Source organism: Phacochoerus africanus, chromosome 5 (genome assembly GCF_016906955.1).
Source record: "Phacochoerus africanus isolate WHEZ1 chromosome 5, ROS_Pafr_v1, whole genome shotgun sequence".
NCBI lineage: Eukaryota > Metazoa > Chordata > Mammalia > Artiodactyla > Suidae > Phacochoerus > Phacochoerus africanus.
This window is the reverse complement of record NC_062548.1, coordinates 34,646,177-34,768,072: the sequence shown is the minus strand read 5'-3', so window position 1 is coordinate 34,768,072 and position 121,896 is coordinate 34,646,177. Positions and strand designations below refer to the sequence as shown.

At 41.8% G+C, this 121,896-nt stretch overlaps 1 long non-coding RNA gene across 1 annotated transcript; it reads right to left on the bottom strand.

The window, feature by feature from the left end:
- Positions 1 to 11,107: 11,107 nt before the first annotated feature.
- Positions 11,108 to 103,672, bottom strand: LOC125126758 (uncharacterized). Its single transcript, XR_007134780.1, has 3 exons — positions 103,265 to 103,672; positions 69,644 to 69,872; positions 11,108 to 11,212 (listed from the first exon to the last, which is right to left on the bottom strand). It is a non-coding gene; the product is annotated as an uncharacterized LOC125126758 (long non-coding RNA).
- Between the last annotated feature and the right edge of the window lie 18,224 nt (positions 103,673 to 121,896).

Sequence of the window (121,896 nt, the reverse complement as noted above, 5' to 3'; positions counted from 1 at the left end):
AGAATCATCTACCCTGGAAAACCTCTCAGGGGTGACAAGCTTGGAATGTGGGGGCTCAGAGGAAGGATTTGCCATGTCTTAATAAAAAGAATGTTTGAAACTGAAGGCAAGAGACCAGACCCCTGGGCGCTCAAATTTTTAATGCCTTGCCTGTGAGCCTGAATCTCCACCTTCCTAAGCGCCTCGGCTGCAGCCCTCGTGTTAAACCCAATTACAGGGACCTTCTTGGGAAACTTGCTTCTGCTGCAGAGCCATGGAGAAAATAAAAGGTCAGCTCTCAAAAGCCCAGTTGGGAGCCAACTCTGCTTCTTTTGACCTTCCAAACTTTCCATTAGAGGGGCAGTGATCTCAGCGATTTACCAGCATGGGTAGCTGGGGCTATGATTAGATGAAATGCTATTACGGGGCTAAGCTGAAGCTTGGGCAGGCACCACGGAGGAGGCTGTGTGTTCTGGGAGGGTCTTGGTCTTCCTACACTGGCTGGAGGAAGACAGACCTGGTAAATTCTCCATCTTCCTCGTATGCCCTCAGATGACCGCACAGGATCTGTGAACTTGCAGATGGTGTCTTAATAGTGAATGTTATATGTGTAGGAGTTCATTGTAGACCCTTGGGGCTCCCTTTGCTTAGAAGGAAACTCCTCCCCTTTCTACCTCCTCTACTTCCCATTCCTATGGCACCGCACCCCCTGAAAGCCTTCGCTTTCCGCAGCAGTGCTCCTCTCCTCTTCGTGGCCGTAGGGGAGAGCTGTCGGTCATTGGATTTGATCTGTCAAGCTTCCTACTGTGCTGGGGATCAGGGACAGAGTTTAAGCCCCTTTACTGGAGACCTAGAGGGCGCTTGCCTGTGGACAAGGGGCAGTCATTAGGAGCCATCAAGAGTGCCCAGCAGGAGCTCATTCCCAGATCTTCCAAGTTTCCAAGAAAGACCAGAACTCTAGCTTTTATGTTAGATCGTCTAGTTTTGTTGCTAATATTTGCTTGTTTGTTTTGTTTTGGTTTTGGAAACTAATTCAGGGAAAAAATGTTTTTTATTTTTAGGGCCACACCTGCAGCATATGGGAAGTTCCCAGGCTAGGGGTTGAATTAGAACTGCAGCTGCCAGCCTACACCACAGCCATGTCAATGCCGGATCCTTAACCCACTGATCGAGGCCAGGGATTGAACTCGCATCCTCATGGACACCATGGCAGGGTCTTTGGGAACTCTAGAAATAAAATTCTTTAAATGCCCTGCAATGATATTGTGCTATGAATTTATTAGATGTTACCACAGGAAACATGGTAGCTGGGGAAAGGTACATGGAATTCTCTGTACTGTTTTTGCACCTTCCAGTGAATCTATAATGATTTCAAAATCAAACGTTTAAAAATGAAAGAAAAAAAATGGCTTGCAACAGCAAGAACTTTGCAAACAAAAGTTGGGCGGCTGAATTTACCCCATTCTCCTCCCGTTTTAAGAGGCTGCTTTCCTTCTCCAAGGATCTCACTCACCTAAAGGCAAGAGTCGATGGTACTAAGGCTGCCCACGAGAGGACTTTTTAATCACACTTTTCTTCTTCTGAGACAACAGGCCATTTCTTTAGGTTAAGTTAGCTGGAGAGCAGTAGAAAACCTAGTCACTGGAATTCAGCCTACTCCCAATCTGTAAACTTCATCTGGGCTGAAGAGATTTTTTTTTTTTTTTTATCAGGGTTGATGGTTAAATGTGCTTTGGGGATGAGGGGGAAGAAGGAGTTCTGATTAACCTTCTTTAGAAAATGTTTGCTAGAAGGGGGCTTTGGCGGGAAGTGTTATACACACGAAATGAACTCAGTTTAGAGTCAGAGGACCCAAGTCTGAATTCCAGTTTGGTTCCCTCCTGGCTGAAATTACTTGAACTAGTTTCCTCCATCTCGTTTTCCATCTGTAAAATGGGATGCTGTAATTTCTACTTCCCAGAGCAGAGATAAAATTGTATGACTAATGCATTAGGAAAACACTTGATCATCTTCAAGGTAGCAAACAAACATAAATGGTGCTGGTTGTTTTGTTGGTACATGATGGGATATAGTTCTTACGATCAATTTTACACCCTGGTAATCAACTCCCCGTGTTACCAAGCCCCTATATTTTTATTTAGTTCATGGGCATTCATTGTTCACACAAGAAAATAAAACTTCCACCCATTGCCTTGTTCTGTGACTTATACAACACACCTGGGAAAGCTTAACATTAAAAAAATGCCATGCATCATAAACCACCCACTAATGCCCCTTCGTTATTCTTCTCATGCCTGTCTTTATTCATTTTTTCTCCCCCCTTGACATTATTTTCTATCACTTATGGAATAATCTGACCATCAATCTTGTTTAAGGGCAGTTTCCTTCTCAAAGTGGGAGTCCAGCCTGGAAGTCCAGTTACTTATTTGAAGTATTTCTTGGCTTGAAGAAGCAATGATCATTCATATCATAGCTATCTCCAAAAATCTGTTTTATGCAACTCATCTTAGAAGGAAGATCACTTCCTCTCTCCTTCATGAAGACCAGTTTGTTTCCTTTGCATTTCTGTTAAACATGATGTAGAATGTGCAAGTTCTCATTGGTCTTTGGAAACATTTTCTTTTAAAGTTGTATTTTGTTTTTACTAAAGTATAGTTGACTTGCAGTATTGTGTCAATTTCTACTGGAGAGCATCATGACCCAGTCATACATATATATACATTCTTTTTCTCATACTATCTTCCATCATGTTCTATCCCAAGAGACTGGATATAGTTCCCTGTGCTGTACAGTAGCTTATCCATTCTAAATGTAGTAATTTGCATCTACCAATCCCAAACTCCCTGTCCATCCCACTTCCTCCTCCTTCCCCCTTGGCAACAACAAGTCTCCTCTCCATGTCTGTGGCTCTGTTTCTGTTTTGCAGACAGGTTCATCATGAGGTATCACCTCACACCAGTCAGAATGGCCATCATTATCAAGTATATGAATAATAAATGCTGGAGAGGGTGTGGAGAAAAAGGAACCCTCCTACACTGTTGGTGGGAATGTAAATTGGTACAACCACCATGGAAAACTGTACTGAGGTTCCTCAGAAAACTAAATATAGAGCTACCATATGATCTAGCAATCCCATTCCTAGGCATATGTCCAGACAAAACTTTTATTCAAAAAGATACATGTACCCCAACATTCACTGCAGCCCTATTCCTAATAGCCAAAACATGGAAACAACCTTAATATTCACTGACAGATGAATGGATTAAGAACATGTGATATATATATATATCACACACACACATATATATACACACACAATGGAATACTACTCAGGCATTAAAAAGAATGAAATAATGCCATTTGCAGCAACATGGATGCAACCAGAGATTCTCATACTAAGTAAAGTAAGTCAGAAAGAGAAATACAAATGCCATACAGTATCACTTATATGTGGAAACATTTTCTTTCTTTCTCCAGCATATTTTGTTGCCCACATTCCTATGTTCTTCAGCTTTATCTCCTGTCATTGCTTTTCACTTTCTCTAGCAACATGAAACTGCTTTTAGATAGAAACACAGATGCCTCTGCTGGAGCTGTCCCAACTTTCTTCACCTGGTTGATGCTTCAAAACCCAGGTGCAGTCACATCCTCTCCAAGAAGCCTTCCACAGGGTCCCAGAGTTGGACTCAGGACCCTTGTCACAGATGTCTGTTCTTTTTCACCTTTTTCCATTTTACTTTTATCTATCTATCATCTGTCTATTTTTACTTTTGAAAATTGCTTTTAGGAAGGTTGCATCAATTTTCTAATTTGCTTTTCTTTCCATCCTTTTTAGGGCCACACCTGTGGCATATGGAAATTCCCAGACTAGGGGGTAGAACTGGAGCTACAGCTGCCTGCCTACACCACAGCCACAGCAACGCAGGATCCAAGACGTGTCTGCAACCTATACCAAAGGTCAAAGCAATGCTGGATCCTCAACCCACTGAGTGCGGCCAGGGATCACACCTGCATCTTCGTGGACACTAGTCGGGTTCATAGCCTGCTGAGCCACAATGGCAACTCCATTTTCTTTCCATCTTAATTACATCTATTGTGTCTGTCTCCCCTACCAGTTAAGAATTCTTCAAGGACCTCAGACTCTTTCATTTTTGTATCTCTAGAACCCAGCATGATCTTGCCACAAAGGAGGTCCTCACAAGATGTTTGTTGAAATGAATTTAGATTCTAAGCTTTTTGAAGATAAAGGATGATGTCATTTTATGTTCATTACTGAAAGCCAATCCCTAGAACAGTCCATGGAACATGATGGTCAATAAATATTTATAGAAGGAACAAATGAATGAACATATATTGGCCTAAGAATTAGTGATGGTGGAAAAGGAATGTTATTCTTAAGCCAGTCTGAAATAATTTTATTCACTGCCTTTTCCTGTAATTGAAAACTTTGATCTTTGTTATTATTCAGGGAATATAAAGTAGTGGTAGGTTAAGCCCATGGATTCTACTTGCAATCAAGTGATTAGGATTCAAATCCTGAGTCTACCACCTACCAGCTGTGTCACTTTGAGCAAGTTGTTAATCCTCTCTGGGCCTCTATTTCCTCATCTGTAAAATGAGGGAAATATAATATTACCTCCCAATCCAGTAAGGATTTAGTGAATGCAAAAGACAGTTAGACTATTGCCCAGCACATAGTGTAAGTGCTCACTGTAAGTCTGATTATTATTTATATAAACTAGAGGGCAGGTTTATATTAAAAACATTTGCTGAGCACCTACTATGTGCTGAGTTAAAACCTAGGGAGGCAAATATGGGGAAGCTAAATTGATCTTTGCCTGCAGGTTACTCATAGTCTATAAAAATCAAAAATTCCAATTCGGTGTTATGAGTTCAGTGAGGCAAATGAAACCACAATGAAATATTACCATCTACCTGAAAGAAAAGCCATCATCAAAAAGACAAGTGATAAATGCTGGCATGGATGTGGGAAAAAAAGAACTTTTGTACACTGTTAGTAGGACTGTAAATTGGCATAGCCACTATGGAAAATGGTATAGAGGATCCTCAAAAAATTAAAAATAAAACTACTATATGAACCAGAAATTTCCCTTCTGGGAATATATCCAAAGGGAATGAAAATACTAACTTGAAAAGTTATCTGCAGCTCCCTGTTGATAGCAGCATTTATGTACAATAAGCAAGACACGGAAACAACCTACGTGTCTATCAATGTGTGAATGGATAAAGAAGTTGTGGCTTCTATATACAATAGAATGATATTCAGCCAGAAAAAATAAGAAGTCCTACTATTTGCAACAACATAGATGGAGCTTGAAGGCAATATACTAAGCGAAATAAGTCAGACAGAAAAACACCACTACTGCATGATCTCATTTATATGTGGAATCTAAAACAAATAAAACACAAAAAACAAAGGCAAAAGGTACAAACCTCCAGTTACAAGACAAATAAGTACTAGGGATGTAAAATACAGCATGATGACTGTAGTTAACGCTGTCATATGATATATACATTGCTGAGAGAGTAAACCCTATGAGTTCTCATCACAAGAAAATTGGTTTTTCTCTCTTTTTTCTTTCATATTCTTGTATCTCTATGAGAAGAGAGATGTTAGCTGGATGACTGCAGTAATCACAATTTATGTAAATCAAACCATTATGCACTATACCTTGAACATATACAGTGATGTTTATCAATTATTTCTCAACAAAAATGGGGGGTGGGAAGGAGCTTCCTGGTGGCCTGGCAGTTAAAGGACCTGGCATTGTCACTGCTGTGGCATGGGTTCAATCCCTGGCCCGGGAACTTCCACATGCCACAGGTGCTGCCAAAAATTCTGGTCCTGGGTTGAGTACAGAAAGCAGTGTTAGTTGTTTGTCTTTTACTGCTTATCATTGCTTCGGTGTAATAAATATTGCATTAACCATGAAAAGAGAAGAAGGAGGAGGAGAAAGCATGGCATTTGTGTGCATTTGTCTTGAGCATATTTGGTCAAAGCTGAAGACCCTTCCATACCCCTTTCCAGTTTTTAGTTCCCAAAATCCATTAAAAGAGTATGTGAATTGGAGGCATAAGCGGCGGGGGCAGGGTGGGGAGGGGTGTTGAGTACATTTAATCAGAAGTTGCAGGAGCAAAAGAAGGATTCCAAACTCTGGAAGTGATGGTTTACGTTCCAAATGTACCAGGGACTTGCATCCTACACTTCACAGCATCCTGAGGAGGTGGCAGGAACTCTGGGAGGAAGGACAGGGATGTATAGGTGGGTTGGTCACTTGTTGCCTGGTCCCTAGCCTCATGGCACAGCTGCAGGTGGGGGAAGAAAGGGCACTTGCCAACCCCACTATAGACACCTGTGGGCAAATCAAGCCACCTGGAGTAACAAGCATCCAGACATTTGCCTTTTTATTCACAGTCTAAGTTCCAGGGAAACGACTCATTTGGCAGCGGGGGGAGGGGATGGGCGAGCATGCAGTATAAATGGCACATCGTGGAATGTACACAAAGGAACAATTCATGGGTCCAGGAGACTCAGAGAGTATAAATTCACTAGCTGCACAGTGTTTACACACGAGAAATTTTCCTTTTTTCTTCGTTTCTCAGGTAGTGAATGACTGCCACAGAAATGTCATAACTACTGTTATGGATAAATATTATAACACTTAGTAATGGACACTGGAATACATGCACACGTACACACACACATTCACAACAAAGATCATCGTGTGCCCATCGCTATAATACATGATGGACTTGAGGACAGCGGTGGAAAGTAAATGGGTGATAACCACCATTGTTGGGATTCAAAGGCACGTAGAAAAGAACCTCGGAGTTCCTGCTGTGGATCAACAGGTTAAGAAACTGACATAGGATCTGTGAGAATGTGGGTTTGATCCCTGGCCTCACTCAGTGGGTTAAGGATCCAGCACTGCTGCAAGCTGCAGCATAGGTCATAGGTGTGACTTGGTTCTGGCATGGCTGTGTCTGTGGTATAGGCCAGCAGCTGCAGCTCTGATTCTATCCCTAGCCTGGGAACCTCCATATGGTGCAGATGCGGGCCTAAAAGGAGAAAAAAAAGAAAAAAGAACCTGGAGAGGGGAAGCCACGTTGGATAAGCACAGGCTCCAGGGTATCTGACCTTAGACAAGGAAGCAGTGCTTCCAAGGTGGGCATGGAAGGAGACCACCTGTTCACATGAGCCTCTGGCTTCCAGAAACAACTGTCTTTGACTGACTCTCTGGGTCTTTTGGAAAGTCTCTAAGAAGTGACTTTTTCTGCTCATGGTGGAGAATTTTTGCTGGAGTGGTTCCTGGAAGCGAGTTTGGAAGCATCCTGTACTGAGAGATTTACACACATACTCGGGCCTTTTATTCCAGTGCAAAAGGCCAGATTTCCTGGAGATGGGAGGGTACTGTTAAACAGCAGAACATGCCTTCAAAGGCCATTATGGAGCCTGACCTAAATGTTAGGTTGGCTCCAGTCATTAGGCCTCTGAGCTGCGCTCTCCGCTGTAATTATCAGCTATCATGCGTCTCCCAACCTCACAAAGGCCCCCTTTGAAGCTGCCCAAGTCACAGACGGGGTCTGTCAACTTCTTCCTTCTCCATGCCCGTGATGAGATGAGAGGTGGGCAGAACATACTCTTCAGAAGGAGGTTATATAACAGGAGGCCATCTGTGACGCTGCTCCAAGGCGGCCCCCAAATGTCCCTTGTCTGTCCTCCCTACTCATGACTCCTTGATGGCTCCAGATGTTGAGCCAGACTGATCCCCCAGGTACCTGTTCAGAATATCTCAGCATCACAGAATATAAAGAAAAAATAAACCAGCAGCATTCTTCAGCATGGACACTAAACTGAGCTTCTAGGACTCTGAGCCTTCTGTTTTCTGAGCTTTCCTAGACAGTTCTTCAAGTTTAACAAAGACACCACGTGGCTTAACACTGATGAGTATGAAGTTCAATGACACCCTTTGTGGACCCAGATGATAGGAATATAAGTTGATCTCTTCTGGAAAGCTGTCTGACCCTACGTGTCAAGGGTTTTGAAGACTATGTGTTATTTTAACCAATACTTCCACTTCCAATGTAATAAAACAGCCTACAATTCAAATGACTTTGTGGGAAATGGCATTCATTACTAGGAAATATTGGAAACAAACTCAAATAGCCATGTAGGAAATTGGTAAGTACTTTTTGCTGAATTCCTCAATGGAATATTTGAAGTCATATAGAATTAAGTTTATGAAGAATTTGTAATTAACCTGGGAAAATGCTTCTGTCCTGGTGATTCATTTAAAAAACAATATACAATTGAATATACAGCATATTTTCAAGTCACAATTTTTAAAAATGTATAGTAAAGACAGCAAGGAATAATAAAACAAAATGGTCAAGGTTTCTTCTGAGCTACAGGACTACGGATGATTTAATATTTTCAATCTTTTTGTCATTGTATGAATTTTCTAAAAGTGTGTATTTTTTAACATAGTAAAAAGATGCTACCTAGGGAGTTCCCATCGTGGCTCAGTGGTTAATGAACCCACTAGGATCCATGAGGATGCGGGTTTGATCCCTGGCCTTGCTCAGTTACCATGAAATATGGTGTAGGTCACAGATGCAGCTCGGATTTGGTGTTGCTGTGGCTGTGGTATAAGCACAGCTACAGTAACCCTGAGTCTGAGAGGAGTCTGTAACCTACACCACAGCTCACGGCAATACCAGATCCTTAACCCACTGAGCAAGGCCAGGGATCAAACCCACGTCCTCATGGATACTAGTCAGGTTCACTTCTGCTGAGTCACAACAGGAACTCCCCACTCATTCATTCATTCATTCATTCAACAAATGTCAATGGAGCGCAGTAACAGAGGCTGTCCGTATCCTCTCAATTTCCTCTTAGGCCTTATCTATAACTCTCCGTTCTGACACCCACAAATCTTTACTTGAAGATTTTTTTTTTTCTGGCCACCAGAGCTCTCTCTCGCCATGGACCAGGCAGGATGACAGGTGGAGACTTCCCACTCCTCGAGGACAGCCCTCAGTGATTGATGGGAGCTGGTGTGTAACTACCCCAGCTCTACCACTCAGGTGGGCAATGCTGAGTGTGTGTCTACACTGGCTCCTCGAGTCCCAAGGACCATTATACTGCAGTTGACCCAGTGGTAACTCACTTAATAACATACCTGCTATACACTGAACGTGTGTGTCCCCCCATACACGTATGTTAAAACGTACCCTCCAATGCCATGATATTTGGGGGTCTTGGAGAATGATTAGATTGTGTGGGTGGGGATTTTTTTTTTTTTTTGTCTTTTTGCCATTTCTTGGGCCGCTCCCACAGCATATGGAGGTTCCCAGGCTAGGGGTCAAATCAGAGCTGTGGCCACCGGCCTACGCCAGAGCCACAGCAACGCAGGATCCGAGCCGCGTCTGCAACCTACACCACAGCTCACGGCAATGCCAGATCGTTAACCCACTGAGCAAGGGCAGGGACCGAACCCGCAACCTCATGGTTCCTAGTCGGATTAACCACTGCGCCACGACGGGAACTCCCAGTGGGGATTTTATGAATGGGGCCAGTGCCCTTATAAAAGACACCCCAGAGAGCTCCCTTCCCCTTCTCCCGTGAAGGACATGAGGACAACTGGCCATCTACAGGCTGGAAGAGGACTTCTACCTGAACCTAACCATGCTGGCACCCTGATCTTGGACCTCCAGCCTCCAGAACTGTGAGATCAGTTTCCGGTACTTATAAGCCACTCAGAATGGTAACCTGTTATCCCAGACCTTTACTGGCTGCCTTCCTTTCCTTGTCTCCCTCCTACCCCCTTCCTGCATTCCCTTCACCTCCCAAATAAACAAGTTGCGCTTGCATCCTTCCTCGGCGTCTGCTGTGGGAGGAAAGCGAGCAAAGAAGAGCAGCTACATCTGTCAGGCACCTGCCTTTATGCAGCTTGCTCCCTGGTGGGGGAGACCAGCCATAAATAAGCAACAGTAAATAAAAGGTAATTAGAGATTGTGAAAATTACCAGGTGAGAACCAAGATGATGCGATGGAGAATAACAGGGGGTGGAGGAATTCTTTTAGACATAATAGTGGTCAGGCAGGGTCTCAGGGGAATGTAACCTTCAGACAGGACCTGGAGAACCAGGAGCCAGTTACACAAAGGGGCAAGAGCGAGAGAATTTAGGAAGGAGAGTCAGCTACGTGGGAAAACAGGTTGCAAGTTCATGAACTCAAAGGAGAGTATGGGCAGAAGATGAGGGACTAAGGAATATGGAGATGCTGGCAGGTGACAGACCTTCCAGGGCTTGAAGGTATGTCGGAAGTTTGGAACCATGGGAAGCCACTGATGCGCTTTAAGGAAGGTCTTTGACTTTGAGCTAAGCATGGAGGTTACTGTCTCCATCCTTGGGATTCAAATTCATTCACCTGGCTTCAGGGAGGGGGGAGAAGGGGAAGAAGCACGGGGAGGCTGCTTCTGCAAAGAAGTATGTGAGGAGAAGCTGAAGGGACCCTTTGTTTCTTCAGGCTAGTTTTTGCTTTGATTCCCCAATACCTCTAATTCTGCATGTCACCAGGAAATAGGTATCTCGCAGCTCCGCGACAGCCTTCTCCAGTGTCTATGGCAACCTGAGGTTGGGGCCATTTTTCCTTCCTCAAAAGAATGGGCTGGCTTCCTGAAGATAAGTAAAGCCCCATTGTTGCTCTCAACTGTTACGGAGGTAGAGTGCACAGGAGTAATAAAGATACGGCCGAGTACTGCTAATGATCTTAGGTGAAATAGCATGAATTAAAGAAATCATTTCTCCCCAGTCTAATTATAGATGCTTCAGGAGGAGAATGCAAGAAAGAGCCTCAACCCGGGGTTTTGTTTCTTAGCCCAGCCGTTATTTCTGGTGTTCTTTTGTGTGTGTGTGTGTGTGTGTGTGGCCAGAATCCGGATCTGTTATTGTCTGACTACAAAAGGAGTTAGCTTCCAGGTTTGTGAATTAGAACCACTTAGCTGTGTTCCTAGGAGGAAAGAAAGGACTAAACAAAGCAGGTGGGTGGATAAAGGAGCATTATTTGACAACAAAAGTTTCTTGACTTACAGATCAGGTGGGTGTAGAGCTCTTCCTCCTCTTCCTAACCCCAGGACAAGGTTATCTTCCCAAAGGAAGGCAGATGGCATCATTCAACAATACAGAAACCTTCAGTGATTTCCGGCAGACTGTACGATTAAAAAAAAAACAAAGCTCTTTAGCTCAACCTTTCAACCTCAGCTTTCACAACGCAATTTCAACTTACTCTGTTGAGCTACTGTCAGTTCTTCCAAAGCACCAAGCTGTGTCAGGTGTCTGAGCTTTCTTAGGAAATACATTCTCACCTTCTAAAACTTGACTCAGGGATCCCCTCCATCATAAAGCCATCCCAGCCTCTCCAGATAAGGCTGTTTGTTCTCACCCTTGCAATCTGTGACATCTCAAATCCCATACTACAGATTTGAGGACTGGGTAGAGACTGATTGCAATAACAGCCCCAGTAAATAATCTGCCTGCATCCACATCCTTGGCCCATCATTCAGTGGTTCCCTGGGTCAGAAGTGTGACTAGTTTTAAATGATAAGATTATAGCAAACTCATGCCATTCAGAGACTTGCAAAGATGGGTGGGCCTCTTCTTGTCCTCACATACAACTAGGATTACTTCCTCTTAGATCCCTACCACCACCACTAGAACACGCCCAGGCTAGCCTGTTGGAGGACAAGAGACATGTGGAGCAGAGCCAGGCCACCATGGACCGGCCAGCCCCTGGCCAGCTCTCCAGCTGCTTGAAGATGCATGAAGGCGTCCCCCATCTCTAAACTGGCAAACCTACCCAGATTGCCCACAAACTTATAAACAATAATAAATCATTGTATTAAGCCACTAAGTTTTAAGGTACTCTGTTTCATGCCAATTGCTAAATGATAGAAGGCCCACAAAAGGAGAAGATTTCCTTCTGATTGGTCATTGTCCAGAAGCATGAAAAACCCTAGAGGGGTCCACTGCCTTTAGCACATTAACACTTTCCAATAGAGAAAGTTGGTCCAATTTCTGTTATAATCCCCTCATCTCCTAAATCAAATAAAGAACTCCTCCTCCTTGATGGGGTGCCAGTGAGAGGTAATGAGATGGCAACCATCCTTTTTAGAGGACAGAACTTTCTCTTCCAAGAACTGATTGCAAGAAGCAGAGAGGGAAAGGGAATGGCTCCCCCTACAGGTCATATTTGACCAACCATGCTCAGTCGATGTTTCCAGAACATCCTCTTCCCGTGTGTGTGTGTGTGTGTGTGTGTGTGTGTGTGTGTGTGTGTGTGTGTGTGTGCGCGCGCGCCTGGTTGCTTGTTTTTGGAACTGAAAGAGAAACTACAGCAATTAAGCTACTAAGGAGAGAATGGAGGGGAAAGATTCAGGCAGAGGAAAAAAAGACTGAGAGAGGCTTGGTGAAGTATGATGAGAGGTACTGTAGGAAGGGATTTCGCCTTCACTGACACCATTCCACTTTCCACCCAGACGCACACTGATGCATCTTCTATTTCAATTATTCAATACCCTAATAGAAAATGTTTGATCACTACGTGCGAGGCATTGTACAAACTCATTTACCTTTCATAATAACTCTAGATGTAGGTTGCCATCCCCATTTTACAGATAAGGAAGAAAAGAGTCAGAGGTACCCCAAATCACACAGGTAGTGAGGGATGGAAGTGGGGTTCAAATCCAGGCATACTTGCTCTGATGTCTGTGTCCGCATAGTCTTGAGGAAAGAAGCCACACTGTGCCTTGTAGCCCATGGTGTAGCCTTAGCCACCTTGGACATGGATTGATAGGGACAATCAGAAGGAAGGGATATTGCTTTCTCTCCACCTCACTTTGGACCTTTTTCCAAATGAGAGCTGTTAGAACCAGATAGGGGGTTCTCTTCCTTAAAAAAAAAGGCTCTGGGAGTTCCCATCATGGCGTAGCAGAAACGAATCCTACTAGGAACCATGAGGTTGAGGGTTCGATCCCTGGCCTCATTCAGTGAGTTAAGGATCCAGTGTTGCCATGAGTGTGGTGTAGGTTGCAGATGGGGCTCAGATCTGGCATTGCTGTGGCTGTGGTGTAGGCCAGCAGCTATAGCTCCAATTAGACTCCTAGCCTGGGAACCTCCATATGCTGTGAGTGTGGCCCTAAAAAGCAAAAATAAAATAAAATAGCCTCTGGGGGAAGGTGTCTCAGAGCCAGGAAATTTGGAATTTTACCTATTTTTTTTGCTTGTAGTTTTTTTTTTTTTTTTTGGTCTTTTTAGGGCTGCACCTATGGCATCCACGGCATATGGAAATTCCCAGGCTAGGGGTCGAATCGGAGCTGTAACCGATGTCCTCCGCCACAGCCACAGCAATGTCAGATTCGAGCTGCATCTGCAACATCCGCCACAGCTCATGGCAATGCCGGGTCCTTAACCCACTGAGTGAGGCCAGGGATCGAACCCATGTTCTCATGGATACCAGTCGGGTTCCTCAACCACTGAGCCACAACAGGAACTCCCAGTTTGTAATTTTTTCTTTAGGAGTGCACCTGTAGCACATGGAAGTTCCCAGCCTAGGGACTGAATTGGAGTTACACAGCTGCCAGCCTACGACACAGCCACAGCAACTTGGGATCCCAGCTACGTCTGTGGCCTACACCACAGCTCATGGAAATGCCAGATCCCTAACCCACTGAGCAAGGCCAGGGATCGAACCTACATCCTCATGGATACTAGTTGGGTTTGTTTCCACTACGCCACAATGGGATCGCCTGGAATTTTGCCTATTTTTTTCACCCTTAGAGGGACACACCATTTTACTTGGTTGAATTCCACTTGTGTTCTTGGCTCACCTCATTATTACTATCACAGAGACATAATCAACCACTTTTTTTTTATCTTACTGCTCAAGTCATAACTCTACTATTTTAGTCCATTCAATTTCTACACCAGATTATCTACAATGCACATAACCACATAATTATGCCTTTATAAACCATTTATCCAGATTCATTTTATATACATAATTGAGTACACGTTCCCTCTCCAAAACAAAAGATTCCCCTTCTGTTCAATATTTTGCATCATCCTCCACCCCAGTCTTATCTGCCAGTAAATGAAAGAAGCCCATCTCTGCACTGCCCCAAGTCATTCCCTGCCCAGTTTAGACAACCCCCCCAAATCAGGGTGTATCTCTAATTTCCTCTACAGAAAGCAAAGTCCATTCTTGTTTCCTATTGGATTGATTTCAAGAGCAGCTTCAGTGTTTTACATGCACCAGAGATTTATGTGGAAATCGATAAAACAGAGTCAAAAGAAAGTGACACAAATTTGCATGTGGTGGATGAGAACAGTGAGTAGAAGTGCTCATTGCCATTGTCAACAGCCTGTGTTTAGGAAGCATTTGCCTGATCCCAGCTGAATCATAATATGCATGTGGAAATTGATAATTATGTTCATTCAACCCTTTGAGAAATGGCTTCATGTGTTAAGATGCAAAACCATCAAGCTAAGTGCCCGATTCTTTATTAACTCAGTGTGGAGTTTTTACAGTTAAAGGCAGCAATTTTGCATCTACAATTACCCCTCAGCTTTTACGTGGATCTAAATGGACAAATGAACCACAGCCTCCCGCTCCCCCTGATACAATGCATCACTCTCCTGCTGGAAAAATAGTGAACAGGAGTTGACTTAGAGCTAGACACTCTGTTGGTGGCTGTGAGTTGGTCTTTGATTTAGCTGGAGAAACCTGAGCCCTGTAGGCAGGAAGTCCAGAGATCCTTCTTATGGCATGAGGCTGGAATAAAATTCATTTAATGAATGAATAATGACTGTCTACCTTGTGCTAGGCACTCTTCTGGGAACTGGGAATAGACTGGTGGGAAAGACAGGAAACATTTTTTCTTAGCCTACTGGGAGAGACAAACACTAAAGAAACAAATAAGAGAAGCAGACCGTTTCAGATACAGTAAATTCTAGAAAGAAAATAAAATGGGGTAAAGAGTGTTGGTGACTCTTCTTAGCCTGTTTCCTATGGATCCAAAAGACTTATTACCATGTCCTGGCCACATGGTTGGACTGCCTCATCATTCTCATCCTTCTAGAATAAGAACTGGGAATCCAGTGCCACCTTAGATTGTGCATTTGAACTTGTCTGGTTACATCTCTAGTGCTAGCCTCTCTAGCTAGCCACATCCCTTTTCTATCCTCTTCTTCCTTCATGTCGCCCATTACTGCTCACATTTGAGTCAGCTCAAGAATCATGGAGTTCCCATCGTGGTGCAGTGGTTAACGAATCCGACTAGGAACCATGAGGTTGCGGGTTCGGTCCCTGCCCTTGCTCAGTTGGTTAACGATCCGGCGTTGCCGTGAGCTGTGGTGTAGGTTGCAGACGCGGCTCGGATCCAGCGTTGCTGTGGCTCTGGTGTAGGCCAAAGGATACAGCTCCGATTTGACCCCTAGCCTGGGAACCTCCATATGCCTTGGGAGCGGCCCAAGAAATAGCAAAAAGACAAAATAAATAAATAAATAAATAAATAAAAAGAATCATGTCTTCTTATCACCATTTCCCCTAGAGTGTCTAGTGCTATATGCACACAGAGAAATGAGTGGATGGATGGATGAAAGAATGAATGATTCAATGGAACAATTCTAGGATACCAATGTCTATTCTTTAAGGCCCTGGGGCAGTGAAGGTTTAACCTTACCCAACCAGGGGTCTGGCCTTTGCTTTTGGCTACTGGGATGCAACCCCTTGACCCTTGGAATGTTATGCCTGATAGGGTGTCTTTGTTCACCTGGGTCCCTGGCCACCAGACAGGCTAAAAATGTGATTTATAAGGGAGGCTTTGGGCCCTGCAGTATCAGTTCTAACTATGAAGGAGTTGAAGACTACTGGTTAGCCTCAAGTTATCAGTTCCAACACCAGATGGGCTGCCAAGTATGTGCAGAAGCCCCAACGAAATCCCTAGAATTTCAGGTGAGTGTCCCTGGTTGGCCAATGCTCTGTGCATTTTGTGCTGATACTGAGAAACTCACACTATCCGCAGCTCCACAGAGAAAGGATGACTGAAGCTCCAAATCTGAAACCTCTCTTGGGCTCTGCCCATGAGCTTCCTCCCTTGACTGACTCTAACCTGTATCCTTTCCCGGCAATAAACAATAATCATGAGTATAATACCTTTCAGTGAGTTCTATGACCCTTTTCAGCTAATTCCCAAAACTAAAAGTGTTTGGGGGACCCTCTGAACCTACAATAGGTACAATCAGTGTCAGAAGTGAGGGTAGGAGTTCCTGTTGTGGCACAGTGCAAACGAACCCGACTAGTATGATGAGGATGTGGGTTTGATCCCTGGTCTTGCTCAGTGTGTCAGGGATCTGGAGTTTGCCATGAGCTGTGGAGTAGGTCATAGACACGGCTCAGAGCCTACATTGCTGCGGCTGTGGTGTTGGCTGGCAGCTGTAGATCCAATTTGACCCCTTGCCTGGGAACTTTCATATGCAGTGGGTGTGGCCCTAAAAAAGCAAAAAAAAAAAAAAAGTGAGGGTATCCTTAGGTGGATTTTTTTCCCCTTTCTACTCTATAATTGTTTAATTCTCATGGCCATGTGCCTGCCCCATGTCACCACATAAAAATAAAGACCCTGCACATCCTTCAAGTTCACAGCTTAATTTCTAAATGCCTTCCTTCGGCTAGCTCTCTGTATAGTACCAGCTCTCCAGCTCTGTATGGCCTTTCATTATTGTCTTTGTTCTCCCTTGTCTTTTTCATTTGACCTAGGACCACATATCTATATCATTTACAACCTTAAATCCTCTTGAACAAGTTTCTTTATACAGTCTATTCAACCACCAAGAAACACAGTCCCCCACACTCCCTATTGCCACCCTGTAAGCTTGGGACAGTTCCCAAACGGGAACTAAAGGTGCAGGTAATCTATCTGAGAAACAAAAAGAAAACTGAATGAAGGAATGGTTCTAGACGAGGAATAAGAAATAAGAGTAGAGCCACTCTAGGCAAAATCGAAGAGAGAATTTTTCACTTGGCACCTTCCTCCCTTCTTTCCTTCATTTATGTCAAGGATGATGTCTGTCATGTCACTGGAAGTGCAATAAACATTTGAAATGTCTGTTCAACATGTGGATGAACTAATCTCTCCTGAGTTCATCCCATATTTTGTGCACAGTGCTAGGCACTGGAGATAAGCGTGATGGATAATAAAAAAGTGTTCCAACTTTGATGTACTCATTCTACGAGTCAACCCAATGAACCAGTGGACATCTGAAGGAAACACATGGGATAATAAGAATAACCTCCTGGGCACACATTTTATTATGGTTCACCCTTCTCTTTTTACCAACTGTGGCTCTTTGGGGACCATCAGATTACATAAAAGGGATGGAGACTCTTTGACTGGAAGGATCTTAGATGTTCTTAGAAGGTACCCATGCCTTAGGAGTCAAGCAGAGTCCTGGTCTAGGCATACCTCAGGGAGAAAAGATTTATACACTTTATGAAGCAAACCTCCACTCTCTCTCTCTCAATGCTACCCCCTTCTCCCATGTCACCACACCTAGGACAAGGAGAGTGGGACACAAAGAGAGCATTATCTAGAGAAACAAGATAAATTAGTGTATAACCTTCACCTTTGCCTGCAGATGTTCTAGCCTATTGATTTTTTATTCTATTTTTTTTTTCAAGGGGCCTTGTCTCTTTTGTTTCTCCAAATAAGCTGTAACCAGATTATTTAGAGCCCAAAGCCATACATCAAAACCTGAAATCACTGGAGTTCATATAAGAGATAGAGAAAGTTTACATTTTAGAAGAGCGGGAAATGTGCATTTTCCTTCAGCTTTTCCAGCCAGATGTTTGCTAATGTTCAACTGTTATCAACCCCATATACCATGTCTAGAGACCTTAATAAAGGTGTTCTGATATAATTAACTTAGGAACAAAGGGGCAAAATAAAGGCATTGCACTGGTCTCTGAAAATTAGAAGCTACCCTTCCTTAAAATTAATGGATATGGAGAAAAAAAATAAGTTTGCATGAATCCTGAGATATCTTTAGAGTCAGTATAAAGTTCCATATGTTTATTAATATGATCCCCAAAATACATATTTGCATATTCATTGGGCAGTAATTGAGTGTCCACTGCAAACTTAGCAACACTGGATTCATAGAACATGCCGAAGGGAGATGGATTCCATTGATACCTAAGCAGAACACATATAAACAACCTCGAAATGAATCTGTTTTATGACTGCATTGGAGTGAGTTCCCAGGTATGACAACAAACCAGGTGGTTCATCTGAGTTTTTCATCATCATATTTCAGCACTTCCCATGTTGAGTAAATGCTCAACACTTGTTTAGTGAACAAATAAATATAAATATGAAAAATAGAAATGAGGTCTATATCCGCCACAACCCCCCCCCCCCGACACCTGGGTGGATTTTGTCACTGTCTAGGATGAGTCTGGTGACTATAAGACTAGGTGACCTCCACCGCTGCACAGTGGGAAATTCTTCTCTGCCTGGCTCCCTCTGTTGAGAGAATCACTCCTGAACCCACCCATTATGCTATGAGAAACCGAGGATACATGAAGATGCCCCCATGGGAAAAGGCCAAGGTCCCCAGAGTTCTCTGCTGAACTCCCAGCCAGCAGCCAGCACTGACCTAGAAACCCTAAGGGTGACCCATCTCGGAAGCAGATTCTCAGCTCACAGGGGAGCAACCACAGCTGATGCCGAGGGGAGCAAAGAGGAGATTTTCCTCCTGAACTCTGCCCGCACTTGGATGCACAAGCAAAATGTGGTTTTGTTTGGAGTCTCTTGTGATGGTTCATTTTTTGTGTCAACCTGATTAGGATTTCCAGATAGCTGGTAAAACATCATGTCTGGCTATGTCTGTGTTTCTGGAAGAGATTAGCGTTGACTTCGCATTGATGGAATAAAGACGATCACTCTCACCCATGAGAGTGGGTATCATCCAATGTGTTGAGGGCCCAAACAGAGCAAAAAGGCAGAGAAAAGGTGTTCTTTCTGCCTGGGCTGGGACATCCATCTCTTCCTGTCTTTAGGCTTTGGTGTTTTTTGGTTCTCAGGCCTTCAGACTCAGATTGAATTATTCCACTGGCTTTCCTGGGACTCCAACTTCCAGACTATATAGATTGTAAGACTTCTCAGCTTCTATAACTGTGCGAGAAAAATCCCTCAAAATCCCTCCCCCCCCATCCCTCTCTTTCTCTCTCTCCCCCTCCCTTCTTTCTCTCTCCACATATATGTTTATTCTATTGGTTCTATTTCTCTGGAGAACCCTGAAAAACACGCCCCTGTATTGGCATAGTTTGTCATGCAGCAGTTGATAACCAGAACTAATGCTAAGACTAGTGTTAATTTAATCCTCATTTTACAGGTGAGCAACAGGAACCTTAGCAAAGTTAAATACCTCACCTAAGATGACACAGCTGTAAGTGGTAACCCCATGTCCCTGGAACCCAGGACTAAATTTAGATTCCAAATTCTGAGCCGCATTGCTCTACAGGTTCCTGATTCCAGAAGAAATTTGAAAGATAGGCATTCAACGAACACCATTCATGTAGTAAACAGGTACCATGTACCAGGCTAGGTTAGGTAGAAGGTAATAAAAAAGAATGGGATTTAGACATTGCCTTCAAGGAGCCTGCAGTCCAGTGGCAGAGACATCTCAACCGCAATTACAATATGATGTGACAATGCCATCACTGGAGCAAGCATCTACAAAGCATTTGTGCATGGAACTCTGCTAAGCAGTTGACATGCGTTGTCTCACTTAATCCTCATAAGAACCCTAGGAAATATGTACTATGGTGACCCTCTTTAACAGTTAGGGAAACTGAGGCACAGAGAAACGAAGTAACTAGTTAAAAGTCACAAGGCTAGTTAGGGACAGCACCAGGATTGAATCCAGACAGTTGGGCTCTAACGGTGGACTAGTTATTTATAGCCTCAAAGCTTAGTGACTTAAAACCACAATGTAGTATGCCTAAAATTTCTGTGAGCCAGGACTTCAGGGGTGGCTATGCTCAGGGTCTCTGAGGAAGTGTTGGTTGGGGATGCCATGGTCTAAAACCCTGACTGGCATTGGAATGTCCAGTTCTGAGATGGCACATTCACATCTTGCTGTTGCTGTCAATCACTCCTCACAGGCTGCTTGAGTGTCCTCACAAGATGGCAGCTAGCCTCCTCCAGAGTGGATGAGCCAAGAAGGAGAAAGGGGAGGTGGGGGTGGCAAAGTCTTTCACGATCTAGGTCATACTCCATCAATTTTGCCTTACGGTATTTGTTGGAAGCAAGTCAACAAATTCGGTCTGCATTCACGGGATAAGGAATTACTCTACTTTTTGAAGGGAGGCAGGTCAAAGAATTTGTGAACATAGCTTTAAACCGCCCTAAGAGGTAAGAAGCAGAGGTCAGAGAACTGCAGAGAGACAAGTGCCTGACTCGATTCAGGGGATTTTTTAAACCTTTAATTTCAATCTTTTAAAAATGGATAAAATTATTATTCTTTAATCTTTCTTATTATTTTTGGCCATAGCATGCAAGCAGTTGATATGGGTTGGACGGGGAGTTTGGGGTTAGTTGCAAACTATTACATTTAGAATGGGTAAACAACACTGTCCTACCATATAGCCCAGGGAACTATATTTAGTCTCCTGGGATAAACCATAATGGAAAAGAATATAAAAAAAGAATATATGTTATGTGTATATATATATATATATATATATATATATATATATAACTGAGTCATATATAGATAACTGAATCATCTGCTGTATCACAGAAATTAGCACAACATTGTAAATCAACTATACTTTAATTGCAAGTGAATAAAATTAAACCATTTGTTTAATTCAATTAAGCTTAAAGGAAAACAGTAAATCAACTATAATAAATTTTTTTTTTTTAAAAAGCTTAAAGCAGGAAGTTCCCATTGTGGCACAGTGGAAACGAATCTGACTAGGAACCATGAGTGGCGCGTTTGATCCCTAGCCTCGCTCAGTGGGTTAAGGATCTGGTGTTGCTGTGAGCTGTGGTGTAGGTAGAAGACTTGGCATGGATCCTACATTACTGTGGCTGTGGTGTAGGCTGGCAGCTGTAGCTCTGATTCGACCCCTAGCCTTGGAACCTCCATATGCCACGTGTGCAGCCTTAACAAGCAAAAAAAAAAAAAAAAAAGGTTAAAGGAGAACAGAAAAGGTAATCCAGACAGAAGAAATAGCATCTCTATAAGCAAAGTCTGGGGAACTGAATATCATTCAATACGATGGGGGACTGGACAGAGTGGAGGTGAGTGATGAGGCTAGATTTTAGAGGATATTATGTCATCTGGGAGCTTAGTTTTATCTTATTGCGTTGGGACCATCTAAACAGGGTAATGGCACAATCAAAACTGCAGTGTAGAAAGTTCACGGTGGATTTCATGTAAAGGATAAATAGAATGGGAAGTCTGAGCATGAGGTTGGGTGACCAGTCAGAAATCTGTTGCAACAGTTGTAGGGAATCGTTGATGGGAACTAACACTGCTGGCATCAGGAGGGAGAGGACCAGGTAGGCAGCGGAGGGAAAGCAGAGGCAGAGCTATTAGTACTTGGAAACCGACTGCCTATAGGTCGTGGGACAGAAAGAAGAATCTAGAAAGATTTCCAAGTCTGTTCTGACTGGAGGGCTTGACCCGCTCTCTAAAGAACTGCCCTTGAGCTTCATGACCTTCTCCAGTTGGAGAAAATGAAGCAATTTAATGTCAACTACATTGACGTAGGAGGTGCTGTTCTAGGCTTTGTGCTTTAGGTAGCCAAGGTCGAGAAGTAGGAGAAACATTCTTTGCAAATTGTGTTTATGAGGGCAGGGTGCTCTGCTTCCTGGAAAAAAACAAAAAACAAAAAAGCCCCCCCCAAAACACCTTCTTTAGCAGATTCTGTATTTAACTGGTTACTGTCTGCAGCATCTTCATGGTTCTGATGGAGCCATTAGCTTGCTTGGGAAATATCCAGCAACTAATCAGCTGGCAAAGAATTGATTCTTATGTCACATCCCTTCTTTTTAGGCCACAAGTCTAGAAAATTGCTAAGTGGCAGACACTTCTGAATCCTTGCCTTTGGGTCCCTGGAATCACAGAAGCTTGTTAGTATTGAATTTCACCTAATTGCTTCACTATTTAGTTGACAGGGTTGTTCTTTTTTCTTTTTCTCTTCCTTTTTCTGGTTACCTTATGCCCCAAGAGAATGCTAATTAATAGAAAGGTCCAGCCTCTCCCAGGCTCAAAGTATATACTCCTTTCTCCTTAAACCACCACTTGTGTGTGTGAGAATCATATAGCAGTTTCATCACTTAAATTTTCTATGCCTCAGTTACTTTATCTCTACAATGGGCATACCTCTATTAATTCTACTACATCCTTTAGAAGAGAGTAATTGTGAGGAATAGAGGAAGCTTTCCAGCTGAGTGTACTGCCTGGCATTTAATGAGGGTTCAGTAAAAGGTAGCTAAAAATAATAATCACTGCATTTGCAAAGACTTCCTGATCAATAGAGGACTTCAAATTATAGAATTGCACTTGATGGATTACACTATTCTTGCACTGGCCTATCTCAGGACAGCTTTCTCATAGATGGCTGGAAAGCCTCACCTAAGATTAGTCCAAAACTCACAACCCCATGGAACCAAAGCAGGTTGTATCTTCCCCACTCTGGTCTACCCATCTTGGCCTAAGTGCTCCAATGTTTTAGCTATGTAGTTCAACTTTGAACTAAAGTCTGAACCAGACTCCCTGGTCTGCAAAGCTAAAGTCTCCTTCTTGGCACTTTATTTATATTTTGTTTGGGCTAAAGCTGAAATCACCTCCTTCATCCCCCAAACCACTGATCCATTTCCCCTGAGTAGGTAAGACAACCCCCCCAAATCCCACCAAACCTGTTGTTATCTCAAAAAGGAATAGAGGGTGCTAGGCAGGAAATGCAACAAATGTCCACCACAGAGCCTCTGAAAGATAAATCATTTATGTCAAGGTCATGAGCCTGTGAAGATAGAACCAATTTCAAGGCTACATATGGACTCCACAGTCCTCTCTCTTTCCCTTTTGCCTCTCGAGAAAGAAGCAGCCACCAAGAGATGTAAAGTAGGACTCAGCAAAATGCAGGCCATGAGTCAAGTGTGGCCCCCTGCCTTTTATTAGAAGTAGCTTTAACCGAGACAGACATACCCATTTACATAGGAAGTATCTAGGACGGCTGTCATGCTACAACCACAGAGATGACTAGGAGTAACAGAGACTGCACCGCCTGAAAGCCCAAACGATTTACAGTCTGATCCTTCACTGAAAGAGTTTACCACCCGCTTATGCAGAGAATGGTTCTCTACTGATACTTTCCAGGGGGCTGTCGTTGAACGTTTCCTTCCTCTCCCACCTGGAATCTTGGGCACCAGCTGTATTTCTTGCTTCCTCCTCTGTCCCTCCAACACCAGGTTCATCTGTCTCCACTAGAAAAATCCCTCAACTGAAAAGTGAGAACAATGCAGGAACGACTTGCAAAACAAACTGCCTGTGTGAATGCTCCTGAAATCCGCCTGTTCCACACATAGCGATTCTTGATGGTATTTTATCTCCCTTCAGAAGAATGAAGAAACCTATTGGCAACCAAAAATCACAACAAAACCCAGCTCAGTCCCACCACTAGACTAAGAGGGTTCTATCTTCCTGTTCCTGTCAGCTCTTAAATGGATGTGGTTTTATTCCCTTTCTCATCTCATATTGGAACATATCAATCCACAGCAAGATCTCATTTTTAAATGATAGCCTTGTATTTCAAAAGGCCTTTTTAAAAGGGGGAAAAAAATAGCTCCACTCCAGAGAAAACTCATGGCTGAAAAGCAAGTATATTTATCTCCAGTGATTCAATAAATACTTACTGAGTGCTGAGCCCAGATTCTTGGTAGCTGGAAGAGGACATCCGGTTCAGAAGGGGGAGGTGACTTGCTCAGTAAGGACACCTATGCACTTTTCCCTTCCTATAGTGTTGGATACTTTCCATGCCCTTGAGGGGAGGCACAGACTCTGGTGGGAATACGAATTCTGGTCCTATGTTCTGCTGAGACATTGCACCCCAGAGGATGAAAATGTGCCAGCTCTTGCCATTCTCTGGTGTAAATCTCTCAATATTCACCCATTTCTCTTGGAAGAAAGTCACTCACTGGACCATGGCTGCAAGCCCCCATATGGTCTAAGCCATCATAAAACCTTTGGTTTCTCCTCTCAGTGGACTTCTCTGCAGACATACTGATGGCCGTACCTACATCACAAGGTTTATCCATTTACGCATTCCCTACCCCAACAGCCCTCCACTTTTTTTTTTTTGCCTATGTAACCCTCTCTGGTTCTTTAGGTCTCAGTTTAAATGTCATGTCCTCATCCCAACCACTGACTTCTCAGACTAGATGAAGTTCCTGGTGAAATTCTCATTATCTTGCATTATTATTATTTTTTGTCTTTTTTGTCTTTTCAGGGCCACACCCATGGCAAATGGAGGTTGCCAGGCTAGGGGTCAAATTGGAGCGGTAGCCGCTGGCCTATACCACAGCCACAGCAACCCGGGATCCGAGCTGCATCTACAACCTACACCACGGTTCACAGCAATGCTAGATCCTTAACCTACTGAGCAAGTCCAGGGACCCAACCCGCATCCTCATGGGATAAGCCATGATGGGAATTCCATCATTTACTTGTATTATGTATTCATCACGATGATTTCCATGTATAATTATATACCTAATGAAGGTTTCTCCTATTTCTCTGTAAATTTCATGAAGGTGAGACCTGAGTGTAGCACTGTTCACTGCTGTATAACCAGTGCCTAACAGTGAACATGGTCAGTATTTATACTAATTAGCTAATATACTCTTCGGGCTCTGGGCAGAGGAGAAAAGCAGATGCATTTATTATAATGGACAATGGGGCTGGTGGGAATTTGTCTTTCCTTTATAATATGCCTTTCAAAAGTCTTGTTTAATTCCACTGGACTCCTTAAAGCCCCTGGCTTTTAATAAGGCAGGTCTCCCATGGCCTCACATTATTTACAAGCTTACTCCAGAACCTCTTCTCCTAGACTCCCCTTATAGTCCAGACCAGTTTATCTCTCAGATTCTCCTTCTGATTTAATTGCTCCCACATATAAACCTGCATCAGATAGTTTTGCTTTCCCCCATGCCCAAACCATGACTGGGGCTCAAATCTTCTTAACTGGGGATATTCTTTTGTCCAATTGACCAGACCATATTTTAATTCCCAAGAAGTGCAGCTCCAAGGATATTCCAGCCTAATTCACATACTCTCAGTTTTTCAAGCCCTTTACTCTCTGGATTCCCAGAGTTTTGCACATTTTTTTCCCAGTATCTAAGCACTCTTGTGCTTTCCCTATTTATTTCATTAACTCATACTCATACTTAAGATGCCAACTCAAATAGGGGTCTCCTTTCATGACTCTCAAGGCCAGGTCAGGGGCCCTGTTAAATCTTAACACCACAGGAGTTCCCATCATGGCTCACCGGTAACAAACCTGGCCTAGTATCCATGAGGACTCAGGTTCAATCCTTGGCTTCGCTCAGTGGATTAAAGATCTGGCATTGCTGTGAGCTGCGGTGTAGGTCACAGACATGGCTTGGATCCCAGGTTGCTGTGGCTGTGCTGTAGGCTGGCAGCTATGGCTCTGATTCGACTCCTAGCCTGGGAACTTCCATATGCCGCAGGTGTAGCCCTAAAAGACAAAAAAAAAAAAAAATCCTAACATCACATGCACTGTATTTGTGAAAAAATATTTAGAGCAATTTATAAGATTATATTTATGAGACTCTGCTTATTTATATCTATTTACTCCAGACTATAAAGTCTAAAAAGTTTGGCATTATGACTTTCCGTTCATTATTACAATCTCAGTGTCTGGTGCGGAGCTTAAGACATTGGTTGAATGAATGAAAGAAGAAATTATTCAGATTGGATACATCCTTCCTGGAGCTTCTGCCTCTTTTTTCTGCTCTAAGGAAATGAGCTGGAGATCATCAAGGATCTCTTTCATAACCTTCGCTAAATGTGGCCTACAGTAGCGAGAGCAAATATGAGGAATATATACCCTCAGTTACAACCTGTGAGAGCTTGAACAAGCTACTCACCTGCCATTCTCTAGATTGCTACCTTTCTAAAGTGGTTATCAGAATAACTGCCTTGAAGGACACGTTCATTCATTCATTCATTCAGTAAAAAGCATTTCTCAAAGTGGGGTCCTAGGCCCAATCAGATATGGGAACCACCTGGGCCACTGAATGATGTAGCTCCTATTTGAAGATCATAGAACTAAAATCTCCTTGGTGCAACTCATTAATAAGCATTTTAATAAGTATCATTAATGATTCTTTTGTACCTTTGAGTTGAGAACAAATTGCAGAAGACTGTTATGACGATTAAACAAGATGCTATACAGAGAGTAGTTTGGGGGCTGTTTTATTGCAAAGACCCTGGCATGTGGTCAATGCTACACAAGAGTCTACCTTTCCACCTACTGACTCATCCATCTTCCTAAAACCATCTACCTTCCTCTACCTTTTCTAACATAGTACTTTCATTTCTTCCTCCAATTCCATCTACTTCTTTATTTTCCTCATCTTATCCCAAAAATCTTACACTACCTGCTCCTTTAAGGAAGGTCCAGTACTTTAGAAAATGATGAATGAACTCTATACAGTGCAGAAGACAAGTGCCTGGTCCTCTAGGAACTCTTGGCAGAGAAAGGAGACCTGGAATTCTGCAAATATATAGAGATGGGTGGGCCCATCCTGGCTGGTGAGTCTTGACTTGTGCCAGCTTCCTCTCCCCTGCTCTTTTCTCCCATCCGATGAAGCCCTGTGCCATGTTCACCCAAATGACTCGAGCTGTGGTCCTCAAACCTTCTCCAGCTCATGTTTCTTTGTCCCTTGGAGATAGGTACTGCCACTCACTCGCCAATCTCACCTGTGCAGTCAGAACTTCTTCCTCCTCAGGGTAATCACAGGGTAAGATTAATTCTGCTAATCAGCCTCTACAGGCTGACACAATTAACCAAAGCATAGATAGCTCCAGAAATCTACATAGGAGCTGCATACCTGCTGGGTTTAATTTCACCACCCCACACAGAGATTAAGTGAGGGAGAGGAAGTGTGTGCTCTTTTTCCACTAAAGAGTTCATGGCTCCATCCTCCCATGGAACTAGCAGGAAGGTTTCTAGGGAATGTCTGGCCACTTAATGCCCACCCTTGGGCCCCTGGACCTCTTCTTCTTGGGCTATGTACCAAGATTGTAGCCAGTTTTGTTCTTGCTGGTGGTCCAAACAAGGTACACATATTTCAATACATTTAAAAATCCTTTTTCTTCCCCTCTATATTCCTCCACATTTTTAAAAAATGCTAATATTTTTCCTTATTCAAAAATAAGAATAGCTGTAAAAACTTTAGATCAAGCATCCCTAACATGTGTTAAATGGAGTTGCCTTGGGGATAAAACTTTACGATCCAAGTTCAGGAAGCTCAAATGTATATATTCCCTTCATGAAGAGTCGGAAAGCACATCAGCATATTAAAGCTCTAGAACATCTATAAGAGAAAGCATGTTTAACTAGAGTTAACTCAATATTTTCTAAGCTTATTTTACTGCATAGTTTAATTTTGTCCCCACCCACCCCAGAAAAGTGACCCTAAGATCAGGACTTGAGTACAGTAGTTTATTAAGAGGAGATTTCATAAAACCAAAGTAAGGGGTGAGGAGATTGAATCAGGGTAGAGAAGAAAGCCAATCAAATGCATAGTAATAAACTCACTACAGATGTAGACAATTGGGGTTAAATTTTACTGAGGAACACCCTAAAGATTCATAGAGAATGCATCACAGAATTGCCCTGCTGAGGGATAGGAGAGCTTAGACATGTCTCCACTAATGAATATCCCTCATTTTTTATTTGGGGGTTACCCTAAAGGACTTTAACCTTCCTGTACTTCTGAGATGATCAGTTGATAATCCTTCTTCAGCTTTGGGAAATGCATAATGGAGAGACTTCATGGCTGTTAGTTTGGGAGGCTGCCAATGGGGCATAGAACTGTCTACCCCAGCATTGTTGAAATCAGTGAGCTGATTGACTTACAGTGGACTTTAAGGGAATAATAAATCAGCTTTTATGTGTCAATCCACTGGAGTTTAGGACTTTGCTTTTTTATCACAGCAGAGACTAGCTTACCCTGAATAATGCCATTATTACTGTCCTGGGGATTACAGCCACAAAGAAGCAAAAGATCTTTGTAACTTCTAGAATATTCTTTACACAAGATATATGATATGGGCCAGCTGCACTACTGTCTAGTTATTACTGTAACTTATAGAGAACCATAGAGAGAAGTGAGGAAAAGATCAGGGGAGTGGCCCAAGCACTGCATGGAAATGTCCTATTTCCACAGAATGAGATGGTCCAGAAGGTGTTCAATTTGATGGGAACAGCTCCAGATCAAACTCTTCCTGAAAAGTGAAACAGATCTGAGAGCTGCGCTTGTGTGCCCTGATTTTGACTCTTTAAACAGGCTCATTGGTCTATAAAACATATACTTGCTGGCCTATAGATATGTATGATGAATCGATGTCTCTTATTCTTGCTAATTCTCATTTGCTTTCCTTATATTTTCTTTTCTTTTCTTTTCTTTTTTTGTCTTTTTTGCCATTTCTAGGGCCACTCCTGCGGCATGTGGAGGTTCCCAGGCTAGGGGTCTAATCGGTGCTGTAGCCACTGGCCTACACCAGAGCCACAGCAACGCGGGATCTGAGCCGCATCTGCAACCTACACCACAGCTCACGGCAACGCCAGATCCTTAACCCACTGAGCAAGGCCAGGGATTGAACCCGCAACCTCATCGTTCCTAGTTGGATTTGTCAACCACTGAGCCACGACAGGAACTCCTCCTTATGTTTTCTTATGTAAGCTGGCTCTGAAATCTTGGCTCTGTAACCCTTACTCAAGTACTTTTCTGCTCTCCTCCAATTACATACTTATTTGTTTGAATTCACCTCACAGCTTACTGATGCTCTGTTAATATTTTTAAAATCCTTTTCTCTCTTCATTTAACTTTGGATGCTTTCTATTGCCATGTTTGCAAATCCCCTATTATTTTCTTCTGCTTCCTCTAATATCCTATTAACCCCACCTAGTATTTTTAATCTCATACATTGCAGTTTTCATCTCAACAATGTCAATGTTAGTTTTTTTAAACTTCCATATATGTACTTAAATTCTGAATACTTTGAGTGCAGCTATTGCAACAATTTTAATGTTCCTGTATCCTCATTTTAATATCTGTGTCTGTTCTGGGTTAATCTTGATGGATTAATTAGCCTCCTTATTATGGGTCATATTTTTCTGCTTGTTAATTTTTGACTGGGTGCCAAACATTGTGAATTATGCCTTGCTGAGGGTCAATTAGCTTTGTATTCCTATAAATATTCTTGAGTTTTGTGGTAGGACACAGATAAAGTCCTTGAGAAAGTCTCACTCTTTCAGATCTTGCTTTTAATATTTGTTAGTCAGAACCAGAGAATTTACCTTGGGCTAATTATCTCCCATTATGAGGCAGGATCCTTCTGTGTCCTCACCCCAATGCCTCATAAATCAGAGGCTTTCTAGTTTGGCTAGGGTAAGAGGCACCGTTCCTAGCCCTGCTTCCTCTAATCTTATTGGGCACTAAGCACCAAGCACTGCTTGCTCTGAGCACTAAGCACTGCTTCCTCTAATCTTATTGGGCACTAAGCACTGCTTGCTCTGAGCACTAAGCACTGCTTCCTCTAATCTTATTGGGCACTAAGCACTGCTTGCTCTGAGCACTAAGCACTGCTTCCTCTAATCATATTAGCTAGTTCTTTCCCTCACACCAAGTAGTTTTCTCACACACAGGTGCTAAACTATATTCAGCCAAATACTCAAGAGGTATTCTCTTTAAATATTGCTATGTGAGGGGGGAACACCCTTTACCCACTTAAATCAGCATTTTTCTTGACTTCTGTTACTTGCAGCCCAGCATAATCTTGATTATACACCTCTGTTCCTTTCCTTCATGGGTAACAGCTTTGGTCTGTACCATTATCCAAACATAGTAGACAGAAATAAGTCAGTTCTGTTCAGAGGGCCTTCCCCACTCTAATTCCCAATGAGTTGGATAGAATTGATGTGGATATAGAAACTTAGTGGTGGGAATTTTCTTTTCAAAGCAAGCTAATACATGATTCAAAAAACTACATTTATTTCATCTTATGTGTCAAACACCGGGCTACTTTATATAAATTATTTAATCTTTAAAATTAAACTAAGATGTAGGGATTTATTTATTTGCTTAACAAATATTTCTGAGTTATTAGACAACTCTAGGTAACTATGGACATTGCCATGAATTATATGAGGTACTTTTTTCCATCCAAGGAGATTATATTCTGGTAAGGGAAATATGACAACATTGAAGAAATAAATAAAATAAAATTATAAGGTTGGAGTTCCCTGGTGGCCTAGTGGGTTAAGGATCTGGCATTGCCACTGATGTGGCTTGAGTCACTGCTGCAGCACATGTTCAGTCCCTGATCTGATAACTTCTGTATGCCATGGACGCAGCCAAAAAAATGACAAGACATTGAGGAGATCTCTGAAGATCATTAAAACATGGGATAAATATAGAACATGTGTTACTTTAGATCATGTTGTGAAAGGCAGCTCTGAGTGCCCCTGGAGGTAAAACCTGAATGACAAGAGACAACAAAGTGAAAATCAGGACATTTCCAGAGATTAAAGCTACTCCAAAAGTCTTAAGTTGAGAACAAGTAATCTTGGATTCAAGGAAGAGAGAAAGAGAAAAATGAAAGAAACCAAAGTAGCTGGAGAGTGATGAGTGAGAAGAGATAGAACATGACAGTCATGAAGGACTTAGTAAACCAAGGTCAGGAGTGTTTGTGCCATGCCCAATGCCATGGGAGGTCATCAGGGGATTTTAAGCAAGGTAGTGCTGTGATGTGACTTGGATTTTACAAAATCGATCTGACTGCTCTTAAGTGAATAGATTATGAGAGGCTAGAATGGAAGTAGGAAATGAGTTAGGAAGCTTTGCAGCTGTCAGCTTGGATTTGGTGATACTGAAATTGGAGGGATGGAGAATGGAATTAGAATAGGTTTTTGAGGTGGAGTTTTCAGCACTTACTCATGGATTGGCTGTGAGCTATGAGAGGAGAATCAGGAATTGCTCTTCGGATTTTGCCTAAGAAATTATCACCCTCATTTTATATGTTAAGATTGTCTGTCTGTCTGTCTGTCTATCTATCATATACCTACATCTATCAACCATCTATTTATCTACATGCTATCATCCATCTATATCTATGTATATCTATGTATCTGTGTATGTATATATGTATCTTTCCATCTATTTATAGAGATTATAAGAAAGATATTATAAATAAGTGAGAGTATATAACTTGCCAAAAGTTGCATAGCTAACCCATGACATTCATTATAACATCTTTATTTATTCATTCAAAAACATGTGTGAGGTGCAGCAGACATAAAAGTGGTCAAGACAGTCATGGTCCCTCACGGAATTCACAGGTGTAGAGAAGAAAAGGGCACAGAATAATTACACACACATGCCCAGATGTGTAGAGAATATTTTACAGCAGTATCAAAGTGCTTAAAAGAATGTGAAATTCAAATTCAGCCTTTATAACCCAAAGCTCATGCTATTCCTCATGCCACAGTTGACTGAATTTCCCAGGATTTGAAGAGAGAAACCCAGACGCCTGGATCCTTCCTGCCATCCCACTTAATGCACCTTGTTCTTTGCTTGGGTTTGCATCACTCAGCCGCAAGCACCTCTGGGTTTTTTCTTTCACCCTTTCTCCTCATGTGCTCCACTAGGTTTTATGGAAAGAATGTCAACACGTAGTTACTAAAGACCTACTATGTGTCAGGCACTGGGCTGGACACTGGAGAATCAAAAATGAGTAAGAGATCTTCCTGTCTTCAAGGAGCCCACAGTTGAATTGGAAACAGAGTCAGAATGATTATTTGGATCCAGTATAATTGCTGTCATGATAGAGATAAGGACAGGATGCCACTGAATCACAGGGGAGGGTAGCTTACATGGCCTGGGAAAAAGTAATTAAAAGGCTCTCTTAAGAGGATGTGATGGAGGAGGATTTTGCCATAGAAAAAGGAGAGCAAAGAATTGTAAGGCAGACAGAGCAGTCCGAGTAGAATCAAATCATAGAGGTCTGAAATAACACACCAGTATGCTGGGACTATGACATGCTGGGAAGATAAGTGAAAGGGAGGTTGGGGAGACACGAGGTGGGAGAAGGGGGTCCTAGCCCGTCCCCACGCGAATTCATTACAAAGCCTTTTCCCCACGCGCTTTCCTTCCTCTTTTCCCTCTTCCTCCCGCCCCAAAAAAGGGGAGGGGGGCAAGATGTAAAGACTTCCTCAACACAAACTGGAATTTTCATATAAAAGACTAGACTTTGTTGGTTTTCTCCCCATTTGATTTCTGGGACCTGCCCTATTCTGCTCGCGGATCCTCTTTTGTTTGGAAGGCATCTCAGGGTTTTCAGGGGGAATTCTTTCTCTTTTCATCTGGCCATTTCTTTAACTAAAAAGAGAGCCTGCCAGGGGGAACATGGCAGGATCTTGACGGACTCTCCTGTCTGTGTATATTTTAAAACACTTAAAAGGCTTCCTGAGTCACTTAGGGACATTCCCCTGGTCCTTGTGTTTCTGTTCCAGAGGCTGTCATCAAAGTTCACCTCTCAAAGCCGAGAGTGTGGGGGCTTCTTCATGGGGTTAAAGAGTAATGTTTAGGGAAATCTCCTGGGTTAGAATCTTGAAAGGTTTTACCTTATGGGGACAAATATAGTTAATTCTTCTCGTGAATCCTCTCATTATCTTTTTTAAAAAAGTTGTATTGAAGTATAGTTGATCTACAATGCTGTGTTAGTTTTAGGTGTACAGGAAAATGACTCGGTTATATGTATGTGTTCTTTTTCAGATTCTTTTCTGAAAAGAAAAGAATATATATATATATATATATATATATATACACACACACACATATATATATATATATATACACACACACATATACCAGTTAATACAAAGCTCCTAAAAATTCCTAATTTATCAGTCCTCCCCTTTCCTCTTTGGTAACCATAAGTTTGTTTTCTATGTCTCTAAGTCTATTTCTGTTTTGTAAATAAGTTCATTTGTATCATTTTTTAGATTCCACATATAAGTGAAAGCACATAAACATATGATACTTGTCTTTCTCTCTCTGACTTACTTCACTTAGTATGACAATGTCTAATGATATTTTTAGCACACCAAGACACACACGCACTCACATACACACATGAACAGCACACATGTACATCTATGCAAGCATACTCACACATAGACGCTGAAGAACTTGTAGTAATCTCTGAGAACAATGGCCCATTTTAGGGTTCTGGTTTACCAGGTTTTGAGCTGTGACTTGTATGAGAATTCTACTTGATCCTACAGCAGAGCAGTTCAGGGGAAACTCCTTACCATTATTTTACATTCACAATTCATTTTAATATCTTTTATCTCCATTTTTTAAGAGAAACTGCCAGATGAATTTTAAAAATACATCTTTTTTTTTCATTCCACTAGCAACCCAAGATGACCTATAAGAATTTATAAAATCCCACAAATAGAAAACATTTTTAAATCCAGGGAAATGATAGATAGATAGATAAATAGATAGATAGATAGACAGATAGATAGATAGATAGATAGATAAGGGAGAATAGAAAGAGGGAAAATGTAATATGTAAATATGCAATCCAGGAAATTACATATGAGCATGAAGATGAGGTCTTTGATTCGACCTCTCTGTAGACCTAAGAAAAAACACACTTTCAAACTGATAACATCTTCCCAAAGCAAAAGATCACACCCTAGGAAGAACCAATGTTGAGATTTTTGCTTTGCTCTAACAGAATTATCCTTCAGCACTGGATTCTGATCCAGACTCAGACTTGATAGATTACTCCCCAAAAATACTGGTCCTCTTGTTGCATCCATTCCTAGGTCTGAAAAATATAGCCATTGACCTAGAGCATTCCTCCAAGGTCCATTAATAGTCTAGGAGTTTATGAATAACTTAATTTACAGTTTAGTGATTCTGCAAAACATATTACAAGAAGCATCACCCATTTTCCTAAAACCAACCTTCTAGGTCCTTTCAGTCTTTGCTGCTTCGCTGCTTAAATATTTCTCAATCCCCCTGAATCAGAAGGACCTGGGGCTTGCCAAGGGGAGAGTATTAAGAATGCACTCGCTGGCTGCACTCAGATCCAATGAACTCTAATGTCTAGGGTGGGACCTGGGGAGATGCATTTTACAAGCTGCCAAGGTGATCCTGATGTACCACTGGGGCATCTGATGTTTCTATAAGTAATGCTTTGTATTAGTTTCTTCTTGCTGCCATGACAAATTACTGTAAACTCACTGGCATAAAACAACACAGATTTATTATTTTACAGTTCTGGAGGCTTAGAACTCTTAAATTAGTTTCACTGGGCTAACATCAAGGTGCTGGAAGGGCCTCCTTCTGGAAAGATTCAGTTCCTTTCTTTTTCTAGCATCTAGCAGCTGCTCAAATTCCTTGATTCCTGTCCCTGGATCATGGCTACCTTTTCCTTTGTCACATCTCCTCGGACTTGGATTCTGATCTTCATTCCTCCTCTTTTAAAGGACTCTTGTGATTTCCCTGGATCCAGCTGGATAATCTGAGATCACCTTCCCATCTCAAGGTCCTTGATAGAATCACATCTGCAAAATCTGTTGTGCCATGTAAGGTAACACAGTCACAAGTTCTGGACCTGAGGACAAGGACACGTTGGGGGCCATTATTCATCTAATTACACATGCCCTTGGTTTTGCTGGGGCTGATATAAGGGTCTCAGAATTTGTTGCTGCAAGTTTTCTCTTGTAAAAGTCAATGAACAGACTCTAGGAGATGCCACTGGAACACTTGCTAATAATGACCTATAATCCCCCTAGATAATTGGCAATTGCCTGCATCCTATCACCTAGAACCTTACATTTTATGAATGCAAATATATTCTTCTTAAAGAACAGAGTCGTGTCTATTAAACAAGATGGGTTGGTGGGGCAGATAGGCACGAATCTGCATCCTGCCTCAGTCAGTTACTAGCCACATGTTAATTGACTTTTCTGTCCCTCAGTTTCCTCATCAGCAAAATGGGTTTTCACAGCTATTAATAAGCAGTTAGCATTAGACCTCTACAGCCCAGTGTTCCGACACCTGGACCTGTGCTTTGGTTGGAGTATGTGAAGCAGAGGGGGATGATGGCAAAATAGGAAACTTTCTTTCTTTTTTATAATACATCTTAATTTTTGTTTTGAGCCTCAATTTCACCACCAGAGAAAACTAAATCTTGGACCCTCAGGGATCCTCTCCTCTCCTTTTTCAACATGTTGTGGCTTAATTCTGGGGCTCCTAGGGTGACACTGTGCTAAGGGAGAAAGTGCTCAATTTTTCTGTCGTTATCAGTCTATGCTAGCTCCCTCTGAGCTTTACTCTATCCTTCCAGTCAAAGCCATGGCCACTCCAGGCTTCAGTCACTCTCAGCCTGTCTTAAGCATGGGAAATATTTGGTTGCTCTTTCTCAGGCATGGGTAGCAGAGAGATGCCCTGGGCCCTCCCCACCTATCAGCATTCACCTACTTTCTGCACCGTGAGCATCTCGTAGAACCTTGGGAATCTCAGTGCGTCTATTTAGGCCAACTGGCCACTTCTCTTTATCCCCTGCTGCTTCCAGATGACGGGGGTGGGGGTGGGGGGGCCTTCTAGGGCCTTGCCATTTCTGAGGTATGCTTTTTCTACCACAACTTGCTAAGCATCTTCTGAGGACAAACAGAGTCAGACTCTCAACGCAGTTGCTCTCTTGTGTAGGCAGTCCAACATAAGAGGCTGAGAATGGTGCAAGGCAGCCCTCAACCAGAGCTCCCAAAACCACTGTGATTCCTTTGCTAGAAAGGGATTCCTTTGCAAATATCCCTTGCACATCCTTCCTTGGCAGCAGCAATTCAGAAGGTGGTGAAGGATTGTAGACAGTAGGAAACACATGTTTAATTGCCTAGGGAGGGTCAGAAATGACTTTTGGTTCGGCTTTGTCGAGCTAATTACTTGGAAAAGAATGTGCTCAGCACAGAAACAAGAGTCTTTTTTCTATAAGCAATTAGAAACGACCCTCGGCTTATTCATTTACACACACACCCCACCGCAAAGTTGGGAAGACACCAAAGCTGGGGCTGGCAACTACTTTTGCTAATCCTCAAACCTTTGCTTTCGAAGACTGATCTTCCTTGTGAAGAACCTTTCCTCTTTGCTAATCCTCGGAGTGTTCATTTTCAAAGGTTTAGCGGCACCAGCATCAGGCTGGAGCCCCGCATGTGGAGGTGCATTCTCCATATGCTTCCACGCAGCTGACTGTCCCTCCCCCATCTCACACGCCGTTTCATAATTAGTAGCTTATGTGCCCCTGCCCTCTTCTGGTCTGCAGATGCGGAGACAGGTGTGTGTCCACCACCGTGGGCTCTGCGTCCTGTACTGAGCCTGGCACACAGAAGGAGCTGAGTCGACCATTGTTGAGTAACCCATGAATGAATGAAGGCCTCTCCTAAGACGAAATGTAGAAAGCGCCAGAGGTCATTGCTGGGGTGAAGAGGATCTGCATAGCTGCAGAGCAAATAACACTGAGGATGGTAACTATCTTCCCCTGATTTCCCCATAATATCGAAAGTCAAAATTGAAGTAGAAAAGAAGCCCCAAATGGTAGATCCCGAGTTCTACACACTTTAAGTAATCGGCGCCAACATTTACTAAATACCTATCACACACCACACACTGAAGAAGCACTGTATGTGCCACTCTCCCTCTGTTTGGTGCCTGAGTAGGATGTCTTCCATTGGTCCCTCCAGGCTCACTTTCCTCCCACTCCTTCCTGCTCTGGGTGCTGGGATGCTACCTTACATAGACTGCATGGATCCTCCATTCCTCCAGCTTCTGGATGGAGTCAAAGGGAGGTTCCAGCAGATGTCAGAAGGGAGGAGTAGCATACGGTCAAGGCATTTGGTCCCCTGGCTCCCTCCCTTCCAGGTCACTCTGTGCATCGCCCTGATGTAGACTACAGTTCCTGTCTTGCAGCCTTCGTCATTCAGCTGCCTTCCCCCAGCACCAGTAACCTCCTCCTCCTCTTGCCCTTCCAGGCGTTGGGTGGTATCAGGTGCCTTCTATTACCACCCCAGGGGCATTCGCTCTGCCTTGTGGGTTTCCTAAAAGCCTGTCCCACACGGCTAAGGACAGCAACATCTCCCATGGTACAGGTTATTAATAGCTCCGTTTTTAATAAGGGACATTAAATCTCCAAAGGGTTAAGAGATATGCCCAAGGTCAGAGTCCGCAGATCCTCAAACCTAGATCTGTCCGACCCTCATGCCAATGCTGCCCTCCCCCCGCCACGATCTCCAAGGGAACTCACAGAAAAAAGGACCAGAAGAACCTTTCCTGGGGACCAAGGGCAGAATTCTCATTTTGGAATTCCACTTCCACAGATGGGCACTTAGAGTTTGGCTCTGCGAGTTGGTGGTGGTTCACTGAGAGTTCAAACCCCATCACAGACACGTGCGAGTGAATAAGTGGCAGGGTCTTTGGTTCTTCCAAGTGCCTGATGTGGGCGTGCAGATGTGTGGGGGTGTGAACAAGAGAGCCTCAAGTGGATTTCACCCTTGCATGTAGCCTATAAATATGGATGCTGGGTGTCATGAATCATTTAGGGCTGGGTTGCTTGCATTTTTTTTTCCTTTTTTAAAAGGGATAGTTAGACTGATTCAGAGATGTTGGCAAGCAGCATCCTGAGGCCAGAGTGGAACCAAAGGCTTTACAGAAATTGCAAGGAAAATAGGTATTTCCTGCTTAGCTTTATTCTTTAAAGTTCAAACTTGTTCTAAGTTTGAAAAGACACCAGGATATAAAATGGATAAGCAATGAGGTCCTACTGTACAGCACAGGGAACTCTATCCAATCTCATGGGATAGAACAGGATGGAAGACAGTATGAGAAAAAGAATATATACATATGAATACACATATATATGAGTGGGTCACTATGTTCTACAGCAGATGTAATCAAATATACTTTAATAAAAAATTGCTTTGGAAAAAAAAAAGAAAAAATACAAGGAAAGAGGAGTTTCCGTCGTGGTGCAGCGGAAATGAATCCGACTAGGAACCATGAGGTTGAGGGTTCAATCCCTGGCCTTGCTCAATGGCTTAAGGATCCGGCATTGCCATGAGCTGTGGTGTAGATCACAGACTTGGCCTGGATCTGGCATTGCTGTGGCCGTGGCGAAGGCCGGCCGCTACAGCTCCAATTAGACCCCTGGCCTGGGAACCTCCATGTGCCATGGGTGCAGCCTTAGAAAATACAAACAAGACAAAAAAAAAAAAAAAAGAGAAAAATCAGTCAAAAAAGAGCTTGATTTCAGCGTGATAGAGATTTGGAAATTGCACCACTTTTAGAAGTTGTTTTCACCACTCATTACAATTGTGACTTTGAGCAAGTCACCTCACCTCTCTGAGTGTCTGTTTCCATGCCAGCAAAAGGGTTAAGAGATGTTTGAATGTAAAGCACCAGAACGAGACACAGATGATCCATACATCACTGCTGATCACCCTCCTTCTCCCTCTCATACTGTTCCAGTTCACAGCCAGATCTGAGTGCCCAGCACACTTACAGCCAGGCGTCAGACACAACTGCTAAATTGTTAATTGGTAAGTGTTGCTTCTTTGAGTGTAAAGTAAGCTCCTGAATGGCAGGTATTTCTATGCTGCCAGAACAACACTTAACCCCTTCTTCTTGCATCATTATGGCCTCTCCACCCCCATGTGGAGTATCTTCCCAACATCCTTGGTCTCCTCTCTCTACTCTATCCAGAGAGTTATTCTAGATGCCGCTTTGATAGAAAAGTGTTATCCCACTCCTGGGCAAGGTTGATCCCAGATGGCTCGTGGATGGGGATCTAACACAATCAGATTCCTTCCCTGAGAACTGGGGATCTGGAACCGGCACAACCCTATCTGCCTTTAGGACTGTAAAGATGTAAAGACTGAGAGGTGTTGGTCTGCACTGGAAGAAAGCCAGTCTGGGGAGAGAAAAGGAAAATGGAATAACCACTCAGAAAGCAGGTGGACTGAGAGACGAGATTATTTTGGGAGTGTCCCAATCCCTGTTTCCTGGTCACATTGCTCTTGTGGCTTTCATGGGTCACCTCAATATTCCACTTTTCTGGAGTTCCCACTGTGGCACAGTGTTTTAAATATCTGACTACATCTGACTGCAATGGCTCAGGTTGCTGCAGAGGTGTGGGTTCAATTCCCTGCCAAGCTCAGTGGGTTAATATATATGGTGTTGCTGCAGCTGCAGCTCAGATTCAATCCCTGGCCTGGGAACTTCCATATACTGTGGATGCAGCTACCAAAAAAAATAAAATAAAAAATTCCCCTTTTCTGAGACTGATTTCATTTCTTTCACTTCTTTCACTTGTAATCCAGAGTCCACATCCAGGTAACTGGTTAGTATCTATCATTTTTTTAAAATTTCAATTTTGAGAGATTTTTAGACTTATTGCCAACTCATTTTCACTCATCATTTCTGATTTGACTTTGCCCATTTATAACATGGGAAGAATGTTTTTATGGAACAATCCTTTTTTAGCAGCATGTGTGTAAATCATCCACTCCAGTGTCATGCACCTAGTAGGCACTTGGTGGAGGCCCACGATAATTCTCCCCATCCCCCCTCTCCTGAGGATGTTTGCTTCTTGGTTTTGCACCAAGCTGAAGGGTTACTTGCCCATCTTCCTGGTCCCTGTTCTGAATGAATGAGTCCCACCTCCTTCCCTTTGCTTGTATATGCCTTTAGGCTGGGATGGTTTGGGGTGGGACAAGGGAGCTATTCTTGGGACTCTGGGATGGTGAGGATAATCTGGAATTTGGGAAGGAAATCCCTTTTAAAGCAACTGATCACACTCAATGAGGCCAAAGAGAGCTTCTTAGAAGGCTAGTCCTTGAACTTGGCTCACATCCCAAATAATGTCAAGTCCAATCATTTCCTTGATGATTTAGAAAGATGATGGGCCACCAGGGAGGCTCGTTAGCCAGTGACCCTGACCCCAACAGCCATCTCTCCCTTCCTTCCCATCTAAGGTTTTATCACACTACCCTTCCTCCCTCTGCATTAAATATCCACAGCCTAAGGATACTAAACTTCCTTAAACCATAGAAGAAGGAATTATTTCTAATTTTATGTCAAATGTGTATTTGAGGAAAATTTAAAAAAATCTAATTGTGGACTCTTATTGACCTACTGTCAGACCTCAGGTCTCAGAATCAGTATAAATGCTTAATTTTTCGTTATCATCTGGGAAGCTTTCATATTAAGACGTCTTTTTTTTTTTCCTCATGCACAATGACTGTTTCTTTCTATATGTAACCCCTTAGATATGATTAGAGTTTTGCAGATGACAAGGCATCTTCACCTCCAAAATGTTTTGGCGGTATGCATACTCCTAAGGACTAAAAATATTTTTACAATTAATAAATCCCGTGTGTTAGCTATAGAAATACTAGGAGGTAGAAGAGGCATTTTGAAATTATTATTTTCATTTTACAGATTTGAAAAAAGAGAAATTCAGAGAGGCTTACCCCAGATCACACAGCTGCTGTATGCCTGAGCTGGAAATCACATATAGCTCTCTATTCAGTAAACCTGTATTAGTCACTTATCATTGTTGCTTTTCTTAGAAAAAGGGTAATAAGGTCAAATAATATTGTCATACCCTTGATGAGCTTATAGTGTCAATGACAAGTCCAGTAAAATAAATCAACAATTATAAGTTAATACCTACTTATTATTATTTAAAATTAATTAGATGTCTGGGATTCTGTTAAATTTTACACAGTTTCATTCAAACTCCCCATGAATAGCGTGAGATAGGTTATACTATTTCCACTTTACAAATGGGGAGACTGAGGCACAGACAGTTAAGTGACTCTCCCAAGGTCACAGTGCAATTAAGCTGGAGGGGTGAGGTTAAGAGTGGCGCACGGAGTCATACGCAGAAGACTAGGGGATTTGGTCTAACCAAAGGAAATTGACAATATTCAAACCACTTTTAACTTACAAAATGGCAATTTCATACCACTGAACAGAAAATAGATACAAATATGGCAAACTCACAAGATGGTAAGTCAAAGAGAGCACCCTTGGGGGATGTTGGGCTTCACTGAGTTTGCAAAGATGAAGAGGTATGAAAGGTTGTGAACAGGGCGATCTAGGCAGAGGCCATAGCAGGAGCGAAGTTCCATTCCTGGATCACACTAACTGGGACTCTGAGTGTTTGTGAAGAGTGGTAGGAAATAAGGCTAGGAAGACAGAGAGAGGTCAAAACCTGGAAGTTGTTGGGGTAAACTGAGTCTGCGCCTTTTATCTGGGAACTACAGGGTTTCTGATGCCTTGCCTAATTATCCTCCTAGTGCAACACATGTATTGACTTACTCGAGTTCTTGGGGGCCTTCTGTGTCTTCTTTCCTTCGGTAGAGTGCCAGGAACAACACTTAACACACAGCAGGTGCTCCACAGTCATCTGTTAATCAGTCAATTGACTGCCCAACACTATACTGCAGTGATAATAACATCAGACTATTGGAGACGTTAACCCAGGGTTAACTTCTTTCAAATAGGTTGTAAGATATTCTCTGGTGTTCACTATCTGGGGGAGGGGAATGTTGGATTTTACTTTTTCTTTCATCACTAAGCCCCTTCCAAGTTTTGGCAGTGAAAGCCATCCTAAAACCAAAGGCTCTTTTGCTCCAAGAGCATTATTCAAATTCAGCTTCAACAAATTTGTGTTAAGCATTCATTATGTGTGGGCTACTTTCACTTAACTGTTTCATTGAATCCTTAAAATAACTTTGAAACAATAGATTTCCTTGTCTCTATTTCGTAAGACAATTGTATTAAGAGATCTGCTCATAATGATGGAGTCAGGATTTGAACTGGGTTCTCTTTGATCTTTGCTGTGACTCTCTCCTCTACAAAGATACTATGGGGAATCACTTGGTGGGGATGAGGAGGTTGAGGATGACAACAACAACAGTGATGATGTTGCTGGCAGTAGTCATAAAGTAATCAGTGCAAACGCTGAAATTGTAAAATTTACAAAAGCAATAATGTGCCTGGTACTGACCCAAGTACTGAAAGGAACAGCATCCCTTATTTTTCAGAAACCTTCTAAAACTAAGCTCTCTATCACTCAAGTGCCTGGTGAGGAAACTGAGGCTAACAAGAGTTAGGCAACCTGCTGGGATTAGACAGTTTATGTGTGGCAGGGCTGTGATTTTGAACCAGCGCTAGTAGCCTCTGAAATTGAGGTTTTTGCCTGTTTTGGATTTCAGACTCCCCACCTGGCCCTACCCATCTCACCTCTTCTCCACTAAGAGGGAGGAACAAAGAAAATGTTCTCTCAGAGCGAGGTGCTCAGCATCCTGTGTCACCATGACAACGAGTCCTAGTCAATTTCTTTCCAAGGAGGGGAAAAGCAAAAGTCAAACAGAGCTTCGATGGGAACATTCTGTGGGCAAACACCATGGCCAGTGTGCCCGGGCCTCTGTGTTCTCACTCAAATAGGGTGAATCACTCCTGGAATTGGAGCTGGGAGGCAGGCCAGGTTCCTAAATAGATAACGTGAATGGTACTCTTGGAGAACCTTTGGATCACTTTGAAAATGAATCCATTTTCCTTCAAATTCTGAGATCCTAAGTGAGCAGATTAGAAATCAAAGGGGAGAGAGAGATGAAGGTTCCTGGCTAGGGGGCTTAGAGCATCCCAGCTTTCTTCTTAGGCTGACATCATCTCGTTTCACCTCTCCTGCCCATTCTCTGCCAAAGTCTGGTCTGTTTGAAGACTGTCAAATCCCTAAAGAATGTAGACTCCAAAGAGTCAGGGGCCAAGGTAAACTATCCCCCACTGTATAGACAGTGCCAAAGACGGCCTGACTCATAGTGCACACTTACGAATTATTGATCAATTAGTCAACTGATTGCAGACAACACAGTGCCAAAGAAGGTCTGACTCATAGAGCACACTCAACGAATTATTGATCAATTAGTCAATTGATTGCAGATAACACAAGCAACGATCCGGTTTGGGTTGAATACGTGTGTTTCCAATCCAATATTTGATCATTTGAAGCAGAATTTTTTTTTCTCTTTTTTTGCTTTTCAGGGCTGCACTTATGGCATATGAAGTCCCCAGGCTAGGGGTTGAACTGGAGCTGCAGCTGCCAGCCTATACCACAGCCACATCAACATGGGATGTGAGTTACTTCTGCAAACCTACACCAAGGCACATGGAAATGCCAGATTCTTAGCAAGGCCAGGGATTGAACCCACAGCCTCATGGACACCAGTCAGGTTTGTTACCACAGAGCCACAACAGGAACCCCTGAAGCAGAATATTTTGACGCCTCTAGGAGGTGACATTCAAGCTGAGATTTAAATGACAAAAAAGCAGTAAGTTAATAATGAAAAACAATTTCAGACAAAAGAAATAACAGATTTGAGGGTGGGAAACAGAGTATCTGAGAAAGAGCCAGAGGCATCTGTGGCTAGAAAGAAATGGAAAATGGAGAGAGAGTATAAGATTGGAGGGACAGAAGGTGCCAGCTCCTGCAGTGATGAGATGGAATCAAAATTTTATTCAAAGTATCATTCAAAGCCATTCAAAGATTTTAAGGGCTCCCCTAAGATCTGCCTTTTCTACTTCTCCCAACCAAATGCTCCTAAAGACTCTTTGCTACTTAGTCTTATGGACAAGCATGCATCTTGTAGAAACAAGACATGCTGGCAGATTGCAGGGTTGAGATATGTTTTATCTTTGTTTTATATTAAAAAGGATTCTGTTGGAAAATTAAAAAAAAAGAAAGATTTTAAGGAAAAAGAAAAAGGAAATAAAAAAAGATATGTCATTCACTTGGTGTCCCCAATGCTTGGCACATAACAGGTGCTCAGAAATGGGATGAATGAGCTGAGATAATGCATATAAAGTGCTTCTGAAACAATGAAGTGTTTCAGAATTGACAGTCATCATCATTTGGAGGAGAATTAGACCCTGCCTCCAATATCATTCTCTTAGATCACAAAGCTATTACAGACTTCTGGATCATGGGGTTGACAATCTAGAGGCACCTGAATCTTTTCTGTTAAAATAATTTCAAGCCATGTCAAGATGCATGGTTGCAACAGTGCCGGCCAGACTCCAGGAGAAATTTCCATGAAGAATTCTCTCCTGGCCACCCCAGGAGAGTGCGGAACAGCGAGATCAAGAAGGGAGATGGTAATAGATTTGCCCTGACCCCTGATACATTCTGATGAGGTCATGATTCCTTCACTGACTCCCATTCCTCCAATAGCTCACCCTTATTATATTCACTGGGAGATGTCACCTGGGATGCAAGATGTGACAACCAAAGTGGGAGGAGTCAGGGAGCCATAGGGAGCAGTGGAAACTGTGTACTCTATGTAGCACTTAATGTGCTGCTTCTGACAAGGGAACGACTACACACCCTGTTAGAGAATCCATGAATAAATACCCTCTGCAGCATTAGTGGAATCGCTCTTCTGTCCACATGCTATAGATCGCCACCAGGCTTCAGAAATATGACTGGAATCAGGGTACGTTAATCAGGCATCCATCAAAAAGTCTGAAGGAGGGAGGTCTAACTGCACCTAGGCGGACAATTAGGGAGATAGAGGAAAATCCGCCCAGTCTATCAGCAAATACCAAGCCTGTCTAAGCCTTTGTTTATTTTTGAGAAAATGGAAGAAGAATTTTAAAAACCAACAACAACCTGAGGTCTAGGAAACAATTTCCTACCATAAAAAAGCATGGAACAATGCACAGAAAGTGCACACATTTTAAAAAGATTTACTGAGAAAAAGAAGAAAATTTTAAAGAGCATATGGTGTGCTTTCAAATTCAAGGAAACATGAACTTATAGAGAAATGGTTAAATAAATGGAGGTATGGCCATATGGTAGAATATTATGCAGCCAATAAAAACCATGTTTTCAAAGACTAAATAATGATATGGAGAAATGCTAACAATAGAATGTTATATTTTCAAAGTGGAATTTAAAAACAATGAATGCCAAAGAATCCCAATCTGTGCATGAATGTTCATAGTAGCTTTATTCATAATAGCAAAAAAACAAAAAAAACAAACAAACCTGGAAGCAACTCAAATATTCTCCAGTGGGTGAATGTTTATATAAACTCTGGTCCACCCATGCACTGATACATACAGCATCCTGGATGTGTCTCAAGGGCATTATGAACAGTAAAATAAGTTAAGCCCAAGAGGTTATATTCTGCATGATTCGTTTATGTAACATTTTTTAAATGACAACACTTTAGAAACAGAAATAGATTAGTGGTTGGCAAGGTACAAGGATGGAGGTGTGAATGTAAGGGGTAGCATGAGAGAGTGCCTTCCTTTGTTGTGATGGAACAGTTGTGTATCTTGATTGTAGTAAGATACAATCTTGTATCTTGGTTCCATAAGATCATCTTATTCCACGGGATAGGACTGCATAGAAGTATATACATACACACACAGATAAATGCATGTTAAAAATGGTGAAAACTTAGTAAAATCTGTGTCTAGAAAACAGTATTTTGGAGTTCCCATTATGGCTCAGCAGGTTAAGAACCCGATGCAGTATCTGTGAGGATGCAGGTTCAAATTCTGGCCTTGTTCAGTGGGTTAAGATTCAGCATTGCCACAAGGTGTGGCATAGGTCTCAGATGTGGCTCAGATCTGGCGTTGCTGTGGCTGTGGCATAGGCCGGCAGCTGCAGCTCTGATTCGACCCCTAGCCAAGGAACTTCCACATGCACAGGTGCAGCCACAAAAAGAAAAAGAAAACAGTATTTTACAAATGTCAATTTCTTGGTCTGCTATTATGTTAAAGTTCTATGAGGTGGCACCACTGGCAGAAACAGAGTGAAGGGTCCATAGGACTCTATGTGCTATTTTTGCAACTTTGTGAGTCTATAATTATTTCAAAATAAAAATTAAAAAAATGGGAGTTCCCGTCGTGGCGCAGTGGTTAACGAATCCGACTAGGAACCATGAGGTTGCGGGTTCGGTCCCTGCCCTTGCTCAGTGGGTTAACGATCCGGCGTTGCCGTGAGCCGGGGTGTAGGTTGCAGACACGGCTCGGATCCTGCGTTGCTGTGGCTCTGGCGTAGGCTGGTGGCTACAGCTCCGATTGGACCCCTAGCCTGGGAACCTCCATATGCCGTGGGAGTGGCCCAAGAAATAGCAAAAAGACAAAAAAAAAATTTAAAAAAATGTATACCAAAGAAATTCAAAATTTTTGACTAAAATACTCAATTAAAGTAGCAGTGATTTTTTTCTGGTTAATGGGATAGCCGTAATTTTATATTCTTCTATATGCTTTTCTGTATGCCTTAAAACTTCTGAAGTAAATATACATTACTTTTTCTTTTTTTTTTTTTGGCTGCACCTTCAGCACACAAAAGTTCACAGGCCAGGGATGGAACTCGTGCCACAGCAGTGACAATGCCCAGATCTTTAACTGCTAGACCACCAGAGAAGTCACAATATATGTTATTTTTAGATTCTGAAAAGAACTTATCAATTCAAAGTTTAGTGGCTGAAATAAAATATTTGATCAATGAATAGTATTCAAGGTAAAATACACATGACAGTGTTATAAAAAGGTAATTGGGAGAAAGAAGGGCAGAGAAGAAAATGTCCTGAGAAAACATAGAAATACTGGGAGCCACACGGCATTACGGTGCAGGGGAAATGGGCCCAACTAGTATCCATAAGGATGCGGGTTCAATCCCTGACCTCGATGCGTGGGTTAAGGATGCAGCGTTGCTGTGAACTGCAGTGTAAGTCACAGATGCGGCTCAGATCCCACACTGCTATGACTGTGGTATAGGCTGCAGCTCCAATTTGACCCCTAGCCTGGGAACTTTCATGTGCCTTGGGTATGGCCCTAAAAAGCAAACAATACAAAACAAAACAAAAGATATGGAAATATTGCAAAGAAATACAAAATGCAACAGCAAAATTAAATCGTACATTGAAGGCATGCGGAACACTAGAGACACTAAGCACTGATGTGTAGCACAAACAAATCTAGTCCGGAATGCAATATCAAAGACTAAAGATATGAAATGCTAAGAGATAACAGACTGTAAGACCAAACATGGAGATTCAACCTACCACTGATGTTTCTTAAAAAAGCAATCATAAAAAATGACAAAACAGTAATCAGAGAGAGAAAACAGCCAAACACCTTCCAGATTTATGACCTGAATTTGCACTTCTAATAGATACACTGAATGACACCATCTAGAAACAACCTAATAATGTTTTAGAATTTTAGGGAGAAAATTTTAAAATCCTATATGCAGCCAGGCAGAAAACAAAATATCTTTAAAAATGGTTTACTGGAGTTCTCTTGTGGCGCAGCAGGTTAAGGATCCAGTGATGTGACTGCAGGGGCTTGGGGCACTGCTATGGCAAGGGCTCAATCCCTGGCCCAGGAATGTCCACATGCCATGAGCGTGGCCCCCCAAAATGGTTTATCTAGGAAGATTAAACCAACAAACTGATCCCAAATTTTCTTCTGCATCATCAAGATTTGAAGAAGAAAGATTATGACCAAAGAACTGCAATCTCCCAAAGTAATGCTACAATCATCCTAAACAAGGGACAACAGGCACTTGATAAAAATCAACTCACTTCATTACTCACAAAAGCTTAGTGCAGAGAATAAAATGAACGTTGAATGTGCCTCCATACAATGTTCTAATTCCCTCAAGCCAATGGTTAACATAACACATGGAGATATTTCCATTAACATTCCATTAACATTAAAAATAAGACAAGGAAGCCCGCAACTATTTATTAATGTGCCAGATATTCTAATCTAGCCAATGGGTCATGAGAAATAAAGCAGTAGGAAAATTCACTACTTCTTCCATAAGCAATGATTGCTTACTTGGAGAAAAAAATGAGCTGGACAAAATGGAAATAATAAGTATGTTTTGAGGATGGATGAGTTGCAAAATTAATACATCTATATTTTCCTAAATATCTGAAATAAAGGAATAAGAAAATGCAGAAAGTTGATTTACAGAAGCAATAATAAAATGAAATAAAAACATCCAGAACTAATGGGCAACACACACATACACCCCATCTAATGGCATGTGAAGGGTTTTTCTAAACAATTTTTTTCTAATTTATTTATTTTTATTTTGCTTTTTAGGGCCACACCTGTAGCATAAGGAAGTTCCCAGGCTAGGGGTCAAATCAGAGCTGCAGCTTCCAGCCTACACCACAGCCACAGCACTGCGGGATCTGAGCCGCGACTATAACCTGCACCACAGGTCACCACAATGCCAGATCCTTAACCCACTGAGTGAAGCCAGGGATTGAACCTGTGGCTTCATGGATACTAGTTGGGTTTGTTACCCCTGAGCCACAACAGGAAGTCCAATTTTTTCCTAATTTAAATACAACAAACATAAAAATCAAATGTGTTTATTTAGGGGTAGTTGATAAAAATTTCTGTAAATTGTATTTTATATTGCAAAGATTATATCACTGTTCACGAAAACATGGGTCTTCATAGCTTTGTTATTTGAAATACAATATACATCTACAAAAGGTTTTTTAAAAAAGAAGTCATGGCTGGGGTATATACATAAAGATTTAAAGACCTCAACATGCCATTTTTCCTGAATAAGAAAACTTAATATTATTAAAATATCACTTCTTCTAAAATTAGTGTCTTTAATTTAACACAAACCAGAATTCTAAAAAGGATTTTGTAGAACTTAATAAAATTATTCTAAAGTTCATGTGAAAATATGAGATGAGACTGACCAAGATTTTTGGAGGTATATAAGAGGTGTAAAATGAGGGGTATCATTACCTGCTAGATACTAAATTTCTTTTTTTCTTTTTTTGTCTTTTGACCTTTTTGGGCCACACCCACGGCACATGGACGTTCCCAGGCTAGGGCTCTAATCAGAGCTATTTCTGCCAGCACACACCAGAGCCACAGCAACGCCAGATGCGAGCTGCGTCTGTGACCTACAACACAGCTCATGGCAACGCCAGATCCTTAACCCACTGAGCGAGGCCAGGGATCGAACTCACAACCTCATGGTTCCTAGTCGAATTCATTTCTACCGCACCATGACAGGAACTCCTAGATATTAAAAATTTCTAATAAAATACTACATAAAACAGCAATACAAGATACAATGAATTATCTACTTGTTACAGAAGAAAAGAAATCTTGGCCTGACAACACACACCAAAATAGATTACAATCAGATTAAAATATTAGGTGCAAATATATAAATAAAACCATAAAAATGTGTAGACAAATATTTATTTTCTATCTGAAAAAACCTATAAGCAACAGAAGAATCACAAAGCAAACACTCAACAAATCCAATAATCCAATGCTTATTTAAATTATAAACAACATAAAAGTAAAAAGGCAAATTAAAGATAAAGCAGATAAATGTGTTATACTTTGTATATAAATCCATTTCAAAATTAAAATTCAGTAGAAAAAATGGCCAAATGACATTAATGGATTGTTCAGAGCAAAAGCTCAAATGACAAACTGATGGACAAAACCAGCTTTCTTACTATAAAGATAAACAAATGAAAAAATAAGCTGCCTCTTTTTTCTACCAAATACAGAGAAAAGCTTTAAGGTGGCGTCTGGTCAAATCTGATGTAGATGAAGTGACAAGGTCCGCTCTGTTACACACTGAGGGTGGCGAGGTAAATTAGAACAAAGTTTGCAATAAACAAGTTGGAAATATATTTCACAAGTCTTAAAAATATTCAATCTCCCAGTAACACTTCCAGAAATCTTCCTTAAGAAAGTACTCATGGATGGAGCTCCCTGGTGGCTCAGCAGGGTAAGGACCTGTCATCGTTACTGCTGTGGCACAGTTTCAATCCCTGGCCTGGGGATTTTTGCATGCTGCAGGTACAGCAGAGAGAAAGAAAGAAAGGAAGAAAGAGGAAAGGAAAGAAAGAAGACAGACAGACAGACTACTCAAAATACTCATGGACTTGTGCTTCAGAATGTCCAACACAAATCTACAAATTGTGACACATGGGGAGAAAAAAGCCCATAAAAAGTATTTTAAAATGCCAGCTTTTATCTCTGGGTGCTGGGGTTATGGGTGATTCTTATTTTCTCCTTTCTGTCTTTTTGGTATTATATAAATTCTCTACACTATGTCTGTACTGCTTTTATAATCAGAAAAATCCATGCTATTTTTGAAGAAAGCAGAATCTTAAGAGGTCATAGTGACTTTGCACTATTTGTCCTCTGCTCATCAAGAGGAATAAACTCTTTGATTTTGGCCCAGGGCACTTTGAACATATGAGTACAAACCCACTAAAGGTTTCTTCTGAGACAATTTCAGTGCAGTTGGTCTCAGTCAGGGCATCTGACAACTTTCAGACCTTCTGTCCCTTCACAGAGTAAGTGCATTCATCCATCCACCGACACATGCCTGGAACAATGACTGAGCAGGGACCCTGTGTGTGGCACTGTGCTCAGTTGTCACACATGTAGCCTTCAGAAGTTTCTCACCCCAAAGGAGTGCTGCGGGCAGAAAGGCGGGCATGCAAACAAAGCGTGACGTATGATGTGATGTGATGCCGTGTGATGGAACAGATGCCACCCAGAGGCATGAACACTGTCAGGGGGTGGGGGATGGAGGACCCAACACCCAGCACCAGGATTTTCAGGGAAGGAAATAACATTTGATCTGGGTCTTGAAGGATGAAGAACCCATGTGGATGCATGAGGCAGGCAGGGTATTCCAAGCACAGCAATGGCGGGGAGCAGGGGAGGGGGGCGGAAAGGGAGGGAGGGAGAAGAAGAGAGATGGATATTAGGTCACCACTGGGTATCCTAAAAATTGTAAAATGTGTGGCAGGGATTAGGGTTCTTTGCTCCTAGGTCACAGAAACTGACTCTAACCAACCAAGGGAGAAAGAGAGCTTGCTGGAAGAATGTAGGGTAGCTCTAAGAATCACCAAGAAGTTTAAACAACTAGGGAGAGAAAGAACAGCTTCAGAGATAGACTGGTCCCCTCTGGAAGCTGCAGCAGGATCTGTGCTCAATTGAGTCTCACTCAAGACTCAATTCCATGAAGGAAAGCTTTGAAGGGTCTAACATAAATGATACAGCCACCCCCTGCTCCTGGAGGTCTTTTTTTTTTTAATTGTTGTATAGTTGATAACATTATGTTAGTTTATGATGTACAGCAAAGTGATTCAGTTATACATACGTACGTACGTGTGTGTGTGTGTTTCCATTATGTTTTTTTATAGGATACTGACGATAGTTCCCTGTGCTCTGTAGTTAAGATCTTGTTGTTTATCTCTTTTATATATAGTAGTGTGTATCTGCTAATCCCAAGCTCCTAATTATTAATCCCTCTCCTCCTCACCACAGATTTGTTTTCTATATGTGTATATCTGTCTTTTTTTCAGAGATAAGTTCATTTGTGTCATGTTTTAATTCCACCCCTGGCATTTTTATGACAAGGCACACAATTCACATAAAGCAATGTAATGCTCAGACACACAATAAATTTTTTCTTTCCTTCCCTTACAGTACCCAAACTGTGGTAAGACCCACACCTAAGGTTTCATTGGGATGTACAAGAGGAAAATGACAATCGGAAAGCACACACAATTTATGTGCCATGCAGCTGAAAGGACCACAACTATGGATTCCCTTTCCTGAAATTTCCAGCACCCTTGCAGTCCCTGGGCAGAAAGTGGCCCCACATGGAAAGCTCAGGCTTGCTCTTCAAGCTGCTGGGAACACTGCTCTAAGCCAAACCCGAAAATAATTGCATTAGTCACAATCCAAAGCACTGAGCAGAAACAAAAAGAAATCAAAATTAACTTCAGTGCCTACAGTGACAGCAGCAATTAAGGTGACAAGATTATGGAAATCATTGCCATCACTGGAGATCTTTGCCTAAGGGGGAAAATAACCGGTGATACAGAGGACTGAGAAATGAAGGGATTTTGGTTGTGGCATGAGGAAACCCATCGCTCACAACATATGGACCACCAGCACTTGGGGGATTCAAAATGGGCATTTCTCCACATGTTCTGTACCCGATATGTGCCAAGATCTTTAAGTAATCACCTCTGGTTCTCACAACAACTCTACAAAAGGTATTATTGTTTCTGTCTTATGGATGAAGAAACTGAGTCACCGAAAGTTTCAATAAATTACCCAAGTTCACGTTGATGGAAAGCAACAGAACCAAGATTAGAATCAAGGTCTTCTTAACTGAGACCCATACCACTGCCCCGTGCTTTTAGATAACACTTTAGATAATCAGATAAGGTCAGTCTCATCTCCCCCCCCCCCCCCCGCTTTTTGATCTGTGCCCATGCGCTAGGAATTATACAAAGGGTGTTGGATGGAGTTTGGAATGTTCCATGACCTGCCCGTTTTTTTCCTCTCTTTCTGCTTTCTGGTTTGTGCCATTGCGAGTGATGGCTAAAGACCTTCTCGCGATTATGCAAAACAGATCCAAGCACAAGAGAAGAGCATCCTGTTCTGAAATCTCAGGAAAGATAAACTGCAGCTTGCTGTGCACAATGACAAAAACAATCATTAATGTCCAAGGGCTTGGCATAAGGGAGCCTAAGCAGCCCTGAGAAGCTCTTTGTCTTTCTGCGCCCCCCTCCCCGGCCCCCTCTCCCCAGAATGGTGCCCTTCTGGGGGCTTTATATATCCTTATTGATCCCCGCCATGGAGGCCTGGGGTAATGGAGACACAAGCTGGCCTGGAGAAAACTTGCTTTTATCAGGATAACAATGAGGAAGTGTTCTGGGCTAATTATATCACTCAGGCCAATTTGGGGCAAATGTGAATGCTCTGAGAACAAGGAAGCAGGAACAGTTACCAAGTCTTCCTGTGTGTGGCAGAGGGCAAACCAATAACAACAATGGCAATAACAATAATCTTTATCGCTAAAACGCGGTGTGTTTTACAGTCTGTACTCTCTCTCCACTAAACATATTTTGACTTCTGAGCCAGTCATCCTGTTTTCTGTGGGACTCCAGAGAAATGCAGAGAAGGCAGAGTCAGGCCTGCGTTTAGTAACTGGGGAAATTGTATCAGATTCATGTCAAGAGGCTCCTCTAGCGATATCAATATAAGAGCACAATCTCGTCTTAAAGGAACACACTGCGGTCTGGGCCTGTGTCCAGGGCAGAAAGCATTGCTCCCATGTCTGTGGCAAGAGACATATGACCCATCTTTTTCAGAGACTTTTTAAAAAAAAAATGATGCCCATGGCCAAGTTATTGGTACATAGGTCTAGGTACTCTGAGAGACAGAAAAGCTTTGGCAAAAAAGATGGTAGATTAGCAGTGACTTCCAAAGACTTAGCTAAAACAAGAAGTAAATGAGTAAATACTAGAACATGAAAGCCATTCTGCCTTAAGTAAGTATCCATCTCCCCTGGTGAAGGAGAGAGTGGAGATTCATCAAGTTCTTTTTTTTTCAGGACCGTACCCGCAGCATATGGAAATTCCCAGGCTAGGGGTCTAATCAGAGCTGTACCTGCTGGCCTATGCCACAGCCACACCAACATAGGATCCAAGCCACATCTGCGACCTACACCACAACTCACAGCAACGCCGGATCTTTGACCCACTGAGCAAGGTCAGGGATCGAACCTGCATCCTCATGGATGGTAGTCAGATTTATTAACCACTGAGCCACAACAGGAACTCCCGTCAAGTTCTTTTTTTATTCATTCATTCACTCACCCATGCATTCACTCATCAACTACTATGATCTAGGCACTGTTTAAGGTGCTGGGAGACATCAATAAACAACAATAAAAAGACAATGATCCCTGATTTGGGGTGTTTTGCATTTCCACAGATATTTAGGGGGAGAGGGTGTGCAAAAAAATAATAAGAGTAATACAAAGCCCATCATACAGTGTGTTCACAAGTGACAAGTACAGTGCAAAACCAAAAGGAAATCATGGGAGAGGAGATAGATTGGGAGTGTCATGAGGAGGAATGGGTTGAAATTTTAAATAGGATGGATTCAGAGAAAATGTAACTTTGAGCAAAAGAGTCATGGAGGAGTTCCCGTTAGGGCGCAGTGGTTAACGAATCCGACTAGGAACCATGAGGTTGTGGGTTCGATCCTTGGCCTTGCTCAGTGGGTTAAGGACCCGGCATTGCTGTGAGCTGCGGTGAAGGTTGCAGACGCGGCTCGGATCCCGCGTTGCTGTGGCTCTGGCATAGGCTGGTGGCTATGGCTCTGATTCGACCCCTAGCCTGGGAACCTCCATATGCCGCGGAAGCAGCCCTAGAAAAGGCTAAAAGACAAAAAAAAAAAAAAAAAGAGTCCATGGAATGACATGTGGATGACCAGCCTGAATAGCAAATGGAAAACTTTTACAGTGGGAGCGTGCTTGGCTTGATTAAACAAAAAATAAAGAACACAGTGGGGTTAGAGAGCTTATGATTCAGCAAGTCTGAAAGACCCAGGAATCTATGTTTTTAATAAGTAGCCTAGGTGATTCCCATGTCAGGGGTTCCAGAACCAGAACCAGGGGTTTTGAGAAACATCACTCCGGGCCAAACACCTGCGTGTCGGCGGGTTTACCAGAAGTCTCCTTCTGGGATAGGAACTCACACGTAATGACAGGAGACAGCTGTAGGGAGGGCCGATACCAGGCTGGGCCAATTCCCATGTCTGAATCACCCCTAACCAGGGGCCAGAGCAGCAAAGCAATATTGTGGTCAAGTCTGGGTGTTTGCAGGCTAGAACTCAAGTTTGCTTCCTGCTACCCATAGCCTAGTCCAAAAAAAATTCTTTTCCAAAGCTGTTTCTTAGGTGCTCAGAGTATTTTAATGATATTTATTATTTTCTGATTACAAATATAATGCAGGCTTATGGTAGAAATTACCACCATGCATAATAAAAACAAACAAACTGTTTTTGGTTCCCACTCCTCCAGGGTAACTACCAATAATTGTTTCTCTTCATATCACATTCCCAGCCCCTTCCCAATCTCTCTTAACCTTTGTTTCCTTTTCTGTTGTGTGGGGATAAAAATAACCTACCCTTCAGGGTCATATAATGGATGCTTAATAAACCACATTACGCCTACTGTTATTCAACTTTGATTGCGTTTATTTTTTCCACTTGACATTCTATAATGAGTATTTTCCAAGTGTCATTAACCACTCTTCAAAAACATGATTTTTAATGGCTGCATATTATGCCATCATTTAATGTACTATAATTTACTTAACTATCCTGTTATTGAGCATTGAAGTGTTTTCTAATACTTTTTCTATTAGAAATAACACTGAGTGTTTAAATCTTTTCCTACCTTGCTGCTTCCCTTAGGATAGACTTTCAGAAAAGGTATGGAAGGACAGAAAGTATAAACATTTTCAGGCTTTAATATATGCTGCCAAATTATTTTCCCGGGGGGTGGGGTGGAGGAGAGAAGTATGTATCCCATTACCATCACCAACATTAAAGATTACCTATAATTTAACGCCTATATCAGAAATGAATATGTGTCAGCATAATAACTGTGAGAGTTGTGAAAAGATACAATCCACAACAGATCTTTAAAATTTTCGAGCCTTCTGGGTTTATACAGTGCATTCAAATCTGTAAGGAAGAGACTCGAAATCCTGATCATTTTCTAACCACTGCTCACTTTCTAAGAGACCTCCATTAGTGGAAAGACATCATTTCTCATGGGCAAGTTTCTAATATTAGTCCCTATCTTGAAAAATCTTCCACTCTTTTGGTCCTTATTGCTAAATTCCAATCATCCTGAAGGGGATTGATAATTGTGGCAAATGCACAAAATGATTGCTACCTGCAGAGGCAATCACTTCCAACATCAGCAGAACTGATGAGCAATTCATTATCAAGGATTTAATTGCTATAAACCTGGGAGGAAAGGGGATTTCTCGTATGATTTCCCGGATTTCATGTGTCCAACCCTGCTTGGCTCCAAATTGGTTTTCATAAATGGGAATTTGAAATCAGGCACTAGGGTAATTACACAATGGAAAGTGCAGTCGAAATATTTGCATAACCTGTCTTGAACCTGAGATGTTAACTTTAAATGGGATGTTGCATCCATGAGTGGGATAGAATCTTCTTTGGTGATTATAGCAATACTGGCACAGGCCTATAGTTGAATGCAAAATACAATGCAGAAATGCAAAAACACTGGTTAAAAATACTGTGTAATCTATGAAGAGGCAGTGTGGTTTAATGGCTAGAATTGGAACTATGGATTTGGATTATCTGGACCCAAAGACTGCCTTTGTTCCCCAGTTCTTACTGAGTGAACTTAAATACAGTAGGCATATCTTCCACAAGTCTCAAAAGAAATGATGAAGATGGGAGGTCCTATTGTGGCTCAGCGGTAATGAACCAGACTAGGATCCAGGAGGATGCAGGTTCAATTCCTGGCCTTGCTCAGTGAGTTAAAGTTCCCGCATAGCCGTGAGCTGTAGAGTAGGTCACAGATGTGGCTCAGATCCTGTGTTTCTGTGGTTGTGGCACAGACCAGTGGCTACAGCTCCCCGCCCCCCAGCCTGGAAACTTCCATATGGCACAAGTGCGACTTTAAAAAGACAAATAATAATAATAATAATAATCATACTAAAAAAAAAGAGAGACAGAGAGAGAAGAGAAAAAAAAAGAAATGATGAAGATAGTGCCTACCTTATATGGTTACTATGAAGATGATCGGAGAATATCCTCAGGCTTGGGGCCCACCTAAAGTAAATTAATATTATTCCTATGATATCCTGAAGGTTTTCTTCATTATCTACATTTGACTTTGTCCATTGACCTCAGGTATTCTCTCCACCAAGAACTATTTTTCAAAATTGTTAGATCTCCAAGTTTAAGAAATTACCATGAGGAAAAGGGAGTGCCACTTATAGGTGTCACTTTGCCTTATTTTTGCATGACACTATTGTGAGTTAGGGTTCGAATCCTAGATCTTCATTTGTTAGCCATGTGATTTAGGGCACATGAGCTCTCTAAGCTTCATTTTTCCTCACTCTGTAAAATGAGGCTAGTAGTAATCCTGACTTCACCTTACTATGATGGACGCACATATTAAGTGCTCAAGTCATGCTGAATCTTATTATTATTTACTAATTATTTACTTTACTAATAGGAAAGAAGCTGAGACTCATTCAGATAAGTTAATGTCCTAGGATCACAAAATTAATTCGCCTAATTCCAAAGACCATATCCACTGTATTTGTGTGATAATTCATTCATTCTCATAATCTCATCAATTAAACAAAATTATAACTTCTAAACAGCTTTCTTACCAAGCAGACAAGTACAATGTAACAAGTGCATTGTGTTGAAAATAATGTCTTTGTTTACTCATTTTTGCTTTTATTGTACAGCTGTTTTAGCCTAGGAATGATGGCTTTAAAATAATATATCTTCGTTAAGTAGTAGTCATCATTTTTATATTTTATCATTTCAGCCCAAAGAAGCAAAAATGATGAATGACAGTTTTGCTGTATGGGTTCCTCATCGAGAAATGTTAAGTTTTCTGTTGAGGTTTTACAATATAAAAAATTAGTTTAGAGGTTACCTTCTCTGCAATCAAGGACCTTTGTCTACTTTAACCTGGGAACTAAATATTGTAGTAGAACTCATTAACACATGGGTTCATAACACAGTGCTTGCAATTTGTGCAGCAAACACTAGGGGGCATTAGTCTCTGCCTGCACAGACAATTAGATTTTCTCCTGGCATGGATACCTAGAGAAAGCAAAATTTAACACATGGTTCACTTTTGGGGCACATCACTACATTAGTCATGTTTCTTGGTTAAAGACAAAACTTTAGTCAATGTTCATAAATTAAGACTACTAATAAATCAACTAATGATAGTCCAGATTGTAGTTATAGCCAAATAAAGTCTCTTATAAGCTGAAATCCGACCCTTGTACTTCACTGTTAATTTTTTAGGGAAATTGGCCTTTGATATGAGACCCTATTGCTAACATGTGGAATCCTCACATAGTTGTGAAAGGCAAAACATTATTTTGAACAAAGAAGCAGAAATGCATAGAATAAATGAAGGAGACCTCAAGTTTAAGATCACAAATTATAACATAAGGAGAATTAAATGGATACTACTTATCTATGGTCTGCCTGCATTCAGCATTTTTCATATATAGAATTTTTTGCTTGCAATGAAGGTGAGGGAACAGGGAACAGACTTATATTCCTACTTAAAACACCTAAGAAACTGGATGTAATAAGGGAAACATCTGTTTTCAGATATTGGACATCAGGCAGTGCAATACAGTGATCCCTGAAATTAAAAAAAAAAATCAAATAAGTCCCCCAAATTGTCCCAATTTCCTACTGGAGAGAGATTTCAGGCCACAGTGTTGGGAAATTCAGGTGAAGCCTAGTGACATGAGTTGAAATGGAGCTGTAAATTCAGAGACCAAGGTGATTAAGGAGTTAACAGGACAGAGTAGTGGAGAGTTGCCAGAGAGAGAGAGATGGGGGGGGGGCTAAAGATCCCTCTTAAGTCCTATGATCACTATTGATCAACACATTAGGTGAGAAAACTACCAAAGCCTAGAGGCAGAATCACCTGAAAGTAGCATAAGGAATCATTCTGAGCTCACAAAAAGCCTGAACAAGTTCCTTTATCTGCCAACCAGAGTGGAAACCCTCACAGTTTTTTTGCAGTATTGGGTAAAGTACTCAGAAAGATATTGCCTTGGAAGTGGGGTACAATGAACCCTAAAGGCTGCTCTAGTCACCCCTAACAAAACTGAAAAGCCTCAAAAGGATCTAAATATTCCCAAGTACCTTAATTACATCCCAGAACAAAGCTCAAGAATATTTATGAAAATACAAAATTACCTAAAACTCAAGAAGCTAAAATCACAATGTCTAGCATCCAAACAAAAATTACCAGGCATTCAAATATACAGGAAAATATGACCTATAATGAGAAGAAAAGCATAATCAAAACATACTCGGAAAAGATACATATGATAGAAGCACTAAACAAGTATATTAAAACAGTCATAACTGTATCCCATAGGTTCAGGAATGTAGAAGAAAAATTGAGCATATTAGGTAGAGACTTGGAAGACACATAAAAGACCTAAACTGAACTTCTAGAGATGAAAATTACACTGGAGGAAATTGACATAGAATTAGACATTGCAAAAGAAGGTTTGTGAAATTGAAGACATAGCAATAGATATCTTCCAAACTGACAGGTAAAGAAAAACGAACAAAATTAAAATAAAGTATGTGAGTTGCAATCATTTTCCATTGGCTTAATTTATATATGCGTAGTTAGAAACCCCAAAGGGTGGGGAAGAGAAAAATATACTTGCAGAAATAATGACAAAAATTATATATATAAAGGAAAACTATAAACCCAGTGAGCCAAGAAGCTCAACAAAACTAATTACATGAAATATGAAGAAAATGGTTCCAAGATGTATCATAGTCAACTTGCTTAAAACCAGTGATAAATAGAAAATCATAAAAGCAGCTAGAGAGATAAGACACATTACATACAAAGGAACAAAGATGTGAATATCAGTAACCTTCTAGTAAGTAGCAATGTATCCAAGAAAACAGTGGAGCAACATCTTTAAAGTATTTTGGGGTGGGGGGACTGTCAGCCTAGAGATTCTATACCCAGTGAGAAAACCTTTCAAAAATGAAAATGAAATCATTTCTTAGAAATGCAAAATCCAAATAATTCAGCAGAAGCAGATTGGCACTAGGAGAAAGGTTAAAAGAATTCCTTCAAGCAGAAGAAAAATAATTTCTGATGGAAATCTGGGATGAATGAAGAGAACTAGAAATGGTAATTTCTTGAACAAAAAATGTGATTTTTCCTTGTATTTTAAATTTCTCTAAGACATAACTGCATGTCTTAAAACAAATCTAATAATACTCACAAAGATCTGTTATGTGGAAATCAGTGTCCTCGTTTTAGAGATAAAGAAAACAAAGACTCATAGAAAAGTACTCATCCAGGTTCACAGGTATGTATGAGGAAGAGAAAAATACCACTTCCCAGAAATTGTATATGGTTCTGACTACAGAATTGGCTAATATTTTTTCCATTTACTGGGAATGTGTTCATAAATTTGGAGAGGCTTAAAAAGGCATTCAGTCAATTAGAATTGATCTGGACTAATTGAGTACCCTCTTACAGGACAGAAGTGCAATGGATTTCAAGTTTATCTTGGCACAATTTCCTCTCCACATTTTTTTCTCTGCATTTCTAACAGTTAGTTTTATGCCTCCTGACCCTGTTCCTCCCTTTCTTTCCTAGAGCAGAATTTTTCTGACTGTGCTCTATGAGAGATTACTGCATCCACTCAGTGTGTTCTGCAGTGAAACAGAGGGAACAGTAAATTAAGCAGTCTTCTTTCCTATAGGATACCATAGAATCTCAAATATGTTAGCATACATTATAAATCTCTAAGTAAGGAAAGAAAATACATGACATTTCCCATAATAATTTTACCCCAGGAAACTTACTTATGCAACACTTAGTAATAAGCATAACTTAAATATTCTCTGTTGGCAATCAAGATATCATGCAATCAGAGCACACGATTCTTGAGATTTATGTACCCATAGTCTCTTTTGCTGGACTTCGGAAAATGCACTCATGCCTTTGAAAGAGTTCACTGGTGGCAAGAATGCCCAGATCTACTAATGACTTTTCCAGAATTAATAAGTAACTGTTGTATGTTAAAACATGAAGAGTACTCAAAAGAAGAAATCGGTATTACCACAAGAGACCGCTGAAAAACAAAACATTTCTAAATTGGAGGTAAAGGTTATATTTGCTGATTTGCTCCTTTCGGCTAACATCCTTATTGACTATTATGGGATACAAGCTGTTGTGGTGAAGGGAGAAATGTTCAACTAGGGAAAGACTGGGAAAGATGATGCCAAGAGAAGAGGCTAGCCCAATGCTTCTCATATATTAATGTGCATATCAATCATTGGGGGTCTTGTTAAGATTCAGATTGACTTAATAGGTTTGGGATAGGATCCAAGATTGTGTTTTTCTAATGAACCACCAGGTGATGCTGATGTTTCTTGACAATGGATCACTTTTTTTTTTTTTTTTTGGTCTTTTTAAGGCCACTTCTGCAGCATACATAAGATGCCAGGCTAGGGGTAGAATCAGAGCTGCAGCTACTGGCCTACACCACAGCCATAGCAACTCAGGATCCAAGCCGCATCTGTGACCTACTCCACAGCTCGCAGCAACGCTGGATCCTTGACCCACTGAGCGAGGCCAGGGGTCAAACCTGCATCCTCATGGATCCTAGTTGGGTTCGTTATAGCTGAGCCATGTTGGGAACTCCCAATGGACCACATTTTGATCAGTAGTTATCCTGTACATTTTGGGGAAAAAAAATTTGGGAGGCCATACCCACAGCATGTGGACATTCCCAGGACAGAGATCAAAGCTGAGCAACAGTAGTGCCAATGCCATATGCTTAACCACCAGGCCACCAGGGTACTCCAGGGAAATATATACTCTTTTGACTAGGCTTGGTGCTAAAGGACCTTAAGTGATTGGGTCCTCATGGAATGCTGCAAACAGGACTGTTCTTGATTTGCACAACTCAACCCCAAGTAGCAAGAAGATCATATCAACAGCCTGTGCATTCAAATAATAAAACAGACAAAAAAGTCCAAACCCTTTACCTTAGATTTCCAAGCCTCTAACTTCCTATATGCTTTTTTATTTTTCCACCATTGTGGTCCCACCCAGAATGCACTCTTGAGACATGAACTGCTTGCTTTTCTGGGGAAAAAAAATTCCATGTTCTCTGTCTCCTTTGTAAGAGTTGTTCTCTTTGCACCTTCTTTGCCTGGCATGGAGATGTCCGTCTCAGACTTATTTATTCCACAAAGCCCAGTTAGTTCAGGCTCTGCTTTCACTGAGAAGGCTTTCAAATACCCTGATCAGAATAAATGGCCCTCCCCTCCAGTGCACATCCTGGGTACTTGCATTGAGAGCTGATCATGGAACGCACTTTGGATTAGAACCCTGTGCATGACGTCACATTTTTCCATTACACGTTGAGCTCTTGGAGGTAAGACGACTTGTCTCAACTATTTTTAAATCCTCTTCACTATAGCACTTAATACAGAGATGTACAATAATAAATACTTGTTAACTTAAGTATTTAAGAAAGAAATGTAACAGTCTCTAGGGAAGAACTTACCTTCTTATTTTGGAAATAAGACATGAGAAACGATTGGAGAAAAATATGAGACTGAAAATAATGAAAACAGCTATCATATATTCAGAGATTACTAACTCTGGCACTGTATGAAGCATATTTCACTCACTGTCATTTAATCCTCACAAAAACTCTAGGAGAGTAAGAATTACCTCTGTTTGCGGAAGAGCAAACTGAGACTTAGAAAGACAAGTGATTTGTCTGAGGTCCCTGGTTCTGGAATGTAGATGTACATTGTCATTGGCTGCAGAGTTTCAAGAAGTCTTGCTACCTGGGTCCCACCCCCAAAGACTGTGATTTCCTGACTGTTGGGTGGGGCTGTTTAAGGATTTTTAAGTTCCCCAGGTAATTCTAACATGCAGCCACGGCTGAGAACGCTGATTGAAAATATAACTAAGGGGGAGTTCCTGTCGTGGCACAGCAGAAACGAATCTGATTAGGATCCATGAGGTCACAAGTTCGATCCCTGGCCTCACTCAGTGGGTTAAAGATCCGGTGTTGCCTGCGAGCTGTGGTGTAGGTCGCAGACGTGGCTCAGATCCCATGTTGCTGTGGCTGTGGTGTAGGCCAGCAGCTACAGCTCCGATTCAACCCCTAGCCTGGGAACCTCCATGTGCTGTGGGTGTGGTCCTAAAAATGCCAAAAAAAAAAAAAATTAACTGAGGGTATAGCTGTTTCTGTCTGACTCCAAGACCTGGGTTTTAACCTTGAGTTTCATTGCCAAGAAGCAAAAGCAAGAGCATTTTAGAGAGAGATGGATCAGAGGAAGCTGGCAGAGTTGAAGATGGGAAGAGGGATCCAATTTTAACCATACTTAGATGTGGCTTTGGAACGAAAATGCAACAGGGGAAATGGAGGTTCACAGGGCTTTGAGAGATTTTGGCACCTGGTCATTACATTGACTTTAGTCTGTAGGTGCCGAATATTTGACTAAGCCTGCCTAGGTAACCTCTTTTGTTGTAAGCGTATAGCAAAATAAGGCACAAGAATTAAGAGGTATTATACCATAAATGAGGCACAAGGCCCATAGCTGACTGGATAGCTTACTTTCTTTCCTCCATTTTTCATCAGTTGCCTATGTCCTATTTAATCTCCTAATTACATCAAAAGTCTTCCAAGAGGAAGACATTCCCTCTCGCAGGGGAGGTGTCTTGCCCAGGCTAATCCTCAGCTCAGATAAAGAGCAGAGCTAATGGAGGGTCAGGAAGGGTTCAGAGGGCTTTGGTCTCTCCCAGCCTTGCAAGGCACGAAATAAATGTGCTCTGTGTTTGCAGAGAGGCAGGACCCCTCTCTTGTTCAACCAACCCTAGAGGAGGCAGAATCCAGCCTCAGTTCAGTAGTCACTCTCTACTGAGACGCTGAGGGGAGTAATCTTTGGGGACTTGTTCATCGCTTGAAGCCACATTGTTAGAGAAGCTTCCTAGAGGGGCTAGAAAAAGATGGGGATGCAGGTCCTAGGTAAGGGGACCGAAGACTAGTTTGACCCACGATGGTCTCAAAACGGTCCGGGATGGCTGGAAGGACTGTAGGGAAGGTGTAGAAGTTGTAACCGATAGAGGCCATCCCTTCTTTCATTTACTCAAAGGATAAAAGCTGAGAACATGTAGTGCATGAGGTGCCAAATATGTGAATCAAACCCCTCTGGTCACCACTCTCCTAGAGCTGACAAGATAGAGAGGAAGAAATAAATACTGTTGGTAGACTGGGTCGAATGGTGTCCCTAAATATTCATGCTAGCCCAGAACCTCAGAATGTTTGGAAAGATAGTCTTTGCAAATGTGATCAGCTAAGAGGAGGTTGTATCAGATGAGGGTGGGCTCTCAATCCCATAACTGGCATCTTCATAAGAAAAGAAGAGGACACACAGAAACACATGGAGCAGAAGGCCATGTGAAGATGGAGGCAGGGTTCTGAGTGACAAATCTACATGTCAGGGGGTGCCCAGGACTGCCAGCAACCACCAGAAGTTCCCTCGGAGACTCCATAAGGAATCCAAACTGCTGACACCTTGATTTCAGATTTCTAGCCTCCTGGACTATGAGAGTATACATTTCTGGTATTTCAAGCCACCTAGTTTATGGTGATTTGTTGGGGCAGTCCTGCAAACTAGTATAGTTGGATTACGAATCTGTACATTATACTCAGATTTCCAAAACAATGCAGCATTTATATTTCCTGAATTCACCTGATAATCCTCACAAATCCTCACCCCAAGGGGTCATGGGGAAAACACAAAGTTAGTTCAATTAAGTTAGTGCTGCCCCATGCAATATTTCAAACAATCTTTGTTTTTTTGTTTCTTTGATTTTCAGGGCTGCACCCGAGGCATATGGAAGTTCCCAGGCTAGGGGTCAAATTGGAGCTGTAGTGGCCGGCCTACACCACAGCCACAGCAATGCTGGATCCAAAATGTGTCTTCAACCCACACCACAGCTCACAGCAATACCAGATCCTCAACCCACTGAGCAAGGCCAGGGATCAAACCCACACCCTCATGGATCCCAGTTGGGTTTGTTAGCCACTGAGCCATGATGGGAATTCCCTTCAAACAGTCTCTCTTTTTTTTTTTTTTTTTGTCTTTTTGTTATTTCTTCAGCCGCTCCCGCAGCATACGGAGGTTCCCAGGCTAGGGGTCGAATCGGAGCTGCAGCCACCAGCCTACGCCAGAGCCACAGCAACGCGGGATCCGAGCCGCGTCTGCAACCTACACCACAGCTCACGGCAATGCCGGATCGTTAACCCACTGAGCAAGGGCAGGGATCGAACCCGCCACCTCATGGTTCCTAGTCGGATTCGTTAACCACTGCGCCACGACGGGAACTCCTCAAACAGTCTCTTAAGGTGAGTTAGCTTCTTCCCAGCACTTTCCATTTCCATTTCCCCTTCTTACACTTATTCTTCAGTGGGGCATCAGATAGGGATCAGGAGGCAGGAGTGGTGGCAGGGACAGAAGGGGCCTCAGATCTACTCAGTCAAGCCCATCCATTGAATCCAGGCACCTCCGGTCTCCATGGTGATATCCCTTGCTGACTGGTTTCTGGGCACCCTGCTTGGCAGTGGACCACGTGGAAACCCATGATAGGTAAACTTAAGATCTCTATTCTCTCTGTCCAGTCAGGGCCTGTGACAGGCCCCTCCACAATCCTCCTCCAGCTGCACATCCCTCAGATATAGACCACTCCCTTTCAGCCCCCAGGCCAGGTGGCCCACCCTACCGCACCCTACCATAGATCACTTTGCTTCTGGAGCTCCCAAAGCAAGCTTCCTAGGCATTCTTAGCTAACATCCAGGTCCTTCAGTAACTCAGAAAAAAAAATCTGGCTTTGTTTAGTCCCCACAAGGGAGGCTAAAGATACTGTCTCAGGCTAACTCTTCCCTAACTGCAGCATGATCTGCCTTTGAAATAGCCACCTTATGTTAACACAGGGGGCATCTTATAAATCCTTCTCCTCTCAGAACCTAGATAGGAAACAGGAAAAGAAAAAAATCCTCTCTGCTTTCATCTCCCCATCAATCTCTCTAGCTGGTTTCTCCTCCCTACATGTCATCACAGAGAGTTTGATGAAGACACATGTGTTTCACCACCTACTTCCCTGAGCCAGTAACTCATTTCTTCCTGCTCCACTTGAAACAGCAGGAATGAACCTTCAGCCACTTCTTCCCCTTTCACCAGGATGTTCTCTATTCTACCTTCTGCTCTTCCCCAAGGTAGCATCACTCTTCCTTCTTATTCTAAAGATGTATTAGAAGAACCTGATTTACCACAAAAAGAAGAAAGAGCATTTCTTTAAATTTTTTAAAATATTACCCCTTGTTATGAGTAAACAAATATGCAAATAAGACATTTTAAAAACTGCAAGTAAAACATTTGATGAGCCTTAAGAATAAAGTAAATAGAGGAGTTCCCATCGTGGCTCAGTGGTTAACGAATCTGACTCAAACCATGAAGTTGTAGGTTCGATCCCTGCCCTTGCCCAGTGGGTTAAGGACCCGGCATTGCCATCAGCTGTGGTATAGGTCACAGACGCGGCTTGGATCCTGCGTTGCTGTGGCTCTGGCATAGGCCGGTGGCTACAGCTCTGATTAGACCCCTAGCCTGGGAACCTCCATGTGCAGCCCTAGAAAAGGCAAAAAGACAAAAAAAAAAAAGAATAAAATAAATAGAATAAAATTATAAGTGGAAAAACATAATCAAAGTTTTCATAAAAATAGATAACACATTTAGGGCATATTAAGACTTTGAAATATTTTTTAAGTTGTCATTGTAACTTTTGTGGCATCATGGTTATGGGCAATGCCACAATTAACTGTAGTTAACAACAAGACGTCACATGACAAATCAGCCTATTCACAATGCAACAGGCGATAGGTATATGGTTTGAACAGTGCAGTATTCCAAACAGGAATGCCATTGCCGAAATTTGCACCAAGTGCCAAGATTTCATAAATTGTGTCTCTGTAACCACCATTGTCTTTGTTTCTATATGCTACAGCCTCCACTCAGGAAAATGCTGTCACTGCAAAAATATTAACATCACCTTTGTCTCAGTCACTGACATACCATCAGATGAAGGAAGAACCATCAACTTCAGGACCATGGAAGCCCTGGGGACAGCCACATCAGCAAGAACCCAGAAGCATGGGGGAAGCAGAGTCATGCTAGTGACGAGCATAACCAAAGGATCAACTTAGACAAGTACTACCCAGCCTACTTTGACAAGGTTCCTATGAGACCTTACCACTTCAAGAGGAACCACAACTTCTGCCCAAATGCCAACCTTGATAAATTACGGACCTTGGTCGGTGAGCAGACATGGGCAAATGCTACCAAAACCAAGGCTGGAGATGCTCCCATCATGGAAGTGATACAATTGTGCTACTAAAACATTCTGAAGAAGAGATGTTCTCAAAGCCACCTGTCATCATGAAAGCCAAATGCTTTGGCAGAAGAGGTGAGAGAAAGATGAAGGGCAAGAAGAGGGGTCTGGTATCCTGGTGGCTTGAAGCCACATGGATTTCATTAAATGCTTTTAAAATGTGTTAAATATATTAATAGCACAAAAGGTTTGGCTGTCATTCAATGTCTTCCCTGTCACCCCTGCATCCAGGAAGGAAGTCATTATGTGTGTACTGCCTTCCAGCTCACAGCTCTCACACTATAAGCTCCACTGTAGAGAAAGAAGGATTTTTTTTCCCCAGCCACAGATTTCTCATCAGTCAAGAGCAGCATCGGGGTTGGGTGTTGAGACCATTCTGCACAAATTGTTCCATACCCAATAATTATGGGTCAGACATCTCCAGCATCTTTGTGACTTTTCTCTACCTGCATGCATGGCATGTAAGCTTCCTTCCCCCACTCCAATCTCCTTCCCTGCTTGCCAACTTGGTAAAAAATCTTTTGTTATCCTCAAAATTATTCTGACATCATCTCTTCCTTGAAGTATCCCCTGATCCTTCCAAAGAAGATTTGTCTATTCATTCTCTCCAAAAACCCCATCCCTTGTGGCCATTACTATTAATGCGTCTAATGTCTTCTACATGTATATTTCCATGATTATCTGTTTACTTTCTCAAGGGAGCAAATTATACCCTATTCAACTCTGACAATTTAGGTCAGGGATTCTCCACCCTGACTTCACATTGAAATCACCTGGGGAACTTTAAAAACGGTGGCTTCCTGGGAGAATCCCCAGAGGTTCTGGTTTAATTAGCCTGGGGTTTGGCATTGGATTGTGTTTTTTTTTTTTATGAAATTGTTTTTGAGTGCCAAGGATGATGCTGATGCACAGCCAAGGCTGAGAGCTGTTGCCCTTGCATCCAGCATGGGGCTTGGTAAGCTATACTCTGTCATTTAACTGTTTCATCTTCCTGATGTTTAAATGCTCTTAACCTTTAGCAGATTTTCCCCTACAACTGTTGTTAGGATGAGTCACCAAAATATCACTTCTCCCTGAAAAACTAAACAAACCTTTGAAATAGATGTCTCCATCCATCAGTGCTCTCCTCCTAGGGCAGCTCATAAAAAACACTCAAGAAATAACTCCTTCTGAAGGAGGGAGGCTGGCTGTTGACTTTATTATTTTTGCATAAAGCCCACACATACCCTAGGAGCTACTCTGTGGCCCAGAAACAGAACTCTGGAACAACAACAGCAAATCAGATAGGAGCCCCCATCATGTTTGAACCCCCGGGCTTCTCTCCTCCCTCAGCCTTGAACTCCAAATCCTGTTCAAACTGCTTTCCAATAATTCCATAGATGAGGATACTGCTATCAAGAGGACTGCAGAGCCATCTGTGCAAGATTCCCCCCCCCCCTTTTTTTTCCTGTTTTTACTTGGAGGAGGCTTCCCACAGTGATGCTCAGATGCAAAGACAGAAAGAAGCTTTTGCAGTAGGTCAACAGTGGTTTAAGCTGGGAGCCCCTTCTTTCAGAGGTTACATAGAAGAAAAAGAAGCTTGAACAGCTCTGATCCTAATGACATGTTCAGGGCTTCCCCCACTGCCCCTCCCTCAGTACCTCAATCATCTGAAGATGAATTAGGGATGCTCTGGTATTAATGATGTTGACCCCATTTGCTTCCTGGACCATTAATGAGGAGCCCCAGTCTTCTCCTTGGTACCAAGCTTGACCTGGAGGCCAGCCATCCTTTTACATGATGCTGAGTTATACATATTCTAATATGCGGGCAAGGGTGAAACTTAATGAAAGCAGACAGATTCTGATTCTTCCTTCCCCTTTATTATTTTGAAAGCCATATTAACCTGGGCAAGGCTGACCTTATGAAAACTGCAGTGAGAGCCTGCCCAGGTGGGGCGAAGCCATCCCTCATCTGAAAATATCTTCCCTGATGCCGATAACCCATCATTCAAAATGTACTATTTGAAACTGGGAGCAGCTTGTATAATGTCAGACACCTGTCCCATCCCCACTAATAACAATAACACCAACCTTCCAGGGCCAGGGTGAAGTCCAAGAAGCTGAGGGCATAGCATGCTCTTCATCAGCTGGCATAGCAGAAATGAGGCAAGAGAAAAGGTTGGTCCTGGACAAAGCAGCCTCCACTGTCAGATCTGAGATAGACTGAGGAGATGGGGGCTGGATGAGTCCAAACATGAAGGTATCAGATATTCTCAATGAGCACGAAGGGGACAGACTTGCTGCTTTAAAGATGTAAGACCTAAAGAGACAATACAGAAAATTCATCATTATTATAGTTAGTATGTGGCAGGCATGTCCTATGGGTCTGGCATTTGTTCTAAGTGTTTTGCCTGTATTGGGCATACAGTCCTTGTTCTGTACTACAATTATGATCACCCTTATTTTATAAGTAGGGAAGCTGAGGCTCAGGAAGGTGACACATTTGCCAGAGTCACACAGCCAAGAAAGAGTAAAACTGGGGTTGATTCCCTACAGAGTGCTGTTGACCTTTACACAGTCCTGCCTTGTTATCGAGGAACTGGCCGTGCATTCTATTCTGGCAGGGGTGGAATCCTAGCATCCAGGGGACAGTTCAAAGTTCTGGGTGCAGAGAAGGCAAGGGTGGAGTTTGCCAGACAGCAGCCCCATACATTTTCCTTGGGCTGCTCTGTTTCTTGGGCTTGACTCCATCATCAACTCTGACCACCAACTTATATCCATTTCAGATATGACGAACATGGCTATGGGTAGCTTGGAGAAGATTCTTGCCCACTGGCCGTGAATCTCTGAACACTGGCAAATGGAAATCCTGCTACTCTGTCAACCCGAGGCCAAAGTATGCTACAATGTTCAGATGATGTTTGGCCTCTTAAGTGTACCCTAAGCGCCGTGCTCATCAAGCCAAGGTCAGTCAGTGGGATGCAGGGTTTCTCAGTCTCAGCACACGTGACATCTTGGGATGGGTAAATCTTTGCTATGGGAGGCTGTCCTGTGTAGGATGTTTAGCAGCATCTGTAGCCTCTACTCACTAAATGTCTTCAGCACCATCTACCCCAGACGGGATAATGGAAAATGTACGGCTAAACATCTCTTAGGGGGGCAAGATCGCCCTGAGCTGAGAACAACAGGATAGTCCCCAAACTTTAGAGTGCCTTGGATTCACACTATGGGCCTGATAAAACACAGCTGTCTGTGTTCTCAGAGTTTCTGACCCAGCCGTTCTCAAATGGGTCCAAGGATGTGCACATATCCTAGGTGATGCTTCTGCTATTGGCGCAGAAACCACCCTTAGAGAACTACTGAATTAGTCCATTCCATTATGTGTCCAGAATCATGCATACTGTTAATCCTGAGTGTGGATGACTCTATGAAGACCTTCCTCACGTGCTAGAAAAATAAAGGTTCTGGTTTAGACAATGACTCTCAGTTGAAGAGTCAAGTAGGAGAAAGGAGCCTAGAATTAGAATTAGAAAACGTGAATTTGAGCCCATTTAAAAAAAAACAAAAAACAAAAAAACCCAAACCCAATGAGTTATTGGAACTTTTAAGGCCCCCATTCCCTAATCCACAGAATAAAGCCAAGAACAAGTGACAGCAAGCTGACTCTGGATTGTTGGTGACTCGGTGAAAAAAACCCAGGGACACCCAAACTTTGATCATCCTCAAAGCACATCACAAGATCTTTCACAACATGAAATGAACACTTCTCTTTACATCAACTCGCAAAATAGGGGAGGAAAAAACCTTAATTATCCATTATATCATAAGAAATCACATCTGTGTAATCTCTTTTCACTTGATAATTATGCTTTCCCCAATAGGCACTAAGATAACTATTAAAAATCTCCGTGTACCACTTAAAATCATCTTCTACACCTCCCATGGTCCATGTTATCACACTTTGGGGAACCCTGGAGTGTTTGTGAGGGAGCTTTATAGGTTACAAAGTGTCATAGAGATTCAAGGTGCTGTTATTAACTTTGTGTGGCCAGGAGGTGGTTGTTAACTGTCTAGAGAGGGAACAAATGTTGGGACTGGGAGGCCTTCCCTGACATGAGCTACTGCAGCGAGTGTACATTCCTCTGTTCTTAAAGTCTGGCTATATATCAGGAATGGCCACGTGAAGCTGTTATCCCAGCCCCTTTGGTCTCTGAGAGCCCTTCCTAATATTCCCTAATGCCATTTCAGGTGGGAGATGATGAATTCAAAGGGAAGAGCCAGTTGAAAGCTGTAGGAATACACTTGACACTAACAAGATCCACCTGCACTTATTTCCCTTGTAATTCCCCAAAACAGGTCTTGTTCCAGAAGAGACCCATCACTGGCTTCAGCACAGCCTCTCCTGGGGAGGACATCACTTCAGAGCCTGGCCCACGTGAACCTGGAGCAAAAGACCCTTCGCTTACCTGCCTAGGATCATGGGGCTTTAGGGATTTAGCATCTTCTTGGAATAGGCGCAAACCCTCAGGCAACTGCTTCTCCCTTTAAACTAGTAGCTCTCCCTTCTGTGTGTATTAGGCGCACCTCAGAAGAATTTTTTTTTTTTTTTTGGAAAATTAATGCAGGTGCCCCACCCCAGGTCAAATGAATCAGCACTCCTAGAGGTGGGACTCAAGTATCAGTATTTTTACTGCTTTAAAAATACACGTGTGCATCCATGGTTAAGAACAGGGTGTTAAGTGAAAGGCAAAAAAAAAAAAGAAAGAAAGAAAGAAAAAGAAAAAACCTGCAAACACTTTGAGTCTCCCTGTAACCAAAGGACCTCTGTCTTAAAGATAAGCACACACCAACTGTGATTCTAAAAATTCGATGACCTTTTATCCATGTCCCCTTGAGTTCGTGCACTGATTTCTTCTCTCCAAATGGCAACTCATTCTGTTTTCCACTTCAAAACTCAAAGAAAAACCTTCTGTATTTTTGGTGCAGCCACTATGGAGAAGAGTATGGAATTTCCTTAAACTAAAAACAGAGTTACCATATGATCCAAAGTATCTCACTCTCACTCCTGGGCTTATATCAGAAACTGACAAAGAAATCTAACTTGAAAAGATACATGCACCCAAATGTTCATAGCAGCACTATTTACAATAGCCAACACATGGAAGCAACCTAAGTGTCCATTGATAGATGAATGGATAAAGGTGTGGTATATAATATTGTATAAAAAAGAATGAAATAATGCTATCTGCAGCAATATGGGTGGATCTAGATATTATCATACTAAGTGAAGTAAGTCAGACAAAGACAAATGGCATATGATGTCATTTATGTATGGAATCTAAAAAAAGATACAAATGAACTTATTTACAAAGCAGAAACAGACTCACATAGAAACAAATTTATGGTTACCAAAGGGAAAGGGGGAGGCTAAATTATGTGTTTGGGATTAACAGATATATACTACTGTATATAAAATAGATAACCAATAAGGACCTCCTATATAGCATAGGGAATTATATTCAATACCTTCTAATAACCTAAAATGAGAAAAAATCTTTAAAATGATGTATTTTTTTTAATGGCTATACCTACAGCATTTGGAAATTTCCTTGCTAGGGATCGAATCAGAGCTGCTGCTGCAGGCTTACGCCACAGCCACACCAATGCCATATCCAAGATGCAACTGCGACCTACACAAAAGCTTGCAGCACAGCAATGCCAGATCTTTAACACACTGACCAAGGCCAGGGATGGAACCCACATCCTCAGGACACTGTGTAGGGTTCTTAACCCACTGAGCCACAATGGGAACTCCAGTATGTGTGTGTGTGTGTGTGTGTGTTATATATCATCAGGAAGCTGATGTAAATACTCAATGAATTAAAACAAAAACGTTCTGTATTTATTGAATATTTACACCAATACCCTGTTCTACATGTTTTGCATGTAATTCACTGGATCTGCTTAATGAGGCAGTACAGTGGCAATATTTGTTATAAAGGAGAACTATTAGGTATTCTATCCTGTACGACCACAAATTTCCGGAATTTCCCCCTCACATTTCTGAGATCACTTCCTCCTCCCTTTACCCATGAAGTTGCAAGAGAAGTCACCATTTTGGTCCAACGTTAATCCCAGCCTTTAAACACAGATGAGTGGGCTAGTGTTGGATACAAGCCATAGCCAAGCCAATTCATCCCTAAGAACATAGAAGGTAGAGGGGGTTGAGAAGAAGGGAGAAAAAAATAAGGTCTTCTCCATTCATATAATATAATCATACATAAACTAGAGGTGCCAGCAATCATTTATTATAATTTGTTTGTGTAAACGAATATAAGTTAATAAGACTAAGACTGAAGAAAACACACAGAATCTCATATAACAGAAGGAGAGTCTATATGGCATTCAAGGCCCTGATTAGTCCCCTATGCTCCTGCTTGTGTACTCTGTGAGACACCAGTATTCTTATGATAAATTCCTCCATTTGCTTAAGTTAATCTGAGTAGGCTTCTGTGAGTTGCAATCAAGATGAATTAATATGACTATGCATAGGATACAGAGGAGGGGTGCAAAGAAGCATAAGACTTTGGCAGACCCCCTATAGGAATGTGCAGTGTGGGAAACAGAAAAATCAAAGATGTGAGGTCAGACACAGGTCAGCTCCAAATGCCCACACGCCAGCTGTGTGACCTTGGGAGGTTATTTTCCCTCTGTGAACTAGGTTTTTCCCCTTCACAAAGGATACCAATATTTCATGTGAACACTCTGCAAATGAAATATCAGTATATTGCCTGGCACCTTGTGGAGGCTGCAACTAATCAGAATTCCTTTCCCCGTCTTAGCACTGGAAGGGGTCTGAGGGAACAAAGAGGAGAAAGTTAAGAGGGCGGCCGCCCAAGATCTGAGCATGACCTGGGTTTCATGAGGTTGTAATCCTCTCAGCTCTCTGTTTGCTCCTGGCTGAGGCAGACAAGCAGACAAGCCAGCATGGAACCCAAGGAGGCCCTTTACACATTCTGGATCCCACACAGCCCAGAGGGCATCCGAGCTGCCGACTAAGATGTTTTAATCTTAGGAGTTCCCATTGTGGCTCAGGGGTTAACGAACCTGACTAGGAACCATGAAGTTGCAGGTTCAATCCCTGGCCTCGTCAGTGGGTTGAAGATCTGGTGCTGCCGTGAGCTGTGGTGTAGGTCGCAGATGCGGCTTGGATCCCGTGTTACTGTGGCTGTGGTGTAGGCCGGTGGCTACAGCTCCAATAAGACCCCTAGCCTGGGAACATCCACATGCCGTAGGGGCAGCCCTAAAAAGACAAAAAATAAAAATAAAAGATGTTTTATCCTAAAGGGTCTCAGGGAAGGCAGGTGGAAAGAGGAGGTCACAGAGCTTGGAGTGCAAAAAAAAAAAAAAAAAAGGAAAAATTCACAGCTGTATGTGCTTTTTGAAAGTCTTATTCTGAAATAAAAATTATGAAAAAAAGAACTAGGTCACTGAATTGAAACACGTCAGGATCTTCATTAAAAGTTTGATTTTTCTCATATGAATTCCAAATAATAGAGGGATAGGAGAATGACATTTGCTTATTTTAGGGTCATAGGATAAGTTTGGCCTTTCAAGCCAGAGAGATTTCTAGCCCGCAGCAAGCCACACCTGCTGTTTCAACCCCATTGAATGGAACTAAAATGCCTAATTTATTGGATTAAAGAAATTAAATAAGATTCTTATAAAGTGCCCAGCGTATGGTATGTGCTTAATCAATAAAATTGTCACATCTCTTCTCCACACCCTATAAAGCTTTAATGTGGCCCTAAAGGGCATGAATTTTAGGACTGACACAGTTGAGTTTGAATTTCACTTTTGACGACTATATGAAATGACTTAATTTTTCATAACCTCATTTTCCTTCTCTATTAAAAAGGAGTAACAACATCTACCTGATTTTGCTGACCCAGATCCATTTCCCTTTCTCCATTACAGGGTTTGCTTTTTTTCAATTACCATGGTTTTCCTAGGTAGCTATAGGCTTCTGGAAGGCTGACCTCACCCTCAGGCCCCAGGGTAGCTTAATTGGTCTGGAGAAAATCCTATTTTCTCTGTGGATTTGGAATGAGCATATGACATAGCTTTGGTCAATGAGACAAGGGAAGAAAATGATTGAGGACTTTTCAGAAAAGATCTGTCTTTCCAAAGGTCTCTTCCCTTTCTGGATGTTGTCCAGATGTGATGCCTGGAGTTTCTTTAACCCATTTTGAGGTCAGCTTGTGAGTGAAACTAACACTGAAAAAAAAAAAAACAAAACAAAAAACAGGATGAAAAGAGCCTGGACCTGTGCATCCCTGTTGATCCTTTGAATCAGCCTACTTAGAAACCTGTCTTTCTTCCAAGTTTCCTGATACTGGTGATCATGAGTGACATTGAAGCCAAGTGGATGCACAAATTCTGTCACTTGCATCCAAAAGTATCCGGACCGATGAGAGCTCTTTGAGATAACACAGGCAAATCACTAGTCACAGTCAACCCTGGCCACCCAGGAAGGGTACAACAGACGTTTAGCTCTTGTCGTTGATGCCATCATAACCATTATCATCGTTACTAGCTAACAATAATAAAAACAACAGCAGCAACTATGAGAGTAACAGTAAACAATGCCTATGTGCCAGGCACACTTTTAAGTGCTTAATATACTTAAATTAACTAATTTTCACAAAACCCCATGAGGGAGATGCATAATTATACCAAATGGATGGAGACAATGAGGTTCAGAGAGGTTAAGTAACTTCCCTAAGGTTACACAGCTGGTAGATGATAGAGGCACTATTTAAACCCAGGTAGCCAAGCACTAGAGTCTATGACACAGGAGTTCCTGTCATGGCTCAGTGGGTTAAGAACCCAACATGGTGTCCATGAGGATGAGGGTCCAATCCCTGCCCTTGCTCAGTGGGTTTAAGGAAACTACATAGCCGCAGGCTGGCGTAGGTCTCAGATGCAGCATGGATCCCACGTTGCTGTGGCTGTGGCGCAGGCTGACAGCTGCAGCTCTGATTCAAACCCTGGCCCTGGAACGTCCATAGGCCACAGGTATGGCCCTAGAAAGAAAAACAAAACAAAACAAAACTATGACACAGAGAGGAAGACCACAGGGAAATCTGATTTTATCTTCTGATGTGCTCTCCCTTCTTCCTTCCAGCTTCTAAGCAAAGCCAAGACAAATGAATAGAGTCCCCAGGGAGAGACCACTATGGGGTGAAAAGGGGGCTGATTTCTATGTGTGACCTCAAGTAAGATAACTGTGACTCAATTGCCTACCTGTAAAAGGGGCAGGGGGTGCTCCTACCTCGTGGGATTGCTGAGGGGAGGGGCGAAGCTCCCTGTTCAGTGTGTGACTCAGAGCCTACACGAGAGCTATTAAAGATCAACTATCACAGCCTCGCAGCATTTTCCTACCTTTCTCCCATTTACCAGTTGCCTACTCTGTCTCTTTGAATGATGACATGAAGAGGAAAAAAGACTTAAGGAGATGGTCTGAATGCCAACCATGTCGGCAGTTACTGCTTTAATTTAAAGCCCTTTCTCTGCTCTTCTCACTAAGGAGTCTGATGATAATTCCGTCCCAGTGCTTCATTTCATAACCAAGGCCAATTTGACTCATTATCTCCCTGTCAGCACCAAGAGAATGAAAACCTGCTGTCAGTAACAACTTGTCCCCGCTCAGCATCTCAGAATAGAATCTGGGGTAGAGGAGGAGTCAAGGGTGAATTCCCCCATGTGGGTCATTAACCCTGAGGAACACATCCAAGGATGCTCGGCCAAGCCCAGCCCAGGATAAGGCTACACGTGCCAGCAACCTTCTGAGTCACCTCAGGGGATGACCTTTGAAGGAGGAAACTACAGGGTCAGGGCAGAAAGGCTCACTCATGGCAGAAATGAACATAGCATGATGTTCAGATTTGTGAACTGTATCAAACCAGAATACAGGTTCCAGAATCAGGCAGATGTGGGTTTGAATCCAAGCTGTGCTATGACTTTGGGCAGGTTCCCTAGTTGTTCTGAGCCTCATTTTTCTTGCCTATGTAATGGAGTGATACTATCTATACAGGCAGGCCTCAGAGATACTGTGGCTTTGATTCCAGACCACCATAATAAAGTAAACATTGCAATGAAGTGATTCACATGAATTATTTGGTTTTCCAGTGCATATAAAAGTTATATATACACTGTACTGTGGTCTATTAAGTAAGCAATAGCATTACATCTTTAAAAATAATGGGCATACCTTGATTTAAAAATACTTTATTGCTAGAGTTCCCATTGTGGCTCAGTGATAATGAACCTGACTAGTATCCATGAGGATGCGTGTTTGATCCCTGGCCTCAATCAGTGGATTAAGGATCTGGCGTTGCCATGAGCTGTGGTGTAGGTCACAGACTTGGCTCAGATCCCACATTGCGGTGGCTGTGGCATCAGTAGCTCTGATTCACCCCTAGCCTGGGAACTTCCAAATGTGGTGGGTGTGGCCCTAAAAAGACGAAAAAAAACACTTTATTGCTAAAAAACACTATTATCTTGAACCTTCGGCAAATCGAAGTGAAATACCAAAGATCACTGATCCCAGATCACTGTAACAAATATAATAATACTGAAAAAGTTTGAAATATTGCAAGAATGACCAAAATATGACACAAAGTGGGCAAATGCTGTTTGGAAAAATGGCACCAGTAGATGTACTTGACACAGGATTGTCACAAACATTTATTTCTTTAAAGTATAGTTGATTTACAATGGTATGTTAACTTTAGGTGTGCAATGTAGTGATTTAATATTTTATAGATTATGTTCTATTAAAGTTAGCATAAAATACTGGCTATATTCCCTGGGAAGTACAATATATCCTTAACTTATTTATTTCTTACATAGTAGTTAGTTCCTCTTAATCCTCCAGCCTTATTTTGCCCCTCCCCCACCTTTCTTACCACTGACGGCACTAGTTTGTTCTCTCTGTGAATCTGTCTCTTTTCTGTTATATTTATTTGTAAAAAGTGCAATATCTGGAGTTCCCATTGTGGCTCAGTGGGTTACAAACCCAACTAGTAACCATGCGGATGCAGGTTCAATCCCTGGCCTCACTCAGTGGGTCAAGGATCTGGCATTGCCATGAGCTGTGGTATAGGTTGCAGACAGGGCTCTGATGTGGCATTGCTGTTGCTGTGGTGTGGGTTGGCAGCTGCTGTTCCAATTCAACTCCTAGCCTGAGAACTTTCACCTGCCGCAGGTACGGCACTAAAAAGGAAAAAAAAAAAGTGCAATATCCATGAAGATCAATAAAGTGAAGCACACTAAAATGACATATGCCTCTCCACAGAGATGCTAACCAAAGCACGACCCTCCCTCAAGAGCAAGAATTCTTTACTTAGGTTCCAAAATGTGGGAAAGCACCCTTGCTTCAACATGGCTGCTTCCCAGCCATTTCTTTTTCTTCCTGCTTCCAAAGTTTCAGCTCCTTTGAAGTTCATGTTGAGCCTTCACTTCAGCCACTCACTCTCATTCACTGAAGAGTCTAGCACCTAGACCACTGTCTTCCTTTCCACCGTTATTCCTGTCATCCTTCCTTGTGACCCCAGTACCCATGTGAATTATCCAAGTGTCCATCCAAGGACCCAGCTGCCCATATCCTTGACCACTGTATCTCTGCAAATCTGTCCTCTTGATTCATCTCAACCACACACGGGCATGATTACAACTTTGAGAGCACCATGTCTAAGAAACTTAAGTATCCCCATCCTTGTATCTTTGCAGCTCATCTGCTGCAGGACCCTCTAATCCAATTATTCTCCCCACCATTGAAGCCCCTACGCCATGGTCCCCCATCACTACCTCCTTATTGATCATCTCGTGTCCACCCTTTGTTTCTTCTTCCCACAGTTTAGGTTCATGGTCAAACACTTGGGGACACCATTAACTCTTTCACTTCCCCCTTCCTCTATTTAGTTTCTCCATCCAAATCAAACCCAGGTTAAACCTTATGCTTACCTCTTCTGTGCCTGCAGCCCAACAGCTCAACATGGTTGGAGAAAAACACACCCAGGTGACTGACCTCACTTTACCCTTATGACGATAATCGTACCAGAAAAACTTACTGTGGGAGTTCCCGTCTTGGCTTATCGGTAATGAACCCAACTAGTATCCATAAGGACACGGGTTCGATCCCTGACCTCACTGAGTGGGTTAAGGATCCGGCATTGCCATGAGCTGTGTTGTAGTTTGCAGACCTGGCTCAGATCCCACATTGCTGAGGCTGTGATGCAGGCCAGCAGCTACAGCTCCAGTGCAACCCCTAGCCTGGGAACTCCCATATGATGTGGGTATGGCCCTGAAAAGACACACACACACCAAAAAAAAAAAAAAAAAAAAAGAAAGAAAGAGAGAGAGAGAAAAGAAAATTTTACTGTGTTTCTCCAGAAACTTGGTCTTTCTGTTTTTTTTTTTTCAGAATGACTATTTAATATCTTCTTCCCCAACCTCCAATGCCTCTTTTCTCATCCTTGGAAAACTGATGACCTTTCTCTTATTTCACTGAAAATGAGAAACTTCAAAAGAACTCAATCATCCCACGGCCACCACCAAATTTGCAAACACCTGTACAGACCGCTTCTGACTTCCCTGTTATGCTGGATGGACCATCAGCCTCTCCACCATGACTCTTTCCTCCTCAAAGACTTTACAATGTCAATTCTCTTTTTTCTCCTGCATCAGTTCTCCCCTCTCTGTGGATCATTTCCATAAGCATGTGGACGAGCTATGGCAATGCTCTTTTGTTATCTTGTTACTCTTTATTTTCACTTATTTATTTATTTATTGCTTTTTTTAGAACCACACTCATGGGATATGAAAGTCCCCAGACTAGGAGTAAAATCAGAACTGCAGCTGCCACAGCCACAGCAATGAGGGATCTGAGCAATGTCTGCGACCTACACCACAGCACATAGGCAAAGCCAGATCCTTAACCCACTGAGCGGGGCCAGAGATTGAACCCAAGTGCTGATAGATGGGTTTGTTTCCAGTGAGCCATAAAGGTAACTCTAGGGCTCATTTTTTAAAAAGAACACTTCCCTTGATATTACATTTCCTTCCATCCAATATCCTGTTTTTCTTTCCAGCCTACCACAAACTACCCCACATTCCAGGCTTGCTCTAACTGAATCCGTATGTCTTACCTACACCATGACCCGTATGTTACCCAAACTAACTGTCAACTCTCAGCCTTCCTCCTACAAGAATTCTCAGCAAACTTTGACACATCTGGCCACTCTTCCTTCTTAAAAATATGACACAGATGGGAGTTCCCATTGTGGCTCAGTGTTTAACAAATTTAACTAGGAACCATGAGGTTGTGAGTTCGATCCCTGGCCTCACTCAGTGGGTTAAGGATCCAGCATTGCCGTGAACTGTGGTGTAGGTCACAGATGTGGCTTGGATCCCGAGGTGCTGTGGCTCTGGCGAGGGCCAGCAGCTACAGCTCTGATTAGACCCCTAGCCTGGGAACCACCATATGCTGATGGAGCGGCCCTAGAAAATACAAAGAAGATATATATATATATATATATATATATATATATATATATGACACAGATGAATGAATATAGCAAAATAGAAACAGAGAGAGAGAACAAACTGGTGGTTACTAGTGGGAAGAGTGGTAACCACCAGGGGTTACCTAAACCTTTAGTGGTTACCTAAAGAGGAAGGACAACATAGAGGAAGAGATTTAAGAGGTATAAACTATGAGGAATAAAATAATAAGATACAAGGATTAAATGTACATCACAGGCAATATAACCAATATTTTATCACAACTTTTCTGTTTTGTCTTTTTAGGGCCACACCCCCGGAATATGGAAGTTCTCAGGCTGAGGGATCAAATCGGAGCTGAAGATGCTGGCCTATGCCACAGCCATAACAATGCCAGATCCGAGCCTCATCTGCAACCTACACCACAGCAACACCAGATCCTTAACCCACGGATCAAGGCCAGGGATCAAACCCAAATCCTCATGGATACTAGTCAGGTTCATCACCACTGAGCCATGACGGGAACATGCTTATCATAACGTTAAACGGAGTATAATCTATAAAAATATCTAATCACTATTCTGTAATCTGAAACTAATATAACATTGTAAATCAACTATACTTCAGTTTAAAAAAAAAAAAACTCAGGAGCATTCTCTCTGCTCCTGAATTTGGAGGTACCCTTCTCCTCTTCACTGAAAGCTCATTCTCCATCTTTTTTGCTGGATCTTCCTTGTATATCAACTTCTCAATGCTGAAATGATCCAAGACTCAACTCTTAACCTCATCTTCCCCTCTCCTCTCCTCTGCTCTTCTCCACCTAATCTCTTTCTCTAGAAGGCCACATCCCTTCTTACTTAACAGCTGCATGTTGATAATCCCAGAATTAATATTGCTAGCCAATCTTTCCACAATACTCAACTCTTCGGTCAGCAACCTTTGATACAACTGGCCACTTGATGATTCAAAATCTGCACATAGACATCTCATGAGTTTGTAAATACCTTAGGTCAAAAACAGAACTTTTGACTTCTCAGAGAAAATCTATTCCCTATCCAAAAACATATGTTGAAGCTAATCCTTCATCACAACTCTTAGTGTAAGACAGAGCTCAGCAATCTGCAATCCTTGGGCCCAAATCCAGCCCACAATGTGTTTTCGTAAATAACATTTCATTGGCAAACAGCCATCCTCATTCATTGTCTGTGGCTGCTTTCATGCTACAATGGCAGAACTGCATGGCTGTGACAGAAACCATTTGGCCCACGAAATCTAAAACATTTACTATCTGGTCCATTACAAAAAAAGTTTGTTGATTGCTGACCTAAGCCACCATTGTTTCATGCCTACCTAACTGTCATGGCCTTCTGCTTCTGTAGATTTTCTTCCATTATTTTTCCTCACTATCACCCAGAAGTCGGAATGATGTTCTTAAAACACAAATCATATCCTGTCACTCTCCCAATTACAAAGCTCTAATTGTTCAATCATATTCATAATAAAAGCCACACTCTGTGTTATGACTTACAAGGCTATAAATGATCAGAACCTATTCTCCTCTTCAACTTTATTTCCTACAACCTTTTTTCTAACTCACTAGATACCAGCCATACAGCCTTTTCACTCTTGCTCAAAGAAAGTACTTTCACTTTGCAGGGGCTTTGCACTGATTTTGCCATCTCCCTAAAGCACTTGGGGTCCACATATCCCTAAGGCTCCTTCTTTTCATGATTCGGGTGTCTGCTCCAGTATCATCTCCTCTGCTGAAAGAATGTCATTTTCCATTTGACAGGGATTTTGTCTCTTTCAGTCACTGCCATGCCCACAGTGGCCTCATATTGGAGACTCTCGATATATAACTGTTGAAGGTATAAATGGATGTGTCCTAACATAGAGATAAGCAGAAGGGGCTGTGGGAACACAAAGCAAAGGTGCCTAGCACTAAAGGATGCTTATGAAGGCTAGAAAAGAAGGGACTCTGGATGAGGAAGGATTTTTTTCAGAAAGGGAGGCAAATATGTCCAAAGATAAAAATGATGAGGGAAGGTGACACACTTTGAAGCACAAATAGAGGCACATATAAGATGAACCATAGATATACATATAGATCAGGATGGGGGTGGAGTGAAACAGACATAAAGCAGCTGATAAAAGACTTTGAATATCAAGCTAGGATGTTTATACTTTTCTGAGGTCATTGAGAAAATTACTGAAAACTAAATAGAATTATAGCATGATCAGAAATACTGATATCTGGAGTTACTGTAGTGGCTCAGCAGTAATGAACCTGACTAGCATCCATGAGGACGCAGGTATGAGCCTTGGCCTCGCTCAATGGGTTAAGGATCCAGCAATGCCATGAGCTGTGTTGTAGGTCAGATGTGGTTCAGATCCCATGTTGCTCTGGCTCTGGCAATTGGACCCCTACCTGGAAACCTCCATATGCCGTGGGTGTGGCCCTAAAAAGATAAAATGACAAAAAAAAAAAGAAAGAAAATAGAAATGCTGGTATCCAAGCCTAGTGTTGTCCTATGGCACATTCCAAATTCTCTCCCCTCTATTATGAAGTTTTCATATATAATTACTCTGGATTTTAAGTATCAAGGGTATTAATTTAGCATCTGGTTCTAGAGTCAAGCTTTAAAATTTTCATCATCTCTCATGAATCAATTTCATTCCTGGAATTCCATAATATGGTAATTATCTAAAATCCTGGAAGAGCTGGCGGCACAAAAGTGTTCATTGCAGTATTATTTATAATAGGAAAGAGAATAAACTAGGTACTTTACAGAAATAAGATTGTTAAGAAAATATGGTCTATCTACTTATTGTAGTATTATGCAGTCATTAAAATAATATTTTTCTAGAGAGACAGAAAAAAAGATCAGTGGTTTCCAGGGACTAGGGGAGGGGAGAAAGAATGATTTAGAAGGTTTATGAGGAAATTTTTGGTGACAATGTGGCTGTTCTATATCTTGACTGGTGGTGGTACACATTTGTCAAAATTCAGAGATCTGTGCACTACAATTGGTGAATTTTACCATGTGCAAACTATACCACAAAAACCCTGCCAAAAAATCTTAAATCACATTTTGAAATCATTTTGAATGCTGCAAAGAAGTTACATACAGAATATGAAACAATATCAAGTAACACAGAAACCATGCAGAGGGGGAAAAATAGAAGAAACCATGTCAAAATACTAACGTTAGATTACTTTTGCCATGGTGGCAGGGCAAATGCTGTTTTCTCATTTTTGTCTTCTGTGCTTAATTCTGGTGATGAAACAAATAAAGCTTGCTTTAAAATATGCTAAATTATGAACTTTTCTTTCCATGGTCTTTGATTTTAGTATCCTTCAACAGCACACACAACGTGGCTTGATATCTGTGATGTGCTGGAGAGGAAACTGAGCACCAGGGACAGCTCCCTGGCATGTGTTTAGAGTGGCTTGGAATGAGGTTCCAACAGCTTGCCCTGCCCATTGCCCCATGGCAATTCCTCAGGTCAGAAGACACAGCTTCTCCTTCAGAAGGCTCTGGGATTCAATGTCCTCTACCAGCAAACCCCACACCCCAGTCCCTGCCTCCATCTCCAAGCTTTGGCAGACAAACACGAGACACACTCAGAATACTTGGTGACCGCAAGAGAAAAATTGTATTCTTTAGACTCTTGAAGCAGACAATCTCTTCAAAACCATTTCATAAATCACACCCTAGAATCTGTCAGCAAATACATATTGCAAACAACAATAACAACTGTGTCCTTTAGAAAATGGATTTTAAACTTCCATCAAAGTCCATCAGAACATTTCTCTCAAATGCAATGTACATTTTTGTCTCTTCATCTAAACAGTTGTGATGGACTGAAGTGGTGGTAAGGGGACAACATCCTAATGAGGACAAGAGGAGAAACCAAGAAATAAGATGGAAAGGCTGTAATAAATTATAGATTTTGATAAATTACCGCACACTGTCAAGTTTCAATTACAGAAACACATAGTTTACACAAGTAATTACTGAAGAAATTACCACAGAAGCACATCCATTCATTGAATTATCAGGCATCAATTCTGTCCCCTGATTGCATCTTCAGTTCCAAGAATGGCAATCACAGCTTCACACAAAACTTTAATAACACAGTCTTTTTGGATTAAAAAAAAAGTGCCATTGGATGTAAAATATGTACAGGGATGATAAGAAAAGGCTGCTGACTCATACTGAGAAAGAAAGCGGCTTCAATAAGTTAATTGAAAAGGCAGAACTTTGACAGCTAGAAGTTGATCATTCAAGAAGCCTGCTCTGAATGTGAGTTCTGATGCTCTTTGAGGGTCTTTGACATTACCTTGGGGATCAAGAGACATGACCCATTGAGGATAATGCCCAGGTACCAACATACCCTGTTGATGTTGGGGTGTCCTTTAATATTAAGGCTCCATGGTCTTTAAGGGTTTTTAGTCTAACTTTCAAGCCAATGTTTACATCCTTTCCTCAACTCAATGTCTGGTTAAATGTAGAGAAATATAGATGTATAATTACATGTTAAGCCCCTTACAGAAGATACTCTTAATGTTCCCCCCACCATGTTCCTGTACTCTTTTTGAAAAATTATTATTATTATTATTATTATTATTATTTTGCTTTTTAGGGCTGCACATGCAGCATATGCAAGTTCCCAGGCTAAGGGTTGAATCAGAGCTGCAGCTGCTGGCCTATGCCACAGAAACACAGGATCCGAGCTGTGTCTGCAACCTACACCACAGTTCACAGTAATGCGGGACCCTTAACCCACTGAATGAGACCAGGGATTGAACCCACCTCCGCATGGATACTAGCTGTATTCATTATTGCTAAGCCACAATGGGAACTCCCTGAAAAATTATCTGTAAATCAATTTTATTGAAGTTACAATTTATATGCAGTAATATGCAATCATTTACATGAAGTCTGTTGAGTGTGGATACATTCACCAGAGTAACCATCATTATGTGAAACCTATAAAATATATCCATCACCCCCAGAAAGTTCTTCCATAACTTTTTACAGTCAATACCTCTCCCAAACAACCCCAGAAGCAATTACTTTCAGTTTTCTGTCACTAGATTTAGCTTTGCTTTTTCTAAATTTTCATGTGAATGAACTCTTACAGTCTCAGCAGTCCTCTTTTGTGTCTGTGTTCTTAATGTCACATAATGCTTTTGAGATTCATCAGGGTGTTGCATATAATAATTGTTTGATCCTTTTTATTGCTGAGGAGTATTCCATTGAATGGACAGATCATAGCTTGCTTGTGCATTCTGTCGATGGACACTTGGGTAGTTTCCAGTTTGGATCTTCGGGAACAGCATCTCCTTCACAAGGTTGTTTTTTGTTTGTTTGTTTTGTTTTTGTTTTTTAGAGTATAGTTGATTTACAGCATTGTGTCAATTTCTGCTGTACAACAGAGTGACCCAGTCATACATATACATACCTTCTTTTTCTCGTATTATCTTCTATCATATTTTACCCCAAGAAATGATTTAGTTCCCTGTGCTGTACAGTAGCACCTCACTGATTATCCATTCTAAATGAAATAGTTTGAGTCTACTAAACCCAAATCCTGCTCCCATCCCACTTCCTCCCCCCTCCCCCTTGGCAACCACAAGCCTGTTCTCCATGTCTGTGAGTCTGTTTTGTAGATATCATCATTCGTGCCATATTTTAGATTTCATGTTATCAGTGATATCATAAAGAGCACAACCACTACTGATTGAAAGGGGGCTGCCCAAGAGAGTGAGGATGATTATTGGGAACTGTATTGGTGAGTGTATCCATTCTAAGAAAAGCCAGTGGACTTACAGAATGAAGGACAAGAAAGCATCCGACATGAATTGTAGTATTTTCAGGCTTCGAGGAATAGCAGATAAAATAATGTGTCCGCACACAAATTCACCTCTGCTTAGAACCTCAGAATGTAGCCTTACTTAGAAATAAGAGTCTTTGCAAATACAATTAAGGTAAGAATTGAGATGAGCTCATACTGGATTAGAGTGGACCCTAAATGCAATGAATGTCCTTATAAGAGATAAAAAAAAGGACTTAGAGAGACAGAGACATGGTGAGGAAGGGCATCTGAAGATCATATGAAATCAGGCAGAGATTAGAATGATGCGGCCACAGCCAAGGAATGCCCAGGGCCACCAGAAGCTGAAAGAGTTTAGGAATGAGTCTCCTCCACAGCCCTCAGAGGGAACATGGACCTGTTAACACCTTAATTTCAGACTTTGGGGTTCCAGAACCACAAGAGAATAGATTCTATTGTTTTAAGCCACCAAGTTTGCGGTGATCTGTTTCAGCAGCGGCCCTAGGAAGCTCTTGGGTGGGGTGATGGCCCAGAAACAAGGGAAGAACTTTCATAACTATCCTGTCATTTAATCATAACCAAGCACCTACAAGATAGATAATAGTACCTGCACTGCATAGGTGAGGCAACTAGGTCTCAGAGAGGGTAAGTGACTCAACAAAGATCACACAGCACCTCACTGGCAGAGCAGAGATCAGATCTCAGGCAGTCTTTCCACAGCCTCTGAGCCCAAACTGAGATGAAGTGTGGTAGTAGGACCCACAAAAATATGTCTACCCCCACTTTGTGCAGAATGGTCTATCCTTTCTACTCTGTTCCCTCAACCAAGGGTAGCAAGATGCACAGATGCATTGGGCAGACCTCTTTGGACTGTAAGCAGTGTCAGTTGACTTATTTAAAGCAAGACAAACAAGTGAACTCAAAAGGGGGATTCACTGACTGACACAATGAAAGTTCAAGGAGTAGCCCAGCTTTAGTTTCACGGTAGATTGGAGGTTCAGGTGACATCATCAGTAATACCTCTGTCTTCTGATCCCATATATTCCCCCAGTGTTGGCTTGTCTTGGGCAGGTTCTGATAAGCAATGGCCACCAGCAGTAGGGGTTTGCACTCCACAAGCTTAGCAATTCCAATGGCAATTTGAACCTAGGTTATCTGATGCCAAAACTTTTGCTTTTGCTGTCTCACTGCAGCCTTTGACTTCAACCTTTGCCCATTCATTTAGTTCACACACATTTATCGAGCACTTCCCCTAGACCTCTACTATACCAGTACTTCCCCAGATTTGTGAGGTGCTGGGGATATAGCAGTGAACAAGCCAGGTGAGATCTCTGCCCTCAGTGAGGGCATTATTTCTCAGGAGTGGGTGGGGTGGGAGATTCAGACAAAAGACAATGAAAAGAAGACAATACAATAAGCAATACAGTAGGTTAGATGATGACAAGTGCTAGCTAGAAAATGAAACCACAAACTGCAGTAGATAGGAGAATGTTTATTTTAAATGTAGTGGATGCTTTATCAATGAGATGGAATGGATGAGTATCCTAGGGGTTAATGAATAGGAAAGGCAGATGAACTCAAGGAGTATGAACTAAGGAACTTCTGAAGACAATCCAAGCACAGTCCAGAATTGGTGGGGCAAAATCCCAAGAGGTTGGAATGCAGGAAGAAAATGGAACCAGGGCCATGACTCAAGAACTAGAGTTGATTCCTTTTCTTTCTTTCTTTTCTTTCTTTTCTTTCTTTCTTTCTTTCTTTCTTTCTTTCTTTCTTTCTTTCTTTCTTTCTTTTCTTTTCTTCTTTCTTTTCTTTTCTTTTATTTTCTTTCTCTTCCTTTCTTTCTCTCTCTCTTTCTTCCTTTTTTCCTTCCTTCCTTCCTTCTTTCCCCTTCCTTCCTCCTTCCTTCTTTCCTTCCCTTTCTTTTTTTTGTTTTGTTTTTAGGGTTGCAGGTATGGGAGATGGAAGTTCCCAAGCTAGGGGTCAAATCAGAGCTGCAGGAGTTCCCAACATGGCTCAGTGGTTAACGAATCTGACTAGGAACCATGAGGTTTTGGGTTCGATCTCTGGCCTTGTTCAGTGAGTTAAGGATTTGGCGTTGCTGGGAACTGTGGTGTAGGTCACAGACACAGCTCAGATCCCATGTTGCTGTGGCGTAGGCCGGTGGCTACAGCTCCGAATGGACCCCTAGCCTGGGAACCTCCATATGCTGCAGGAGCAGCCCTAAAAAAGGCAGAAAAGAAAGAAAAGAAAGAGAGAAAGAGAGAAGAGAGAAAGAGAGAGAGAGAGAAAGAGAGAAAGAAAGAAAGAAAGAAAGAAAGAAAGAAAGAAAGAAAGAAAGAAAGAAAGAAAGAAGAAAGAAAGAGAGAAAGAAAGAAAAAAATAAATCAGAGCCACAGCTGACGGCCTACACCATAGCCACAGCAACATGGCATCCAAACTGCATCTTCAACTTATACCACACCTCAGGGCAATGCTACTGAGCTGAGCCAGGGATGTAACCCACATCCTCATGGATACTATTCGGGTTCATTACTGCTGAGCTATGATGGGAACTCCTAGAGAGTTGATTTGATTTAGGGAAGAGAAAGCTGAGACTGGGTGAGAAAGTCTGGGTGAATCACTACACAACAGGGCTCCTGAAGTTTCCCCTCATGGGATGAAGTGTATGAGTGTCAGACTCAATCCCAAGCTACAGTACTGAGTCAGTGACCAGCAGCACACATGGCTTACGACTTTCTGAGGCCATTTCTAACCTCAGAGTGCAACAACATAATGATGGGCAATGATTTAGAGCAGCAATTTTGGGAAAAACACTATTACTAGGTAATTTTGGGGAGTTTGACTGGGGTGGATTTCAGAAATAAAGTCTGCAGTTCAAGAAAAGAAGGTAAGAACTGAAATTTGGGGTAATTGACAACACCTGCAATGCAGGAGCCTGCCAGGTACTTTGCTCAGTCCAGTGGGGACAGAGAAATACATGGACTTTGGCCTTGACCTTCAAGATATTTCTCTGCCCAGAAGATGTTGAATAGAAGATTTCCTGATGCCTTGAGGATGAAATGTAAACACTTGCCCACAGCCTCTTGTGCCTTACATCAGAGATCTGCCAACTGGGGCCCTGGGGTCAAACAAAGCCAGCCTAAAGTTTGTTTTTGTCAAGATTGTTTTAGGGGAATATGGACACACCCATTCATTTTTGTATCAGCTGTGGCTGCTTTTTCCATAAATGGCAGAGTTGAGTGATTATAACCGAAACCATACAGTCTGCAAACCCTGAACAATTTACCGCGTGACACTTTACTGGAAGCATTTGCTGGTCCCTGCCTGACATCATCTGGCTCTTGTCTCTGGCTCACCCCATGAAATTCTCCACCTTGCTGCTCTGCCACAGCCACCCCAGGCTGTACAAATTTCTTCCTCGCCCCGGGCCCATGTTCTCCCCTTCCGTCTTCTCAGGGCTGACTCTTCATCACCAAACTCCTACCTCCAATGCCTCTGAGAGACCATCACACTGTTTTATTTTCTCCATAATACTCATGACTTGGGAGATTCTACATTTATCCCTTTACTTAAATCATTAATTCATTCAGCAAACACTTAGGGAGTGTTGACTATATGAAAGCAATTGGTATAGGCCAGTGGACAAGACAATGATTCTGGTCATTTTAGAGCTCACATTCCAGTTGAAGGAAAGCAAAAAATAATCACATTAGCACACATGTTTGAAATCATTCCATTTAGTGAAAGGGGTAACAAAGACAACAGTGGGTGGGAAGTATTTTCAATAGAATACATGGAGCTGAGACCTGAATGACAAGAAGGGGCGAACCGTGTGAAGTGTGGAAGGAAAAGGGGGAACAGCAAGTGCAAAGGCCCTGGGGCAGGATTGAGCTCGGAGGAACCAAAAGAAAGCAATGCGGCTAAGTGAGCATGGGTGAGGTGTTCAGCTTGCTCTCTTTCTTGCTAGGTTTTAAGAGGCTCTTTCTACATAGAGCCCTCTCTTATCACATACACTGCTCTCTCTCCAGCTCCTAGAAACAAGTCCACCTACCTTGGGTCTCAGTTTTCTCATCCCTGCAGCAAGAAAGTTAAACTAGATCATGCATAAGTGCCTCACCAGCTCAAACCTCCATAGCATTTAAATTTTCTGAGATCACAGATTAAAAAGCTTCCCCTTTTAAGCATCCGCAAAACATGCTCCTCATCATTTTTAAAACCGTCGAAGTGGCAACTCTTAAACATGGATCGGCAAACACATAACTAAGCAGGGGATTTCCAGCACATTCTCTCGGATGTGCAGTTCATCAGAACATAAACAAAGCAAGATTCCTGGATCAGACTCTGGCCCTTCCGACTCCAGGCCTTTCTGAGAATATCAGAAACACAACGAAGCTTTTTAAAAATAGCTTCTTCCCTACATTTTAATACACTGTCTTTTAAAAAAAAAAATCTGCGTTTTCACTGTGGAAGGAGAAGGAGGAACTAATCAGGACTAATAACTTTCTTCCTGCTGTTTGCATGGTCTCTGCTGCTATTTCTTCCCTAAAACAACTGAGTGGAGAGAACGTTCCCTCCTCGTAGTGATGGACACAAAGATAAAAATCCACCAACTGTCTTTGCTTCTTTTTTCTTTCGAACACACACACATACCCCAACATATCAGATGGACAGTCACTGGTAACATCCACTAAAATACACACAAGCAAAAACATATACTTCAAGTCACAGCCTCTGGTGTGTACACAAATATTCATGTGCATGTGTGCCTACATGTAAGGAATGTCACAGGCACCTGAGCAACATAAGCAAGTCACATAAGCAAACACATCTGTCCACTTATGAACTTACAAACATAAAACCAAGGCATCTGCAATAGAGAAGCCACAGGCTCACACAGGCATACACAGCACAGACATGCAGGTACATGTACAGCCTCAGACAGGAGGCTGAGACTCTCACACATAATTAGATTCTGAGATTCTCACGCATAATTAGAAAGACATAGGCACTCAGGGCCACACAGGCTGATAACATAATGCAACACTGGGCACATATGTGGGCACGCACTCAGGTACACAAGTTCTTAGAAGCACTCAAATGACAAGCATGTCATCACTCCCCCACTCCATGCAGACACACAAGCACCTGTGTATACACACACTGAGGAGCTTTATATGGTTTTCCCAAATGATCAGGTCCAAAGAAATATAATTGGTAAAGGACAGAGAATGCATTTTTTCTTCTGCTTTGTGGGTTGCTTTTTTTTCTTTGTCTTGCTATGAAATGGAAAATCAGTTGGAATGAAATGAGTGAAGCAGTCAGAAAATAAGATGCTGACTTCTGGGGAACCAGAAGAAGTGGTATTCATCTCTGCAAAGACAAGGAAGATGAGGAGCTTTGGCTCTGCAGGGAGCCAGATCTCTGCTCTTGAAATTCATGAAATCCTCACCAGAGGGAGTCTCCCAGAATATTCCTCATCATCCTGCAATTTAATTTTAACAACGGCCTTATGTTTATGATTCCTTTTGACTTTGAGGGGAAATACAATTTCACATCCATGTTCTCTTTGTATTTATAAGTTTCAGCAAAAGGTGGGAAAGGCAGGTGTCATGATTGCACGTGAGAGTTAACAACCACCAGGAGTGCAAGAGTGATCTCAGACACCCTGTGGTGCCTGGCTTTGTGCTAAGTGCCTCTGCTACCTTCACTCATGGAATCTCTGCAACAACCCCAAGGGAAAAGTGAATTATTAGTGCCATTTTGCATTTGAGTAAAATGAGCATAAAAGAGGTAACAACTTGCTCCGGGTCACAACTGATGAAGGGGCTCTGTGAACCCAGGTTGGATTTAGACAGCCAGAAACAGGGGGTGGTCAAGCCTGGGGTGTTTTACAGTAACAAAGTTTTTTTTTTTTTTTTAAGCTTTATTTTTAAACAGACGTTTAAAAGAAAAGCATTACCAAAACCCACTTCACAAGGCCAATCTGGCTCTTTTCTGAGAGATGGCCTCGGTCTCATGGGAACGGCTTTCCATGGGAAGGCAAAGTCACAAAAGCCAGCAAAAGAACAAAAGATGACCTCGTTCAGGCTTTTGACTATGCTCTAGCAGAGTTTCTCAGCTTTGGGCACTACTGATATTTTGAACCAGATTACTTTTTGTTTGGAGGAGACTGTCCTGCACAGTGTGAGATTTTCAGCCACATCCCTGGCCTCTACACACTAGAGGCCAGTAGCCCCTCTCCATCAGCTGTGACCAAAAATGCCTCCATCCATTGCCAAATGGCCCCTAGTGGGACAAAATCATCCCTGACTGAGATTCACAGGACTACATCCTTCCTCAACACCTGCTTTTAACTCACTTATCTTCCCAACAACTCTATAAGGGAGGTACTCTCAATGCCCTCGTCCCATAGGTAGGGAAACTGAAGCACAAAATGAGTAAATTATAATTGGCCAAGGTTACCGTTATCCCTCTATTCTTAGTTTTCTATTTCTACTGCCAATAATAGTGACTGCTATCAAGCCTTCACTGTGCCAGGCATTGTGCTGTGGGTTTCACCACAACTCTTGGCAGACAGCACAAGCATCCCCATTCTACAGGTGAGGAAGCAGAGGCCCATACAACAAAAAGTGGCACAGGGATTTCAACCCATGCCATGCGACTGACAGTTTTGGTGCTCACCAGGTCTAGAATTTTAGAATACCCCTGCCCTAGCAGACAGGAAAGGTCAGACTGAAACTTTCATGGACCAGAACACAAGCTTTTATTTTAAGATTTCCTGCCTAGTGAGCTGGCATAGAGATTTTGAGCATCTGAGCCACTACTTCCAAAAAAAAAAAAAATTTGTGTAACTGAATTATAAAGCAAATTTCTTGCGGCATCGTTGAGAAGCCTTAACCATCATTTCCCTCTGAATCACCACCAAGTCAGAGCACCATGCTTTAGTTAGTACCAATTAACTCCCTTACAACAGAGCACATTTTCCCCTATTACAGGGGCTGTGCGAAATCTTCCAGCTGGGAAGGTCCAGCAACCTTCAAATCTAACCCAGATGATGATCTTCATGTCTTTGTGACACAAAATATATGAATCAGGACTGTGAAAGATTAAAAATAACATCCTATTAAAATCTAGCATCCTGTGAGGTCCTCTAAAATGACACAAGACCACGACTATGAGGGTCCTGGGGCAACTCTCTTACTCTATTCTGAAGGACAGCAAAAAGTAAAAAAGCAACTCACATCCACCTCCCTTTCCTCTCCGTAATGAAACTGCAGTGTTTGGCAGGGTAACATCCCCTTCTTACACAGGCAAAGTCCCGCCCTCGCCTCCAGGGATGTGCTCTGATTGGCTTAAAACGGTCCACAACTTCAGGAAGCCACTCTGATTGGTTCCGTGCATCTGCTACATTTTGAGCCAATGAGATAAGAGATACTATTTGCTAGAGGAAAAAAAAAAACAACTTTCTTCTCTATTTAAAATGGACATAGGGGCAGGCATACTTGGTTCCTGCTGCTGCGGGGAGGGGTAGTGGGAAGCACAGGGCTGCTGCAAAGTCCAGGCAGCCGTTTTGCATCACAAGGGGATTTACTCTTAGGTTGAAGTGGAAATGAGGAATTTGTAGAAGAAAGATGGGAAGTATCTGTGTAAGATGGGTCAAATCCTGCTTGAAGCCAGATCTTCTTCTGAGATGTTCCTTTACCCCAGTCAATAAGTCCCCTTGCTGTTCAAGACAACGTGAGTTGGATCTTCTATTAACAGTCAAGCCTCAGATTCCTGAAATACAATTCGTATTAGCTAAAAATAGGGTTTATCTTTTTTTTTTTTTTTTTTCCAGCTGCACCCACGACATGTGAAAGTCCCAGGTCAGGGAATGAACCTGTGCCACAGAAGTGACTCAAGCCCCAGCAGTGAAACACCTGATCTTTAACCCACTGAGTCACCAGGGAACTACAAAGTAGGGCTTATTTTTATGTATTGGGAGCACATAAGAGGAACGTGGAAATGAATGATATTAAAAACCATGTCTATGCCAGGAAATGTACACCTGCTATTGTGTTAGTCCTCAAACAATCCTGAAGGGTTAAATACACTCACTGCCATTTTACAGATGAGGAAACTGAGACTTGAGATGGTCAAGAGACTGGCCTAAGGACTCACAGCTTGTAAGCGGTAGAACCAGGATTTGAACCCCAGTTTGATCGATTTTTAAAAAGCTAGTTATTTTTATTAAACCACCTTGCCTCACTGAGATAACACACAGACTGACATCCTCACTGATAAGGAATTCAAACAACTTAGAAGGAGTGGAGCTGAGACTCGAAGATGCCCTAACTTCAAAACACTGTATCCTCCTTCTTCTGGAAACCTACTTTTGGGGACTTCTTCAGCTCACAGTACAACTATTTCAAACAAACTCTTTAAATGGGATTGATAACTCGTGAATCCAGCCATTAAAGAGCTCATCCTCTTCACTTTATCATTGTTTCAGGATGCAGTCCCAGGGGACATTGCTAACGATGAGCAGATACTTCCAAGTTCCAGCTGTATCTTAGCCCAGACTTTCCATCTCTGAACCACCGGATCCCAGGAATACATTAGTTTGGAGCATGAAATGGCAGTTACTCTCTAGTTGCTTCTAGGAAAATTAATGCCACCCCTTCATTTTATTCGATAGCTGGGTCAATGAATAAATGAATGGGCTACATGAATATGCAAATAATCCACAGCTCATTGGTTCCTATAAGCGTCCTATTTATAATAAATTCATAAAAAACAAATAGCAATAAAATCTCTTTGACACTGGAGCTTTCATGTTTGTTTTCTTAATATCCTGAGTTTGACCTAAAGAATTGCCCAGGTTAAGCCCATCTTCATAGGGGAGGAGAGAATGCAAGTTTCTGGGTTCCCAAAATTGGTTCCAATTCCCCAAAGCCAAGGCTGTTACCAGGATGCTTCCAAAGCTCCAGTTCCAAGAAATTAGACTTTTTGTATTCAATATTAACCTTGACAGTCACCTTGTTAAAGCAAGTTAAAAGGCCATGCAGAGACTGCACTAATCCTGTGAGTGAAGTCATTCATTCATTCATCCATGTTTACTGAGTACTTCCTATATTCCAAGTATGCGACTTGGTACAGAGTCAAACTACTAGTCTTGCAGCCTCATAGCTTACAGTATACATGGTATCTTATACGACATCATTAGAACTTTTCTGAACCAGGGAGGTTGTGATCTGGTGGCTAAGAAAGTAGACTCTGGGGTCAGATGACATGGGTTCAAAAAGTAACTCCGTCACTTATTACATGTGACAAGCGACTGAGTTCTCTGAGCCTCAATTTCCCCATCTCCTAAACAGCCTGATAAAAATCTCAGAGGGTTGTGGTGAGGATTTTTTTTTTATATATAATTTTTTTTTATTCTCCCACTGTACAGCAAGGGGGTCAGATTATCCTTACATGTATACATTACAATTACATTTTTTCCCCCACCCTTTCTTCTGTTGCAACATGAATATCTAGACAAAGTTCTCAATGCTACTCAGCAGGATCTCCTTGTAAATCTATTCTAAGTTGTGTCTGATAAGCCCAAGCTCCCGATCCCTCCCACTCCCTCCCCTCCCCCTCCCATCAGGCAGCCACAAGTCTCTTCTCCAAGTCCATGATTTTCTTTTCTGAGGAGATGTTCATTTGTGCTGGATATTAGATTCCAGTTATAAGTGATATCATATGGTATTTGTCTTTGTCTTTCTGGCTCATTTCACTCAGTATGACATTCTCTAGTTCCATCCATGTTGCTGCAAATGGCATAATGTCATTCTTTTTTATGGCTGAGTAGTATTCCATTGTGTATATATACCACCTCTTCCGAATCCAATCATCTGTCGATGGACATTTGGGTTGTTTCCATGTCCTGGCTATTGTGAATAGTGCTGCAATGAACATGCGGGTGCACGTGTCTCTTTTAAGTAGAGTTTTGTCTGGATAGATGCCCAAGAGTGGGATTGCGGGGTCATATGGAAGTTCTATGTATAGATTTCTAAGGTATCTCCAAACTGTTCTCCATAGTGGCTGTACCAGTTTACATTCCCTGTGGTGAGGATTTAATGAGCAAACAAGCCACATACAATGTTAGCATAGTGCTTGGTCATAATAAGCACTTAATAAAAATTAGATATTCTTATCTCTAGAATATTGTACCAGTACAATAGTTGTGTCATCAACCCTAGAGCCTAATTGGGGCTTAGAAAACATTAATCTGATCACCCTAATAGAGGCCTCTTTTATGTGTTTTGTTTTGTTTTGTTTTGTTTTTTCTTGGTCTTTTTGTCCTTTTTTCAGGCCAGTACCTGGGGCATATGGAGGTTCCCAGGCTAGGGGTCTAATCAAAGTTGTAGCTGCCGGCCTATGCCAGAGCTATAGCAACACCAGATCCAAGCCACATCTGTGACCTATACCACAGCTCATGGCAACACTGGATCCTTAACCCATTGTGCGAGGCAAGGGATCGAACCTGCAACCTCATGGTTCCTGGTCAGATTCATTTCCACCACGCCACAATGGGAACTCCCTCTTTTATGTTGAATAAAGAGGTTTAACCACACTCAGAATGCTTTTAAAAATTGCTGGGGGGAAAAATAAGTTTGTTTTTTTTTTTTCATCTAAACCCTAGAAGGTTTGGTAGCTCCTTCAAATGATGGGCGGGGGGAGGGAAAGGGCATATGTGAGCTGCATGAGAATACACCATTTTAGAAGGGACAAGAAGTCCAGCTGTTTCAAAAATGAGTAAGAGAGAGAATGTATTAACTTGTACAACAGGAGTCTCAAACAAACCAACAGATCTGTGAGTAAGATGCCTGGGGAGGTACTGAGTTCCCTACCCCCAAAGAAGGTCAAGAGAACATATCACCATGTCCATTTGTTGTGATATAGTACAAAGGCGGTGTTGGAGCAGCATAGCTTTAAGGCTGCCTGCTATACTGATGTTCCATGCCATCTTCCTGGAGTCCCTGATGCTGCTAAGTGGAGGGAAGGGGCAGGGTGTTTTATAGTTAGAGGCAAAACAGCTTTCCAGCTCTCAGCCCCAGAGGGAAATTCAGCCTGGGGAAGTCGGACTCTGGAATCAAATCGTACTTAGTCTCAATTCCTCATTCCGCTGTGTAGACCTCATTCTGTGTGCTTAGCAACAAAACGTCCCAGTCCTGGTTTTCTCTTTCCTTGTTTGTGAAAAAGAGGAAGTATGGCTGATCTCTTGAGATTATATAGGATTCTAGGTGAGATGAGAAAAGCATTGAACACAGTGCCTAACAGGATGAGCCAGGTCCCCTTGCACTCAGATGTCCCTAAATTCTTCCTTTAGGAGGGTGTGCATTTCACATCACTTGACAAGCCCCTAACCAGCTTGATACGAAATATATGGAATGTGAGCTCATGTCAGACAATGAGTTGTGATCCAGGCATCTATATTATCTCCTGTTTTAAAGATGATGCAATGGAGGCACAGGGGAGGCAAAGTACTAGCCTAGGTCACATGACTGGGGTTGGGGTATGAGCTCAGTCTGGCTCTGGAATTCATGTTCTTTATCAGTGCATTTTTCTGCTCTGGAATTCATTTTCTTTATCAGTGCATTTTTCTGTTCTACTTCTCACCTCATTGACTGATATGAGTCTTGGCTCTCTGCTCTGTTCCTAGCACCTAGAACAATGCCTAGCATGTAGTAGGAGTTCAATAAATATTGAATGAAGGAATGAATAAATGGGCAGAGTACATGCTCACCAAATGTCAGTTCTGTCTTCCTTCCTCCCCCACCCCTGCTGCCTTTGAAGAATATGGGAAGGTGGAATTCAAATCTCTTCCTTCTCCTTGAATCTTGAATTTTTGCCTCAAATTTGCTCCAAATTACATGTCGTCATAAAGCAGCCATAAAGATGGATGCAGTTAATTCGATCACAATTATAATTTCTCGATCACAATGCAATGGGTTTGTCTGGAAAAGCTACCTGGCTGGAAATTCAACAGAACCCAGTGCTCCTCTGAAGCCACTAAGGGGAAGCACAGTCTGGTGCATAACAGGGTGGCTGAGTGCTGGGATTAAATGGTGATTAGGAGATAACCGTGGCAAAGTTGCCTCATAACAATATTAATTTGGGGGTGAGGAGAGGGCAGTTATTAATGCGTTGGGAAAGCGACTCCAGGTCCTGTTTCCCTGATGAGAGCAGAATCACAGGTTATTTATAGCCACTTCTCAAGAAGAACATGGCACAGGGTGTCCGAGGAGAGAACCATGCCAAGGTGCACTAATGAAACTTTGAGGATAATTTACTGCTCAGGTTCAAGGACTTTTGCAATAAGATCGAGCCTCTCAAATTCCCAGCCACCTCTGCTCCCTTAGAAGGTGAACAGTGATGGTGCAGGTCTGTCATTCAAGATTCGCAGTCCCCCGCTCTCACCCAAGTCACAGTGACAGCATCCTGACTGGTTGGTTGCCCTCTTCCCTGTCTTGCTTCAGAATGTTCTCAATGCCACAGACAGGGGAACCCCATTAAAATGAACTTGGATCATATCCCTCCTCTGTCAAATTCCCCAACAGTTTCACATGTGCCTCAGAATGCAGTCAAAGTCCTGCAAAGAAATGCAGTAGGGAGTTCCCCTTGTGGCTCAACGGAAATGAACCTGACTAGCATCCATGAGGAAGCAGGTTCGATCCCTGGCTTTGCTCAGTGAGTTAAGGATCTGGCATTGCCATGAGCTGTGGGGTAGGTAGAAGATGTGGCTCGGATCTGGTGTTGCTGTGGCTGTGGTGTAGGCCGGCAGCTACAGTTCTGGGAACGTCCATATGCTGTGGGTGCGGCCCTAAAAAGACAAAAAAAAGAAGAAGAAAAAAAAAAAAGGACTTTGCAGTAGCCCTCAAACCCTATGGGGCATGTCCTCTGCTATTTTCTCAGCCTCAGCTCCTCCTGCTGTCTTTGGCCTCAGTCCCCTCTAGACCTATAGCTACCAGGCTGCCCGTCCCATATGTAAAGCACACACCTACTGCAGGGTTTTCATTCTTTTTTTTTTTTCTTCTTCTTCTTTTTTGCCTGAAACATGCTTTTGTGGCAGTCTTTAAAAATACGGACTCCTTTTCCTGCTTTCCCACTTTGCTTTCCTTCATAGCTCTTACTCCAATCTGATGTAGTAGAAAACTTGGCACCAGAATTTTTGTGCTAAAATGATGTTTCTTTAGAACATGAGAGCTGCAAGAAGGCATCACTTCGTTTGACCTCAGTTGAGAACTGCATGCATTAAGTGACTTAGATTTTCTTTCAATGTCATACATGTCGGCCAATGACTGTGAAAGTGGCTCAACTATTGATTTGGGGGTTACAAAGAAATTTTAGCAAGTAGGCAAATTCACAGATACTCACTCCATGAATAAAGAGGACCTACTGTATATCCCACTTAGATATTTTCTATTATCTGCTTCCCCCACCAGAATGTAAACTCCACGAAAACATTTGCTTTTGTCTTTTATGTTCATTGCTGTGTCTCTACCACCTAAAACATAATAGACTCTTAACCAATATTGGCTGGGTAAATAAGCCTGAAGCTTTATTTTGATCAGACTCAATATCAAGTATATTTACATTATTTGTACACAGAGAGTGACAAGTTAATGCTGGAAGGAATTTTGGAGAATTATCAACTAATACCCTCACATCATAGATGAGAAGCTCAAGCCGAGGGAAGGGTGGTGATCAGCCCGAGATTACAGAGTTAATTGAGGGGGGAAGCAATGTACCTTTATGCTTTGGTTTCAGTATAGTGCCAGCACCTTGCAGCCTCTTTGTATTACTGAGATGTCACAGAGCATCTGGTCCAGTACTTGAAATAGACCAGTGCCCCGTAAACAGCGGCAGGGTGGATTACAGAAAATGTGGAGGGTATTCCCAGTAGATCCAAATGTAGCCTATACCTTCAGCTACAGTCTAGCTCATCAATTGGAATGACTGATTTAATTTTAAGCAATGGTTCTCATTGGATAAAATTCACCAGGAAGGAAGAAGGGCTATGAATACAAGTGAAGACTTGGTGTTGCAAATAATGAACTCATGCTGTCTTTAAAATGAGCAAAACAGAGAATTTATCGACTTGTGCAACAGACAAGTCCAGAGTTAGGGTAGATTTCCAATATGGGTTGCTCCAGGGATTAAAAATATCATTATGTTTTCAGTTTTACAGCTGAGTTTCTCTACAATTCTCTTAGCTGTGCCCTCAGGACAGTTTCCTTCATGGCAGCAAGAATGTCTGCAGGAAGCCAAGACTTACCATCTACTCAAAACAGCTTCCTGAAGAAAAGAGTTTCTGTGGTCCAGACTTTGTAGCCAAAGATCTGAGATTGACTCTGACTGGATTGGCTTAGGTCACATGGTGGGCCCTGAACCAACCTCTGCAGCCAGAGAGATGGACACTGCTGATTGGCAGGGCTGGGGTCACATGACCCAGATATTGGTATCAGCTTTCCCAGTACCTAAAGAATCTACCAAAATTCAAAGCTGATAGAAATATGGGAAAGGGGAAGGGATACCAGGAAAGCAATACTTTTCTGTTACACTATGACACACATATGAGGCCAAACGCCCTCAAGAAACTCCCCAAAGTAAGAATAGAAACTTTAGAAATTCCTATTTTAAAAAATTAATTGATCCACAGATATTATTGTTCAGGTCCCTTGCTAGGTTCTGGGTATATAGAGAATAAAAACACCCAAAGAAACTCACAACCTAGAGATAAAGTGAAGAAATAGACCAATACTTATAATAGATGTGAAATGTTCAATGATAGAGGTAAATTCAGGATAAGGTGGAATCACAGAAGTGAAGCATCACCTGAAGGCTAAAAAGAACTCGAAGGAAAAGATAATGACTGAGTCAGATGTTCAACGAGGGCTAGGAGCTACCCAGATGGATTTCACAGTAAGAATCAGGATAGAAAAGTATTCCAATTAGAGGGAACCATGTGTGCCAAGACACAGGGTTGGCAAGACATGAACCACCCAAAGAATTTCTGGTGATTCAAAAGAGCAGGATCATAAGCTCTACACATAAAGGGGAGAGGAAGTTAGAGAAATGACAGGGCCATCTCAGTCCTTGAACAACAACAAATTCTTCCCATGTTATTTACTGTTTGAACATCATTTAAAATACAACGAATACATGAGGGTCATCACTTTGCAATGCTAAGTGACATCTTTGACAACCATATTTGTCCCCAAATAGTAGAAGAGCACGAGTCACATCCAAATGAATGTCTTTGGGAACCAGCACCCTTCTCCCACTAGTCGCTGCATTCTTTATGCAACTCACGGGCTTGAAGGAGGAGGGTTCGGCCTCACATTCCTTACAACACACTCGCTCTACTGGGAATCCATAGTCCCAAGACTTCACTCTCAAGCTGATGTTGAACAGCTGCTCTGCTGCTAAGCATTCTAAGTGAGAAGCAAACTGGGGACAGGAACCTTGTTCCACTGACAGCTCTCAGGAGGCAGAAGGTCTGCAGCCAAAATGCATCTGATACTTTTGCTTAGGTTCTGTGCTGAGGTGCCCCTAGCCTTTAGGACTCTGTGCACATTTAGATTCTAACATCTAATAAAAATGATACAACATAACTTACAAAACAGATACAGAATCAAAGATTTTGAAACCAAATTTATGTTTTCCAAAGGGGAAATGTTGTGGAAGGGATAAATTAGGGGTTTGGGATTGATACACACACACACACACACACACACACACACACACACTACTATATATAAAATAGATGGGCGACAAGGACCTATTGTAGAGTATGGGGAAATTTACTGCATACTGTGTAATAACCTATACAGGGAAAGAATCTGAAAAAGAATGGACATATATATAAATATGTATAACTGATTTACTTTGCTGTTGAGCTGAAATTAACCCAACTTTGTAAGTCAAATATACTCCAATAACATTTTTTTAAAAATTAGATTCTAACAACACTGGTCAGGTGTGGGAAGCTGGAGGTGGGAGAAAGATCCCACCTAGAGGAAACGCTGGCTTGGGGACTCTGATTGTGCAACACAGATCAAGACAGTGACCTGAATGGCCATTAATGCCAGGCGGTGGGGAAAGGGAGTCATCTAGTGTGAGCCCTGGCATACAGTAGATGTTAAATAAATGTTAAATAATATATAGGACTATGACAGCAGAAAAGAAGCACCACGTATACTTCTGTATTGGTTGCCATCAAATTAGCAAAAGACGACAACAAAGCAAAAGATAAATATGTATTGGCTTGTGTACCTGGGGAGCTAAAGATGGGACTGCTTCCCATGAAGAGTGGATCCAGGGACATCGCTGAAGCTGGAGGAGCTCCATTTCTCTGCATCTCTTGGCTAGTTTCTCTGGAGGAGGTAGTTTCATTCTGGGCTTCCACAGAGAGCCTTGCCCCTGTGGAGGAGGAGATGGTTGAGCCAGTCATTGACTGACTTTCTCTCAGTTCTGTGACATGAATCACATCTTTTTCCTCCAACACTAAATCAAGAATCGCAGGGGATGTTCTCCGGTTATCCTGCTTGATGGAATACCATCCCTGGAACAGGCGTTATGAACCAGAAGAAAGGAGGTCCAAGGCTGGCCGGCCTTGGGGTGCCCAGCCACCCTAATGACAGTGTTGCCAGATTCAGCAGGTAAAAAAGACAGTGTAAGCATGTACTAAAAAATTATTCATTGTTGATCTGAAATTCAAATTCAACTGGGTGTCTTATATTTTATCTGGCAACTCTGTGGTTGCCAGGGGGAGGATAAGAATTCTGTGATTAGAAACTCCCCAGAGCCACCAGCTAGAGGGGAGGAAAGATAAATCCACAGACTGTTGGATGGGCAAAAACAAAATTAACCTCTGCAACTCAGTTTCTTATTAATACACTCTTAGAGATACATAAGAATTCAAAACTTGATAGGAAAACCAAAGAGGAAAGACTATAAACCAATGTTTCTTCAACACTAGAACACTAGATCAGTGGGATGTTAATAGTTCCTGCATATAAAAGGAGTCCTGTGGCCAAATAGGTTTAGAAAAGACTAGGTAAACCCAGTTAATCAGGTTTCTCTGCTGTAGGACTCTCTCTGCAGAAATACGTCAATTTCCGTTGCAAATTTCCCAGGAGGGAAAGGTAGTATACAGTTTTCCTGGAACCCATTAGGCCATGGAAAGCTTTTAGAGCAGAACAGCCTCTGAAGCTTGCATTTTATGGAAATCACAATGTCCAGGGGGGCATTCGGCTGGCTATATTGTCAATGGGATAGCTAACACAAACTTCCTTCTCTGGATTACCACAGGGTATATCTGAAGAACAAAATTAGAAAACATATTGATCCCACTTCACCATTTCTGACTAAAACTAGGATGCAGGAACTGCAAATGCTCCCAAATAAACGTGCCCATCCTTCAAATGCATGGAAGCTATGTCCTGAGCCAGCCAGGTCAAGCTCTGATGCTTTTCAACTGCTTTCTTATTGATTCCTTGCTTTAGGCATCTGCTCTTGAGGGATACAGCATGCAATGCAACAGGAAATGAAGGGGCAGAAGTGCAGAGTTCTAAGATGCCCCCTTACACCTGGTCCACCTTTCTTATTATAAGTTCACAGAAATCAAAAATTAAAGAGAATTTTTTTTCTGTGTTTTTTAGGACTGCACCCATGGCAAATGGAAGTTCCCAGGCTGGGGGTCAAATTGGAGTTGCAGCTGCTGGCCTACACCACAGCCACAGCAACGCTGGATCTGAGCTACCTCTCCAACCTACACTGCAGCTCACGGCAACACCAGATCCTTTAACCCACTGAGAAAAGCCAGAGATCAAACCTGCATCTTTATGGATACCAGTCAGATTTTTAACTGGCTGAGCCACAACAGCCACTCCAAAGAGAATTTTAAAGGAGAAATACAAGAAGGAATCACATCTTGGCCTCCAGGCCATTCCCTTTTTATCCATTTTCTCAGTTACTTCCCTCTAACATTACAAACAAACAAACAAACTTCCCCTCATATTTAAAAAAAGAGTTCTGGGGCCAAATAATTTTTAGGTTTTCTGGTGACCATGCAACAGATGCAGAAAGTGGGCTCAGAGACAACAGCCTGATGGAGCTAACTTCACTCCATGGAAAGGCTTTTGGGAGAGGAGATTTTTATCCCCCTACCTTGTTGCTATTTTATAGTTCTCTCAGCAACGCAATGCTCCACAACCCCAAGAAACTCTGCTTCTCATTGTAATGCTTGTCAACCTCTGCCCCCTCCACCTCGTTTCTTCTAAACAGCAGCATCCAGGGAGCACCCATCCCCTTTGTGTGTGCCCCCACGGTCCTCTGCATTATGTTTGATCTCAACATCCCATTGAAAATTGGATATTGGTAGTTGCCTGCTATGATAATGAACCATTCATGTCTCAATTTGAAAGGCATTGAAGACACCTGTTTTCATTAGTAATTGCAGATAATTGCTACAGTGGAATTTTTTTTTAATATTGCACATGAAAAGTCTTTGAGAAATGGAGTAATTAATTTCCTGATATTTTACCAAGAGCAAAGTATAATGTTAGCCCTCACTTTGGGAAACATTTGTAGGTAATTGGGCTTGGCTGCTTGTGAAGAGGAAAGGCAAATTATATTCTAAAGTGAGCCTTCTGACATATGCCACCCATGGATAACTATTTTTAAATGTTTTATAGTTTTGTACAGAGTTTACTCATTCATTCATTCTAGGAACACTGCTGAATGACTCCTGGGGACCAGGTGCCCTGTTAAATGCTGGAGATGCAGTGACTCATTTTATTCATTTACTCATTCATTAGGTAATTAGATGATTACTGTATGCAAGGCACTGGACATTTAAAAAAATGAACTAGAACTCTGTTGCCCTAATTTGACAGTATGAATCCATTCTCCTAAAGAAATAGAACTACCCTATGACCCATCAATTCTAATTCTGGGCACAAATCCAGAGAAAACCATAATTCAAAAAGATTATGTGCACCCTAATGTTCACTACAGCACTATTTACAATAGCCAAGACATGGAAGCAACCTAAATGTCCATCGGCAGAGGACTGGAAAAAGATAATAAGGTACATATATACAGTGGAATATTACTCAGCCATAAAAAAGAATGAGAATGAAATAATGCCATTTGGAGCAACGTGGATGGACCTAGAAATTATCATACTAAGTGAAGTAAGTCAGAGAAAAACAAATATATGAGGTCCTGCATATGTGGAAACTAATAAAAAATGATACAAAAGAATTTACAAAATATAAACTGGCTCAAAGTTTTCAAAACCAAACTTATGGTTACCAAAGGAGAAATATGGGTAGAGGGAGATAAGCTGGTAGGTTGGAACTGACACATACACACTATAAAATAGATAGGTAACAAGCACAGGTAAATCTACTCAATACTGTGTAATACCATATATGGGAAAAAATCTGAAAAGGAATGGATATATGTATACGTATGACTGATTAAATTTGCGTACACCTGAAACTAAACACAATTTTATAAGTCAACTATACTCTGATAAAATTTTTAATAAGTGAAGAAAAGGAGATATTCCTGCTCTTTGAGCCCACAATTTCATACTTAAGATGTTTTCCTAAAGAAATTATATTTAAGTTAGGAGCAATCTAAGTATCTCTCAAGAGTAGAATAATGGTTAAATGAATCGTGATCATCTGCAGTCATTAAGAAAGGTCTGATAGGAAAAGATATGATATAGGGAAGTGATATTTTAAAAAGAGGGGAAATGTGGCTATGAAACAACTCCAAATTTGCAAAATGAAAAAAGGCTAGAAGAACATACGTCAAAAAATAGAACTACTAGATGATCTAGCCATTCCATGACTGGGTATTCAACTAAAAGGATTGAAATCAGGGAGTTCCCATTGTGGTATGGTGGGTTAAGAATTCAACTGCAGCAGATTGGATTGCTGTGTAGGTGTGGGTTTGGTCCTCAGCCCAGTGCAGTGGGTTAAAGGATCCAGTATTGCCACAGATTCAATCCCTGGCCCAGGAACTTACATATATGCTGTGGGTGTGGCCATAAAATAAAATTTTTTTTAATTTAAAAAAAGAATTGAAATCAAGGTCTCTAAGAGATATTAGCACTTACATGTCTATTGCAGCACTATTCACAGCAACCAAGATGTGGGAATAACCTAAATATCCATCAACAGATGAATCAATAGAGAAAATGTGGTGTATATATACAGTGGAATACTATGCAGCTCTGATAAATGAGATTCTGCAATATACTACAAGATGGATGAACCCTGAGGAGGACATTGGCTAAGTGAAATAACCCAGTCACAGAAGGACAACTATTGCATGATTCCACTTATTTGAGGTATCTAAAATAGTAAAATTCATAGAATCAAAGGGTGGAATAATGACTGCCAGGAGAAGGAGGGAGTGGGAGCAGGGGGAATTACAAATCACTGGGCATAAAGTTTCAATTAAGCAAGATGAATAAACCCTAGCGATCCACTGTACAACAATGTACCTAGAGTCACCTTAGCAGTTATAAATCTGAGTTCAAAAGTGATAACAACATCCCTGATGATAGTAGTAGCAAAAGGAATTCTCAAGATCTCAGGATTGGAGAGAACCACAGAGGCTGATTCCTTCTACGTCTCTAATTACCAACCTTGACTGTAGATAATCAGCTCTGAAGCTCTTAAAACATAGGAATGCTCAGGCTCATCCCCACCGTACACACCTCATAAGAGAGTCAGCCTGGGATGGGGCTGGGCATCGGTATTTGTAGATTCCCCAGGGGAGTGTAATGTGCAGTAGTCAGGGTTGTGAACCACTACACCATTGGTTCTCAAACTTGGCTGCATGTGGGAATTAACTGGGAGACTTTATAAAATTATTGATTCCTGGGTGCTACCCCGAGATTCTGATCTAATTGGTCTGGGGTGTGGTCCTGCATCCTGATGTTTTTTTTTTTTTTTTAGCCATGCCCATAGCCTACGGAAGTTCCCAGGCCAGGGATCAAACCTGCATCACAGCAGTAAGCCAAGCCAGGACAGTGACAATACCAGATTAACTCACTGCACCACAAGAGAACTCCAGGCATCCTGCTTTTAAAAGCTCTGCAAGCAATTGTAATACACAAATTTGGGAATCACTGCTTTACATTCTTAAAGAGTGACTCATGGACAAGCATCACTGGCACCCTCTGGGAGCTGGCCCCATCCCAGGCCTACCAAAACAGAATCTGCACTACAAACAAAAGACTCAGGGGTTTTGTGTGTCTATTAATAAAATTTGAGGAGTTTCCATTGTGGCTCAGTGGTAATGAACCCCACAAGTATTCATGAGATTGTAAGTCTGATCCCTGGCCCTGCTCAGTGGGTTAAGGATCCGGTGTTGCTATGAGCTGCAGTATAGGTCATAGATGCAGCTCAGATCTGGCATTGCTGTGGCTGCGATGTAGGCCGGCAGCTGAAGCTCTGATTTTACCCCTAGCCTGGGAACCTCTATATGCCATGAGTGCAACTCTAAATTAAAAATAAAAATAAATCAAGTTTGAGAAGCACTGCTCTAGACCATCCCAGGCAGGAACCACTGAGCCTCCAGCACTCTTCCAAAAAATTCCCACAGACCACCCCATTCCTCTATTCCACCCCATTCCTATCCTTTAAAAAAAAAAAGGAGGGGGATCATTTAGGACAGCTCTGCTAAGTAAATTGAGGGTCTGTCCTTCCAAGTTTATATCTAGGCTTTCAACCAAATCCAACCCCAACATAACCCAGCTAGAAAGCAAGCATTTGCTCCCTGAAGCTGAAAGATCCAGATTATTTATTATTCCAAAGGAACACACTGAGTGAGAACAGAAAAATCCCTGAAGAGGACATTTCACCAACAATCAGCTTCAAGAGATCTCCCCAGAGTCCCCAAATCCCCCCACAACAAAGTGAGCCATTTTAATCAGCAGCTGCCATCTCACTGCCTGTGAGTCCCATGAATATGCAAGCCGGGTAGATGGGGTCTCAAGGAGCAGGAATAATTGGCCCCTTACACTTGATATTCCAGATTGCTGTTTTCTTTTGGTGCAGTTTTCCTCTCCAGCAATCTTGTGAGGGATTTAGGTCACAGCAAATGCCATGGGCATTATCCATTAGAACAAGATCAAAGGGGAGAAAGAGTGCATTTTAAAGAGTCCAGTGTGCAGTGTGATTACTTGATGATACTATTAAATTTCTTCTGTGTTTTGCAACCTCTCTGGAGAGGGCTTTGCAAATACCCCAGGTCTCATTAGCCTTGGGCCAAAGCAGCCCTGGGTTTACAACATGGTGGGAGGTAGGCAGCTGGTACCTACCTGTAGCCCGTTCCCTCTTTGGGAATGGAGAGGTGCAGGGCTGTCCAAAGGCAAAATTAGATGGGGCATGTGCAGACCCACATCATCCAAATGGAGCCTCTGGAGCAGACACTGTTTTGCCCAGCAGCTTATATTCTCTCTTCTTCCTCTAGGGAACCACTCTCCCCAGCTCTTATTTTGCATGGTTTGGAGATGACTGACCAGATCAAGGATGGGTGTGTGTTCAGGTCCAGTCAGTCAGAGCATCTCATTGTCCTGGCCACAGGGAATGGATGAGGAATGCACTGATGACCCAATCAGAGTGAAGGAGATTAGCTGGGACTATTGCAAAGACAAGCAAGGGTGTTTACACCTGGGAAGACCTAAAACCAGGTAGGTAGACAGCAGCCATTTTATCACCAGGTAGGAGGAGCTGGTCCCAGACTAGAACCAACACAGAGGTAAGTGGAGCCAAAAGATGGAAAGACACAATTTTGTGTCCCTGGATCTGATCACACCTGAAGCCTTGAGCTTTATGGAAACATGAGCCAATGGAGTTGCTAGTTTTGTCTAAACTATTGGATTCAGCTTTCTATTATTTGCAAGCAAATCAGTGCTGATATTGACTATTTTGATCAAATCACATCATGATACCCCCTGGGGTTCTACCTATCACATCACCTGCATTATAGATGGGAGAGCATAACATGCACTCTTTGAAATAATACCATTGACCCCTGCTATGTGTCAGGCACTGTCCTAGGTACTCAGGACAGCTCAAGAAACTAAATGCTTCTCTTGTTGAACTTTCATGGGCATGGCTGGATTCAGAAGGCTTATGGTGAGGTCCCATCTTAAAAATGAGGAAGCTATCACTCTGAAATATCTGCAATTTCACCCAGGAAACATGTATTGATAGAATGGGAATTCAAACCCACATCAGTTTGACTGCTTAAGCCTGTCTGAAAATCCGAGCCAGAGGTGGGAAACCAGCAAAATTAAGCCAGATCATGCCAAAATATGGGTTGTGTTTGGACCACGAAGACTTTCTTTTAAGAATGATTAGCCATCAACAAAATTCAGATTTTATATAAACATCCAGACTTCAAAGTAGTTTTGAAAAGTTGAAATTTCTGACAGCAGTTCAAATAGAATTCCCACATGGCAACAGTTGGCTGGAGTGAGATGCTGCCCCCTAGAAACACAGCTCAGTTTGCCAATTTGCCCCAGTCTCCACTTGGACTGCCTCCCTCACTTAAGTTTCTTCCTTGGTGCCCCTGGGCATTTGAGTTTGTGAGCCCTGTTCCAGGCTTTGTGAGGGCATCCTCCTACTCATACTTATCATGGCCATATTACCAGTACTCAGCACCTATTCCAGAATCTACGTGGGGATCCCACTTCTTTCTCCCACATGAGAAGTGACTTGAAGAAGATAATACTGATGAAAGCCATTCATTCATACTTTTATTTATTTAGTTAATTTTGTTTGTTTGTTTTTGTTTGTTTGTTTTTGCCTTTTCTAGGGCCACTTCCCGTGGCATATGGAACTTACCAGGCTAGGGGTCTAATTGGAGCTGTAGTCGCCGGCCTACACCAGAGCCACAGCATCATGGGATCCAAGCCACATCTGCGACCTACGTCACAGCTCATGGCAACTCTGGATCCTTAACCCACTGAGCAAGGCCAGGGATAGAACCCGCAACACCACGGTTCCTAGTCGGATTCGTCAACCACTGCGCCACGGCAGGAACTCCCATTCATACTTTTAAAATTAGAATTGTGTATACTTAAGGTGTATAACATGATGTTTTAATGATAGATAGATAGATAGGGAAATGGCTACTATAACTAAGCTAATCAACATTTCATCTCCTCACGTGGTTATCTTTGTGTATGTGTGTGTGTTCCTCACATAGTTACATTTGTGCGTGTATGTGTGTGGTGAGAGCACCTAAAATCTATTCTTACAGCAAATTTCCAGTCTTCAATATCATTAGCTAGAATTATCGTGCAGGTCATTAAATCTCTAGATGCGTTCACCTTGACGTAGGCATATGATAAAATCTCATGGAAGAGAGCATTCAGAATCGGCTCCAGGAAACATATACCCAGCTTGTCTCCCTAATTTCTTGAGAGGAACCCTAAGTGGTTCCAAGCCCTTGCAGGTGCTATAGACAATCCAGTGTTCAAGGCCGACAACCAATAAAGGGAAAGCAATAAAGTGATGATAGAAACAAACGTGCCTGTTAATCAACTGAAGAGGAATGAAATGACAGATCAAAGGACTTGATTTTTTTTCCTAGTGGGGAGAAAAAAGATTGGTGGGGGAGGGCATCCAATTTAATTTTGGGAACCTGCTGAGTGCCATGCAAAGTGCTAAGTGATCAGATACTTTAGAGAGACACAGTCCTCACCCTCAGAGAGCTCACACTGTTGTAAAGTGCAGGAGAGCTGTGACAGGCTCCTGCATGGAGTCCAGCAGTCACTCCCGCTCAGTGGGACCCGTGTGAGCAAAGACATAGAGGGGTAAGACCATAATGTGCATTAGGGGAACGCTGGGTATGGCTGGAGCGTGGGTGGTGAGGGGGGTCAGGGGGCCAGATAAGACCAGAGAGGTGGTCAGGACCTAATCATGATGGGTCTTTAATACTATAGTGAATCAGGTTATCCTAGGCAGTAAAGGCATTACTCTGGCACCACGCAGACTTGGGGTCAAATCTGTACTCTTTGTCTAACTTGCTGGAGGATCATGAGCAAGTGACTTCACTTTTCCAAGTCTCGGTTTTCTCATCCGAAGAATGGGAAACTAGCAGTGGTGGTGATAATTAAAGAAGATAATCTGTTGGGGCACTTACCAAATATGTGTTTAATAAATGTTACTGTGTTTGTGTTTAATAAATATTACTGTGGATAGCTGCTGAAAGGTGAGGCAGGGAGTTGTAAGTCCCTACAATGCCTAATCTGCTGTTGAGGAGATGAGAGAAAGAGATTGTGGAGAAACATTGATCTTTCAGTTCCCATAGGAAACTACTGCCTCTCCCCATCCTGGATGATGAGATGTGTCAGTACGTAGGGAATATATAGAGTTTTTAGAGCTCGAGACATGGAAATGAAGTCACTGGTTTACTTTTCAATTTGCACCTTTATAAATGCATCGGGGCTGTGGGTCACTGAATTATTCAGGTGCTTTCTGAACAATGCCTAGGACGAATGGGTGCTTTGGAGTTGTGCTTTCAGGGGTAATATCATTTGGAAGCTATCAGCAACACTTCCTCAGAGATACCAGGTGAAGCTGCATTGTTTAGACAAGTGCTATTAATTTAAGACTCTTGAAAATTAGAAGGAAAAAGTGATAAAATTAAGAAAGAAACAGTTTACACTGGAAAGTTACATTTGCAGTAAGAAATGCCTTAACTGACAACTGCTCACCCAAGAAATGAGAAAATTGGAGAGGGGTGGGGTAAAGATGGGACTGTCATCCTGCTGATCTATCGGGTTGGCATGGTGCCTGAAATGCCCCCATATGCCCAATAATTTGAGGCTTGAAGAATTTACTTTAAGTCTTTTCAGATTCTTATTTAAAACTTTAATATCCTTTAAAAAAAAAAAGGCAGAGACATTCAGCTAAGAATTTTTTGGTTGCTTAATTCCAGCTATATGATATTTATGCCTAAAACAAGTGACAAGAAAAGTTTGTGAATAAATCTACAGGTAAAGCTACAGTAGGCAAACGCAAAATCAACCATTGAAAGCATGAGTGGTACTAGTCCAATCAGATAGAATCCAGTTCAAGACCGAAAGCATAAATTTGTCCAGATGACAGATTATAAAATGATAAAAAGCATAACCCATAGAGAAAATAAGTAAAGAAGCTTTCTGCATCCAACAACAGAGAATAGGGAAAGAAATTAGAAACAACCTAATGAGCATGAGCAAAAAACCAGATGAATAGATTTTGATGCCCCTATGCTATGAAATAGTATGTAGCTATTACAATGGATGAGCTACATTTGTATGTACTGAAATATATCAGGGACTCTCGACCCTAGCTGCATATTAGAATCCTCTATAGAGTTTCTAAAAATGCCAGTGTCCAAAGGGATTCAGTTGGTCTTGGATGAGCTCAATCTTTGGAATTATTTGAAACTCCCATAGTGATTTTAATGTGCAATTAGAATTGAGATCCACAAAATTAAAGGAACATCACTGTTATAATAAATAAAAAAGCAAGAAAGGAAGAGGGAAAAGGAAGAGAAAAAAAAAGATGGGAAGTAAGAGAATAAACAATATAAATGTGTATAATCTTTCATATTTCTGTCTGAGGGTTGTGAAAAATGAAAAAAGATATATAATATGAAAGTAAACATTGGTAATCTAATATGTGGGGAGAGGGATTTGGAGTGCAGGGATCATTGAATTTCTTTATATGTTTCTTCATGTAATTTGACTTGCATTGACAAGCAAAAACTATTGTGTTAACTTTTAAAATGCAGCCACTCTGGGAGTTCCCATCATGGCACAGTGGTTAACTAATCCAACTAGGAACCATGAGGTTGAGGGTTTGCTCCCTGGCCTTGCTCAGTGGGTTAAGGATCCAGTGTTGCCGTGAGTTGTGGTGTAGGTCGCACATGCGGCTCGGATCCAGAGTTGCTGTGGCTCTGGCGTAGGCCAGCATCTACAGCTCCAATTAGACCCCTAGCCTGGAAACCTCCATATGCTGTGGGAAGCGGCCCTAGAAAAGGCAAAAAGACAAAATAAATAAATAAATAAATAAAATGCAGCCACTCAATAAAAATTAAGAATTTACTATGTGCCAGGTACTACCCTAGCTTCTGAGGGTATAGCAGTAGGACAAGAGACAAAATTCCTGCCTTTGTGGAGCTTACATTCTAGTGGAATCAAATATACTTTAATAAATTGCAAGTAAGATTCCAATAAATTTTTTAATGCTACTATTCAATGTTGACATGATATAATGCCTTAACAGCTGTTGTTTCTGTACAGATTGTTTTGTACCTACGGAAACAGTTGGGTAATGGGAACAGAATGTCTTTTTGGAACGATTTCTGAGTTTGATGGCTAAATGGGAGACTAGAAGTGATTCCCTGGCCTGGTTGACATGTGGTTCAATTTCAAATTAAGCAAGCAAAAGCCATTACCCGGAGGTTGGCGTCAATGTCTACTAGATAATCAGGACTGTTTCTGTGTGTCAGCTGGATATCTGATACATTAATAATGGCATTTCTGAGACTAGAACCTTCCCATTGGCTTCTGAGTATCGAGTAAATCCAGACTCCCAAAGTATCTAAACATAGGCTCTTAGGAGCTTAACAGAAAGGATTGAAGCCTTGACCAATAAGAACAGTTTACTCCAGCCTTATTTAGACCACCTTACCTTATGTGTTTATTTGCGAAGCTTATATAATCCCCAAGCTTAAAACAGAAGCTATTGGGAACAACGTGGCATATAATCCCTTTCCCTTTTCAGCCTTATGATTAAAGGATGAAAAAATTTTCTCAAAAACTGCCACAGACTTGAGGTCTCTCAGATCAGAAAAATAGCCATGAATTTGTAGATACACTTTTCCTGACTAATCCTGTGGTCCCAGTCACTGCTGGTTTCTATCAGAATCCTCAAATTGCCTAGGACAAAATTCACAACTTAGGTATACCTAAAAGTACCCTGGGGACTTATCAAAAATTTAACCCCAGAACAATTCCCAAGGCTGACAAAAGTCCAGGAATAGTTTGTGCTTCTACTAGCTGGAGAGGAAAAAAGCACATGATTCATGGAATCTGAGATAAAGCACTGAAAATGTGTCATCTTATTACTGTGGAAATGTCAGCCCTGAACTAAAGGTCCTACTTCACAAAGCTTAAAAAGCAAGCCTAGAAAGCATCAAACTTAACCATGTCCCAGAACAAAGTTACAAAATATTTATAGAATTACAAAAAAGAAAGAAAGAAAAGGAAGAGAAGAGGAAAAACAAAACAAAACTACTCAGTAACCATAAAGGTAAAATTCAAAATGGCTGATAATAATAAAAACTTCCAGGCATGCAAGGGAGTAGAAAAAACTCACCCATAATGAGGAGAACAATTAGTGAGTAGAAAGAGACCCAGAAATGACATAGTTTAGAAAATAAGTAGACAAGGAAAATAAGAGCTATTATTGCACTATTCCATATGATAAAGAGGTAGAGAAAAGCTTGAGTGTGTTAAGTAGAAAAGATTTTGTTGTTGTTTGTTTATACCTGCAGCATGTGGAAGTTCTCAGGCCAGGGATTGAACCTGGGCCACATCAGTGATCCAGGATGCTATAGTGGTAACACTGGATTCTTAACCTACTGTGTCATAAGAGAACTCCAGAAAAATATTTTCAAAGACATATATCATACTTCTAGAAAAGAAAAATACCATCTCTAAGATGAAAAATACACTGATGAGACTAACAACAGATTAGGCACTACAGTGGAAAAGTTTAGTGAACTTGAAGATAGAAGCATAAGAAGAAAAAAAAAAGAGAGAGAAAGACAAAACCCAGAAGATAAATATGCTATGGGAAAATTTTAAATGGCTTAAAATACATATAATTGTAATTCTAAGGGGAAAGTAGGGGGTTAATCTTGGACACTGTACACACTGAAAATACATTTCAAAAGTAAAGATAAAACATTTTTAAATAAAATATTTTTTTCATACACAGACTGAGAGAATTTATTACCAAATTTATACTCCATGAAATATTAAAGAAACTCCTTCAGGTAAAATGAAAGTAATACCAGAAAATTTGGGGTCCATATAAAAGAATGAAGAGTGTCAGAACTAGTAAACATGTAGGTAAATATATAAGATTATTTTCTTATTAAAAAAAAAAACTCCTTAAAACATAATTGACCATTTACAGCTAAAATAATAAGGATATATCCTAAGAGCTATAACATATGTAGAAGTATAATATATGACAAAAATAGCACAAAGGCAGTTACCAGGGAGATGAAAACATAGTTAGATCCATGTATGATATGGAAGTGGCACATAATATTCCTTGAAGGTAAGGAGTAATAAGCTAATGATATATGTTATAAACAGAAAGCAACCATTAAAAAGAAAACTCAAAGCCAACAAAGAGATAAAATGGAACCATAAAGAAAATTCAACTAAATCAAAAGATGACAGAACAAAAAGAACAAGAGGAAGTAAAGAGAAGTGAATATTGTCAATTGATTTTTGGCAAAGATACCAAAGGAAATCTACGATGATGAAAAGGAAGCCACAGATTGGGAGAAAATACTTGCAAACACATATGTTACAAAGGGCATCTATCTAGAATACACGAAGAACTCCTACAACAAACCAATATAAATATTTGAAAAAAAAATACTTCACCAAAGAATATGTAGAGAAAGTAAACAAGCGCATGAAAAACTCGTTGATAGTATTAGTAACTGGGGAAATGTAAAACAAACCACACTGAAATACCACTTCAGTCATACTAGAATGGCTACAATGTAAAGACGGACTTCAAGTTTTTGTGAGGATGTGGAGGAACTAGAATGCTCATTCACTGCTGCTGAGAATGTAAAACGTTGCAAGCACTTGGGACACAATCTCGCAATTTATTAGAATTTAAACATCCCATTAATGTATTATCCAACCATTCTACTCTGAGGTAGGTACCAAGGAGAACGTGAGGCATATGTTTATACAAAGACTTGTCTACAAAAATGGTAAAAGCAGCCTTATGCCCTAAGAGGCAAAAAAAATAGAAGCATCTGAACAGTCTCTCATCAGATGGATAGATAAACAAATGAAAGGGACCAAACAAAAAGAGCATGAAATCTATGAATCCACTTACATGAAATTCTAGAAAATTACAAACTAATCTACAGAGACAGTGGATTTGTGGTCCCTGGGGGATGGGAGGAAGGGGAAGGTGTGGAGATGAAGGCATTACAAAAGGGCATGAGCAAACATTTGGAGGTGATGGGTATGTTCATGATCCTGATTGTAGTGATGACTTTACAGATGCATCGTAAACTCCAAACTCATCAAACTGTATATTTTAATATGCGGAGTTATTGTAAGTCAATCATAATGCAATAAATAAAATGCAGTCCCTTCCCCTTCCGTCTCATGCCCAGAAATAGTTAAGTAGCGTAGGTGAAAAAAAAGAATCAGCTGTTTAACAGGCTTCCCAGGATAAGCTAGTGTAGGTAGTCCCTGAACTGCATGTTGAAAAATGCTGCTCAAGAAAAATATATCTCTTGGCTACACCAACTCAGCCAGGGATACTACCATATGCCAAGCTCAGTTGGCCAACTTTCCCCAATCAGTGGGGCAGGCAGTATTAATGGAACTTAGAGCCACACTTTTTTCTTCCCATCCTTTCTCTCTATCCTGGCTCATCTGCAAGTTCATTTTTCTTTCCCGTCACTTCTTTTCTTGTCATCATCTTATGCGTCACTCCACTGGTACTAGATGGTCATCCTCCTAAGTTTTCCCCTTATAACTTCAGACTTCTCATTCTCTTATTAAACACCCTCCAAACTGCCAGAGCCCTCACCAGTCTTAAGCTAGAAGAATCCTCCAATGAAAAAGCATTACAAAGTTCCTAAAATTGAGTCATAGAAAAGATGTTCTTTTTGTCCAGAAAGCCTTGAAACCAAGCTCAATCTAATGGAAATGTGTGGAAGTCTCCACCTCCCCCCGCCCCAAATTTTTCTGAGTGTTCTTTTGCTGACTGCTCCTAGTTTAGAGATCTTGTAATTTGAGGCCAGTGGGCAGTACAAGTGCATATTGTATTAGGACCGAAAAAGTTTTCTTTTTTAAAAAAAGAGAGTAAAAAATGAAAATTAAAATACAGTAAAATTTTTAAAAATGCTAAAAATCACGAGTAAGGTTAATGTATTTTGCTTAATCAGTAGGTGTCTTTGTGTGGATTAAAAGGGCTCTTTGTTGTTGTTAGTGAACAGCTTCTGTCCGTATTTTTAAATTAATTAAACAAGGAGGTCAATGGACTGAGGTGGCCTTAATGCCTTAGCAGTCAACATAAGCAAATCAAAACCTAAGCCTGAAATCTCCCAAGGTGAAGAAATTGAAATCTAAGGACAACCAATCACAAGCAGCCAACTAGGCTTTTCCCAATAAAACAACCCCTTAAGCTAAAGCCAATCAAATCATTTCCTTGCATTACCTCCAGTTCTGCTCTCTAAGTCTTTCCCCCTAGCTCCTCTTGTGGAGCACGCCTAAGCATTTTCTGTTTGGCCCTAGTAGATTCAAATAAATTTTGTTCAAAAATTATTAATACACCTCAGTTTATCTTTTAACAATAACAAGATGTTGCCCATTTGCTCACCACATTCTAGTTTTACCTACCTCTCCTTCCTAAGTGATTCTAGTCCTTCCTCTCATTTGGTTTGGGTTGTCAGCTTTGCAAGGGCCACTTAGTTTGAAGGTCACTCTTCCAGCACCCAGTCCTTGGCTGTCAGGGAAAGCTGGCAGGAAAAATCTCTTTTCTTGCAGAGGTAGGGGTGGCTCTGGTGCCCTCTGAGTTGTCTAAGGTGCCTCTTCTCCAGCTGAGACAATGCAAATCTAATTTGGAAAGCTGCCCTGGCTTGGAAGGCTCTGCTCACTCAGTCAAAAGAGAACTTTATTTACATAACAACAATAATCCTATAAATTGACTGACTCCTTCTAATTTACATAGTGCTCCTGGGTTCATTTCCACAAGGATATCAGTTAGGATTCTGTGTTGTAGGTACCCAGAACTCCAGCTCACAGAACTAAGCAAAAACAGAAAAACCAGGCTCACATAGCTTGAAAACTCAAGGTGAGAGCAATGTCATGATTTAAGCATGTCTTGATACAAAGACTTAGTTGGGTAGTTCCTTGTTTCTCTCTGTAACTTGACTCTACCACCTCCTGGGTTATCTTCATTTTCAGACCCCAAGTTTGGCCCCTGCTTGGTCTAGCTTATGACCCTATAACCCTTAGCACTAATTGCAGAAAAGACCACGTAGCTCCTTCCCAGCATTCCTGGTAAAACTTTCCTCATGTTTTATTGACTCCCATGAGATCCATGATCACCCCTGAACCAATCCCTATGGGCAAGCAAATCGCATACTCTCTTTGGCCAGGTTCCATGTCCCAAGCCTCCCGGCTTAGAGTTGAGGTCAGACTAACAGTAGGGGAAGAGGCTCCCAGAAGAAATTCAAAGTGCATTAGAGAGGTGCAGTGGATGCTCTTGGTTTCCCAACCATATCCTTAATACGAGGCCTGTGCATCCATCCCCCAGCTGCTGTGACACTGGCTGCTAACAGCTCATCCTGCATCCTTCTCTGGAGGGTTGCCTTGCTATTGATAGACGCCTTCTCACCAGGCACGCCTGGGAAATTAGGTCCTTCTCCTCAGTGGCCAGCAACCGATGACTGAACGCTATGGGGATATAAAGCACAGCTCCCTGGCCTTTGGATAGGACGAACCCTGCGACAATGCACCAGAACTGCTTGCAGGCTCTGGCTAGGACTAGATATCCCCTGGAACCACTTCTTTGCATCTTTCCCTCTCCCACCTTCTCCTGATTCCTAATACTCCTGGAATCACTCTGGGATTGACTTCCACTCCTGACCTTTGTCCCGAGACAAAGCTTTGTCTGAGAGCAGCCACTCAATAAACCCTTTGCACAAGAAACCCTATTGCAATTTCTGCTTCTAGGCAACACAGCTTAAAGCAGATGGAAATGGAAAAAGCGTGCTAAGCAGCAAAGACAACTGACCCTAATAATGGTGATGATGATGAGGTTGTGGTGGTGGTGATCCTTACCATCTGCTAAGGATTGTGATATGTGCTAGCCTCCACATTTCTTTTTTTAATATTGTATCACAATTTCTATTAAAGTTTAGTGCTGTGCCAACTTCTGCCTTACAGCATAGTGACCCAGTCATATTTATATCTATATTTTTTTCTCATACTAAATTCATGTACTATCCCAAGAAACCGGATATAGTTCCCTGTGCTGTATAGTAGGACCTCACTGCTTATCCATTCTAAATGTAACAGTTTGCATTTACCAACCCCAAACTCCCTGTCCATCTCATTCCCTCTTCTTTCCCCCTTGGCAACCACAAGTCTGTTCTCTATGTCTGTGAGTCTATTCCTGTTTGGTAGATAGGTTCGTTTGCGCCATATTTTAGATTCCACATATAAGTGATATCATACATCCTTACTACAACCTCAGAAGGTGATCATCATATTTTATGGCTGCACCTGTAGCATATGGAAGTTTCCAGGCCAGGGACTGAACCTAGCAACACTGGATCCTTTAACCCACTGCACTGGGCCAGGGATCAAACCTGCACCTCCACAGGGGCCTGAGCCCCTGCAGCCAAATTCTTAACCTACTGTGCCACAGTGGGAACTGCCAGAGATGACCATTTCTATCCCTAGTAGTAGTAGTATGGGGTTGAGAGAGGGGAACTGAATTGTCCATGCTCATATTGCTAGGAGCTGGCAAAGCTGCATTTAAACCTGCTCTTCCTTGCTGCCGGTTGTTGCTGCTTAGAAACCAGTTCAGTAATGTCCATCCCAGCTGCCAATATAACCTATCTCCTTTCTCTGCTATATTATTTTTTTAATATGTGATATGTGTCAGGCAATTCCTAGGCCTTCATATGCATCGTTTCATTCAATTCTTACAATAGCTCTAAGAAGAAGGTTATCGCATTTTACAAACTGAGACATGTTAAGGTGAACAAGCCCGCTAAAGTCATGCAGCTAGTAAGTGGTAGGGCCCAGATTTGGACCCAGGCACCTGACTTCAGGGCCTATCCTCCTAACTCCCACTTTCTTTTTTAAATTAATTAATTAATTAAGTTTATTTTTTGCTTTTGAAGGCCACACCCACAGAATATGGAAGTTCCCAGGCTAAGGGTAGAATTGGAGCTGCCAGCCTACACCACAGCCACAGAAACACAAGATCCAAGACTTGCCTGTGACCTACACCACAGCTCATGGCAATACTGGATCCTTAACCCACTGAGCAAGGCCCCTCATGGATGCTAGTCAGATTCATTTCTGCTGAGCCGCCACGGGAACTCCCCTAATGCCCACTTTCACGTTGTTACTCACCTTCATCCAAAATGTCTGAAGATAGCAAACTTCATCTCACTACGGAAAAACGAAAACAAACAACTTTTCTCTTTTTTTCCCCCTGAATCCTGATTTCCTAGATATGTAAGAAAGTGATAATAACTTCGAATTATTAACCCATGACTCAATTGGTTTAAGTCAATTCCAAAAATTGCCAGAGGTGGATATGAAATTGTCTACCTGCTTCATAACATTTACGATCTGAAAGAAAAAAAATACTGAGCATCGTGTTTAAAATTAGGATCCATTTCCTTCAGCTACATAAAGAGCAATTGGCTCATGTCCTTTTTTAGTAATTGCCACTTTTTTTTTTTTTTTTTTAGTAGTTCTCTCTTTATTGTCTAGTTCTCCTTGAAAGCAAGCGCCACAAGAACAAAGGCCTGGTTGGTTTAGTTTATCACTGTTTTCCCAATACCCGACACTGCCATGG